This window comes from Coturnix japonica, chromosome 12 (assembly GCF_001577835.2).
Source record: "Coturnix japonica isolate 7356 chromosome 12, Coturnix japonica 2.1, whole genome shotgun sequence".
In the NCBI taxonomy this organism is placed as follows: Eukaryota; Metazoa; Chordata; class Aves; order Galliformes; family Phasianidae; genus Coturnix; species Coturnix japonica.
Genome location: NC_029527.1, coordinates 1 through 142294, shown reverse-complemented (window position 1 = coordinate 142294; position 142294 = coordinate 1). Strand labels below are relative to the sequence as shown.

General features: G+C 44.5%; 3 protein-coding genes and 3 long non-coding RNA genes across 25 annotated transcripts; 1 reads left to right on the top strand and 5 right to left on the bottom strand.

The window, feature by feature from the left end:
* Positions 1 to 10125: 10125 nt before the first annotated feature.
* Positions 10126 to 21174, bottom strand: LOC107319559. 2 transcript variants are annotated; one of them, XR_004308834.1, is made up of 3 exons: positions 20842 to 21174; positions 13652 to 18382; positions 10126 to 10315 (listed from the first exon to the last, which is right to left on the bottom strand). It is a non-coding gene; the product is annotated as an uncharacterized LOC107319559 (long non-coding RNA). The 2 variants fall into 2 exon arrangements; XR_001557861.2 differs by having other exon boundaries at positions 10126 to 18382; positions 20842 to 21169.
* Positions 21175 to 30989: 9815 nt separating this feature from the next.
* LOC107319555 lies at positions 30990 to 47490 on the top strand. 5 transcript variants are annotated; one of them, XR_001557851.2, is made up of 9 exons: positions 30990 to 31746; positions 32958 to 33095; positions 35778 to 35923; positions 37140 to 37216; positions 37759 to 37922; positions 39649 to 39726; positions 40408 to 40542; positions 40635 to 40745; positions 41789 to 46463. It is a non-coding gene; the product is annotated as an uncharacterized LOC107319555 (long non-coding RNA). The 5 variants fall into 5 exon arrangements; XR_001557857.2 differs by lacking the exon at positions 32958 to 33095 and adding an exon at positions 47388 to 47490 and having other exon boundaries at positions 30998 to 31746; positions 41789 to 46049; XR_001557853.2 differs by lacking the exon at positions 32958 to 33095 and having other exon boundaries at positions 30993 to 31746; positions 37759 to 37918.
* A 2095-nt stretch (positions 47491 to 49585) lies between these two features.
* On the bottom strand, positions 49586 to 75696 carry LOC107319556. Of its 3 annotated transcripts, XR_001557858.2 has the most exons (4): positions 63175 to 75696; positions 54038 to 57904; positions 53513 to 53673; positions 49589 to 51764 (listed from the first exon to the last, which is right to left on the bottom strand). It is a non-coding gene; the product is annotated as an uncharacterized LOC107319556 (long non-coding RNA). The 3 variants fall into 3 exon arrangements; XR_004308780.1 differs by lacking the exon at positions 63175 to 75696 and having other exon boundaries at positions 49586 to 51764; positions 53513 to 53680; positions 54038 to 60957; XR_004308779.1 differs by lacking the exon at positions 63175 to 75696 and having other exon boundaries at positions 49586 to 51764; positions 54038 to 60955.
* Positions 75697 to 87104: 11408 nt separating this feature from the next.
* DUSP7 (dual specificity phosphatase 7) lies at positions 87105 to 94518 on the bottom strand. The gene is made up of 3 exons (XM_015874465.2): positions 93946 to 94518; positions 91785 to 92213; positions 87105 to 89563 (listed from the first exon to the last, which is right to left on the bottom strand). Exons 1-3 carry the CDS (start codon positions 94355 to 94357, stop codon positions 89256 to 89258), a joined length of 1149 nt encoding a protein of 382 aa, XP_015729951.1. The 5' UTR covers positions 94358 to 94518; the 3' UTR covers positions 87105 to 89255.
* A 20549-nt stretch (positions 94519 to 115067) lies between these two features.
* POC1A (POC1 centriolar protein A) lies at positions 115068 to 138259 on the bottom strand. Of its 12 annotated transcripts, none has more exons than XR_001557846.2 (12): positions 137392 to 138130; positions 136266 to 136350; positions 134509 to 134680; positions 133531 to 133710; positions 132227 to 132334; positions 131077 to 131192; positions 128779 to 128912; positions 124878 to 124946; positions 124555 to 124653; positions 122818 to 122896; positions 119556 to 119696; positions 115068 to 115352 (listed from the first exon to the last, which is right to left on the bottom strand). XR_001557846.2 is itself a non-coding variant. In XM_015874457.2 (12 exons), exons 1-11 carry the CDS (start codon positions 137518 to 137520, stop codon positions 118715 to 118717), a joined length of 1245 nt encoding a protein of 414 aa, XP_015729943.1. In that variant the 5' UTR covers positions 137521 to 138128; the 3' UTR covers positions 116564 to 117897; positions 118674 to 118714. The 12 variants fall into 12 exon arrangements, 9 of the variants coding, with proteins under 9 accessions (XP_015729950.1, XP_032303074.1, XP_015729941.1 ...); XR_001557845.2 differs by lacking the exons at positions 115068 to 115352; positions 122818 to 122896 and adding exons at positions 116564 to 117897; positions 118649 to 118726 and having other exon boundaries at positions 137392 to 138128; XM_015874457.2 differs by lacking the exons at positions 115068 to 115352; positions 122818 to 122896 and adding exons at positions 116564 to 117897; positions 118674 to 118726 and having other exon boundaries at positions 137392 to 138128.
* Positions 138228 to 141881, bottom strand: RRP9 (ribosomal RNA processing 9, U3 small nucleolar RNA binding protein). 2 transcript variants are annotated; one of them, XM_015874453.2, is made up of 15 exons: positions 141775 to 141880; positions 141617 to 141699; positions 141437 to 141552; positions 141278 to 141363; positions 141145 to 141186; positions 140933 to 141059; positions 140214 to 140338; positions 139814 to 139906; positions 139553 to 139653; positions 139309 to 139443; positions 139059 to 139121; positions 138835 to 138983; positions 138658 to 138737; positions 138495 to 138568; positions 138228 to 138396 (listed from the first exon to the last, which is right to left on the bottom strand). In XM_015874453.2, exons 1-15 carry the CDS (start codon positions 141832 to 141834, stop codon positions 138291 to 138293), a joined length of 1440 nt encoding a protein of 479 aa, XP_015729939.1. In that variant the 5' UTR covers positions 141835 to 141880; the 3' UTR covers positions 138228 to 138290. The 2 variants fall into 2 exon arrangements, with proteins under 2 accessions (XP_015729939.1, XP_015729940.1); XM_015874454.2 differs by lacking the exon at positions 139309 to 139443 and having other exon boundaries at positions 141775 to 141881.
* Positions 141882 to 142294: the final 413 nt, after the last annotated feature.

Below are 142294 nucleotides of genomic sequence, written 5' to 3'. Positions count from 1 at the left end.
TTGTATAAAACTTGTGCCACCAATTACACATATAGATCAGTGTTGATTGTGGTCTGGTCTCACTCTCTTTTATTCTTTCCTTCCTTGAGATTTCAATACTGACTCAACCATACGGATATTTGTGTGGTGGGTAATAACCATTCCAACAATATGAAAGTTACCATAAGCAAAAGTACTCTGAGCCAGCGGTGGAAGAAAAGCTTTCACCATAACCACACAAAATGAAGAATGCAAGAGAAGCAGTTCCAGGATGGCTCGCAGCAGCCCTGGGAAAGCAGCATCCTCAGATGCTCAGGCTGGTTGAAAACTTCCCTGCAGTGACACCCTACGTGGAGACCCTGAGTTTATATTTTTTTCCTGGGTCCACATGGCTCAAATGACAGTCTAATTCTGTGACTGACTTTACACATAAAGGCATGGAAAGGTGGGCTGTGTCCTTCTCTGTCAGCGGCAGGCAGCAGTGGCTCCAACTCAGGTTCCACTTCAGGAACAGAAAGGTTGGGCAGTATGCAGCAACCAGGGGAAAAAAAGGGGGCAGATGGGTGGTCTTTGAAGGATTTTTGACCTTTGAATGTCTGGTACCTGGGAGATCTGGATCTGTGAGCTCTCAGTCAGCCACATTAGGTTCCTCTTGAACAGAACAGAGGGCCTGGCATAGGACGAAGTCAGAGAAGCCGGTGGATTAACAGCTGTTAGTGAACCTCAGCCAGCCTTCAAATATAAAACTGAATACTTCCTGTGTGGCTGAGGAGCTGATGCCTGAGGGACAGTGCCCCTTTATACACAGCCTGCTCCCAGCCATGCAGTGTGCACTTGGGCCTCAAGAGTCTAATAAGCTTCATTCAGCGGGAGCAAAAATAGACAAAGATGAGATCAAATACCATGACATTTTCTCAATGTTTCTAGTCAAACAGAAAATTAAACAGGCTCAGTATTATTGCCAGAATGTTAATATATGCACCACTTTTGGGAAAGCACACACAGAAGGTCAGGTTTAATGCTGTTATTAGCTGTTCCCTCCTTCCTGCTAGAAATCCTCACAGAGATACTTTCCAACCAGAAGAGGAAGATTTAACACCAGAATGGGTGGATGAAGAGCTGGAGCTTCATGTGAAAGAAGAAAGCAGAGACATTTCACTTCACTTGGCAGATAGGGAGGGCACTGCCTGCCTCAAAATCATCCTGACCTCTGCCTCTCATTTCACAGCTTCTACATAGAACAATGTTGTGGATAAATTGCACTGGTGTCTTGTTTGTTCTTTGTTCAGATTTTGGTTTTTGTTTCCTTTTATTACCTAGTTATGCTAAAATATATTACCCCATGCCCACAAAACAGGTAATGAGAGAAATTATCCTCATCGAAGGCTGAATTAATAAAACAAACTCTGAATTTGGAACAAAATGATAATTACTCAAGGTAAAGGAGTAGATATTCTATTATTGTGCTCATTAAAGCATTGCAGGAAGGCAGAAGAGATGGCTTAAAGACAGTCACACACGACAAAGCATTTCCCAGTATGATCCTCACGTCTTGAAATCAGTTTCTGTGCCACATTCATGTGTTTATGTGAGTGTGGAAACTACATACACCCTTTGAGCTGGAAGTATCCTCCTGGGACTCAGTTCTCTGTTTTCCATACAGTTTTCATACAGCGCAGAACACCTCCAGCAACACCAAATGAGGGCTGGCTGCTCTGGCCAGCACTGTATGCAGAAAAGAGGAGAATCTGGGGGAAAAAAAACAACTACTCTGTGCCCACAAGGAACAGAACACCTATGCAGCTGGGAAAATGGATCTCCGAAACCACCAGCATCATCAAAGGAAGAGAGATTGTTCTGAAACCACGCAGCACAGAGATCACGATCACAGTTTTACCTGCTTACAGCTGATGTGCTGCTTCTCCATTGAGCTGTGATAGACTTGAACTCATTTCAGGTTGTCTGAATTTGCTGGCAACAAAAGAAGCTGCCTAGGAAAAAACTGGCTGATCACAGATGAAATGTGAACCCGAAGTGCTTGCTGGAATGAGCATTCATTACATTCAAAGAGACACTAGAGAGTTGAAGGCTGTGATGATTTTTACAAGTTTGAGTGAGCAGAAGGCACTGCGAACACTTCACAAAATTCCCCTCCTGAATTCACATTTACCAGCCCTTTGAAGTGCCTTTCTCTCGGAAGATCAAACATACTGACTCCTTCCAACTAATTAAATGGATTTCCCTGGGAATAACTTGTAGCTGTCACTTAGTCAGATGGTATATTTTAATAAGTGTTGGCTTTCTTGTGTGAGTGTCTGATTCCCACAGTGTTTTGGTCAGCCTATTTACTCTGTTTAGTACTCATTGGTCTGGTCTGCTCACAAACGTTTGCAGTGGAAAAAAATATGCCACCAATTCAAGCCCCCACTCCAGGACGTTTCACTGCTCCCTTCCTATCCTCCCAAACTGCACAAAGCAATGCAGTGCTCAGAAACATAAGCCAATGTCTGTGCCCTGAGAAAGGTGGGTGAGAGATAGTGGTTACTGGCAATATACTTCATACTTTACAATTTACACCCAGAAACATGGGCCTTTAAATTAAAAGGTTTTAAATGACATGCTGGTTTGGTAAACAGCTTCAGAGATGGCCTTATGGCACAGTGTTGCCTGGGAATGCTGCACGCCAGCATCTGCTGCTCCTTTGCTCCAGCCTGACACCAGCACGAAGCCTCTCTTCTTCTTGAAGCATGTGATGACTGTAAAGATGATATGATGGCAGCAGCACAGATGCACCCAATGCACCCAATAGTGCCTTTAGCTTAGTTAGTTCAGAGATGCAGTGGAAATGCACACCCAGCATCCAAGCATCCACACTGCCACTAACAGCTTGGGCAGGCCCTGATGCAGCTGGTCTCAAGGCAGTGCGAGGTTCTCTCCTTCTTTGGCAATGACAGCGTGGACATTTATCTCTGGTCACATACCAGCCACCTTCTACATCCAAAAAGCCTTCATGGGTGTTAATATCTGGTAAATCAGCTACTGCTGCTTTATCCTTTCTAGCAGAAAAAAAACATTGCTCCCTGAAAAGACATTAAATACTCCTTTCCAGAATTTCCCCACAACTCCAATTCTGAGAGCCAGGATTTCCACTGTCACAGACGAAGTGGAGCTGGAGTTGGCTGGAATCTTTCTACCACTTGAAAACTTATTAGGTTCCTATTCTGCCTGCAGAAAAACTAGTGCTGCCTTGAAGATAGAATTTAAAACCAAATAACAGCCTCATGGTTCACATTCTTGTCAGTCAGAACCATCATTACTTAGGATCCTTCTGTTTTTCTTGCTTGTGAGAAAAGTGAAAATTTAGCATGTCACCAACATCCCTTCTGTATCTTCGGGGATCATCAAAAGCTTTTGGACACACCAAGAAGCTTGGTGTCCCCCAGTTTTGTCTCACGTCCTATTCCAATGAGATATGAATGCTGAATTACAGCTTTGGCAACTTACTTAAGAGTTAATAAGAGATATTAAGAGCTAATAATTCCAGAAAATGCAATTGGCAAAAGAAACAATGAATTTCTGAAGCTGTTCACTAGAAAGGGACTTAAGCTGTCCTGGTATGTCACAGAGCTGTCAGCAGTGCCACTGCTTTGTCACTACTGCTCATGATGGAAAAGACAGCTCAATTCAAACCAGGTGGAGAAAAACATCCACTTACTGAAAGACCCTTCACTTATTGTTTAAAATTAGTAGTGTGCGGTGATCCAATGCTTTCAGTGCTTTTAGGATGAATGAGATTGAACTGTAGAATTGTGTGGGAACTGTTGAATGGCCTGGACCTCTGATTGATCACCTGAGGAGAGCACTGAGTCAGGCGTGGGAGCACAGGTGAAGGCAATTCACCTGTGTGCTCAGAAAGGATGGAGCCGGGCTGCAGTCTTCCTAGACCCATTTAAGGGCTGACTGACACTTAAGAAAGGTTCTCTGTCTCTCTCTGGTTTTGGTGTTTGTGGAGTTTCTTGTGTGCTTACAACACTGGTGAGCACTTTCACTTATCTCTAATTATCTTTTCCAACTTGATAATCTTACAGCTTATTTTCTCTGTATTCTACATAACATCTATCCACTCATTGATCATGCAAGAATGTAACCACAGTAGAGGTAATAATCTAGACTGAATTAATCAGTGGGTCTCTTGGGTGTGCTCTTGTGTATGGTAGCATTGCATTCATTTACCAGAGAGTCTTGCAGGGATCATAGCTCCTTACCAGGAGCATTTCAGGGCTATTATCAACCACATCCCAATGGCTTACTTACAGCCAGTAACACAGTAAGAAATATTACCATAGTCTTGCAGTACAAGTCATGAACATATTGAAATAACTTTGGATGACATTTGCAAAGCTGCCGTAGATACTAACTGCGAGAGTATTGCTTAGGGCTAGAGCAGAAAGGCTAAAGTAGAAGGTGGGCATTTTAAGGTTTCTTGTGAGGAGTTGTCTCTGTGTGCAACAGCGGAAACAGCTAAAGGAGGCATGATGATAGTGCTAAAACTGAAAGTTAACTGAAGGAGGATTAGGGCTCACCAAGGATAAGGAGACCCAATTAGAAGAGCTCTGATGAACTTGTAAGGCGTAGAAAAGACCAAGAAATACACTTGTATGACCAAGAGTTCAGTACTAAGAGTGCGTCTTTAATTAGTTTTTCAGAAGTGGATTTCTTGGGAAGTAAATAGTCTCTCTCTCTTCCACTTAGCTGTCTTTTCCTGCAAACTGATATGAACACAATATGGCTAAATCGTCTAGCTCTCCATCTAGCAGTTGATATGGCAGAGATGTAAATAGAGCACCTCTAGGTTGCTCTGTTAGAGAAAACCAGTCAATTAAATTGTTCTTACGCAAGACAGACTTGGAGTGTGACATTTTTCAGGTTAAGTGGGGTTAATGTTTCAATGAGAAGCACATTCCAGTGTGATTTCACAGATGAAACTGAATGATTCCTTAGGTGGAATCCTACTTGAATATCTAGAGTAGATGTATTGCATATATATTATATGCAAGAAATCAAAACAGCTGAGGATATATCAGCATTAAAGTATGACACTGAGGTAAAGCATTCTTGTTCTTGCTACATGCAATTCAGAATTAAGGGACTTCTGCTTTTCCTGAGAACTAGTATTTTTCCAGCCATATAAACTAAAAGTGGAAAGGAGAACACATCTCCCATCCAAGACAGACAGCAGGCTGATGGCACCAGTGAGAGGGAAGCTCTCCAGTTCAATCCATCCTACCCCTCTTAAGCTTCACTTGCATATCTCTCCATGCACTGTGCAGCACAGCATTGCTGTGTGTCTGCATGAGGGACCACAAGTGCCAGTCATGAAGCTCTGAGGAACATCAGCATGTGCTGATATTCACCTGGCAGCAGCAGAGGCAAGAGAGATGCCCCTCTACTTTGCATCTCCCAGGTGATGACTGGGTGGCTGATAGCTGTACAGTGGTGTCAAGTACAGATAGCAAGGCACCAGCTATTAATTTCTCACATCTTCCCCCCAATCTCTCCTCTACTCAAAACTTGCCAGCATGCTTCACCACTAGCAGGCTGAAAGCATTCCATATCCTACTGGCTTTATTCCAGCTGTCTTGATACAGCACAGCTTCTCCTATTTCTAATCATGCACTTCCTGGCATGATTCTCATTGGAAATCTCCAGTTCTGATACTGTTCAATGACCTTTCCTTTATTATTTCCCCACGGTGCTCTTCAGTCCCTGATAAAGTCTAAAATTGGGATTTGCCTTCCTGGAAAGCCAGACACTCAGGGTGAATGACTCACAAGCCTTGGCATGTGGCTCCAACAGCCTGGGACACAAAGGCAGCACCTTCCCCCACACTCAGTGGAGCTAACAGTAGGAAGTATTATTTTGCAGGGCTGCGCTCAGTGATTTCCTAGAAAAGCAACAAAAATGCCACATGTGTTTGTGTTTCCATGTGAATTCAGCACAAGGAAATCCAAACAGGCCACATGCAGTTTAGAAATTGTAGGTGTTAGGAGCCTCATGCCTGCATAATGTCTTGCCTTTGGTATGCGGTAAACATTCCACATCTTTAGGGGAAACTCCCACATTGCCAGGGGAGAAAGGATCTTGGGTTTTAAAAATCTGAACTTCGGTGCAAAGGCACAAGTGGACAATAAATTTTACATCTGCTGAGGGACCATCCAATTATTTTGATATCCACTTTCATGGAACAACCACGCAAGACTAATCACAGGCAAAAAAAATAAAATAAAGACAACAACAGTGTAAGAGCTCTGAAGAGAGAATGATGCCTTAGAGGTAAGGCAGGGACAGAGACCCACAAGATCCAGCCCTGCCAGCAATCACAGTGATCATGCTGCAAGAGTCAAGGGGGCCAGATTCTGGAGCTCTGAAGCCACCAGGGAAGTATCAGAGAATATCCAGCTATCCCAGAGGTTGGACAAACCAGGCACTTCAGATCAGAGAGAGAGAAATACCATCAAAACTTCCACTACAGCGCGACTGGTGAAAAATAGCTGGCATCCTTCAACACCCCTCTGAAGGAAGAGTCATATGGAGAAACAATGTTTGAAGGGGGGGAAAAAGAAGCCACAAATTCACTGATACTGATTTCAGGCTGACTCTTGTATATTAATTATGGGGGGAAAGTATGCACTGACAGCTCAGTGCTGACTCCAAGCTGGTTATTAGAACAAAGCAGGTCAAGAGTGATCTTCAGAGGAAACAGCTTCTGATAGGGTCTGAGTGCTACGTTTCTTAGGTAACTGGACTCCAGCCAAACCATCTGGCTTTTCTGCATTTCATGCTAACAAAGAGTACTTCACAAACTCTGGAAGAAAATCCTGTATGAGAAAGGTAAGAACTGTGCTCAGAAACGTGTCATCAAGAAGATGTCTGATGTATTTTAGAAAGATTTGGAGTTAGAAGAAAGAAAGTAGGGGAAGAAAAAAGAGACTGAAAGAAACGCTCCTACCTGAGGGGAAAAAAACTAAAAACAGAAACAAAACCAAAAACAAGACAGCCTCTGCATTGTTGTCTGTGGCTTTGCATGATTTGATCCTATTGAGAAAACAAGCATCTTACCACTGAAGTAGAAATACTCTTTCTCCTGCTGCAGAGAAGAGCAGGATCACAGCTCCTGTCTTGGCTGAAGAGAGACAAGACAGCTTTGCTACTTTCTTTCCATCACAATGAATAGAGAGTAATTTAAACTCAAACATAGTGATGGTTTTCTCTAATATAACTGTGACCAAGCAGAATTACCCCAGCTCATGTTGCAGCCTGCTTAGATGTTGGGCAAAAAACACAAGACCTGGAAGGTCACCTTCTTCTACTTAAGGCACTGTGTTTAATCTCTAAAGCAAAACTAGTCTTATATGTATGTCCATCTTGTTGTGCAGGAACATGATGTTGTTCATTGCACCTGCTTGTAGCATGGTTGGCACACACCAGAGTTGATTGAGTCTGCCATGACAAACCACAGAATATTTGGCAGCAAAAAAAAGATAATCAGGATTTTCAGCAGATGCTTCTAATCTGTTCTTCACAGCAGGTGGGAGCTTAGTGATTAATTCCTTGAGTTCAGGTGGGTGTCAGAAGGGTTTTCTCCTTTCTCAGTTCAGCCAAGTGCTCTGTCACTGCATGCACAGCTGTCCTGGAAGGGTTCTGGGGGTCTCCAGTCAGTACTGGGGGTACTGGGAATCTCTAGTCAGTACTGGGATGACCTCAGTAGTACTGAGTGCTCAGGAAGCTCAAGGTGGTACTGGGGGGTCACTGGCAGTGTTCTGTGGGCATAGGAACAAACAACACTGGACACAGCAGAGACTGACCTTTGGTGGCTTGTAGCTCTCCTGTGATACCTCATTTATTTGTCAAAGCTTATATGAGTTCATCTGGGTTTCTACTGGCATTGAATAGCAGATGTTCTCTGCATGGGAGCATCCCTGGCTGGTTGGAGTCTCCATGCTGATTCCTGTGCTGGTGGAAGGGCCTGCTCCCAAAATCCAAGTGCCTGCAGCTCAGGGGTTGGTAGGACAAGATTTAGGACTTCTCCATGGAAGTCATAGGATTTGCTCTGCACAACAGGAACTTCTTGAATCCTCCATTTTTATTTAACGAATCCTCAGGAATACTTCAGAGTATTTATAAAATCTGTGTTTAAGTGAAGGGTATAAATAGATTTTTGGGTTTTATTTAAAGTGAAGACAGGAGGAAGTAGCCATAATTTCTTGTTTTTTGTTTTTTGTTTTTTTTTGGGGGGGGGGTGAGGGGGGGAAGATTTGAGATTGTATCCAGGTTCAGGTAAAAAGGAGAATGAAGCTTACTACCAAAATTTTCCACAGAAAGAAGATGCTTTTGCCAGTCATCTCTAGTCACCACATCCATTTCTTGTGTTTCCCCTTCAAAACTGTCATATATCAAGCAAGCTTATGTTCCCAGCCAGCTAGTTAAGGCTGCGGAGGCCTGGATTTAAAGGAAAAAAAGCATGCTAATGGTTGCAAGCAATGAAACCCCAATGGAACAGAACCTGGAAAATTCAACATTGCCCTGGCCAAGAGCTTTCCCCCCGTGTAACATTTTTGGAACAGACGAGACAGTAAACAGCATACCATACTGATGTGCACCATATGACAGAAACCTGCAAGGAGAAAGCTCCCTCAGCCTGCAGGAACACAGATGTGGGCACAGCACAGAGGAGTGGGGAGGGCAGACCCACAAGTTTGGTTCTGAGAAATTCACTCATTGCCTGCTTTGCAGAGAGGAGATGCAGGTCTGGGAGTGGAAAAGGACAAGCCATCTGTCCTCACAGTGAGGACAACAATTTGGCTCCACCTTCAACTTCTCTCTTTCACAGCCCAATAGTTCAGCCTGAAACCACTGGCAAGAAGTTGCATGAGTGACCAGGACTAGGACAGCATGGCACAGGCTCCACATCATTTGTCTGGACATCAAGACATAAGGAAAGGCTGAGGTCCCTTGGTTTGTTCAGCCTGCAGTTCCTCATAGTAGCCTAGAGCCACTTTTCAAGGTAACAGAGGGGCATCTGTTGAGCTCTGCTCTCTGATGACAGCAATAGGATCTAAGGGAACAGCACGGAGCTAAATGATCCTTGTGTGTCCCTTCCAGTGCAGAATACTCTGCCATTCTGTGATTACCAGCTGGACAGCAGGGTCACCATGACATGCTCAGGGAGGCTTGCTGTGCTTCAGTCTGTTGTGTGTTTCATTCTACTTCAAAAACAAGGACTGTGTGGCTCCCCATGGAGAATTCTGCAACCTGCTTGAAGGATTTTGGATCTTGCAGGTCTTTTGGGCATGTGGTGGTGGAAGTGAGGGTTGCTCAGATAGGTGCTGTCTAGCAGATAGCTGTTCACGCTCTCAGTCAGACAGTGCAGGTCCCCAGGCAAGTACATCTGCTTTGAACACAGCCAGCTCCAGAACTGCCTTCCTCAGACCAGGGATTTGTGAATGGTGTATGGAAATCAGCACCAACTTATGCCAATCTGCCTGCAGAATTAACCTCATCATCTGTGACAAGCTGAACTCTAGAGCTCAGCTATGCTTTCAGGAAAATAACAGAAGGATATGGCTTTTTGCACTTATCTTGCAGGTTCCATGTGGTGATTATAAATCCAGTTGGCTGGACTTTTATCTGCCAGCTGGTTTTCTGGAGGTGAATGGGAGGGTTCTTGCAGGGAATGTCATCTGGGAGCAGAGATTTAGCTCCAGAGCAGCAAGCAACTATTTAAGCTGTTCTGTCTACAGGCTTGGAGTGGTTTCAGCCAATCCCCCAGACCAGCAGGAAGTGCCAGAATCCACCCCAGTGGAGAAGGCAAACACTGGAGAAAAGCAGTCCCAAGAGCTGAGTTAGTAGGACTTCATGACTGGTATTTGAGCAGGGCAGGAAATGTTACTGTCTGACCAGAATGTGGTATTTTGCAGTGTTTTCCTGTCCAAGATCACTGCAAGAAGTCTTACTAAGAGTTTTTGGCAAACCAAGTTTAAAAAAAAAATTTAAAAAAAGATCTTATTTTAAGTATTCAGTCTTCAAGGGTGTCTGCCAGTTCTCCCTCCCCCCTCTAGTTTGCTTTTAAATTTAAAGGACAGAAGAGCCATTTTAAATTGATTTTTATTTATTTATTTATTTTTAAATGTTAAATAACACAAGGATAGACCAACCAGTCCTGCCTGCCATAGGCATCCATCTATTGAGCTGCCCACCTGCTTCCATAGTGGGGTCTGATCACAGTCATTGTCACTTCTGCGTACCTGGCTTTTGGCAGTCGGTCCTTCTGTCAGTCCTGGTCAGAAAGAGAATAATTGTTTAGAGAACCACTCAAATGATAAACATGCAGAAACCATAGGATTTCTGCTAAAAAGTCTGACAGGTAAGATCTATGAGGCAGCTGAAAAACAACCCATAGCTGCACATGGTGGCTTTGTCTGTGCACCCAAATCTAGAACCCCCAGAGACACTTATATACATGGGCTGCTCTGAAACTAATGCCTCCTATTTTATGATCTTGACCCATGACATCAGAGATGGAGGTTGGTGGTATGGCAGCAGAGGCTGAACCTTCCTGCCTATATTCTGTTACGTTTTGTTGTCATATAACAAGTGGAAGCAGGTGATCAGTCTGACAGAATGACATCTGGGGAGGAGGGAGACCTGCAGAGCCAGGCCCCACATCCCAGTGTGCACGAGGCACCACGACTTCATTGCTGCAGGGGAAGAGCACCCACTTCTGCAGGAAACACAGAGCAAACAGCAGGCATTGCACAGAGGGACTGGCAGGAGAGGTCAAGATAAACTGGGGCTGCAAATCCAGTGGTCAGAGTAAGGTGGAGTAGGGGAAAGATACTTAGATAAGACGTGGGGAGAGCAGAAGGCTTAGGAAAAAAGCCAGATCCGATGAGTTAATGAAAAGAAATGCACTTTTAAGAGAGACACAACCATGTCTTCTTAAGGAAATATATGTATATTTAAATTTCAATATGCAGAAATAATGTGCTAACATGAACTGGTAGCTTTCCTTTGTGTAATGTCAGCCAGACTGACAGACAACAGTGGACAGATAACCCAGAAGCATGAGGACACTCTCAGCACACTACTGATGTTTGTGCTTTTTTCCATTCAAGCCCCAGGGCTGGGGGAGTCTCACTGTAGCAGTTTCTCTATAATGGAAACAAATTTCTCTCTTCATCACATCCACAGAGACAAAACTTAAACGTATTCATCCCAAAGATTAGTCACAGTAAGAAAAAAATAAATTCCAAGCTGGTGAGTGTTGAGGGCCCCAGACTGAAGGCTGCCAGCTCCCTGCGAGCTACAGCAGATGAAACAGAAATTAGGAAGACAAGAGCTTTTGACCCAGAAATTAATTTTACTTTTTCATGCTTACAGTTCTGAGCTTGCAGAGAGAAATATAACAGTGAGATGTTCATTCATGCCCCAGCCCTGCTCCAGCAGATCTGCAAGCAGGTTAATATCAGTGCAAGGGGAAGCAGGGTGAGTGCTGCAAAGCCTACAGAAATACACTATGGCCAATCTCTGTCAAGCTCCAAAGAATGATTCCGGACTGGGGCTCCTGACATCTCCACAAGCCCTGCCGTCAGAGCAGCCTTTTCCTCTCCATTCACTTCAACAACACCGCTCTCACCCCTGGGAAAAGGAAAGAAAGAGCAGAAAGATCAAAGCTCTGCACGTCTGCAGTATTTTATTTGTTCCTTTCATCTGTTATACACCAGTGAATCACTGGGAAATAAGCCCCCTCCTGAGAACTGCTACCTTTTTGTGGCTGGCTTCAGCTAACGAGCATCCTTTATCAGTTATTCGCTCAGTCTGAATGAGTTTCAGCTCCTCATTCACAAACCAGCTCCTGCTCCTTGAATCAAAGGGCAAGGAAGGGGAGGGAAGGAGGAGGATCGTGCTGTTCTTCTGTCATACCTTTTACACTCTGCTCAGTGGAGAGACTTACATGCAGTCCATTATGCGTTTGGAGGGGACTTCTTTCCTGAGGGATATTTTGCTCATCCACAGAATGGTCCCTGCAGCCACCACAAGCTCCCACCAAAAAGGTAGGAACCAAGCAGGTAGCAAAGAAGGATTTTTAAACCAGGACTCTTCTGAGGTCTCCCTTCCCTAAAGCTTCATTACTATCACTGAGTAATTTCAAGGACCACCTTCAGAGATCATGTGGTACCACTGCCCTTTTGCTCACCATTCCTCCCACCTCCACCCCTGACCTCCAGCTTGGGGTTCTTCCAAGCTCTGGATACAGAAGTACCTTTTCTTTCCTCTACTATCTGCATGGCATTCAGAGGGTGGAGGACAGCTACAAAGCCATCTCAGGTGGCCCATTCTGCCATAAATATTTCCTGAAGGTGGTGCTTCTGAATTGCTCAGCAAGCACAGCAAGCCATCTACCCCTCGCTGCTTCATGAAACTGTGTAAAAGCCTTTTGAAATCAAGATCTGCTGCTGTCACCGTCATTGTGAACCCACATTCAGCTTTACAGAATAGCAGCAACACCGCAAGTCCTCATGCCCCTTCTTTTCCACAAAGAATCTGAGCCACAATGTAATCCAGAATATGTGTTTTAAAATCTCCTCCAACCTACAATGCATCAGCCACAGCCTCATCACAGAATAGCTGGCTGGCCTGAGCATCAGAGTGGATTATTGTCCCGAGGGTGCAAATTCAGAGATGAGGCTGCTGCGCGTCATTAAACAAACAGATGGAGAGACAGCCCCGGAGGCTCAGATGTAGCCTGATGCTTGCTGGCTCTGTGAAAGCTTGTTACAAGAGCAGGAATAGCTGCAGAGTGAAAGGAAAAAAAGTGGTCATGGGCTGTAGTCTCAGAGACTCAAGCTAATTGATGATGGAGAACAGAGGCAAGAAGAGGACAGTCCTTAAAACTAGCCCAACAGGAATGAGCATGCTGCAGGGCTTTGCAAATACAGAGCGAAGCCAAACTGCCCTGGATGGCCTCACAGGGCCTGACGTAAAATAAGAGCACCTCTCAAGAGGCAGCAGCAACCATGCAATTCATCCACTTCAGCTTATCATATCAGGCTGAGCCAGGAGTCCTCTCTGAGCACATGCTGTGCACACCTGCCTGGAAAGTTGTCCAGGATACCCTTATGGTGTGGCTGCTGCAAGCTTTCTCCTCAACCTCTGACATGAATTCTGATGGGAAGCTGCTCCAGCCATTCCTGATGGACATGAGCTGCCACAACACACTGCTGTTTGTCATGCTCCTTCTCCTTTTCACCATATTCTCATTTGACAGCAAGGGCTCAACACCAAAATGGTTCTGCATCTCATATATTTCTCTTCCTCTTGATAAAGCTCTGTTCTGTCCCGCTTTGAGCTCAGCCTGAAGGCAGCATCATGTCAGGGTGGGAGGAGAGGTTCCTTCGTGATCTGAGCTGAGAACTCTCATGAATAAACTCTGAGAAATCACTGCTTAAAAATATACTGCAATTTTTAGAAACAAAAGGACAGTCGAGTGCTCTAGAAGTTTCCAGATAGGGATGTTGCAGCCCATAACTTGCCAGAGAGACTTTTTTTTTTCCCCCAGTTTTAAATGGGAAGCATCTTATTCACCTCAGGGAGAATGATCTCATCCACCTACCTGCTTCTGGGCAGCTTTCGTCATGGTTAGAAACCAAGTGATGTCTCTGGGATGGCAATGAATTTCTCACAGAGCTGTTCTGGCTCAATTCATGCTAAGCTGGTATTAATATCACTTCCTTTATCTTCATTTCTGAAAAAGGCTTCAAGCATTAATGGCTTCAGTAATGACTCAGGGGTTTAAATTCCTAAACCTTTTGAGAACAGGAAATTAAAGCCAACATGAACAATACCCACAGATTAAATATATTTAGCTGCTGTGATTCTTGCTGAGAAACTCAGAACTGTTTAGTGGTGCTTTTCATGTGGCTGTTCCATGTGGAAACGATGGCAGTCTGCATTTGAAGTCAAACCAGAAAATTAAAGAGGGTGGGGACACAGGAAGACATTTTACTGTTTTCCTTGTGCTTTCTGCTCTTCAGCAAGGCTCCTCCAGGCAGGAGCTTCACACTCAATCCTTCAGCATCAGAAAAACAACTAAAGGAACAGCCCTTCATTAAATGGTAGGGCACAGGTCATGAGGAAGGGAAACCACACTTTTGTGAGCATGTTCTTTCCTTCCAGAAGGGAGACTGGATATGTTTGTGGAAGTAGATCACGTCTGCTCTGAGTAAGCATCAGCGGACAGAAGCTGTTCTCCATCACACATCATTACAATAGTTTCTCCCAGTCAGATAAACAGGAAAAGCAGGCAGCTCCCAGCATCTTCCTCCTCTTTTTGTGCTGAGGCATCCTTTTCTGCATTTCATCCATGACTCTCTTGAGTCAGGAATCAAAACTGTCTCTTGGGGCTGCAGTTCAACACCCTGACTGATAGGTTTCTTCTCTCTCTCAGGGCTGCCCAGGGTCTCAGCTCTTTGTTTTTCCCACTTCATTAGCTAAACAAACAATCACACCCCGTAAAATACCAGCCAGCTGGTCCATCTGGGAGACACAAACACATACAAGGGATCTTGGAGACAATTTTAGAAACAGGTTGTGCCTTTGCCAAATGCAACCTCTTGCATCTGCTAAGCATGCAGCTTGAGCTCTTGAACTATCATTGAGATGTAAAGACTGCCCAGAGAGGTTGTAGAGATATACAAAAACCTGCCTCGTCACTTTCCTGCAAAACCTACTCTAGGGAACTGGCTTTAGCAGAGGATTTGATCTCCAGAGGTCCCTTCCAGCTCCTGTGATTCTGTGATTCTGTAGGCTATGGCTCCAGAACCTTCTAGCAACCTGGACAGAAGAATGCAAGGAGTGGAGCCCACATAGGGCTCACTCGAGGATGAGAAGAACTTTTATTCTTTTTGCTCACTTTGCACCAAATTCTCTAAAAGAACATAAAACTGTCTCTAAGAACTTCTGGCATAGGGCAACTAAGTTGTTCAAATGAGCAAAATTTGTCATCTAACACAGCCTGCAAGAACTTCCCAGATGCAGAAGAGAATGTTCTGCAAAACAAAAAGACCCTTGTGAAGCCCAGACACACAGGGCTCTCCAACTCTCATATCAGCTTGAGCCAACATTTGTGGTTAAAGAGAGCTGCCTCTACCACTCACAGAAATCCCCAGGAAACTTTTATCAGTTTCTGTTGGGTTTCAATCATATCTCTGAGGTTAAAAGCAAATAGTTTATCTAGACCAAGCACATGTTTGTTCTAATGTATGTATGTGCCAGAACAGACGTCACAGAAACACTCCATGCCAGATGCCACTGCCAGAACATCCCCCAGCTCCATGCAGCCCAAGGCACTGTGGTCACATCACGTCCACACAGCTCCCACTCATCTGGGACCTCTGAAGTATGACTCAGAGCAGTGCCACCATCATGACTTATAAGTAGGACGAGCAACTTTTTGAAGAGAACCAGATTTTCTGTAAGCAGAATAAATAATTGAAATGCTGAAGCAGCTAGCACTAGTGCTTTCCTGTGGCCTAGTCCTACTTTAGGAGTCTTAGGGAGAAACATGACAGAAGCTGTAAAATTAGACTTTCTATTCAAGATTTCCTTTGAGCTCAAATCTCCTAATCAGAATCAGTGAACAGTTTGATTTGTCCCACTTTGCTTACAGAGTCCAAGAAAGCTATTCAAGATTTGCTTCACATAACTTCAGGTCTCAAGTCACAATATCTCTGTGGAAGAAAATACTCAGAACGATCCTGAGAGACTGCTTCACTCTTTTTCTCCCAAAGAAACAGCCTTCCCTGCTGCCTCCCATATCATTAGCCAAGCAGGCGTGCCATCTTGCCATTGGCTTTAGGAAACACTGTTCATTTTCAGGAGAAATGTGGAAAAGCTATGCCACAGTGGGGGCCTTGTGTGTTCCTTCCTATCAAAGAGCAGCCACCAAAAAGATGAGTATTTTGCAGAGAAATTCCTCGCTGACCCAGGAGAGAACAAAGGATTGTCGGTCGTGGGTATTTGCAGGTTGTGGCTCCAGAAACTTGCAGCCTTCCTCGGCTGCCAGTGTAACATGACCTTTATGAAAAGTCAGGGGTCAGGCTGGCTAAATCAACAGGAAAAAAAGCGCCCATTTTGTTCTTGATGTAGCAGTTGTGACAGAGATTTGGCATCCATTTATCTCCAACCCAGAGCTCTAGGTCAAACAGAGACTGGTTCCAGCCCTGATTTCCACTCATCTTTTAACCATCACACATAGCAGTCTTCCCATGGTGACAATGCGCTTTCTAAGGAGTCGTCCAGCATTCTCTGTGCATGTTTACATTCACCCTGCTGGACACATGCATGTATGTGGCACACACCAGAGATTTTGCAGAGTGGACTGCAAGAGCTTTGGTCTGTATGTGAGCAGCAGCCAACTTGTTGCGTGCACGCACTGTGATTTGATTCAGACAGGAGCCAGACTCATCCTTCCAACTTTGCTCTGGCTTTAATTCTTGGCATAATTTCACGGCTTCTGTCAAGTCCCCGAAGAATTAACTTTAGGGAAGCCAGTGAAATCACCAGATCACATTTCAGCCTGCTCTACTGATAGTCTTTTGCTGTCCTGCACCTGCAGCAGTGTACCAGCATTTTGAAGGAAGAGCCATTTGATGCAATTCTACCTGTCAAAACACAACGGTGTGATGGAAGCACGTGCTTTGCTCCAAGACGAGTTGATGGGGCTAGAGGCAGAGAGCAGTTGGGGTCCAGTCCAGAGTCACAGCCCGCTTCCTCCTTGTGCCAAGTACAGTCAATAAGAGAGAAAGCAGAATCTGAATCAATATCCTGCTCGAAGGACAGGATTAGCTCTAATGGAACAAGATTATAACCCAGGGAAATTCATAGTGAAGTACTTTCCCATACCAAGGAAGCTTACTTGCTGATGTCACATACTGTTGCTGGCAGAACTGGGACTCAAAAAGTGACTAATGGCCAAACTTGCCTTAACCACAAGGCATTTCTTGGCTCTTGAACATTAGAGTGAGTAGTTTGTATTTTATCTGAGTTAGAAGTGAGCTGGGAGTATGGAGAATTTGCACTCCACATTGAAATTGTATTTTGAAAGCCATAGCTTCTTATCCATGAGGAGAGAAGAAGAAACCAGAAGCATATACCTGTTTGTCAAGTTAAGGTAAAACAAATAGTTGCAGAACTTTTTTCTGCTACCTTATGGTTTCATGATTTCCTTGACTTTTCCAGAATGAAAGACATTTTTCTGAGAATCCTCATGTTTTCATAGATCCTTATTGAAACTCTTTAGGTGCTTAATTGCCAAACCCACCCTGTGGCTAGTGTTCCCATACCACTGGCTCAAGAATCTGAGAATGGGAGACTGATAGCTGAAGAGGTTTTGACCTGGTATGTCAAGAAGATCTTGCAAAGCCTTGCTGTTCCATTTGTTATTCGTGTAACAAAAACAGTTCCTAGAGATCATAAACTCTGGTCCTGGCTTTGCATTATAGCACGGTCTATTGCTCTGAGTGTGCCAAAGGGAGGAGCTCAGAGCAAAAGGAAGAAGACAATTTATCCAGTTGACAGACCTGTCTGGCTCGCCTAATCCACTCCAGTCCAGTAAACCTTCACTCTAAACAGAATCAGTTTTAGTTCTTTACCAGGTCATTTCAACTCATTGGCAGCTCAGTAATTTATTTGGTGTTAACAACTGGGAATAAAATCATAGAACCACTGAGGTCAGAAGGGTGCTCTGCTGATTGTCTGGTCTAAACACTGCTCAGGGCAGAATTGCTCAGGATCATATCTGGTAGCGTTTTTAATATTTTCAAGAGCAGAGACCCCACAGTTTCTCTGAGCAGCCTATTCTGGTGTTTGACCATTCTACAAATAAGGGGTTTTCTATTTTGAAATGGAATTCCCTGTGTTTTATTTTGTGCCCGTTGATAAGCTCTCCACTAACTCCAGCCTTCCCTACTCCAGACTAAATAACTCCAGCTCTCTCAGCCTCTTCTCATAAACTAAATGATCTGATCTCTTCATGCTCCTCTCGATCCTTCATTTGGCACATTTCAGTGTGTCCATGTCCCTCCTGTCCTTGGAGCTCAGCTGCATCTTACCAGAGCTGCTGGCAACAGTTCCTCTGATGCTGAGGATGTGCCACAAAGGCAGACTGCTGGATGCTGTTCAACTTGGTGTCCACCAAGATCCTGAGGTCTTTCAACTTCCAGCTGCCTTCCCACTGGGGGTTCCCCATCCTGTAGTAGTGCCTGGGTTTGGTAGCATGGCCCTCCAGTGAATCAACTGCTACTTCCAGCTCTGCACTGCCTGGGTTTTGTATAGAGGAATTCATCTGAAAGATAGTGATTAATTTTTAAGTACTCACACAGAGAGAATTTTACAATTTATTTTTGTTGTTTTCAGCAGCAGCCTGTTCTTACACCATCTCACAAAGCTGTGCCTGAAGCCCAGGGATGTGCACGCACCAACTTCACCTGTGCATGAGTAGCTCTTAGCCCAAAGATCTAATATCCAACATTCATGCTGGAAAAGGGAGAATTCTACAGAGTGACAATGTCACGCATCCTATCCAGTAATTCTTTCCTTCTTTATTTGTCTGGTAAACTAAAATTATAGAATTAAAACTTAGCAGCTGCGAGTGAGAGAGGCCAATATCCTCTGCGGATGACTCATTCCTCTTGTGGGTTTTTTTCGGGGATATGTTCCTGAGGAAATGAAAACATGTCAGCATCTTTTTTTTCCTCTCATTTTCTTACACCACGCACTGTTCGGTGTCAGGCTGTGTGCTACCTGATCTTCCATACCACAGAGGCAACAGATTGTGACATAACTGGTGTCATGCCATGCCAGCTGCTGTCTCTAGTGCACTGTGTATGACCAAGGAGAATGAAAATACCCACAAAATGGACAGAGACCAAAATAAGTATGAGAAATGGAAGAGTGGCCGTGTGCCATTACAACAAAGTGATGACAGCCAAGTGATGGCTGATTTTCAGTGGAAGAGCACTGAAAACACCATGTATTACATGGCCTTGCAAGAGCATAAGAAACCAAACTGAGGAAGTCAAGTGGTGTTGGTTCCAATCACTTCATAACTTGTGGTGCCCTGCTTTCAGATGGCACAGTATGCACTGAGAGCATGCAGCTGGTAGGAGTAGCAAAGTCTTTACTCCTCCAAGCCTCCCTGAGGTGAGGATGAAGAGCACAGCCAGGGTCTGGGGCCACTGGAGCAGTATGTCAAAAGGAGCAGAACAGTACAGTGGCAAACTCCATGAAATGATGTGAATTCTTCTGGCCAGCTAAGCTGAAGAATTAAAGAAGCAGGTTTTATCTGCAGTAAGCTGACAGCTCAGTACCCAGGAGTCCCAGTCCTCTCCCTTCATAACTCGGCTATGCTGGGACTGCAGAGCTCTGGCCTCTTAGAAGGAGTTGTTTTGCCCTAGTGATTTTCCTGCCCTCTGGTGTAGTGAACTCTACATCGAGTCTGTACTACTGGGTGCTTGGCTTCCTGGGCTTAGTGTGCTGGACATGAAAGGGGCTGACGCGTGCTGTGATTTTCTGATGATCTGTGGTTTTCAATGCTTTTGAGACTTCTGCTCAAAAGTGCTCTGCTTTGATTTCCATTTAATTTCCTCAAAATTGTCACTGGAGCTGTTGATATCTCTGACATGTCAAACACATCCTTTTCACTGCTCTTTCTCCTCTACTGCATTGTACATGTAGAGATATATCAAAGAAAAAGGCTTTAGCTCAGCACTTTGCTTTCCTCCTCCACATTTATTTGAGCACTCATTCCATTTTTTTAAATTTAATTTTTAAAAAAATCACATACCATAGTGCATCTAATTGAACATATAATTGTTACATCTAGAGTTTCCTCAGAGAATTATATGATCTCAGCCTGTCTTCCTTCGGCAGCATATAATCATGCAATCTATTTCTTTGCTGCTCTTTCTTTCTTTTTTTTCCTCCCCAACACTTGTAGTAAGTCTTCCATCTTGTCTAGACATTTTTGACATACACTGCCTGATCTCCAGCAGCTGCAGCAGCATCAACAGGTGTATAAACAGGTCCAGCACCTCAGCAGCACACAAGTCCTATTTGCACTATGCCAGCACTGGGCATAGACCGCATCTGTTCCTGCCCCTTTCAGCCACATCTTTCACCTCAATGGAGGGCATTTTAATTTTTTTTAATACTGGGACTCTCTCTTAATGGAAAAATTCCCACAGTGACCAAAATTGGCTGTGATTGATGATCACTGGCTTGGGATGCTACAGTAATTGCTGTTAGTAGGTAGGTATGATCAGAATTTTTCCATTGCAGTAGGACTGAATAGGAAAAATAAGGCTGCCACCTTTTTTTTCTGCTTTTTTTAAGGGGGGGGGGAAAAAAAGATGGTATTTCCATCCAAAACCTCTTTGTAAATGGAAACATGGCTGTGATATTTCTCGGAAACTGTGGCTTGCCTGCTCTGCCTTTCCATTGCCTCTCTTACCAGCCTGCATCCTCCATTATTACAGCACAGCTGGAGCTCTGTAAACCACAGCCTGCCCAGTTTGGGAAGAACTGAGACAATAGAGCATCACATTGGATGACCAAGCATTCTCCCCAAATTCCAACCCAAGCCTTAATCATACCAGTCCTTCAGCTAACAGAGACAGAGGTTAAGTATTGCCTGAATCTGGCAGGAATCTTGTTTCCCAGTTTGTGCACATTTGTACCAATGCAGAGAAAGGAGAATGAAAAATTATTTGCAGTCACGCATTTAAGAAGCATAAACAAGATTACCTTGGTGTAAGTTCACATCCCTTCAGCTCTAGCTTTTTGCCAGCTATCCAGCAAATACGTTCCCAGGCAGGAATGTTTGCTGAGACAATTTATTTACTTGTCGATGAAAATCAACGTTATATTGCAGCAGAATAATGTAACCTTGATACACATTGCATTTGCAGCCCTTGTGAAGAAACAAATTGCTTCTCCATGACAATCCATGAGAAACTAAAGTTGTAGAGATCAGCAGGCTGTGCTTCTATGTCTGTCACAGTCCTCTCTGAAGCCCAATGCAGAGTACATCAGACTGTCCTGGGTGCCAGGAGACCTAGCTGCTTGACCCTGACACTGACTCATTTGTCAACTGGTAAGTCATTGGAAATGACTCATTTTATCCCCCTGCAGATGCTGCGAGTCAGTAGAGAAGCTTCCTATGACCCATAGCTGAAACTGGCAACAAATACTGTGTCAGTACTCCTGGTGAGCCCAACACTTCTAATACTTCATGGAGTTAAGCAGGGGCTATTCTGCAATGGGAGCTGATAGAAACTTATCAAAGCAGGACCCCAAAACTACAGTGGCTCAAAGCAACACATGGATGAGGCGAGAAGCCAGACCAGATGAACAAAGGAAAAAATCAGTATGGTTTATCACCATTTGCTTCACGTCCATTGCTATCTACAAACAACAACTACCACTACCAGCCCATTGACAGTAGCCAAGTCTATGGGCAGCAGGGCCCTGAGCCACTACTATACCATTTGAAAATGCTCTATTTTCCCAATAGTATTCTCTGTTACTTCCTTATCTGGCAGCTCTGATCTTCTGGATCATTAATGAGAAACTAACAAAGAGTGTCAGGCTAATAGAGAAGCAGTAATTAAGATTAATCTTACCCCAGAGAGGATAACAAGCCTTTTTGGAGACTTAGTGCACCACAATAGCATTTGGAGGGTCAAAAATAGGGCAATAAATGTTAATTAATAGCAAACTTTTCTTTTGCTCTTAATTATGAGTGGTACCTAGGGATTTCAAATAAGCCTCTCATTCCATTCTAGCTACTACTTTTCTGAACCAGGACCTGTAAGCCATATAAAAATATGATGGCACATGTGAGCACAGGTCTCTCAAAGGTGAACCAACAGAGCCAGACAGACTAGGACTGCTGAGGCTTTATTCCCTGTTAGCAAATACAAGTCTTCTTTTCTGAAGCTGAGTTAGATGAGCTTCTGTATACACCTGGAGTGAGGGAAGACCTTAATGAGTGACTCCTGCACCTTGGGCCAGACCAGGTTCCTCTCTCTACAACAAGCTCCTGACACCCTCTGGCAGCCCTTGGAGTTAGTTCTCCCATGGTGCAAATCCCCACAGCATCATTTCTTGACAAGGGATGCTGTGGATGGTAGAAATATATGTAAGGCTGCTACATGCACAGATATTATTACTGGCCCATGGAGTTCCTGAAGGCTGAAGCAGCGTGGCAAGACCATGGAACACTACAGAGCCTTGCTCTTTGGGAATGTGATTGAGTTCCCAAGCCTGCTGCTCACTTCCCCTGTAGCCTTTTGTCACTTCAGCCTTTCACCTCAATTCCTTGTCTACCACATGAAGGCACTTAGGTGGCTGAGACTGCAGTATCCTACATCTTGCTACCACCTCTGGTGCTCATGTGTCCATGCTGCCTCATGCAACCATCTTCAAGACATAATTGTGCAACGTACATTTAATGAGGATGCTACCATCCTTCCTTCATCTGCCCTATGTAGATCCATAGAGAAAAAAAGAAAGGCAAAAAATACCGCTAGGCCATGCCTATTCTGGAGAAGAAAACACCAATTTTTGCTGCTCTAGGTGATCCATAAAGCAGTGAGCAGTTAGGATTCCAGTCTTGCCTGGCTGGAGCCCAAATGGAAGCAAATCCTCTGCAGGTGATCAAACCGATTGCAGTAAGCGAGTAATGGCCATGAGCAAGCAGTTTGTGCTGCGCCCTGCAGTGCTCCTGGAAGATGAGCAGCACTGGCAGCCCTGCAGAATGTTTAGAAAACAACCTAAGCCAGGCTGTCAGGAGACGGTGGTGAAGGCCTGAAGTATTTTGCTGATGGATTCTCTAATGCTGCAGCCCACCCATTGATTTGGGGCATGTTTTTCTGCTCTGTGTATTGACTTGAAGAACTGGAATTTGCTTTTCCTCAATTACTGTGCATTGGACCTGACTGTTATAATCAGAAAGGGGTAGCAATGCAGCTTCTGAGAAATTCAAAGGCTTTGACTCATAAAGGACCTTTTAAATCACTTTTAAACATCTAACAGGATTTTAAAGCCATAGCATTATTGCTTTTTTTTTTCTTTCCACCTCTCCACCCATGTTAGTTTCGATCTGCTGTGTTAACTGGTCAGAAAATCTTGGCAAGAATTTCATTTGGGTACAAGACTGAAAATCTGGAGCTTTCCAGGCATTGATACCTTATAGGTTTCTGTAAGAGTAGAACAGAGAACTCATACCCTCTCTTTTCTGCAACTTTGGAAAGTGACACAAAAAGCCAAACCAATTCTGTCCCCTTTTCTCTCTGAAGACTGATTATTCTGGGGTTAATTTAGAGTACGGATTCAAGTTTGGAAGCAAATGCTAGGAGAGTAGATTGTGTCCAGTGATTTCACTTGCCAGCCAGATGTATTTCTTAAACACACAGAATTCTCCCTGAAAGTTACTAATGATGCAATTAATGGAAAGGGCCCCTTGATCTTTTCATGTAAAGCTCCACATACAGTTTTACTCTGCGCAGTTGGCCTTCTAAGGTGGCTACTTACTAGTCCCAAGCTACACAGACTTTGGGCAGCTGCTCTTCTCTGCTTGTTCTGAAATGCATCAAAGGTGTTTGGAGGTTGTTCTTGGGTACTTTTGCATGACACTGTTGTGGTTTGTCTCCTTGACCATTTTGAGGCAGTACAAGCCCCATCTTTGCTACTTGGCTGCCCAAACAGCAAAGGCAGCTTCTGAAATTTCTTTGGCTAGAAAGTTCAAAAACATTCTTAGAAACATGGAATCAGAGAATCACCTGGGTTGGAAAAGATCTCCAGGATCATCCAGTCCAATTGTCCATCTACCGCCTATATTTCCAGCTAAACCATGTCCCTTGGCACTAATGCCTAATGGAGATACACAAACAGGAACCAATTTGGCCTTTCAGATGCTTTGTTAAAAGTATGAGGTCTGGTTTCTGTACTAGTTGATAGCTTATATTTTCTCCAAAAGGCACGTGATTTCTGTTAATGGAACAGCTGCATAGTATGTAAGTTTGCTAGGTGAGATGACCCATCCTGGCTTACAAGTAAGGATGTTTGAACAGCTGGTGTCCTCTTAAAACCCTAGTGAAACCAGGGTGCTTGCAGAGTTAATGTTTGACAGTGCAAGAATTAAGTCATGCATGGCGTTAACCAAAGGAAGAAGTCATATGAAGGGGTGTGGTGAGGTACCAAGCCAATGAGCAAAGCAAACAAATGATGAATGAGAGTTAAAGCAACAACTCAGGATGTATCTAGAAGGAAACTACTGAGAAGCTATCTCCAGTCTGATTATCTTGCTACTTCTGGGTCAGGGATCTGTAAACATGATGAACTGTGCAAGATCGATAATAAAAAATCCATTCACCTTGGATCTTGCAATTTCTGCTGTGCAAGCAAACAGAATTTTACCTGACTGCAAGGAAGGAAAAGCTAATTAAAGAACTGTTACATAATTGGCCTAGGTTCATTTTTACCTAGTAGTCAGCAGCAGACAAGTGAGCCTGGAAAGAAAAACTCTGGAGAGATCATAGAATCATAGAATGACCAAGATTTTAGAATATCTCCCAGATCATCCAGTCCAGCTGTCCACCTACCACCAATATTCCTCACTAAACTCCCATGTGCTGCAGTACAATACCTAAATGTTTCTTGAGTACCTGCAGGGACAGTGACTCCACCAACTCCCTAGGCAGCCCATTCCAGAGCCTGAACACTCTTTTGGGAAGAAGTTTTCCCTAACATCCAACCTGAATCAGAATCTGAAAGATACAGTCCCTGCTTGCCATACTCCTCCATTCAAACTTTATAGGTGTGAAAGGAGCAGCAGTGATATCAGTTATGAGAGGTGTCTGAGCTCTGCAGGGTAGAGGCAAGTTGAAATGGACAGTTAATGTTCCAACAACACCTCTGTGTGAGAGAAGTCAGGAATTAATCCATCTCTGTCTCCTGATTCTTGCATGGTGGAAATCCAAACAGTAAGGCATTGATCTGTATTTGCTAAGGCATAGCTAAACAGGCCCATGTTGTTGCCTAGGCAGCTAGAGCAGTGTGCGTTAGTTAGCAAAGGTGTTCTATGGGCAGAAGGAAGTTGTCTTTCTGTCTGTGTCCTGCATGGGCATCTGTGACTGGCTGACGTCTGGCATAGTTGCCTGGGATACCCATGTGCCACCTGAAACCTCCCTCCTTGTGCCTGAGGTGCCTCCAGAGCAGTCACAGCTTTGCCAAGGTCAGGGAAGCTCACTGTGGCCGTTCTGGGGGAGCACTCACTGTGTGTTTTCTGGGCTGAAAGCTCCACTGAGAAGTTTTTTGCTTAAGATCTAATAGACAAAAATGCAGCATCTGTTACAAGTAATTGCCCTTGTCCTCTTCAGCCCCTATCACTTCCCAGTCTGACTCCCAGTGAAGTTACTCAGTCAGTGCTATTAGAGGCTGCATTCATTTTACTTATGACTGTGCGAGGTCCTGGAGATGCAAGCTACCAAATATCTGTCAATCATCAACCAGAGGTTATCTTATCTTGTTTTTTTTTTTCTTTCCTAACTTGGCCAAACACAAAGTGAGGGCTAACACACCTTGAATAACATTGCCATAAAGAAAATAAATAAAAGTTAACAAACATGTCCTCTGTAAATGTGACCCAGCTGTTGCTAGGCTGAATTTATGACAGCAATATAAAGCCAAACTGTTTTCAAGAAGGGAGTTACAAAAACACTGTGCTAATAGTTGTGGTCCAGCAAGAGATTAGTGCTTTCTGGCCTTTGGGAGGCCAACTGGAAAAGGAAAAGTGTGGGAGGTGATGTAAATGATGACTGGGGGACTTTGCATTGTTTCTGCCTGCAGCCAGCCAGTTGTGCTGGGTGCTTGACCTGACACAGCCCATGGGATTTGCAGTCTCCATGTTCAGTGCACTGGCTGTTTGGAAAACCAGTGCTTGAGAAGCTTAATTTTGCTCTCAGTAATCTATATTTTATATATGTGTGTGTATGTACATACATATATGTATATAAACATATGGTTTTAATTTAAAGGTTTATTAAGGTATATATGTATATGTATGTACTCTATAGGTGATAGAAAAGCTCTTATTCATTTTTTTCCTTCTGTATAACAAGATATAGATAACACTTGATATGTTGGCTGAGACGTTAACTCCTCTGCATTAAGGGAACTGAAAGTCCCACTAATTTCTGAATGAATTTGGACTTGAGTTCAGCCTTCTGGTCATCTCTGATCAGGCCTCATTTTGTTGGCTGGTGGAGCTCTTGTTTATTTGATCGTTTTCCCTCTTCTCCAGATTTTTCTCATGTTATGTGTTTAAGGGATCTGAAAAATCTTAAGTTAGTACTTTTCCACTCTCAAAATATGTCATGAAAATAATAGTTCAAAGAAATCAATAGAAACTGTCTTTCTTTTGCATAATTCTGGTGTTTGAAACTCGAGGATTTTTTTATTTTTTGTATTTTGTTTTAAGGGGTACTCGCTGGGCATCCCCAAAGTGCGATTTCTACAGGCCCACCAGACTTTGGGATCTGAACTCAGATTCACGGTTTTATGGGAGAGAATTCTGCCTTCCAGAGAGTGCAGGCTGTTGTGGTACTTGACTGACAATGAAGATATATTGATACCATGCTCTGGAGAAATGACTGCTGAAATAAACCATCAGTCAGGTGTGTGACTCCCTGTCATCTGAAGGGGTCTGGGCTAAATGTACAGCCACTAAATAGCAGATTTATTCACAGTGTTGTTGCAGCTGCAGTAAATCTCATGTCAGCTGCAACAAGCTAAAGGCAAAGCTATTTAGGCATGTTGCAAGAATGACTTTTGCTGTGATAGGAAATCCTTCACTGAACTCAGGCAGGCAGCAAGAACTGCAGAAACACTCAGAAAATAAAAATAATTCAGTGGGAGTAAATAGCATTAAATACTTTATTGGGCTGGGATGACGGAGGAGGATTTACCAAATTTACTGCTGGTCTGCCTGCTGCTCTTGTCATATTTTTCCTCTCTTGCAAATGTGTTGAGTATGGTATCCATGCTTTCCAAAGATTAGGGATTTAATTTTGTTTCTCTTTCAGAACATACATCAGAAAATGGCCGTTCCTCCCTTTTCCATCTCTAGTGGCTCATTTACAGCATAGTTAGCTGGAATGTTGCAGTGCTATAGGCCTCCATGGCTTCCAGTTGTGTCTATTCCTTGTCAGCTGGAATATACAGATCCCCCTCTTCTCCAGAATGGAATGCTGGATGCAAAGTTGTAATTTCATTTTGAAGGAAGGGAAAGACTTGTATATCCTGGCATGCAAGAAAGCTAAAAGTGCCATGGGATCTGAGCCTCTCAATTTTAGCTTTGTGAGTTTTCTTATTACTGGCTTCATGATTCATTATTCTGATCAAACCAATTTCCAAGCAGTAAATAGCAGGAGGGAAAAATGTGTCATTTTGATAGCATGATAAAAGCAATGTCCCTCATCTGAGGGGAGTGTGAGCTAATTCCATTGCAAAAGGGATGGCTCATCCTATTATGTAGTGTCACACCACCAGGAACTTCAAGGCAAAGGGATGAGAGAAAGCACAGAAGGAAGATAAAAGAATGAGTAATTCAGGCTCTGATTCAGGCAAGTGCATGTACCACTCCCTGCAGTTCTCCCAGCACAGGCAAGTTCTCCTGCAAGCAGGAGAATGGATGTGTCCCATTCCTAGCCTATGGGCCCAATCACATTGTGTCGCAGCAGTGGCTCTTGCCTGAGCTTTTTGGTTTTCCGATGGCCTGGGTTGCCAAACATGCCTACAAATTAGTAGCTAGCTCCCCAGTAAGAAATGTCAGATCAGGCTAATCTGTCTAATCTGACTAATGTCAGATCGGACTAATTCTGTGAATCTTCAGCATGTTTGAGAGCCTTCAGCCTTCCCACGGGAGAAGACAAGATTTAAGTCTCTGTATACAAGCACAAGGTATTTTGGTTGCAGCTCAGCAGATGCCTGCCAGTTTCTTTGTGAACATACCTTGCAATCTGGGAGCCAAGGTAGCTGTGCAGTAGCAGTGTAGCTGTCACATGCTCATTTGCTAATGAGCCTAAGACTTCAGAAAGCAACTAGTAAAGGTAAATATGAAACTAAGCTTTGACTTCATGGATTCAGCACACCAGAACTGGGCTGTACATGTGAAAGGGCAGCAAAACAAACTCCGTGCAAAATAGCTGCCTGGGTTGGGGTTGTTGGCTGGCTGTTCATGTTTTGGCTAGCAGCTCTCTCCCATTACAGTTTTGTTGCCCTCTGTCCTTATTCATAGAGCCAGCTTAATCTCACAGTGGCTCACTTGAGCTGCTTTCTCCCAGGTAAACCCATTGCCAGCAGTTTACAGGCCCAGAGCAGCTCTTGGAGCAGGGCCCAGCTCCCTTGTACACTCAGTGTTCCACGTAGCCACTTGCTTTTGTCATCCCTCTGCATGACGTGCTATCACCAGGCATCTTATCAACATGAGCACTGCCTTGAAAGGAGCTAATTTATGCGATAAGGGCTTAATGTTCATTTCTAAAGCTGTACCAGCACCTTGTTCTCAAAAACAAGATTACAGGATCAAAATCTTGTAGGACATTTACCTTGGATAGTATTGTGCTCTTGTAAATGGTGTACGTGACATAAATCTCTTATCAGGGTATCATTTAACAAGGAAATAAGGTACTGCATATATTGAGTGTTTCACATTTTTATTATGTGGAGTTTATTATTTTAATGAATAACTGAGATTATGCAGTGGTGCTATTGAGCGGTAAGGTGACATTGCTTAGCTAAGTCTGTTGGCCCTGGGTGAAGTCTCAGCGATGACTTCTGAGCTGGAAAGGCAGCCCCACTGTTGCTTCCTACCATGTGGGGGATGTAGTATTGGTGGGAAAGCCTGCCAGGTTGTCCTGGCGATAGCAGGACTTTAAGTGTTACTGGTTTGTTTTTGTGAATGAGCCAAATCTCTCCAGTTGCCCTTAAAAAATGAGCAGTATGAGCAGTCTGTTTACAGTGAGATTTGTATTTAAAATTGCAGGACATTTCTTCATCATCTTCCACTTCAATAATGCAAAGCACAGCTGCAATAAATTTTGTGGAAGTGTTGTATCTCCACAGATTTCTGGTTTGGTACAGGGAATGCTTTTAAACCTGACTTAATTTGACTTTGATTTGTTGATTTGTGTCAGATAAGGGTGAGAAAAAGAGAGAGGCGAAAAAAAGCCTAAAACAAGAATGCAGGGATGCTTCCTTCTAGGGTGTGTCCTCCAGGTCCCCAGTGGAGATGTGGTCTGTGCTGTCTGTCCATCACTTCGTAGCTTCCAATGGGCTTTCTGTGAATTTGTCAAACTGATTAATGAACTCTTCATAAGCTCTTGATATTGTTGGCATCTGATGACAATTAGTGGATTTGTAGGCTGCGGTTGAAGCCTTCTGTAATACTTTATTCTTCTGGGCTGTAAAGTCCTGTTCTGAAGGCTTTAATCAAATGTTTTCTGGCAAAGCCCATGCTTCTGAATCTCCTCGTAGTCAGGTCTCCTTTTGCTTTTGTGTTAGAATAAGGTGAACTCTGAAATGTCAGTTTGGAGATGCTGTGTTTGAACACAGTGGTACTAGTCAGGGCTGTATTTGACCAGCTCTGTTTACTTAAGTACACAGTTCCTCACAAGCACTATTAATTTCAAAGGCTGCCTTAGCTCATTAGTGTCTGAAAGAGAAGGGTCTAAGAGGGTGTTTGGACAAATGTGAGGTTAAAGTAATGGCACTCCTATAACTGCATTGTAATGGCTGTACCTGCATGGTTGTCCCTGATCTGCCTTGGCATCTCAATGAGACTCTTTGAAGATGCTGGTTTGTGCCAAGTGCTGGCTTTCTATTGTTCTCTGCTCCTCCTTATTATTACCCTAGAACCAGGCAACTCCAGGCCCTGCAGTTGTACAGCAGGCACATTCATGCTGAAACAGAAATGTGTTGGTTTTGTGCTGGAATCCAAAAGCTAAACGACAAAGTCCAAACACTTTTGTCTGGGAGCCTCTGCCCTTGGCCTGTGGCGGGGGTTCTTCAGCCTGATGCCCTTGACAAGCATGTGCGAGGAGATTGTTTCCCCTTTTAGGAGAGGGGAATGTCTTCGTGTCTGCCAGGGAGGCTTCTGAGAAGCAACCCCTCTATCTCTGAGCAGCAGACCAGGAGCATAACATGGTCTATTATTATTAATAATAATTTATAGATGAAAAAAAAAGAATAGATTATTTAAAAGCCCCAGTTGTGTTTCCAGATCCAACCTGGGGCTCTTGCATGCCGGATTAGTTTGCCTTTAGGGAACCAAATAACTTGGGAAAACCTAGGTTTATTGCTTCACTTTGCTGCTCTTGGGAAAGCTCACCCCAGATCTTCAGGTGGGGAGCTCCAAGCCTTTCCATGAAGTTTCAGTTTATAGATACAGAGTTGAACAAAGAAAGGATAAGTAACCTGCTCCAAACCAGCAAGATGAGATATCAGGGGGGATCTGACTCTGCTCCAGTGCCACTGCCTGAAGACTTGATGCAGATTTTCACCTCTTCCCTTCCTGCAACGAAATATGCTCTTGGAGCTGGTCCATCAGCCAGGGAGAGGCTCACAGCTTGCTGTGCCAGGGTCTCTGCCAAATGGCTCCATTAAGTATTGCTTTCACGATTACAGTACTTATGCAAATGAGGAGCAGTCTTTTGGGAGAATGTTTATATAACTTGGATCCTTTATCTGGCTTGGGTATCTCCTCATCACTTGTACTGAAGAACTGTCTTCCTTAGTGGCTAAATCCAACTTTGTGTAACCCTATTTACCTTGTGTACCTGGTTAACCTTTATCATATTTGCAATTGCATTGGGAAAGTAGCATAAACAGAGGTGGGTGGTGGAGGCAAAGGCTAGCCAGAGAGGGCCAGCAGCGCCCTGCTTGCCAAGGGCCCACAGATAAGAGTAGATGTGTTCCAGGCAGTAAGGTACACGAAGCGGTTCCCTAATTTGTGCTTATCAGCACAATAGCTGTAGGAGTTTTCCATGCCTTCATGGGATTAACAGAAGGGCTGAAGTTTAAGCTAAACAGCACGAATCCCAAACTCTTTGGAAGTTATTGGCGGGGAAATGAGTCCTCAGGGTTGGCTCTGTCAAGCAGTTGCCCTAGGTAACTTTGTTCAGACTTCTCATGGCTCCTGTATCAGTACTGCGACCTCCAGACTAGCGTGGAAACACTTGTGGTTAGGCTTACATTGCAACAAGAAGCAGCCTTAAACCTTTTGCATTTGAATAGGAATGGAACAAAATAAAAAGCTACAATTCAGTTCAGCTGTGTAAGTAGCTTGCTGTACATTAAGCTTCTAGGAACTTGTCTTCAGAGGAATCTATAATGGTTGACATCTGATCACAGACCGTATGGTAACTGTTGAGTCTCAGCCTGAACCACTGATTGAGCACCTGGGGAAAGGACCTGGCCAGCCTTGGGAGCCCAGGTGAAGGCAGTTCAGCTGTGTGAATGGAAGGGTTGGGATCTGGCTACACCGCTCTTAGACTCTATTTAAGGGCTGACTGCCACTGGGGAAGGATCTCTGGTTGGAGATCTCTCCCTTGTGGAGTGTTTCCTGTGAGCCTAGATCTTCAGAGATGGGTGAGCACCTTTACTTTTCCTTTGAAATACCATCCTATCTGTGCTGGTCCCTTTGCTGTTACACTCTTGTATCACCCTTCCACCATGTTAATCCTTTTGATTGTAGCCCAGGCCATTCTGCTTCTCTATGACTTCCAAAGTGTGTTTGTTGTAGGGGTGGATAGAACAGCAAGATACAACTGTGCCTTGGCAGGAAATGATTTGGTGCAAAGCAATTACAATGGCAAATGCTGTGGTGGAAATGCTAGACTTAAACTCTTATCCTTGTTTAATTTGCTTAAGCAATTGCTTCCTTCCTAACTCCAAGACACCTGGAGCAGAGCAAGGGAGAAGCAAGTAGGCTTTCCAGAGGAGCATTGCCCTTTCCTGCTTGCTGAGTTTGAAGCAGACTTGTGTTCTATTTGTTGAGCAAAGAACTCCAGCTCCCCTCTGGACTGTAACAAGCCTAGTCAAAGTGATCTGTATGGGATTTTGTCAGCAGCTAATTTGCTTTCTCTTTTTTTAATCATTTAAGAGAAGTTACATCCCAGAAAATGCAGGCTCAGTGGAAATTTTACTGTCCTGGACTTTGCAAGTTTTTCAGAGCAAGCAGCAGCCAAGCATATAATCCCATCTTCTCACATCTGTGACTTTGTCCTTCTGCCCTGGCATGAGTTTAATCTTGAGGTCTGTGTTCTCCTGGGCTAGCCCCTTTCAGATGCTGGTGGAGACAAAGATGGGAGGCCATTGAAGAGCAGAATACTGAGACAGCTGCAGCTGTTAAGTAGCCAGATTCACTTGTAAAGAAAGCCCATAACTTAGGGGATGATTAATATTAGCACAGCAAGGCTTGGCTTTTGGTTTGAGTGGTGGTGAAATTGTGTATAAATGTCAAGACTCTGTTCTGAAACTGTAGAGGTGCAGCCTGGTACCAGCCTCAACCTTTTGCCACAAGGCTGTGAAATTCCTGCTGATTGAATGGCAATGTGAGATACAGAACACTTCCAAAATCAGCCTGCCTGTTGGGTGTGAGAGAAATTTGCTCATTTCCCTGACGTTTACCATTTTGTTTCCCGGCCTGCGAGATGTATGTCCAAGAGAACAAATGAAATGCATTTGGACAGAAAGAATTAAATTGAAATTTCACTGTACTTGTAGTTTTAAGAAGTTCCTGGGGAAAAAATAGCAATCAAGCAAGGGTAAAATGTCAGGTCTTGGCTGTTTCCTTCCAGTGCTCCACTTTGGGATACTGAGCCATCACTGAGGTCCCACTCACCTGGTGGCACACTGTCCAGAGCAGGGCTCTGTGAATGCATCCATTTGAGTGCATCAACCCATGTTTTCTCCTCCATCCTGCCAAAGGTGTGGAGGTAAGAGAATGCAGCTGCCTTAAGTTCCACTGGGGATTAACAGGAGCTGAAAGGACCTGTGTCCCTTGGGATGAGAACTGTGAACAAGGTGTACAGGTGTGCTTTTCCTCATTCCTGGGTGCTGGAGAGAGCTTCCAAAGCTGTTCAGAGCTTCAGCAAACTACAGAGGACTTGATTTTTGTTACATGATTTAACCCTCTATTATTCATCTCAACTGACCTTTGTAACTCTCTGTAGTTACTGTTTAAATTGCTCCTGTAATAAGGATTACTAGAGCTCCAAAATCTGGAAATCTGCAGACTTTAACAACTCCTCACTTTTTTTTTTTTCCTTCCCTTGTGTGTGAAAGCTGTAATGGAAGCACTTCTCTTTCCTATGCTTTCTTCTGCTTGCATTAAGTTTTCTTCTAATGCTGTGCTCCTGCTGGCCTATGTACTACAGCCAGCTCCTTGTTATGGCCTCTGGTAAGCAAAATTTTCCATCCTGTTATTTTGCTGTGCCAGAAGATTTCTTTTTCTCCAAGATATATATATATATTTTTTTTTGGTTGTGTGTTTGTGTGTATATGTGTGTGTGAATAGATATGTTTGTTTTTGTACTTCTCAGCATGTGTGGACAGGGCAATCCAGCTTCCAAGCACTGCCATCCCAATCTTGTGTTGTGTTCTGTACAGCAGTGTTTCTTCCTCTCCCTGTTCCCCATCTCTGCTTCATCCCCAGACATACAAGTTGTCCAATTCACTGCTCATGGTCTGCACTGGAATGGAATCCAGGGTTGTGTGCAGCTTCACCTGGCAGAAGCAGTTGCACAGCAATGTGTTGCACACCTGTGCAGTCAGTTATGTTTCCTAGGCAAAGCTTCACTTTCCCTCTGAGCTGTGATGTAACAAAGCTGGTACTTGGCTTCCAGCCTGCTTTTAGTGAGGTTGCTTATGCACATGAATTTAGGCACACCATTAAATGTTCTGGGTAGGTGGCTAAAAATTCTGTGAGATTAAGCCTTATCCTAGGGGTTCTATTTTCTGCTGAAGAGAAAACCCACATCTTTCAAATCTAGCCACTCTCATAGCAAAAGTTTAAAGGGTTACTCTTGAAATATGGAAATCTGAAATATTCCTCAACTCAAGAGATTAGAAGCACAGAAGAAAACTGGTAATGAACCTGTATTTTCCTGTGTGCACATTCAACCTTATTGAGAACCAGTTCTCCTGTGGAGGAAAGAGTTTAATTTTCCTGTCTCTACAGACTGTTTCTCTTCTCAGATTGCCTGAGAAGGTACCCCATATGGTCAGTGGACTTACCATGACTGTCTTTTCCTTTGTTGAGGGCACCTGCTGCTTTACTGAAGGGCCACTGACAGGAGCTAATTTCATTTGTTGTTGGCCTGGTAAGCAGGCTGCTGAAGTCAGAGAAAAGGCTTCTTTTGCTCGTGATAGGTCAACAACACAGGTTGAATTTGCACAAGCATGTTTCAGCTTTGCTCTCTTTCATGTTTGTTCACAGGATATAAGTGCTTGAGGAAGCAAGCTGTATGTGTGTGAGTCATTGTGTGTGTGAAGTGTTTGTCCAGTCACCCCAGGATTTTCCACCCAATCTTTGAGTTGGGCTATGGAACAGAAGCAGATGAGTAAGTTGCATATGGGGGCTGCCATGTCTGTCTGTTATAGACTTGAACTGGCTGATCTGTGCATGTGGGATCTGGAAACCTGACCAGACCTTAACAACCCAAGCCCTGATCTGAGAACGTGTTTGGGATAGTGAAGTTAAATGATGGAAGGAACTTTTGTTTCCTTGCTTGGAAAGGTCTTGTTTGTTTCCTGACTGCAAACATGCTGACAGACCATAAAATATGAACAGCTGGTGAATGACAATAGAATTTTCAGTCTCTCATCTGTTTCTTCCTTCTGTCCCATGTTTGCTTTCTTTAGTGGTTTCAGATGCAGCCTTAGAGTGCCATGAATCTAAATGTAACCTATCTGTGCAGGCCTAACTCCCAATGGCACCTCTGTCTCACTGCCTGCCAAGACTGCATAGCTTAAATGACATTACTGCTATGTGGGAGCTCTCCTTGAGCTCACTGCACAAGTTGTAATGAAAGGATAATTAGAGACTTCTGTCCCTTGCTTGTGCTTAGGTATTATCTTAACCCACCTGCCTCTGAAACCCAAAGACAGCTCTTGCTGTTGCCTGGAACGTTCACAAGGTGAAGGGGACTGTGAGGGTATGTTTTAATTGTCTGCTGTGGCTTCCTTCCAGACAGCCTGCCTTGAGTGCTGTTACTGACAGACAGGCTGGTAGGCACTGCTGGTGGTGTGCACGAGTGTCTTCTTGTTAGAAGATAAACAGGCACATATGTGTGGCTCAATAGTGAAATGCAGCAGGACGTGAAAAGTCCTGCTTTGTAGCATCTCTTTTAAAGTAGCCAAGAATAAGCCACAACATTATTTTTATTGTTCTTTTCCTTTGCTTTTGTTTGTTTCCTCCCTGTGTGCTCTCCATGATGGCATCTTCACTGCAACTGGTCTACACACAAGAATGAGATTTATCCTGAGCTTTCATCTCTCTCTTACTACAATCTGATGACCTTCAATCTTACAAAAAGTGCCTGGCTTTTGTAATTCTTCTTTTGTCCTAATGGTATTGATACCACCAGTTTCTGCTCTTGTTCTCTCCATATTTCCAGTGCCTCTTCTCTGAGGTGAAAAGCCACTATCCTGTATTGCTCTGGCTGTCCCTGTCTTGAACTGTCTGCTTCAGGGTGAAGTCCCAGTATGGAGAGGAGCTCTTCCATGGATCGGTGGCTTTGTCCAAGACTACAGCTTTGCAAAGGTAACAGACTTGAAAATGGTGGCATAAATGCAAGTGCTTGGTTTTCTGTTGAGTGTGTAGGAGGTCCTGTTGGAAACTTGTTGCCTAAGTAGTAGGTTAGCAATTGAACATGATAATTCATTTACTTTCAATTGTATTCTTGTAAGTTTACCTAGGGGATAACAGAAGGATACATACTGAAATATAACTGAATGACTTCCTTGCTGCACACCTGATCTTTCTCTCCTTTTTACCCTGCTTAAGGAGAAGGACAAACTACTGTTCTCTGTCCACGTGATGATCTTGCTGATGACTGCAGTGCATTCCAGTGTGTGGCATTAAAAACTAGAAAGGACATACATGGCTATCACTGCACTGTGGCAAGAACGTGGCTGTATGCATGTAGAGCTATTACAGTGTGTTTGTAAGACAAGATATAATTGAAAATTCTGGCACGTTTCCCACAGCAAACATTGTTAATCCCCATGAGCTAGGATTAGTCACCACTTCTTACAAGCCTTGACACAAAGCTATCAAGTTATTCAGTTAATCCTTGCTTACAGGATAAATATTGCATCCAGTGGGGAATTTGGCAGTGTCTTCTTCCTCTCCTTTTGTATAGTGATGCATCGAGTCTCTTCCACCTGAAGCTGGAAGGGAAAAATGCAATAACATTATTGATTTTAGCACCTGCATCATGATGCAGCTGGATCAGCAGGGAAATTGAGTACAACAACCTGCTGAATCCAGGCAGTGAATGTAAGGTTTCCCCATGAAACCAGGGAACTGAGATGAAGGTATTTTAGGCTCTGAACTTTCATGGAGTCTGAAGTGCATCTCCAGGTTTCCTCGTGGACAGTCTCCAGAACAGCAGCACCTCACTGAGCAGCTGGCAAAACAGCTGGGTGAATCTGGGGCTGCTGCGCAATCTACTTAGGGTAGATTGAGTCAGAGCACCAAGGGAGCTCGGAAACCTTGGCTCTTCAGCAGCCCTGATGGGGACTTTGTCTTCCAAGCCTGTTGTTGGAAGTATATGGTGAAACCAAGAATACAAGTAGGGGAGAAGGGTCTTCTGGCTGGGGAGCTCTTGATTTGTGACCAGCCCTGGCTTCCCAGTATCTTGTCAGAGTGCATGTGGCTGCCAGGTGAAGTCTGACTTGGAGTAGAAATGTTCTTATCTAGTGCTTTTGGGTTTTTGTTTTTGCTTGGTTTGTTTCCTTGACTGTCTATCTGGAAGAAGAGCTCATGGACCCAGCAGGGTGGTGTTTCTTGAAACCCCTTTTCAAGGAGATACCTCCTTTTGGAGTTTTTTCTGTGAGCCTAGGACATGGGTGAGCATTTTCATTTATTTTTGATTATCCCTTTCCACTGTGATAATCTTTCTAGCTGTATGATCTGTAGATACCAGCCTAACCACACCACTCTGTATATTTGTTGATTATACACATGGGCTTGGCAGAGTTGCACTGAGAAGGAGCACTGGTAATGGTGCACGGGCATTGGGTAAGGCTTGCAGCAGCCCCTTTGCAGTGATGTCTCTGTTATGCGGACCTACTATGCAAGGATTTCAGAGTTGTTTCAGATCATAACTCAGAGTGTTGAAATGATCTGCTAAAATTATTTTATGAATCTTTCCAAATACCAGGGACAAAAAAAAAAGGGGGGGGGGGGAGGGGATGTACTCAGCAGTCTGACTGCTGAGATTGAGGGTGTGTGGTTTATTGCCACTGAACGAAGTTCTGCATTGAAACCTGCATGCGTAAGCACAAAAGACATCAGAGGTACAGGAGCCCTCTGTGTCTTGGCCAATGATCTCTGTAGTCTGGCAGCATTTTCTTCTAACTCTCTCATGACAGATCTTGGCTGTTCATGCTGAAGAACTGGCATGGAGTTGAACACAATCATTCTGCTATTTCAAATGGCCATTGCTGGAGCAGCAGCTGTGTGCCCCAGTGTCCTTTGGAAGCCAGGCCTGGTGTCCCCATGCCCCTTGTGATACTGTTGGACTGTTCTGCAGTAGGTAACTCCTGGTGCACAGCTCCCTTTTCCATTGGGAAGAAGAATAGTGTACCAGTAATGAATTTGAGGTCATCTTTTTGGGCTCCTGCTGTGTTAGGCAAATGAAAATACTAAAAGGGTTGTGTTCCTCATCTGAGAAATATCTGATGTCCTGGCTTTTGTTCCACAATGGCAGAGGGACTCTTATTTATAGCACATGCCATGCTGAAATTTGCTAGCTAACCAAGCTGTTCCCTTATACCTTCATGTATCAGCTTAGTACCCAGTTAGAGCTAGTGCTACAAGAGACAGAGCAGCAACTCTCCCAGGAATAACAAAATGAGATTCCCATGCCACTGTGTGAAATACAGTATTGTGTAACCTAGACCAAAGATTATAGAATCATAGAATATCCTGAGTGGGAAGGGATCCATCAAAATCTTTGAGTCCCACAGCTGGGGGAAGGTTATTACTCTCCCAAGTTCACAACTTTGACCACTGGATCAGGTGAGAGCAGGTCTCACCTCCTGCATTCCAGCTGTGCAGCAGCACTAAGTTCAGGAGGTAGCTGACAGTACTATTCCTCAGCACTCTTCTGTTTTTCCTCAGTCAGCTGGCTAAAGGTTTTGAGAAGCAGAGCCTCTATTCAGTGGACTTTTTCTCTGTGAATTTGTCTAAGTTAATGCAAAAACCAATTCTGGACTCTAAGACTGCTAGTGGAATGCAGGTACATAATGCCATTGTACATGGAAAAAATACACTGCTCATGCAACTGCAGGCACTGCTCCCTGTAGAACATGCCACACCTAAACTTTGTTTATGACAAGATGGGAAGGACCACATTTGAGGGCTGTTTCATGACAACTAAAATCCTAATTAATACAGTTATCTTCATTTGGTACATGATAATTTCTTTTCTGAAGGAGGTGGATGTTAATGTAAATGCAAATAATCAATTAAAATGAGGAATTAATTACTAGCTTACTCTTTACCTGCAGTTTTGTAGGCAGTGTTGGGTAATGTACATCCTTGATGCATGTAAGCTCACCAGCTGTGCAGTGCACTAGAGGCAGCTGTATGGTTCTTCAAGCAAGACTGAGAGTCAAAGTGTGTGACAGCATGGCATCCTTTAGAGGATTAACTGTAATTGTAGGCTGCCATTATTTGGCAGAGCAGGCAGTGCAATCAAATGTTTACTGCTGGGGATGAACTAAGAAGCAAGAGCTTTATGCATGTGTGTGTACATGCGCGGGAGGTGGCCCTGGTACATCACAGAGCCTGATATGAAATGTGCCAGTACCTGCTGCTGCTCTTTGGCAGCCTATGAAGGAGACCCAGCAGTCATGTGCACAGGTCCAGAGCTGACAAAGTGCCATGGCTGACTTTGAAGCTTTTCGTATTTTTAGCATAGCTGATGACAGAGATACTGACAGCAGAGTGATCCCAGCTACCTTCAGCTGAGAAATGATTCATGCTCTGTAAAAATAAAGCATAATGTAAGCAGCCCTTGTCTGTTCTGAAGTGAGGTCTGCAGCTTAGATATCCCCAGTTTTCAGTTCCTTAAGAGAGACTTTTATTCTTAGTTGAGCGTGCCTGTTCCTGATCAGCTCTCCTGAGAAGCGTTTTGTGGGAGTTCTATCTTTTGCTCTGCTTGGCAACCAGGTTGAGTGTTAGGAGATTTTAAAGGCAACTCAGGTCCACTGTGGCATCCCCAGTACTGACATGTATTGCTCTTTTCTCCATTTCAGTCAAATGTTGGTCCCTTCAGTGAAAGAACCTGGTAAGAGGTCGTGCTGGCTGTGTGTTCTCCTCCAACCATTCTCTTGGTATGTTATCAGAGAGACTGTGCAAGCTGGTGATACCAGAGCATCTTGTCCCTACCCATCTGCTCTGGATGCTTTTAGAGGCAGAGCAGAGAGGATCTATTTCCAGTCAAGAATCACATGCTTTCTGTGGGAGAATCTGGATCTTTAGCAAAAGATTTTACATATACTTGAAACAGAGAAGGGGGAGGGAGGGAGAGTGGAGAAAAAAAATCTATTTTAGTAATGCTTGATGTTTATGAGGTCTTAGACTATTTCAGCAAATGACACACAAAGGCAGCCATGGTGGGGAGAAAATGCCTTCAGAGAATTGATACCTCTTTTAATCAGTGATTTGGGCTGTACAAAAGGACATTCGCACAAAGCCAGTAGCCGGTGTGGGCAAGTTGATGGTGCTGCTTTTCTATGCTCCTGTGTTCCCTCTTCCTTCCCTGACCCCAAATGCAAGAGCCAACCTTTGCTCAGAGGCCATAGCAGTCTCTTAACAGCATGTGAGTTTTGGTTTGTTAATAATGTGCCTCCATCACCTCCAGTCCTGACAAGTGGAGATCTTCATCAAAGACCTTTGGGATTCTAGAGTTGGGAGATTGTAAAAATGAGCATGCCAGCTGAAAATGAAATTGCATAGACTCCGGCACAACCGATACTGCTTGCTTATCCCATTCTTCATACATGTTCACACAGATGAAATGACTCAACTCTGGAAGCTGAAATAATGATTCAACCAAAAGCTTCAACAGCAGCTGCAGGATGGCAGAAAACCTTGTGGGTGGACTTTCAGCTCTTCCAGCAACTATGTAAAACCTTTCAGACAGTCAGGTAAGTGGATTGGTCAGACAAATCCTCAAGTCTATCTTAACAGAAGGAATCACTTGGGTTGCAAGTAACGTTTCTTTCCTTCCTTTTACAAGCTTGACTGCCACTTTGTAAATGGCAACATTGGATCAGTACATCAGCAAGGAATTATAGGGCTGTGATCCTTTACATAAGGCTCTGCGACATCCTCTGGGGGATCTGCATGGGTAAGAGAGCTGGGTGTGGGAGAGGAAGTCTGAGTGGGTAGCTGAGTAATTGAGCTTCTGCAGTGTTGCTTGGAACCAGTCAGGCTGATGAGGAAACAGCACTGAATGCTTCCTCCAGGCAATTCCATCAGCTCCAAAATCATCATTAGTTTTGGTGTTACTGCAGGAAACTTCATGCAGTTCCAAGCCTGGCCATAAGCAAAGTTGCTGCCTACCAGCAACTCTGGAAAGGAATTTCTCATTGATTTTCATATGCCCAGAAGCATTCACAATGAATAGGCCTTATAGTTGTCAGTGTATCTCAGACGTTTGGTTGTATCTTCAGATGGTGAAAACTGACATTGCTTTGTTGCCCTTCTAAGTCATTTTGCAATGAATGAAGATTGGTCCTTCTGTTCTCCTTCACATGAAGGTCATGTAACTTTAGTGGCTTTGTGCTGTATGTTCTTTCTAAAGGGAAATGAATGTACAGTTGTCTTTTATTTTGCAATGATCTTCTAAAGTACTCAGTTCAAAGACTGGGTGTGCTTGACACACTTTCCACCAATTTCTTTCAGATTAATGATCCTCTGATGCCTCTCATGTGATTGGGAGGGCTTTGATGGGGGAGGAGTCTTTGAATAACAAGGGAGGACTGGAAAATCTGGGGAACTTCTGTTTTGGAGACTTTGAAATTATACTGATATACTGTCATATTGTTGAGCTGCTGCAGTATCTCAAGTCTCAGGGTCATTTCATAATAGATACAGAAATGATTCTTGGTTGACTTCTCTGCTGTTTTCTCTGCTGCTTGGGGAAGCCCATAATAAGTTGCCCACCAAGATTACCAGTAACTTCTTCTCAAAAGCATCTAAGACTAGGGTGCTTCAAATGAACAGAGAACCACACCACCCCTCTACCCTCCAAGAAAAGGTCTCACCCTGAAGCCTTGGTAAGAGGGCTGACAGGTGCATGTTTTTCCATCCCTCCTTTTCCTCTCAGTGATGATTAAGAGCATCAGCTGCTATTCACTGACAGCATTTGTTTAAACATTCCTCTCACAGGTAGTGGAAATATGAGTTGTGCTGGAGGCCTACTGAAATTGGGAGTCAACTTCTTGCACAATCAGGCTTTGGATCAAGGAAATGGGTTGTTAGCTTAGCATACTCCAGAGCTGCCTCCAGAGGGTCCCAAAAATGAGAGCTCTCTAGAAGCTGGAGGAGTCTGAAAGCATTTACAGGAACAAGCTGTCTTGAAAGAGCTGAGGAGGGAAAGCTTGAATGCTGCTAGAGTTTGAGCTCCGATGCCCAGAAGTATTGCTACCAGGAAGAAAGAAGGCAGCAACTTCACAACTAGCAGCAGGAGTCAGATCTACTTTCTAACATGTCCTTCTGGGAGCTCCCCAGGGCCTAGAGAGGGCTCACTTCATCAGTCTTTGCCATAATGGGGACACAAACAGAGATTTTCTGCTCTATTTGGTCACTATTTTTCTTGCTGTTCATATGAATTTGGTGTCTTGGAGGCGCTTCCTTCAAATTCCAGTTGAAGATATGCAAAAGTTCCCAACAGCTCCCAGAGGCAGCTGTGCACATGGTGTGACTGCACATGGAAGAAGATCCTGGTGTGATGGGAGGAATGGCTGTGGAGTCCTTCTGTAGCAGGTGCCACGTTCATAGATCTGATCTTCAGGAAGAATAATCTCTGAAGGGAAAGCGATGACTGCCCTGTGATGCACTGTGCAGCTGTAAGTGGTGTTTCACTTTGAGGAAGTCAGCAACTCATGTCAAAGGTCTTGTTTGCACTTGATGCTGCCTCAGAAAGCCTGAGTCACTCTTCACCCTCATTCACCCTGGTTACATGTGTTTACTCTGTGGTTGTGTGGTGGTTGGGAAAGTCCTCAAGTACAAGGGAAGACAAATCTGTCTTCTTCCTAAAAACTTAGTCCTACTGCTTTTATAATGAGAAGGCTGGTTGGCATGTCAGTCCCAACATAAGAGCTTGAAAAAAACGTAGTTTTGCTGTCTGCTTCTGCTCAGGGATCTGAGCTCCAAAACATGAAATACAAGTTACTTTTATGTCAGAATAGAATATCAGAGAGTACCCTCTCAGTTCCTGCCCCAGGCCTAAGTCTCCATCAGTATGAAAAAATGAAATGAACAACTTTCTTTCCTATTTTTTTACGCTGAAGGATGTTCGAGTGTTCAGCCAAAGTTTGCTGCTTGCTTCTGTCTGTGTACATGGATATCTATGGAACTCAGTATTTTCATGCGTTACAAGAGTGTGCCCAGGTATAACAGCATATGGGTTGGTGACATCAGAATAGTGGGACAGCACAAAAACTGGGCAGCTGCCACCATTTCCCAATCACGAAATTCAGTTTCCTCTGTCAGTTGGTGTAATGCAGCTGCTTGAGAGTCTCACTTTTGTTATTTTGCTCCTTTTTCAAAGTTAACAGTAAAAGGACATTCATGAATACCCTCTGGCTTAGGAACTTGAGGAAGCAGAAACTGAGAGCTTTAGTCACTTATCTTCCACGGGCTGTCCCAAAGGGCTTTGCATTTCAGCTGTTATTTATGGCTACCAGTAAAGGTGCTGGTTGGTATGTTGGTCTGTTTGTTTGAGGCAAGACAGAGATAGATATGGGGAAATGGAAAATACAGCCCTCAAAAAGTGGAGTTAAAGTGATAGATACACTTCAGTCTCATAAAAGAGTTTGACTGCTCCCAGGTGCCTCATGAGCTGCTCAGTTCAAGAGACATGAAGCAGAGCTGTCACTGGGGCTGATAGCTTGACTGTGCCAGGGAGAGTGGGTATGGCTGGTGGCGTGTGTTCATGCTGATGGCAGGAAGCAAGTGGACCCACCAGCCTAGAGCAGAACACAGCAGGCTTGGGCTGTGTGTCCTCAAAACAGAGGAGTAGCTGGGAGGCATCTTGGGGCAGTGTGAGCAAAGGGCAGTGATCTGCATTGGTTTGTGAGACACTCTGGGTGTACTTCAATCACTAGCCCTGCCTCAGGGCCATGTTCAGATCAGAAAGAAATCTGCAAGTATTTTCTCTTTTGTTTTTGTTTTGTTTGTTGGAAGCTGGGGCTTTTTGGTGGTGGGTATGTGTGTCCCACAAGAAGCTATTTCTAGCCTAGTGTTATTTGGGTTGGTTTTTTTTTTTTTGTTGTTTGTTTGTTGTTTTTTGGTTTTTTTTTTGAAGGGGAACCATGCAAAATGCTTAATTGTTGCTAATCAAACCCTCACTTATCCAACACCTTTATCCCAAAGCCTAAGGTGTGATTTCTTGGAATGTTATGCACATTTCACTGGGAAAAGTGACCCTTCCCAGAAAGAAGAGTTACCAAGAAGCCAACCTCAGAAAAAGACCTCAAAAAAATTCCAGTTTTATGAAACATTTCTCAGAAGGCAAGAAACAATCCCCTGCCTCCCTCCCTGTGATTAAACAAGGCTGAGCGGATGGGCAAGATGCAGCTTGACAGAGAAGGGACTTATGTGCACTGCTGTTAACCTGGCAGAAGCCAGCAACTCCCACCAATACCTACAGTGAACCAGGACTGGGAACGTGCCCCAGCAACAAGAAAGTAAGAACTGAGCAAGAAGAAATAGGTATATGCCAGTGTCTTAATTCCATCTTCAGGGGAAACTTGGCACAGAAATCCAATGAAAAGAAAGGAAATAGTATTCTTTTTGGACCTGGGGAAAGTTTATGGGGAAAGTTTAACTCCATTCACCAAGGTGTCAAATAGCAGGTGAGTGAACTTGAAAAAAAGAATGGCACAGCTCAAAATATTATGGCTGTAGTTTGCCCTACATGGTCCGCTAGTGCCAAGATGACTGCTGAGAGGCTGTTCAAGTTACTCTGGTAACAGACTTTTGGGAACACTGACATAAGGCACAGCAATAGCACAGGTGATGTACTCCTCCCTCTTGTGTAATTCCATCAGTGACTATCTTGCCCATCATCAGGTTTGAATAAGGTCCTTCAAACAGCATTAAAAGTAAAAAGAATGGTGCTAATAATCTTGTGGCTGCTGATTACAGTAGGCATCCTGTAGTTCAGCTGCAGGGACATCATAATGAAAGTGTGAGATGCGTTGTATACGGACAGACAAGCCTGGTTCTGCTCCACAATGATTCCCCAGCCTGATGGGTTTCCAGCAGTGGGACACAAGTGCCCTGAGGACATCATGCCACAGTGAGTGACTTCCATGATTGCCACCACTGCTGGCTGTATCAGCAGGGGATTGAACACACTATAAGGAATGAGCTCTGAAAAGTGCCTCTCTTAAAGGGTCAGGGCACACAGGAAGCAGTGAAAGGGTGCAAGTATTTGTGGACAGACAGCTGACGGGAGGCTGCAAGGCTGCTATTGTAGCATATTTCACTGTTGTTCAAAATCTATGTGTATATATATAAAATGGTAAAAAAGCTGAAAGAAAGCAATAGTATGAAGGTCTGAAATGGAAAGCTGCAAGAAACTGAAAAAGCAGTTTTGAAGATCTATGTGCCTGGGTATGGCTGTGGGTGGAAGACAGGGAATATGGCATAGATCTCTTGCAGACTTCTTCCACAGTGGAGAAGTTTACCATCTTTTCCTCAACCTTCCTGTAGGACTTCCAGGAATCCTGCACTCCTTCATTTTGAGCCTTGAGCTGGCATTTTTAAAGTACTATATGCGGTGGCTACAGGGGTGAACGATAGATAGAATGATAGATAGAAGAGAACTGCATGTCTGTGTAGACATTTCTGTGAGTTCCTGTCTTATACTTTGTTGGTGTAGTGCCTCAGCTCTCAGAGTTTGCCAGTGTCCAAGAAGTGCCCTGGTCTGCCTCAGAAGAGACCTGACTGCAGCGAGCAGGGCGTTTTCAAATTCTTGTTCATATTTGAGAGCTCTCTGAATTAGTGGCTGTTTTAGGTGACTCCTATGCTAGAAAGAAAAAGGAAGCATTGGTTTGAATTGTTGATTACTAGTGTTTCACAATGACCTTGCAATTGCCTGCAAGCAGAGTCAACCATGTATCAAACACCAGGATTAAGCAACAGCAATGTAATCCGGCCTTGGGGTTATTCCATGTACATTCCCTGCTTACTATGTGGTTTTGAATTTCCCTAAAACAGTATTTTCATGAACTTAAGCAGTGAAAACAAAATCCCCCTTCAATGCTTTTTTGTTCCTTTTTGTAGATGTTACTGTCTCACCAAGAAGATGAATTTGATCATGAAATGCCATGCTTCCATTTCTCAGTTCTTCCTCTCCCTGAGTGAAGACCTCTGTCCCCTTTGTCTATGTTGTAATAGAAAGATCTTGTTGGTAGCTCAGGTAGGTGCTATACAGTACAGGCTTATGAACATGTATAGGATCACAGTACCTGTAGATGGGACAGCTGCTTCTGCTTCACTGAGAACAGTGTTAATCAGAGCTGTTAATCAGAGCTGAAATGGGAACTGGATCTCCAGTCGTTACTTTTATTTATGTATATTGCTCATACTTGCCAAAGTGCAGGCCCTCTCCTGATCTTGGAAATTTCCACTGGCTCCACTTACACAGGGTGTCAGGATTTGACTTCATGTGTTCAAAGCTACCATGCTGGTCAAGGTTATTCTATACATTTTTATTTAGTAAAACTTGTTAACTCTGGACTGTACCCAGTAGAAAGCCAAGTCCCAGCTCTGCTGGCTCTGACATGGTTAATAACATGCTGTGATGCGTTTGGACTTAGATCTCACTCCTCTATGGAGGCAAGCCAGCCTTTGTCAGAAAGCAAAATAAAAAGAGTGTAAACAGAAATGCATTAATTTGGTTGTCCAGACAATATCTGTAGATTGAAAATGATTGAAAATGTAGAGTGAAGTGGAATTGGGGTGGGAGGGGAAGCAGAACTCTCATTGGCCTTATGCAGGAGTGCTGTTTCGGTGGAGGAGATAAGGTAGATGTTCTGTGATATTTAGCTTGCTACTCTGTTTTGCTTTGTCACGAATAGAGGAGTAGTATAAAGGGAAGGCAGTAGGCAGAATAGCTCTTGCACTTGGTCATGAGCTGGGAGAAATAACGTGCTGTAAATGTTGCAGCTGACATAGCAGAGGCCCATTTGACCTGGATTACAGGGCAATAAATGCAGTCAGGTGATCCAAGGGTGTCGTGCATAAATTTGCCAGGTAGTTAGGTGAAAGCAGATCAGGAAATAATTATGGCTGATAAGGGGAGTTTGTAAGGAAGCCAGCACCTGTGACCATGAGAAGTTTTAATGATTAACTGTGATTTAAAAGCTAGAAGCACATTCTCCCATTTCCTATCAGTCAAACCCAGCTGATCTACATCATTAACTTCTGAGCTGCCTGGATGTCACTGCTGTGCATGAACCAGCTTTAATTCAGGGCAGCCTCTGGGATGTGAATGACAAAGCTGGTTGGTTCTGAGAAGGGCATGGGCTTGGGCCTGGATTTATTCTGAGGGGAACTCAGCCCTTGTGGAAACTGCCAAAGTTCACTGTCCCCTGGGTAGGAGACATGCTTCATCATGCAATGATGAAAACAGCAGATGTAAATAAAAACTGCTCTTGCCAGTGCAATGCTGAAATGACAATCTGTGGTTGTTCTGCTCCTGTAGCATTTGTAGCACAATATGGCACTAATATTTTACTTAATATTTGCACTACAGGCTCCGGTTTTGTAGGCTCATGCAAGAAGATGAGCACAAACTTCATTCCTAGAACTGGGAGCACTGGTCCAGACCCACGGGATTTCATCTTTTAAGCCCCTCTTGCTAATTGCAAGGTACTGTAAGCATAGGATTGCACCTCAGGAAATGAAGAATCTCAGACCCTGTTAGGTGGATCTCATGTTGGTCAGGAAAAATGACATTAGATTTATGCATCCTGTTACCACTTCCCAGGGTTGCAGCACCATGCAGCAAAGCACCGCAGAGAAAAATGCCACATCCTATGCTTGCTTACCTATGTCTTCTGTTGGCTGCTCAGCCTAACACAGGTGCAGAGCTATCCTTTGCACTCCTACCATACAGCTGTTATTATAGTTTTTTCTAATTGATTTTACTCAATTAACACTTGCTAATTAATTTCTATTAATTACCTCTCTTTTAGAGACCTGCATGATTAGGCACACTTAAAGAGCTATAAATCTCTGCTCGGCCCACTTTCATGAATGGCAGCCCATGTACAATCAGTAGCAGATTTTGCCACTCAGAATTGCATCTGGCAGGACAAGGTGCTGATGAGTCCACTGTGCTGGACTCATGCGGCACTTGGAGGTGTGTGTGCAGCGCAGAGGAGTCAGAGCTGTTAGTGTGGGTTGCTGGGAGCCACGTGCTGTTAGTGTGACTGTCCAACATTGTGCTTGTAACTCCCATATCAGTCTGCACTGCTGTACCTCGTGGATAACCTTGGCCTAGATGCAGACTTCACCATCATTTCTGAGAATATGATGCTGTTAATACATCATCTGTAATCAATAGGCCATGGCCTTCATTCAGGAAGACACTTAGGAGCATGGTTAATATCTATTATGCAGTCTGGTACCTTGATTGTGGGGTTTTTTGTTTGTTTGTTAAAAGCCTGCTATTCCATTTAAAATTGGATTTTTGCTAAACTGAGGCTCTTTTGCCTACAAAGGACATCATCCAAGTCCTGACCATGAGATGCCGTGTGCTTACAGTATAAGGATGACTTTGAAGCTGGTAAATGCTTACAAGGGCTACTCAAAAAGTATTTCCTCTTGTTCTATGATGTTGGCCCGCAGCATCAAAGAGAGATGGTGGTGGTATGGCAGTAGAGTGAAAATTAAAAGAGCACATTTATACCTGAGCCTGCATTGAAGAAGGGGGCCAGCGAGCTGTATGGGATGCCCTCCCACAACAATTTGTGAGATTTTAAATATCCCAGTTTAGAGAAATTAAAATTATGTTAAATATATATATATCCTCCTCAGTTTCCTCAGAAATAAGAATACTGGGGAACGAAAAGAGGAAGAGAACATTTTGTTTCTATCCATTTTCAGGAATTTCATTTCAGTTCCAACATTTTTTAACCTTCAATTAATGCTAACTATCAGAATGAAGCAGCATTTGGACCTAAAAACACTGAAACTTTGCCATTTAGAGAAGGTCAAACAGTTTTCAAAACGTTTTCATCCAGTATTTTTTAGCAACTGAAATTCATCAAAACTAACATTTTCTCATGAAGTTGTTCTGTCTCAGCTGGCATTTTCTGAGGCACAATGCTTCTCAAGGGATCTCTTTGCCTGCCCAAGGGTTCAGTCCTTCCTTTTTGTCACCAGCTTGCCTCTTATATAAAACAGCCCACAATACAGTTTTGGATCCCAGTAAGTTCCCCACATCCCAGCTCACAAAGCCAGACCCCAGGCCAGGGGTTGTGCTTGTACAGGGCTCATCCCACACCTCCGTTTCCCAACACAAACACCAACTTAGCAAACAGATGGGCAGTATCTCTTTGAGATACTTTTTTGATACTTTTTTTTTTTCCCAATGATTCTCAATTCAAAAATTATCTTTAAAGTAACCTTGAAAGGTTAGGCCCCTTGAGACTCTATGTTTTACTTTTCATTCTGCATCTGAAAGCTGTCCTGAATAGCCCAGGTGCCTACAAATCCTAATTACTTGCTTGTTTGTGGATGGGATTTAATGACAAGTGGCTGACTCCATGCTCAGAGGCTCAGTGTCTGGCTCACATTTGGCTGTATCTTTGCACAGGCAACAAGTTCAGATTTGTCTATGCTCATCTGTGCAGACGTGGGTAACATGTCAGGGCTAAGCTCATAGCCTTGTCCCTAAACAGGCTCCAGCAGAGCTGAGCAACTCATACTAAATAAGGGAGAAGAGACTAATGCTTTCAGCAGGAATTTATAGAGGCTGAGTCAATGGTGGGCAGACATACACCTGTGGGTGCTGGCTGGCATGAGTACCAGGCATATTGCCAAATGACAGCCACATTTCCCCAGAAATAGACAGAACTGTTAAAAATAAAACACAAAACTCCACATTCTCTGTAGACACTGTGTCTCTGAACTCCATCAATTTGGAAATCAGAGCAATACAGAAGGAGTGCTTCAGTACTTGAATAGAAAGTAAACGCTCCAACTAGGAGGAGGGAATGTGGGCAAGATACTGCCTCTTGTCAAGTCTGTTTGGCAGGAAGCTGGTGAGCACAAACCCTACCCTTGGACACTGCAGTGCATAATATCCAACCTGGAAACTGAATCCTGGTGAAAGACGGAAAGAATCACCACTCACTCCTAAGTGAGCAAGCCCAGCCAAAAAAGACCTGGGGTACCGGTGGATGGGAACCTGTACGTGAGCCAGCACCGTGCTCTTGCAGCCCAGAAAGGCAGATGTATGTTGGGCTGCATCTAAAGCAGTGTGGCCAGCAGGTCAGGGAGGTGATCCTGCACCTCTACTCTGTGCTGGTGAGGCTTCACCTGGAGCACTGCATCCAGATGAGGAGTACAGTACAGGAATGACATTGACCTGTTGGAGCACATACAGAGAAGTGCCACAAAAACAGTGCATGGAATGGAACACCTCTCCTATGAGGACAGGCTGAGAGAGCTGGAGCTGTGCAGGAACAAAACAAAAAGCTCTCAAGCCATGTAGACTGCACATGGTGGTCAGTTGTTGGTTCTAGAATAAAAAAAACCAATGTCCCCAGCTCAGAGAAGACACAATTAAATCAGAATTCCCTGTGAAACCATTTTGGGTACCACAAGCCTGTAAATGAAATTCAGTAGTACAGTTAACACTCACTGGGTCATTATCTGTGCTAATATGTTGAGGATATTTGGGTTAAACTTATAAACACCAAGCTCCTGTACAGTTTTAGGTCTATGCAGTTTTAAAAATCATTCCTTTTGCAATAAAGAAATACCTAGAAGCAGCATCTCTGTTTCTGGAGCTAAATGTGGGGTAACACCTCACAGCAACACCATGCATCTGACACCTTCCATTACCCACAAGTTCTCAATTTGAACATTCAGTTGCGATCAAATTGGCTTTCTAGAACATGTATACAGAAAGAAACAACAAAGCAACCTCAAAATGTTACCAGATAAACTGCAGCCCAAATAAAACTCCTTAAGAACAATGTGGTATTAAGAAACATGCATTCTTTAACACAGCACCAAATACACTGGGATCCTTCTCTCCTAACACGCATGCCAATAGAACACATTCCTTATAGTCATTTGGGTAAACTATGCCCAGTATTTGAAGAGAGGTTTGCAGCTGTCTTGAGATCTCGACCCCACCTCTCTCATTCACACATACTTGCTTAGTTAAGGATAGGGCTAATCCCCCTTTTAACAAGCTAGATAGGTATGCTGATTCTTAAGATGCTTGCAGAAGGCAAGATTAGCTTTGCCCACAGCAGAAACAGGTACACTTGAATGTTTCAAATTAACTGAACTGTGACTCTGCACCGCTGATCACAAGCCTCTGAGCTCAGCCAGTCAGACAGTTCTCAACCCACCTCACCATCCACGCATCTGTCCCACACTTTCTCAGCTTCTTTATCAAAAGCCTTGCTGAAGTCAAGGTAGATGACATCCACTGCTCTCCCCCCATCTACCCAGCTGGTGATGCCATCATAGAAGGCTACGAGGTTGGTTGAGTACAATTTTCCCTTGGTGAATCCACACTGACTATTCCTGATGACCTTCTTCTCTTTCAATTGCTTGGAGATGGCATCCAGAACAAGCTGTTCCATCAAGTTTCCAGTAAGACTGACTGGCCTGTAGTTTTCCAGATCCTCTTCCTTGCCCTTTTAGAATGCCAGAGTGACACTGGTTATCCTCCAGTCTTCAAGCACCTCTCCTGCTCTCAAAGATTATGGAAAGCGGTTCAGCAGACTCCTCTGCCTACTCCCTCAGCATCCCATCTGGGTCCATGGATTTGTGCACACTGATCCCAACTAAATGCTCCCCGACCACCTCATCCTCAACCAGAGGGAAGCTCTCCATTTCCCAGACACTCTCTTCCCGACGAGGTCCAGAAGTCCTGAGGTGGAGCCTGAAATAAAGACAAAAGCAAAGGAGCTGTTCAGCATCTATACCTTCTCAGCATCCCATATTACCAGGATAGCTCCCTCATTCAGTAGGGGACCCACGTTATCATACCTAGTCTTCCTTCTACCATTAACATAATTGAAAAAAAAACCTTATTCTTTATCTCACAGTCACTTATGAATCATCAAGCTCTACAGTACTAACTGAAGATTCTGGTGAGCATCTACTCTGATGTGACTTTTTTTTTTTTTTTTTTAAAAAAACAAGACAAAAAGGCAACAGGGTGCCTGATGGACTTTGGCTTTTGAATAATACGTTCAAAGCATTGTAGAGGATCAATCCATTGTAATCATTTTTCAAGAAATGATTGATAAGGAAGACAAACTATTTTATTTTTCTGATCACACTTAGCTCAGGGTGAAGAGGAACACCTTAAAGCAGCAGTTCTTACCCAATCTTTGCTTTTTTTTGGGTAACGTTACAGCTCCTCTCTAGCAACTACCCAGACTATTCAGTTGTTGCATTTGCTGCATATTTGACAGGACTCGCATTTCACTTTCACCAGGGCTGTTGCTGTGGGTCTCCTCTGAATACCACAAAGAGTTTCAACAATCACCTTGAAAGACTGAGCTTTTTCAAGCATTTCTCAGTGGTAGGGCAAGGAACTACACAGTCTACAGCAAGCAGTTTCTTCTCACTGCCTCTCACATACCTGTGTCTCACCTCAATTACAACACAAGCTTTACGCTTTCCAGAGGATTTCAGATAGCAAAAGAGACAGGAGAACAAGTTCCCACTCAACTTCCTAAACTTCCTACTCAAGATCAACCAAATGAGGGCAGATAGTCATTGTCATACTTTGTATCTCAAATTCACAGAAGAGATGTGCTTGCCTCCTCTGACACATTCAGGTTACTTCAAAAGCCAAAGGCCACAAATGATTCATCTGGTGGGGATACTGACAGAAGTGTGTATGTTTCTGAGTGTTCACCTTTTGGCCTCTAGCATAATCTCTTTGTAAATCTTTTGACAATAAGCTGATAAATAAGAAGTCACTCCACCAGGGGACAAGCTGAGTCAGCTGCCTGAAGAAGCCATGAAGTCAGTGGAAAATCTCCAACATATCTTGGAGATGAGAACAATGATCAATCAGCCACTCATTTTCTGAGGAGCAGCAGATTTTCAACTCAAAGTTCACATCATCTGTGCTAAACACTGAAGTTTCATTCCCATACTCCAGTCAATGAGAGAGATACCACTTATATTCTGGGCTGAATATAAACACAGTCCGTGTGAGTGGTAACAGGTACAAAATTACTTCTGCTCATTTTTCAATCATAATAGTATATGCAACTGCCAGGGGGCAATCATGAATTGTCTCCAAATACCATTAAAATGTGAATGAAAGCAAGAGAATGTTACTACTGCATACACATCCATACAGAAAAGAGAAATGGGGGAAACTGATTAACACAGAGCAACATCTGCTTCAGAGCAGATATTCCCCAAGGGGGTAACACCTGCTGTACTGGCTCAGGACAGTCAAGCAAACTGAAGATCAAATCTGAACAGCTCTTAAGTATTTGAAAGTAAAAGCAGATTGGTTTCAGTCAGCATGGAAAGAGACATCTTACACATGCAGGAGCTCTAAATATATGTTAGCATATCAATTTAGCAGTGACAGGGGGCTTAAGGTCCACCTTAACGTGACAGTGTACATGAACAACAATAAAACACACATTAAGGACTCACATTTTCCCCTGTGATGAGTGTGAACAGCGCAGACTGAAGGAACAAGATTCAACAGAAGATCTCCACAGTTCTGAAGCACTTGGGAATGCTTTATTCTGTCAGCACATTTGGCTGAGAACTTCGAGGAGCGTAACAGCAAGCATGTGTGACCTCTCTGACTCCTGAAAACTTAGAAATTGATTGTTTAAATTCCACACACCACACAGAAACAAACTTACTTATGACAACAAACATAGATTACTGTGACATAATTGATCTAGTTAAGGTTTCTCTCCATGGGAAAACTTAAGACATTCCATTTAATAACAATTCAATGTCTTTTTTATGGTACGTTTTCCCAAATTAAACTTTAAAAAGTGTTGCCCTGTACAAAGCCTGGTGCACAGCTTGGAAACCAAGACAACAAATCCTGAGGGAAGCTGCTCAGATTGGTTTGTTGCTGAGATAAAAATGACTAAATGATAAATCATCGTGCAGTGATTGCTTTCTATTTGTCAGATGTTATCATAAAGGGAACTTGTATACCTGCTGTGGTTTTGTGATATTTTGTTGCTGGTATTCCACACCAGAATATCATGTGAAATAGCAGGAGCTAGAGTTCATATTCTGGTTCTGTTTACTGCCTTTTACAGCCATTTTGGGTCTTCGGATGGGAGGGGCGGCACTCCCAGAGGACCTGGTGGGCAGAGGAAGGAAAAACAAAAATCTAGAGCTAGAGCTGGAATGTCATTGTAGCAGAAGTAATTTTGTACCTGAGGATTCCTCCCCACAAACCACTTCATACTAGATCTCCAGCAACTGCTTGCATCTCTCAGACACATTTACAGCTATTGCTGGAATCAGGAGGTTCCAGAATACATGAGATCTTGCTTAGGTAGTTTGAGAGAAGGAAAATCAAATGTATTTTTAAAAAGTGACCACACAAAAACACCCAAAAGCAAGCAAGCAACAAAACCACTAACCCTAAAATCCTTAGGGCAGTTCACCATTGAATGGTATCTCAGAAAAAAGTAGCAGGTCTCTTTTGTGCTAATTACCATCCAAATGACTCTTAACTTTTTATTTCCACATACTCCTCAGTGTAGAATTACTACCAGGCAGGATCAAGGCTTGGAGAGATGTTGCCAGGACAAAGCCAGTCCTGCAGTTAGACTGTGCTCACCACCTTGGAAAATTCCTGCTTTCTGCTGAGCCTGAGACATGCACTTACACATCTCCCAGATCCAGCTGTAAAAGTAGGCAAACCTGCTCTAGTTTGGACTTAGAATTAGCAGGCACAGGAAAAAGACAGGCATCTGACTTCAAATACCCAGTACTGATTTGGCTCAAGTGTTCCTCTTTTTATGCCTCCAGACATTTTCTCCCGTCCCCTATCGGTAGCCCTCTCTGCAAGGCAGTCATCAAATAATATTCACCATCTTGTCTAAATAACCACCCCAAGTTTTGTAGCCTACCAGGATGGAAAACCTGTTTGACTGCCCAAGCTTTGGCAGGAAGCATGATGAGGTGCTAAGAAAATAATTCTGCCTACAAACTTATTGTAGCTGGATGAGGCTTTTGGCTGGCTGTCAGCTCTCCCTACACATTGTCTCACCAAGACTCTCCCTTCGCTTTGTTCCCTAGCAAGTCTCTGCAAGAGAGCAAAGAAACCAGGATTAAATATATATGACAGAGGCAGGCCAAGACACACAATCTGAATACCCAGACAAAGTACAAGACAAATATAAGCATGACAGAAGAACAAACATCATAAGGGCTTACGTTTAGCATGAGTCCTCTGTGAATGTGATTGGAACAGCTGCACCTTCCAGCCCTGTAGGTTCTGTTAAAACATGGTCTGCGTTACAGCAGATCCCAGAAAGAGAGACAGGAGGCACCAAGCATTTAGAAAGAGGCTGTAGGGGTTTGACATCATCGTGAATGCCACCAGGACCACTACCTTCAAAATGGCACTGGAGGCACCAATGTAAAATGAATGAGTACTCTGAGTCCCAACCCAGACCTGCCCAGGTGGAGCTATAGGACTTCAATACATTGATTGAGAAAGGAGGAAATAAAACAAGAAGGCTGTCTGAACAGTCCTCTCCTTTGATGCCTAAAACAGGCACCCAATGGCCCCTAACACCATCCAGAGCACCTGGTATGTGAGTGTTCTGTCAGTGTAGCTCTGAATGCGCTACCTGCTAGAGGTGAGCTGACAGAAAAAGACTGAAGGAATACTGCCCAGACACAGCTGGTGTTGAATTCTTAGTTTTCCCAATGTAGTTCTCTATGGCTCTGATGCAATACTCTAGACTCTAATTTTTTTTTGTAAGATTGATGAATCTAAAGGCATCTTTCAACTGTGAAGGTTTTGAAGCATTACCATTAGTAAAACACTTGACTGTGAAAATGTTGGGTATTTAATGTGACCTCTGTCTTCGCAGATTCTGCTGTGCAGCCACAGCACAACACACAGTGCTGAGGAAATCCCACCGAGTCTGGCCGCATTGTCAACTCAGCAAGGAAGCCAAAATCTCTCAGGAAAGGCTATTCTAGTGATGTTTCCAGGGAAGTTGTGGAGAGCTGAGACATTTTTGTACCAAGGCCAATGCAGACCTGTCCAGTGCCTCCAAAAATGTGGAAGATTTCCTCCAAAACGATGTGTGTGAGGGAGACTTTTTCTGAAGTTTCATTTACTGATGAAAGCAACACAGAATTTTCTTCTTTACCCAGAATGCTGCATTTCTTTTGGTGGCAGACAAAGAAGTGCCTCTCTCCATCATTCATGCATATTTCCACACTACTGAACAGATAAAACTTGCCAAAGATTAAAAGGAAGAAATCTTCTGCCACAAGTCGTGATTTTTAATGAAGCGTTTTAAATATTCTTTTGTGAATAGGGAACACCAAAGCAACCGACTCCACCTCATATAGCTGATACTTCTTCAGGAAACAACCATCAGCACCATGAGAACATTCACTGTCATACTGTGGGGAGTGGTGAGGTATAGACAGCTCAAGGAAGCCTGAAGCCAGAGTGTTTCCTATGAGACAGTAAACCAAGATCTTCCTCTTCCCTGTGACTCAGTGTCACAAGTGGCAAATTGTAGATGACTTCTGGCTGGCTGAAGCCATAGCCATGGTATTAGGGAGCAGGCTGGCTGCATTGAATGCATGTATGAATCTAGAATGGAAGCAGGACAGTAGAGCTGCTGAGAAGGTCCTGTGGCACAAGTGCCTCTGTTTCAAAGCCCAGCTAGCATCAATCATGCTGTGAAGATATCAAATGGAGTAGCAGGCACATCAGGCCTCTTCTTTGTGCTTCATGTGTGAAGAGTTGAGGAGGAAAAAGAAAACAAAACAAAAAATAAAAATCAAAAGATTCACAGCAAAGGAAGAGCTAAGAACTAGGAAAAGAAACACCTTCTGGTCACAAAGAATAAGCAAAGTATAAATGAAACTTGCAGTCACCTGCTGGAGAAAAGGCTGCAGGATCATCCCTGCTCATGCAATGCACAAATCTCTTGAAAAAAGTGCCACCTTTCTGCCATTCCATTCACGTCGTCAGGGGCACTGTCTTCTTTCATGCCTGTAGCTCTCCTCAAGCCTCATGACTGATTCTCACCCAGATCTCTCTCCTGTTTGTCCCTACACAGCGGAAGGACAACACTGAAGAGCAAAACATCCTTCTGAGTTTCTAAGAAGCCTGCACTACTCCTCCCTAGTGATTAAATAACCTAAAAAAAAAGCTTCACATTAGAAAACAAGAAGAGAAAAAAACAAATGGTACGAAGACAAGTTCGCATTCTGTCTTAAAACAGGTTCCACTACTGTGTAACATGGTTGAGGCACAAAGCCAGTCTCTTCCAAAAAGCTTCCAGGGACTGAGACACTACAGCCTGCCCAGGCAATCTACTCACGACTTCCTCCTCCTCAACTACTCTACAAAGCTGCATCAGCCATAACAACTTGTCTGAGAAACATCACAAAAAAAGAGTGCACAAGGAAACTCTGTGATTCCAGACCATTTCGTGCAGCTAGCCCAAAGGAAAGGAGGTAAGCCCTGGTGAGAACTGTGAGAGTCTGGCAACTGATTTAACAGCAGCTTCTACCTGAGCTGCTGCTGTCCAATCCTCACAATGGAGAGTGCAAAAATTACTCATCCATGAGGAAGAAGAAATCCATATTGGACTGACTGTAAGCCATCAACTCTCAGTGCAGGGCCAGCTTCTATGAGCAGTGTTCATAAACATGAACATACATTGGACTTTCACTTTAGGAGCACCCCGTCTGTGATCCACTCACCTGACTTGTACATTGTTGTGCAGACAGGAACCAAAGTTGCTGTGTGATCTCCACTTCTTCACTCACTGGGGAGGTCTGCTGCAAACTGTAGAAACTCAAGAGATCCTGGGAGGACATGGCACCAGGAGTAAATAAACCATAATGGTTGGTGTAATCTAACAGCTCTCAGAAGAGCCGGTCTTGATTCCATTGCTGCTCTGTACACTGATATTTCTGGTACTACAGATGCTCCAAATGAACTAAATTGGGCCACTCACTAAACAGAAGAGCTCCTGGAACCATTTGGATTGGAAGACAGAACTGGGCTCCTTCTCCCACATGCTAATGTGTCAGCCCTCATGAGAAAGGGATGCAGTCAGTGATGGAGCTGCCATCTGCGGTGTTCAAACAAAGGAGACTGACAGTGCCAACAGAAAAGTACAGCTGTGCTATGGAAAGCAGATGCTTTTTCATAAAAATAAAATGACACTCATTCACTCTGTGAAAGGTATTTCTTGCAGAAAAATTGCACAAATGCCAATATGGAATCCCCTTGTTTGTCTCAAGGGGTACCCAGCTCTTCAGGTGCTCTCTGACTTGAAGAGTGCAGTCATGCACCAACCCTTGGCATCTGGAAGCACCACATAAAGAAAAGAGTAGGAGGCATTACTCCCCCTTGTTACAATATGAATATTACATGCAGAAAGAAATAAAATAATACAGTCAGAAGTGTAATTTTGCAGAAGCTAATCTCATTTTTTCATATTCAATGCAACGTCAAGCCCATCCTCTCAAAACTGTGATGTGTCAAGTCTTGTGAGTGGCCTAAAAGCCAATAGGCCCATCCCAGTACCTCTGCCAGCTCACCCACTGCAACCAGACAAGAACAGAAGGGTATCCTTCAGCAGCATGGAAGCAGAAAACAGCCTGGGAACCCACGGCACATCACAGCACATGGGAGAGGCACACCCCATTGCCAGTGCTTGAGCAACTCTGCTTCCACTTAGTCACAGAGTGGATGTGAGCAACACTATCTTGGACTCACCCACAGTGGGAAGCAACAGCCTTCCCACAGAGCACCCCTAGGCTCTCTACTCCCACTCGTGGTCTTCCCTCCTCCTAAATCTGTCCTTGCAGCTACAGCAATGACTTTGCCATCAGCCTTGCCCAATACAGTCATGCCCTGGATCTCCCCAGCCAGACAGCCAAGCCTCCAGCAAGTTCTCATCCTTCAGGATCAGAAAGGAAGATGCTAATTCACTGCTTAAGTGGGTGGAGGTCTTTATTATGTTTAAGGCCTGAGAAATCTCATTGGTGCACCAAGAACCCCAGAGCTCCTTCCTAATTACACAGCAGAGCACCACGATTCATGTCAGCAGCTGCCTGGTCCCCTCACCTCAACCCTTGCCGTTGTAACACAACAAATCCGAGTGGAAGTGATTAGCAGGTTGCAACCACAGTTGCCTGCTCCCCAGCTCCCACATGAGCAAGGCACCATGGAAGAGCCATGGGCACCAGTCAGAGGCCTGTTGAATCATGCTCTTCTGCATTGCAACAGGGCAAGCTGCACTTCAAAACCCATCACCTAGGTTGTTCTCAGATTCCCCACTGAAGACAGGAGGATGGATGGAGAACCCAGACTGAGAGGCATTTTTAAATTCCCAGGGGTGGTTAAAAAAAAATCAGAACTAGCCCTGGGGCTTTTTTTGTTTGTTTTTCCCTTCACATTTCTCTTTCCTTTTGGTCTGATTAACTTTGGTGACTGGTTTGCAAAATTCAACCAGGTTGGGCCTGATGAATCACTCATCTTCAGCAAGCAACTGTGAGAGATTGCAGGCCACAAGGGAGTTGTGTTTCAGTAACAAAAAGACAGCCAAAGAAAAACAAAACGAGAAAGGGAACAGGGAGAAGGAAAAAAGACAGTGGGCCAACAGCACTCATGGACCTCCTTCTGCTGTCTGGCCTCAGCACATTCAATTGTAAGAGTGCCAGACCTCCTCGGAGATCTAGTAGGCTGCTGTTATTTTTAAAGCTACATTGTAGGTAGCTGTTCCATGTGAAAGACTAGCACACTGGATTTATAGGTACTGGCGCCATTAACCCACTTCAGATCCCTCGCTTCCATACATTTTTCCTGCTTAACCTCTTAGAAGGATTCTCCCCTTATGGGTTGTGAATTAAAAAAAAGAATAAAATAGCTCCCTCTACTCAGAGTATACCCAACCCCATGTGTCTATCCAAGAAGCGTCAACAGTTCCAAAACTGAGATAGAAAGAGGTCTGAAAACCTGTGGGACTGGATATGAAGGAAAGAGCTTTCACACCATAGCCTTAGTGCCTGTTCCCAGGCTGCACTAGAGCAGGTATCTCTCTACAACAAGAAGTAGCACATTAATTCTGTATTGGTTGCGACAATTATAACTGAAATTTACATTTCTCCATTAAAAGTCATCATCTACGTAATGCTGCACTTACTAACAAATAATCATCAAGAGATTCCCAACCAGTTCTACTAGGAACCTAAACAACTCAGCTTTAGGTTAAGGGTGTGAAAGCTGACTCAAGCTGCTTCCAGTAGCTAAGCTGAGTGAAATACAATAAATACAAAGCAAACGTGGCTTTTCCCCTTGCTGCTCTACACAATATCTGCAAGCAATTACGCCAGCTGAGGCAGTTCAACATGCAGGAGAATAGTTAGGACACTTCATGAATTATTTACAAATCTAGTTATGAAAGTTCAGGCCATAAGCTGAAAAGGAAGCTGGTTAAAGGAAGCTGGATTTAAAAAAAAAAAATCACACGGCACCTTTTAGCCATTCTTTACAGCGGCAAATTGGAAATAGACAAATACATTTAAGGTCTTTCCTCTATGGCCTTCCATCTCACAGCCTTGTACCTCTGCTAGGATTAAGAGTAGCTCACAGTTACTTTCCATATGGCAAATCACAAATTTTACTTGATCACTTCTGCGTTGTAATCAGTAACTGCAGCTGGATTATGGCATCATTTTTCAAAACCCCTCGAGTCTCACTGTAAAGCAGTGATGAATCCTTGTTCTCTAGTAAATCAAGGCAGTTATTAGCTCACCTCCAGGGCTAATATTCCAGAGGAATAAAGTGCCAAAGTGTGTCCTAGGAGAATGGAAAGGCAACAACTCCTCTGGGAGAGGAATAAAAAAAAAAGGGGGGGGGGGGGGGCAGGAGGGGGATATGTTATTTTGTTAATGTAACTTTAGCATTTCTATTCTTAGAGGACATCTGAGGGCTTTTAACAAGGTAGGTACTGTGAACTTACAGTCCAGAGCTCCAAATTTAGTGGCAGTAAACAGTGGCCTACAGTCAGCATTACCAAAAAGCACATCAGTGACCTGTCAGCCATGAATCAGCTCCAGAGAGACAGAAGACAGACACACTTTCCCCATGTCAGCAGGGCACCATGCCTGAAAGCTGAGAAGTATCCTCTGTTTAAGTTACTTCCCCTCAACAAATCATGTATGTACGTATCTCAACATGATGATGTGGGTGGCTTCACTGGTCTTACGCTCAGCGGACACCCCTTATGATGACTGCCATCTATTGACCGGACCATCTGCTCAGGTGTCTTTAGGGAGCTGGAGACCAGCTCTGCAAACATCAGATCTTCTCCAGTGCCTCCAAAGGTCACCTCCCTGTCTCCAAAGCCAGTATGGATTTTATAAAAATCCTCTTTCCAAGAATCTTCTTCTCTCTTCCTATCCTTGAAGAAACGATAAACAGCCTTTGAGCTGGTTAGTGAGGATGCATGATGGCTTCCTTTGGAGGAAGACTTTTAATGCTTTTTATCCTCACCAAGACACGTCCTTTTTCAGTTCTGAAGTGCTACAAGAAGCAGCATCTCAAACTAAGGAAGGGCTGGAGAGAAGTTTAACCTCTGACCAATGGTGATCTCCATCTGATGTAAAACTACAGCATCAAAAAGAAACACATTCCTTTCTGTAGTCTAGAGAGAAGACAGAGATGAGACACAGACCATGAAGGAGAAATGGGTTCAAAAAAAAAACTTCTCGCTCTGCATGGCATCTGTCCTCAAGTTTTTCCTCACAGGGTCCCAGCAGCAGAGCTGAGCAATTGATGCTAGTGGGCAATAGCTCTCTCAGACATTTTGTGAACAACCCATAGAGTCTGAAAGCAGCTTTCACAGCACTGGTTTGCAGCTGGGAGAAAGATAACAGTATCACCCAGTAATCAAGCAAAGCAGCCAGAATCACAGAATATTTTTAACCCATAATTAATGATAGTCTCTTAAACTTTATTGTGGTCACAGAGTCAGAACCAAATTTGATTTTTAAAAAATGCAATTATTGTACATAGAAAATTTTGAGAAAATTCACTAAATCCTCAAGGAAAGTACAATGAATATTTTTTAAATGAAAACCAAGCTTATGGATTGCTGGCTGCTGAAAGTAGCCTGGTAAATATTTTTGTTTTCCAATATGCAAAACAAATACTGTAACAGTTGCTGAGCCCTTTCCCTTCCATGGCTCCAAACCTACCCAGTTTTCAAAGTGGAACAATAGATGCCTGTCCTCTGTTTTAAAAATCAGTAACCATTTCCCCTATGTATTATGACCTGAAGGTGGACTGGACAGTGGAAAAAAAAACCCAGGAGATCCATATGTACTGTAGGGACTGCAAAATATGGACAAGGAGCAGAACCTGCTCCTGGCAAAATAGATTGGGAAAGTGACTAGAAATGAAGCTTATCATGCCACAGCTTGAACCACCCCAAGCAATTCACACACCCATGTCTCTACACTACAAGGCTCTACAAGGCAATGCTCTACAAGGCAATGAAATGGGAAGGAAGCATAGTTAGGGTTTTGCACTGCTCAAGTCCTATGCAGTTTCAGACAAGAGTAAACATCTTATTCAAGGATTAGGAATTGTCCCTCAAGGGAAAACCCTGGGGCTTCCAACCCTCCCAAGAAGGTCACTAATGGGTACCAGGAAACAAGAGGAGACTTGCACAAAGGGAAGGAGCTAAATCTCTCTGCCCATGAGTAAGGAAACTGAACAGACAGATCCATGCACTCCAGCACTGCGGCACAGATCTCAGAAAAAGAGAATAAGAAACTGTGGCATCACTTAACCTATTGCTTCTAGGGCTTTAATGGCATTATTTAGCCTTTTTTCTCAAGACGATTTCCATCAAATTCCTAGTTTTGTAGGACCACCTAGATCAAGATAACTCCAAATCAAGCCATGGCTCAAAGGAATAGTCTTTAAATCCATTTGTCACCTCCAATGCTACCAGTTTAGCACAGTCAAGTTTCATGCCATTCCAGATACCATTTCTCATTCATGACTGCTTAATGAGGCATGTGGACCACAAAAATTCAAGCTGCAAAGACCAACTTACTTGTGGCTGTTCAGAGTGCTTCTGCAGAGCTGCAGGAGTATCCAGGAGACAAGAACATGCTCCTGTAGCCGTATCTGCTGCAGTCTTGTCAAGCTTGCCAGACTTAGACACCTTTCCTGCACAGCAGGAGGAGAGGTCATCATGAAGTCATCAGGAGTGCTGTTCCTCACTGAGGACAGAGGATCCTGAAAATACACTCAGACTTTGGTCAATCGTGGCTAGGTACAGGGCTCATGTGGAAGAATGATGGGTAAAGGAGAAGCAAGGACAAGGAGAGAGGTGTACATAGCCTGTCCCTGGTTCTCTCACATGTCTCCCTGCTCTGTCTGGGAGAGCTGGATCTCTTGGTTTTCCCAAAGGGCAGAGTTAAATCAAAGAGGGCAGGAGCAGGCACAGCTTTATTTCAAGCATGCCTTGGTTGCTCAGGGCAGTACAACTGCAAGAACTGTGAGGAAGAGGGAAAAAAAGCATTTTGGAATTAACTGCGAGTGTGCTAACTGTAAGAAATAGAGGCAGAAAGGATGGCAGAGATAATTATTCAGTGTGCTGTGTTTGTTTCCCTTCTGGACACAAGATAATGAGATATTCTTTGCCAAGCAGAAGAGTATTCTGGCAGTGGCATGCTCTGGCTCCTGCAGGATGGAGCTGCAGAAATCAACTGTCCCCTTACCAGCACTGGACAAAAAAAAATAAATAAAATGAGCGCAGCTTTCCTGGCAGCGAGAGAACAGAACACACCATTAACTGACTCTTCTTGGGCACCACCTAACCACTCAGTATCCCCAACCTGCATAGCTGCCCAGGTTCCCCTTTCCTCTCTAAAAGCTAGAGAGTTCTGCTCCTGCTGGTTTCACCAGTATTATCCATCCTAGTTCTATGGTACCAGAGCTGTGACACCTAACGGATACCTGTCACCTCCCTGCCTTCTACTTTCTTCCATAGAAGAAAATACTGCTGAGAAACTATTTACTTTTCATTTGAGAAAAGGTCATTGACTTGTAGTGTAAACCACTCTTCCCTGAGATAATAGAAATGGGAAAAATACCCTAAAAGAGAAAAATCAGCCTGGAGTCTCTTCTCCAGTTCTTCCTCCCATATCCCAATCAGACAACATGACAAGCCTCTGAGTTGCTACAGCCCCTAGGAAATGAGGACAAATTTCATCTCCCTCATGAAGTCTGCCTCAGACAGTGCCTTGTTTGGCTCTGAGCAGGAAGCAGGGCTTGTCCTAAATAGAGCTGAGGTGGGTAACAAAACAGGAAGATTCACATCCTGTAGCATCACAGGAACAGTTCCACATGCCTGCTGTGTGTTCCTAGGAAGGCCTGTCAAGGTGTCAGAAACAAGCACAGGAAGTGGAGCAGCAGCCAGTTGCACTTCCCAGATGTTGCCTTTGAAATACCCTTTGTTACGTGTGCTCATCACATCCAGCTGCATCACAGCATTGCAGAATGGCAAAGGATGCAGCACAGGAAAAACCATGTTATGCATTACATCACAGCACTTGGTCAAAGGAAGCAATACACTTTCTTGTGCACAAAACAGTGCTCTGTGCTGATTTCAAGTTCACCTTTTACCTGTCACTGCAGTTCCTATGTGGCTTCATGTACACAAAGAACACAAGAGCATAAACATAAAATGCAAAGAAAAAAAAATCTCCTACTCAAAGCTGCACAAGAAAAAATAAAGCTAATAAACTATCACGGACCCAGAGTACACATCTACCTGTACACAGAACTGTAAACAGCTACAGAGAAAGTCTGCATGCTACAAATGCCACTTTGTCTAATCAATCCAAAGACTGTTAAAACACAGGCCTGGTTGCTAGTCTCAGCAGTTTTGGACTATCCACCTCAGCCTATGAATGCTTTCACCATTTCTTTGTTGCATATGGATATATCTGTCCATTTGGTGCAGCAACAGCTGTTTCACACACAGCAGTGGAAGGAAAGAGCAAACATACCAAGAAGAATGGTGACTGAAAGAATATATGCTTGGGGAACAGAACGCAGAGAAAACAAAAAAAAAAAAAGGGGGGGGGGGAAATTCTAATGAGGGTGATGAGTGCTGGAGTATAGATTCCTGTCTGGCTTTAAGAGACTTAGCTCTAGTGCTGTAACAACACAGCTGGAGCACGTGCAGTCTGTGTATAAGGGCAGGTAGTGACAGGATGAGGGGAAATTAAATTAAATTAGAAGACTAGAAGAAACTCTTTACTGCGAGTGTGGTGAGACACCGGAAAAGGTTGCACAGGGAAACTGTGAATGCCCCCTCCCCCTGGAAGCACTCAAAGCACTGGATGGGGCTATGAGCAAACAGGGCTAGAAGGAGGTGTCCCTGGGGTTGGAAGTAGGGGATCTTAAAGGTCCCTTCCAACCCAAGCCATCCTATGATTCTATGTTCACCATATGCAGCATTTCAAGCACACAACACTCCCTGCTCAGTGCTTCAGTCAGCTGCTCATTCCAAGAGGCTGACAGTCACTAATGGCTTTCCTTTTTGTATTTATCAGCAACTCAGAAAGACTGCATCACCACTTTTCAAGGGTCTCTCCCTTGTACCTGAGAAGGACAGAACGGCAAGCTGTCTTGCTGCACACTCCCTTTATCCAAGGGGATAAAAACAAAAATGTCAGGGAGCTTGAAGACAGGACAGCTGAAGAGGAGGCCAGAATTAAAAGACCAAGGAAACATCGCAATGACTTGTTGCAAGGTAGAACCCCCACAGACAGCTTTCCCTGAGGACTGGGAGCACAGGGAGACAGGAAAGCGAGTATTTGACCTTTGCTTTGCTCCAGTTCCCTAATCTAGCACAAACGCATTTGGGGATTTATGGGTTCTTGGAAGCTGCCAGCAAAGCTCAGAGCTTATTCCTAGGGTTATTGTTTTCCCATCTGTTTCTCTTCATTTCATTCCATTGCAGAGGCCCCATCGTGGGACACAAGAATGTGACCGGAACAATAGGCAGAACTTGCTATCTCCAGGACTGCAGGGAGGGCAGAGCCACCACTGCAGGACAGGAGCCAGCAGCTTCTATATTTAGCCCTTTCTTGCTTATTCCAGATCACATTCACACCCTACACTCAGGAAGTCATGAGGTTTTCACGACACCACTGTCCCCAAGCACTATACTTCCAGCAGCGTCCCTGAACTTAAACCATTCATTTCCCTTCTAATAATGCCATCAGGAAGACTTCCTGCTCCCCTCCTTTTTTTTTTTTTTCCCAAATCCTATTTTGACAGGCTTTCTGTATGTAAGCAAACTAAACAAAACCATCTTCCCCTCCACAAGGCTGCAGCCTTGGAGCAGCACTGCAGCCAAAACCTTCCCTTTCCCTCACATCCAAGATGCACCTCGCATGAGAAATTAGATTGATCTTAAACTGTTTGCAAGCTTTGGCTTTCACAGTCCTTGATCTGTTTTCATCTCAAAAAACAGGGCAGAATTCAAGGCCACAGCAACAACATGGAACAAGGCAGGATGCTGCAAGGTGCCCAGACAGGTCCACACTCCAGTGAGGGACTTCCTCAGCTATCAGTCCAAGCCCTGCCAGCAGACAGCATTAATTCACAACCCATCCACATAAAGAAAATAACAGAAGTCTCTCCACTGAGCAATTCAGCTTCTTGTATCTACCTCATGCTGATCTTTCTGGAGGCTGTTTTTCTGGAGGCTCTGTTTGCTTCAGAGTAAATGGGAAACACCTAATTTCAAATTTAGATCCTCATTAGTCTTACAACACCTTCACCTTTCAGGTTTTCAGGGCTCTCCCTCTCTCCTACCCATTCAGAAGAGAAAGGGTTAAAAAAAAAAAAAAAAATGTTGCTCCCTTGGAACTCATTTCCTCTGCTTCAATATGCCTACACATCCTTTTAGGGAGGTACAGAGAAACCATGTCCTGTTCTGGATTGCTAAGAAGACTGTCTGTGTCCCCAGCCTGCTGTTTAACCATCACCAGCCAGCAGTCCCCAAGGAAGTCATGCATTTCCCACAAGCACAGCTGGGCAGCCAGGCCCAGTGATGCAGCAGCTTTCCAACTGGGTGCAAGGCACAGGAAGATACAGAGCAGTACACAGCAGGAAAGGAAGTGGAAACTGGCTTAACAGAGGCCTGCAGAACACAGATGCAGAAAAACAAGCAGGCTCCTAATACCAAAAGCATTGACTGAATAAGGATTGTAACTTTACAGATAAATGCAATCGATGTATATGCACAAACATCTATTGCCAGCAGTGCAGTTCCATCCCTAGCTGAATGATCCACTGAGTGCACCCATTAAAATGCACACAGCACCATTACTGAACAACTGAAAATCCTTTCCCATAAAGCCACAGAGACTCCACTGGGCAGAGGCCAAGCAGTTTAAAAAAAAAAAAAAGTCTATCCAGACTGAGAGCTCTTCAGAGACATTTCACCATCTGGAAAGAGGAGGGGGTCTTGCTCTGAGAATGCCTGGAGAGTCCGACCTACCGCGGTTAAACATGTGCTTCATCCAATATTAACTCCTGGGGAAGAGCATCACATCTTTCCCATTGTCTCATGCAGCAGAACCTGTAGTGAGCAAATCAGAAGGATTCTGCTCTATGCTCCAGACAAGAGCATGCAGTCAGAGCCCAAAGGTGGCAGCTGGCCAGTCAGCAATTGCTTTTTAAGGAAGCCAGTCTCACAGTATTGTTGGTGACAAACAAAAGCCATTGCTGTTAGTGCAGGCTTCTTCATTTCCTCTTACTGCATCTCCACCCATACCATGCAAATAAAGCTGCAGGCCACTTCCCTTCAAAGCAAAGGAGTAGAGGCGGCTGTATTCAGCTTCAGGAGGAAGCAAAGTAGCAGCGAAGGTGAAAGCACGACCTCTTTCCACCATTCCCTGAGGAGGTGCTCCCAGTGAAAGGGAGCAAGCTATTGGACCAAAAAAAAAAAAATAAAAAAATCACTCAGAACTGCTCCTGTTCCAAGCACCTTAGTTTCGAAAAAAAGATCTCCTAGTTTTGACACCAAGTGTCCTGACCAAGATGGGGAAGGAAGAAAGGCCTTCCTCCAGAACACGCAGATGGAACCAGTTCAAGCAGTTCCCATCAACTGAGCGGCAGAATCTGAGGAGTTATTTTGATTCCAGCTCTACAAGAAACAGCACAAGGCTAGGTAAAGACAGATAGTATCACCTCTTAAAGCTGGCTTTTCTCTGCAGCACAACACAACCTCCTCTGTGTTATTAGAGGGCTGTTTTTGAACTGAATGAAGTAACACTCTAAAGCTCTTGATTCCTTCCTGAGGGCAGCAAAAGCTTCATTCCAGTCTATCTTTCTCCAAGGAGAAGATTAAATATCTGAGATGAATTGAAATGCAGTCAATCAGGCAAAGGCAATCTGCCAAAGTAGCAAAAAGGAGACATGGGGGGGGAAGAGAAGGGTGCCTGGGTACTGAAGTGACCTGTTTAAATGCTGCCAATAAATGCTGAGCTGCTCTCTCCAGCTCTGAGAGATGGAGGAAGGGAAAACAGTAACGGGAACCCTCCTCCCTATGTGGAAGATGGAGACAAACACATATCGCTCTCCAAGCACCAGCTGTGCTCTATGAAAGAGAGACTCAGCTGGAAGAGCTGGAGACAGGGCAAGACTAGTCCAGCCTAGTTCCGAGAACTCACTTCTCACTGTAAGCCTCTCCAGAGATAAGAATGACACAAACACACTATTTCAAGAACTGTAGAAGATGCATTCCTCTCAGCCTAGAAGACTGCACTGCCCCACATGGCTTTCAGAAGTCCCAGCCCATGAGAACCAGCTTTCCCCTCAGAAGAGAGGTGCAACTACCAAGCCTCCCAATCCCTAGGTTTTGATGGGTGCACTTCCATTTTCCAACAGTAGAAACATAGCTGGAATGTGATCCTTTGGCCACAAAAAGCACGAAGTGCTGGGCTTGGAAGCAAGAGAACCTGTTTTAGTGCCTCTGTAACTTACCTTCCTTAGGCAAAAGGCAGCTGGAGTCAGGGAACAATTCACATTATGCCACTGGTGCAGAACCCAGGTTCAAAACAGAGCTCTTATGTGCAACAGTGCTCTGCGCAGACAGACACAGCATGTCCACATTGGAACACGCAAGTCACAGCACCCACATTCCAGCAAGAAACTGCTAGCCCTCAAAGCAAGCTGATTACAGAAAGCATTGCAATGTCTATTCAGGGGTGTCTAAAACTTTTAACTACCTCAGAAACCCCTCAGGATTGCATCAGGCTGTGAAACTGGAAAGTACAGGTCAAGGTTCTCAGAAATGGGTTGTGCAGTATCACCTCCATCTTCACAATAAGCAGCAGCTGGTAAACCACAGCAGGAAGGGAAATAAGAAGGAGAAGCAGCGCAACAACAGAAGCACTGCCGGAAGGATATAAAAACCACACCAAGAACCAGAGAAGCAGGCTGTGGGATTCATAGACATACATGCACTCACACACAGATTCTTGGACTGTTTATCAGGTTCAGGAAGGAAGAGGGATCAGTCTGCCAGAAAGATCAGTGGCGTAGGGGCTGTCATATGATGCTCCCTTTAGGAAACAAAACCCACAGAGTGTGCGCACAGGTAAGAGGAAGTTACAAAGCCTCAAAAACATCAGAGGACACCACCTTTAACTAAACCCTATTCTAGAAGCTAATGAAAAGCACAACCAAGCTCTCATTGTTTAAAGGCAGGGGGCAATACTCTGTGCTCTCCTGGCCCCTTCTGACTCTCCAACACAGCAGCTGAACAAACCCTCTCTTTCTCAGATTGGCTACATGTTGAACAGGGAGCCCTAACCAATCCCAAACCTCACCTAGCAATTCTCAGCTCCCTTTGGATAAAATGCCTCTTCGTGCCAGGACACAAGCATGTTTAATATCTCTTTCTCACTTGTAGGAGCTTGGACCCAGGTGGTGTAAAAATCAGGAGAGTCAAAGCTACAGGCTACAGATGCCAGCTAGAAACAGAGAAAGGTTTGGCCAGCATAACAATTGTCCCCTGGCCCAGACAAGAAAGTCTTCCTCTTACCCAGGCAGTAAAGCCTTATGCAAACTCCTCGTGCAACCCTTTCTTGTTTAAAACCACTGCTGGAAAATAAAAGGAGAAAAAAAAATAAAAATGTTGTTAAGAGGACACCAAGGCATGGCTGAGACTCCCATGCCTGCAAAAAACAGGGAAACCAAAGGTGGTGGGGACCAGAATGGAAGTATCATTGCCAGAGCTATACAGTATCAGATACTCTCTTGCTCTTGGCTTTTAACTGCTCACACATGAAGCCCAGATGGTTTTCAGAGTGAGGGAGAAGGGTGCATCGCTTACACAAGCAATGCCATATTTCAGTAAATACCATATGCCATCCAGACACTTTGGACTGAATCCAGCTTCTGTTAGGCTGGGGACCTGGCTCTTCCAGCAGACAGCAAACTCCTTTTGCACTCAGTGCATGTCTAAAACAGAGCTGTCTCAAGCAGATACACATTTTCTCCAGATGATCCTTGTTATACCTGGCACGAAGAGATTTCCAATGCTCAGCCATCCAGCATCTGTTTCCAGGCTTGGCTCAAGCAGAAAGAGTTAACTCTTCCTCCTGTACGTACAGTTTAAGGACAGGCTTGTCCTCAATACAAAACATCAAACAATTTTAAAAAAGCAGTGTTCTACTCAGCCCTAGTGACTGCTTGCTGCTTTGGACAGAGCTTGCTAGAATGTCTCTGAGATCAACAGCTCTGAATAAGAGAGCATGTCTGATGCATCCACCCAAAAGAGTAAAGCCCCATCTCCCAAACACACCATCACAGCAGGGCAGGAGGCTCAGCAGTCACCTTGACCAACACCTTTTTGATGAAATTTTACTCTTCCTGTACTTCATCCTTGACAATAATTGTTCAAAATGTGCCTTCTGTCAGAAAGTGATGGTATGAATAGAAGCAATTGCAAAGGATATTTTTCTCTATGCCAAGATAGGAATTATAAAAGTCCAGGAAAGAGTCACAATCATATTTTTCAGTTGAATATCTGAGAGAAATCCCATACATTTAATTTGAAAATATACAGGTCATCAACTGAAAATGGTCTTGCAAACATAAATTGATGACTTTTTTTTTTGGCAGTCTTGAAACCCCAAGCTGTGGGGTGTGCTTGACACACCAAAGGGATGGGATGCCATCCAGAGGGACCTAAACAGGCTTGAGCAGTGGGCCCAGGTAAACTTCCTGAGCTCCGGGCAGGTAGGGGTGTGTGCCTGTTTTCAGCTTTTTTTGCAGCAAAGTATACACGATAACCTCCACCATGAGGATGAACAAATAAAAGTCTCTTAAGTCAGACCATTGGATCACATATTTCTCAAAAGCTCTATCAAATCATAGCCTTCAGCTTTATAGCAGACATCAGTGTGCAGCAGGGCAGCTCTCCAGTTACTTTCATGGTTTCTTAGCAGTCTGGAAGCTGGTGCTCGCATTGCTTGGATACCCTACTCTCTTATTTGCAAGCTCTCATGTCTGCATGTCTCCTATGTTTACTCATCTGTGTTGTGTATCTTGATACATTACAGCAATTCACAAGTCTAATCACATGCCTTGTTGCATTACTACACCAGTGATGGTTGAACCACACACCACATCCTTGCAATTGTTCCTATTACTTGCAATTGACATTTAAATTTCAGCTTGCTGAGCTTTGCCAAAAAGATGACCAAGGACCCTGTCAGCCATCCTTGCAGCTTACCAGCGTGGCAGAGGGCAGGTGAGGTGGCTGCAAGTTTGACCTGTGAAACAGACCCAGCGATTTGGCAAGTGCCTGCTTTCTCCAGGAGCCAAGTTTCCTCGCAGCACAACACTGGAACTCGAGGCTTAGGAAGTAAACTCTTGAATTGCAACAGGAATCAAAAGGGAAGGCAGATGCAAATGAAACCTAAGTTAAACTGTGATTTTAAAGCATGTCAACAAGCACGGCTTGCTTGTAGTATGATGGTAGCTGTGCCTCCTGCATGCAGGCCTATCTCACCTCATTTGTAGATGCACTTCAGAGCAGCCCCTAACAAAAGACGTTAAGTACTTGTAGCTAGACACAAGGAACTTAGTTTTTGGGGGATTTCCTAGGTGTGGAACGAACAGTCTGATGGTTCCTGGCTGCTTCGGAGGCCCAGCCTATCCATTAAGTGCCTCACAAACACTCCTCTGACAAAAGACTTCGACTCCTTGCTTTCAAAAAGGGAACAAACATAAGGCAAGTGCAGACAAGGCTCGTGGCTGCTTGCCCAGCCAGGCCTCAGCTAGTCCTTCATAGTAAATATTTGCTCTTAATTACAGCACCATTTGCCCCCAGGAGCTTCCCTGCAACGTGTAGGAGGGAGGGGAATTATATTGTTGATAAGTAAATAGTAGCTCTTTCATCCAAAGATGAAAGCCTCCTGAATACTTGCCCCATGGTAAGGGTTTAAAATCTTTGTCCCACTCTGGGTAACGCTGAAAACTCCCACCAGTTACAGTAAGTTGTGAGAAGGCAACAGGAGCTTCAGTGCTGCAGTTCCTCCCAGCCCTGCTGGAAGCCAGACTCATCACCAGTAAGTCAGACAGCCCTTGCTCTTGCAACTGGACCAGCAGGCTGTGATCTACCACTGTGTCACACAGTGAGGACAGCCTGCTTCTAGCAGAGAACAGCAGCATAACTCACACACTGCTCTGCCAAGCTTCCTCCTCACCCTGCCAAGACGGTGAAGGTGGGTGGACAAGGTCTAAGGGAGCTAGATCTGTGCTGGAGCCAGGAACAGTCTTCTTCCCTCTGGGTCCACAACAGACTGCTCTGCTCCTCTGTGCCTGACTCCTGCAGGAGAAAGCCCTAAGGACCTGGAGCATCTCTGAGGGAAGCACAAGGCAGTCCCGAAACATGGAGCGGCTGCTGATTGTGAAGCAATCCCACAGATAGTACATGGGATACAGCCAGTTCCCACTCTCCCTAAAAGCTGAAAAGTTTGAGTTTCGGTCTTCTCATGCTCAGCTTCCAAAATATCCAAAATACAAATATTCATTAACAAGAGAAAGCGAAATCTATGGCTGACCTCCACTCTGCCTGATGAAGAGACAAGCAGTGACATCTTCCCACCCACCCTGAGAGAACCCAGCTGACCCTCTGGGCAGCAGTGAGGGAGCACAAGCATTCCCCTTTTTTCCCTGAGCCACCTAGATAACAATGCCACTGCAAGGCACTTGGCTTCTTGGAGTCAGAGGTCAGAGACAAGCTGGCTTCAGCCTGACAATACATTACACATTTCTTCCATAAGGAAAAACAAAACACAACAAACAAAAAACAAAAAACCAAGCAACTAAAACCATTATTTATACATACTACAGCTCCTACTTCCCTCACCCATTGCCAGACATCAGACAGAAGATAAATGCCTGTTATCACCAGAGAGTAGCATGCAAACAGAGGGGGAAAGTTAAGCACACAGAAGTTGGATACTATGATGTTTAAAAACCCTTCCTCCCACATTCAGCCCGTGGCTCACCAGAGGCTTTTTGCAGGTTCCGAGTAGGCTGGAACAGCCAGAGATGCTGCTGTAATAGAAAGTCTCCATCATTATCCATCATCTCCCCCTCCTTACCATTTCCAAGGAAGTTTGCTTGGTTTTCTTTCTTGTTCTAAATGCCACCAAGTCTCTTTTTCGTTAAGCTCTGCTCTTAAAAATAATAATAAAACACTAGCATTCTCTCCCCACAGCTGTAACAGACTGGCCTGAAATCTGTTGCTAGCATGCAAAAAACATTTTTGTCTTTCCTTTGTAACTTCATTCACCTCTCTCTGCTGCAATGCTTGAATCATTCAGCATTCTCCCCCTCTTAGCCAGGGTTTTCAAGTTGCAAGAGATTTAATGAAGCCTCCAAAAACTCCCGACCTAATACTCCTTATTCACACTCTCCAAGGGAGTTGGAATTTTTTCAGCTTGACCCATATCTGAAGTGTATTTACTGTGGTGTAAGCAAAGGTAGAGAGAAAGATCTCGTGCCCTCATCCTCCTCTCTGCTGAATTGCTGCGATAGTTTAGGGACAGTTAATGCTACGCCTCACATCTGCTCTCCTTTTTTTAAAAAACAACAATAAAACAAAACAAAAACAAACAAACAAAAAATCCCATGAACCCAGACTCATGAGCAGTGAAGACAAATGACTTGTGGCGTTATGTTTAGTAAAGGATTGCTCTGGAGCTACAGGACCAGAAATGTAACTGGTGTCAAGTCTTTCCTTTGGTATGTTGCTAAGTCCTACTCTTCCTCTGAATCTCTTCATTACATCCTTCGGATGTTTACTTTGCTTTCTGTCACTAAATTCGTCAAATGGGCTTCCTTGCTATTATGGTAGTCATAAGGCATAAAGAAGTGCATTTTATAGTGTATCTAAACAGTGTGCCTATAAATCTATGTATAACTCTAGTCTATTTAGTTTAAAGCTTGTAAGGACACAGTACATCTAAGATGAGAAGTCAACAAGGAGGGAAGTTCTAAACTACCACTTTCATAACAAACTTTTGCTTATTCCTGGCTCAGGCTGATTCCTTAACACAACAATTTGCCACAAAACCAAACCTCACTATGCCCTCCATCTGTAAAAGAAAAAGCAACTTAAAACCAAAACCATCATTGAGTTTCCACTGCTTACGCAGAGTCCCACTCTCCTGAATCTCCTTGGGCCTCCTATACCCAGACCACCCTCTTGCAACCTTGTCAAAAATGAGGACGGGTGGTTTGGGGGTCAGTATGCTTTTTTTCTTTTGAAAGCATTGCAGAAGCATAAGCAAATTGACACACAAAGGGTTGAAACCAAGAGAGAAAGTATTCCAACAAAAACAAATTATTTCCAGGTTAATACTTTTTCCTGTCATGATACGGGCCAAATGATCTCAAAATGCTAGCAGGGAGGTGAGTTTTTCCTAACTGTTCTCTAACAGATGCAAAGCACTTCTGTGGAAGCAGAGAGTGGGGCTGTATTGATCTCGCACAGAACTTATAAGCCTGATAAGAGCTATTGGGCAGTAGCAGCCGCTGGTGACTTCTTGAAGGAAGTCACCTTGAGACCAAAGCAAAACACCCAGGCCCTCAATCCTTACAGTCCCTTGAAATAATGAGAGGAAGGATGCACAGATATTAAGTTAATTTATTCAAAGCACCCTACCACCACCTTTGGCAACACACAGCATAAATATTCACTAGGGAATGGAGCAGGGCAGGGGAGACCAGAATTCATACTACGCAATTTATGAGTCACAGCAAGCTGGAACAGAGGGTTCATTAACTGGATTCAGGTGATCCTATAAGCTTTGCAATTGTTGCACATCAGGCTTCAGAGTAATTAGGGCTGCAGTTCAGAAGGCTTTAGCAGAACATTTTTTATTAAAGTACAGTTGTTAATCACCCTGACTGAAGTCTTCAGAACTACCAGCCTGATGCAGAGGAGTCATAATTAGAATCATAGAATCACTAAGGTTGGAAAAAACTTCCAAGATCATCCAGTCCAACCACTCAACTACCACCAGTATTTCCAAACTAAGCCACATCCCTTAGTACAACATCTAAAAGTTTCTTGAACACTTCCAGAGATGGTGACTCCACCACCTCCCTGCGCAGCCCATTCCAGCACCTGGACACTCTTTCAGATAATAATTTTTTTTTTTCTTACATACAATCTGAATTCACTGTACTGCAACTTGAGGCCATTTCCACTAGTCCTATCTCCAGTTATGTGGGAGAAGAGGCTGACCTCACCACAACCTCCCTCCAGGGAGCTGTAGAGAGATAAGGTCACCCCAAACCTCCTCTTCTCCAGTTCCCCCAGCACAGTTCTCAGTGCTGAGTACAGTGGGACAACTGCTTTCCTGCTCCTACTGACAACACTATTTCTTATATAAGCCAGGATACCAGTCGCCTTCTTGGCTACCTGGGCATGTTGCTGGCTTCTGTTTAGCCAAGTGTTGATCAGCACTCCTAGGTCTATTTGTTTCACAGTCTTCCAGCCTCCCTGCCGCAAGTCTGCCCCAAGAGTGGCTGTTGTGGTCAAAGCACAGCACCCAGCACTTGGGCTTGTTGAACTTCATCCCATTGCCCTCATCCCATGGATTCAGCCTGTCCAGGTCATTCAGATGGGTGTAGCTTTTTGGCATCCTTCCAAAAGGAGTTAAAAATAGTAAGATGCTCCAAAGCATCTCTTCCAAATAAACCAATAGTAATAAAAACAGACATGATCTTCATAACCCATCAATACTGACCTTAATTAAACATTTTGCTCTTTGCAGTTGGATGGCAAAACTAGTTGCAGAATTTGGATTTAGCTCCATTCTCAGTTCACCTACTAGCCATGAACGAACTTCAGCTTTGATGACTGTTCACTAATGCAGTGTATGTTCTATGTGAACATGTTTAATAGATAATTCACAAACAGTTCCTTTGGTCAACAAATCACATAACTTCCAAACTGAAAAAATCATCTGAATTACCTACTGGATTTGTATTCCTCTTGGAGACACCCTTAAGGGATCTGCTTTTCTAGGCACTGCTTATAGAACATCATAGCATTGGTTTGGGGAAACTTCCACAGTTGCTTTTTAATAATCTAGGCCACATTTCTCTAATTTTAAGCATGAAAGTTAGGCAAAGAGTTCCCAAATTTACCGACTCACATTTCACAAACACTGCTGAGAATAAGCTATTAACATCCCCATTAAACTCTCAGACAGGGCTGCACACACAGCCAGAAGCTCTATGTGCTGATTTCCCCTTGAATTCTTTTTAGCTTTTTCACCCCCGCAGGCTTCATTTAGCTCCACTGGACATAAACACAACAATTAAACATTTCCCTTTCTAGTTCCTCACACCAACTGATAGTTGATTCACAAAGTCTCCTGGTCTAGAAGGCTTTGCATTCTTAAAGGACTGTGTGCATTTTTTGGTGTGTTTTTGGTGTATCATTCTTCTTAGGTCAAGCCTGGTGTGATCTTTTCTCCTGGGACTAACTCAAAGAGTCTGAAACCTTCTAAGAAACAGAAGGGGTTCTGGACACCACCTCTACTTCACAAACTCAGTCTAAGACAAAGTCTGTAAAGCTTCTGAAAGAACAAGTAGCAACCAGCTCAGAGTTGGGCAATAAATAAAACAACAAGCACCAATTGAACTAAGCGCCTCAAAAGAGGATAGATAGTGAAAAGCCAAACAAGTCCAAACCTGCAAGGACAGGATGGGATTTTCTGGGAACTTGCAACACCACCTTCAGGGTGGAGATGAACAACCAGTGTCCGTGCCTTGTTGCATTGTAGTCATGTGCCTGGTTACCAGGTTGCGCTACAACAACAGCTTCACATGAATGTATGGGTAAAGAACCTCACACGCCCCTGCAAAAGTAATTAATTTCTCACAAACACGCACATGCTCTCGTCTTGCTTGCAAATTAAACACATAGAGGCAACTGCAGGCTTTGCGTATGGTGTTGTGATTCATGTAAGATAGAAGATAATTCATCAGTCTTGCAGATTGTCCAAAAAGGGTTATAAAAACAACTGTCTTGAGAGAATTTCCCACCACAAACAGTTCCAGCACAGTCCACCCTATGCACATGAAAGGTAAGAAGGAAGGACAGGCTGAGAGTCTGACTGCTACAGGCTCCAGTTCCAGGTTTAGGTAGGAGAAAGGAACAACTCCAGACCTCTGACAACCCACTTCAGCTAAGAAGAAAAGACTTGTCATCTTTTGTATTTTCACCAGTCTCCTTGCAATGTTAAATGCCAAACAGTAATACCCATTAGCACGTCTACTTCAGAAAAAAATAAGAAACCACACAGCCCTTTTTCTTCTCTTCATGTAGTGTTTTAACCAAAACCAAGTGAAGAAATCAAAAAGCACTCCATCTGTAGTTTCAATCAGTACAAGAGCAACATGAAATACAGCTTTTGAAGCCCCTTTGTCCCTGTCCTTTTTCAGGCTCATCCTCCAGAGACACAAAGTAAAATCTGCCTCATCCCTTCTGCTGAAGTTGAGATCAAACAGCAGCCTTAGAACATCTAAAGTTACAACTAAGACTACTCTTAGCAAAAGATGATCTTTCCCTCACCAGATACTAAAGCTAACATTTTCCTTCCTATTTGTATCCAGCCATGTACTTATAAGATTAGCCTAAAACTGGGACAGTTTCCTCAGTCTTCTTTCACTCTTACCACAGCCTGATTCCTGGGAATCTGATCCTATCTTCCACAGAGGTTACTCCCTATTGATAGGAAATAACTAGTATACGTGGGCAGGAAGCAGCAACAACAGATTATGAGGATTAAGAGAGAGTCCTCCTTGTGACATATCTCTACAGTAGATCAAGAGACTCAGCAGGCCCATTTGATCAACAGGAACATTAGGAAACCATCTTACTCTTGCTCTCCCAAACAGTGTCTCATCCTACTATAGCATGGTTTAAAGTAGCACACAGGGGCTTTGAAGAGATAAGTTGCTCTGGCCCGCCCAGCTACATCCATGTCACCCTCTTCTCCTTTAAGCAGAAGCACATTCCTTACACAGCAATGAGAGATGACAGATCAAACAAAGGAAACACTTTTGGAAATTGTGCCTTGCCCTAGCGTTACTCAGAAAAATGCGAGGCAGGTTTAATGACCTGAGGAATAGCTTTCCATCACCTAAGGAAGCTGTTAATTTCAGCAGCCAGTGGTGGTGAAGAACAAGAACTCCAGGACGCTTGCTTAGCAAAAGTTTCTCTCCCTGCTTTGTTTGTCCTACAGTACGTTGCCCATGCATTTCAATGTTCTTTCAAGAACAGACATACAATAACTTCAAGAATTTTCCTCCTCCAGCCATGTACTTAGGCATCTTTCTTCTCCAAACAGAGAAAGAGAGAGAGGACAAGTTCCAGCCACCATAAAACTTCCTCACAAGCATGCAGCCACAGTCAACCACACATGGCTTATTCTAGAACAGAGTCTTGGAGTCATAGAATGCTTTGAGTTGGAAGGGACCTGTAAGGGTCACCTCGTCCAACTCCCATGCAATGAAGAGGGACAACTACAGCTAGATCAGTTTGCTCACAAGAGCAGAAGAATCAGAGCCACTAGGCTGGACCAAGCTCCATCCTGCTCTGTCTCCAACAGCTGATAGTAGCACCTGGGAAAGTAAGAATAGAGCAACAGCATGGCTGTTTCATAACAAACTTTCTACCAGGCTCCAGCTATTTGCAGCTCCAAGAGTTTTTCAGCCAGGGACTGTGCATTGGTAATTCATAGCCCTCAAAGGATTTTGTTTTTATTAGTTATTCCAGTCTTACCCTAACCTGCATAAACTGCTGCTCACTACAGATTTACGTGGTGAATTTATATGGTTTGTTCTCAGGGTGAATTGTTTTCACGTGAATTAACTGGCTGGTGGTTTTGGGTTTTGCTGCTACTCAAACCTTCTTCCTATAGCCCAGTTCATTTTGCTTCTAAGATCTTATCACCAAGTGACATTATCTTGTTTTAATCTAAGAGAAAGTGAAGCGGGCTTAAGATTGCTCCCTATCCCTTCTGGATTGTTTTTCTCAGCATCCTATGCCACAACCCCACCACCCAACATTACACAGACTTACTACTCTTATTCACTGTAGCTTGTGTTTTTTTGCTGCTCTGATTAGCAAGCAGTGTACTTCAGCTGCCTTTTAGTCCTCTTTACCACCAACAGACCCACTCAACAGCTCTGGCCTTTGACAGGCCCTTGTCACTGCTGACTGATGTCAATTCTCCATCAGTAAAGCTGGCTCATCACCTTTCAATCTTTGTTTCCCATCTTTCAGCTTACTATTTACCCATTAGAGACACAGCTGTGATATCTCAAAATCTTAAGAGCATAATAGAAATTCTGGCTTGCCATGGGTAGCTGGATCCTAGAGTGTTTTCCCAGTCTATTCTCACCTTACTTCTCTGCTTGCAGGCCTCAGCTACACCACCCATGAAGGGTCCCAGCATAGGGTGCCTATGCCAGTGAGAGAAGAACAGCTGCACCCAAGGCACAGTGCAGTCATAGTATTTGGTACAGACTGACACAATGCAATGGCAGCAACCAGACACCAAGGCTTCTCTCCTCTGACTGAGCATCCTCAGCTCTCCTGAACTCAAGCTACTGCAAGAAAATAGCGAAGCTTAGCTGATCCTTTTTTTCTCCCTTTCCTCTCTGCAGGAGCCTCAACACATCCCTACAGAAAGTCTACCAGGATTTCTTCCTGCAACACCTGGGGCTTGGAGCAGCCACAGAGTGAGCTGTCATCATACAGCAACACAGCTCACTCCCAAGACCTGAAATTATCCAAAGAAAAAAGAAAAGGCGTCTCTTCTCAGCATTCTTTCCCAGGGTACTATTCCTCAGTACCGCAGAGATGAACAAAGCACAGCCTTTTTGCCCTAGTGACAATATGCCTTCCTGATACCTACATCCCACTCCCATTGTTCAGGAGGAGTCTTGACCTCCCAGCCACATCATGCTTTTGTGTCCTTCAAAATCCTCCAGCCCAGAGCTACCCACATTTCACCACTCAGAGAACAGCCCCAGGGAAAAGCATCTTCCTCTTATTTCACAAGGAAGGGCTGATTGCTACATGTAACGTAATGATATTAAGTGAACAAGCTGGACACTGAAAAGCAAAATCAGTTCTCACAAAGGCTGGCTAGCAATGAGTGGTTAAAGACAGGTAATGAGTGGGCGGCATTTGTCAGCTTCATAATGTAGCTTATAATTCGTTTATTACCCTTGCTACTGCTTTCGCTGCAGTTGGAATGCAATTAAACATTACCTGTGAGTCTCACTGAGCTTCTGCCATGCCTGACCCGATACAAACATCCCTGGGCTTCTGCTGTACAGGCGGTTGCATTGGATACATAGTGGATTGCATTGGATACATAGTGAATACACAGTTGCATTGGATACATTACAAAGCCAATTAAAAAAACAAACAAACAAACAAACAAAAAACCATCCCAACAAAGGAAAGTGAAGATCTCCTGAGACAAAAGCAATTCCACCTTCACAGGCTCACAGAATTTTTGGAGACTGCAGATGACCAACCCTCATCTAGTTTTATTCATAGTTATTTCAGAATGGCAACATCTGGGAGTTACTTTGGACTGCCAGACATTAAAGCTTGGTTTTTAACACTGAGGCAGGGAGAATGTTCCCCCATGCATCTTCATCTATTGGTGACCATACACACACACACACACACACATTTATTATAACTATTTGTTACAACTATTGTCTTTTTTTTTCTTCCCCCTCTTCCTTTTCTCTTAGGAGTTCTATCACAACTCATGAGTTCTACTTTGCTTTTTTCAGTTCTCTCCATTCCACGGGGAAGGGAGGGAGGGAGCAAACAACTGTGTGGTGCTTGGCTGTCAACTACTTTCCCCTCACCAGGCAACAGTGTTCCCCATTTAATGCACTGAGCCTTTCATTCAGGCTGAGGGTGGTCACTGCCCTTGTTAACCAAAGGCTGGCATGAACATCAGAAGCTTTCCTGGTGTTCCATGTACAACCAAGAAGCACTTTCCACAAAATAGATGTGCCCCTCCTGAGAGAATCTGTCCTTCCCATCTGGAAGGGGCCCAGCTAGTCCAGTCTACAGAATGAGGCTGTATGCACCAGACTGATACTGCTGCTCTAGGAGTAGCATCAAGAGGCAACAAGTTGGGGATTTCCTGGCTCCTGTTGGTTTAAGCCACAGACAGGCAGTGGTGCTCCTGTCCTGTTCACTGAAAATTCTCTCTCAGTGGTAGCACTAGCTCAGTATGAAGTGGTAGCACTAGAACAGTGGCAGAAAACAGCTTCAAACATGACCAGATTTGTTTTGTTAAGAAAACTGACAGCTGTAAGTCTTACTACACACATGCATATGCACTTCTCTCCACTTCTACATGATTTAAAGCTAGACCAGGAATTTTTCTAGAATGCCCTCAGCAGATGCCAGCACCAGCAAGTTGGCTGTTGTGCTTTTTCAGACGACAGCTTTTGTGCAGAACAGTTTGGCAGCTTATTGGCCTGACACCTCTCAACCGTACTGCAGGACCCACCAGGCACACCTGAGTCAGTGTAGAATCACCCCTTTCCTAACACACAACAACACTCCAGCCCCTCCCCGAACAAACTTCAGTCCTTCCATTTGCAAAGAAATACATGCTACAGAAACATAAATAAAATCAGCAACAAATTTCAGCACTGAACTGCACTCTCAGTGCATGTTTGGGCACAAGCTAGCACCCACAGAAGTCAGCAAAAGTTGTGAAAGAGAAAACACCTCCCACACAAAGGAGAGACAGAGGAAGCAGTCAGAGCTGTGAGACAGATAAGCTGCCTTTTAGAGCAGCCTTGGACTGTCCTCTAGCAGGAGGAAGCTGTCCAATAAGAGAGAAAGCTATTTGAAGAACAAATTAATAGTGAAAATTCTTGTTTAATAAGCAAATAAATTGCCTTACCCAAACATCTCTCAGCTTTCTGCCAAATCAACACATGATCAAGGCCTGGCTGCATGAACTTCTTGTGCAGGGTCACTTGAAGACAACAGCCTGGATAGGAGTAGAAGGAAGGTGATGAACGGTGAAAAGAACACAGACAGAACTGACGGCAGAGCTGATCATTGTGCTGTTTAAGGAGACAACTCTCTCTGGACAAAGCAACCAGAATCCCTTCAAACTCACATCCAGCATCCTGCTTCAAGCAGCTTTAAGAGAACCTTGCTTTGGCTTTCAGGAGCAATCTTGCAACAACTGTTGCCTGCTCCAAGCGGCAGGACATCAGCCATTCAGGGATAGGAAAGAGAATTTTAGAGCAAGAACAAAACTGCTCCACTGGAGAGGAACAGCCAAATTATGTGGCTCTGAATTGGACACCTCTAAGGGAGGCAGGAACAGACACCACAAGAGAGGCCACAAGAATCTCTCTCACTTGAAAATCTCCAATACAGAAAAATACTGTCTTGCTATGGGGTCTCATCTACTATTCAACCTTAGAGCTGTTTTGTGCTAGCAGAAGGCTTTCATAAACACTGGATGAGTAACCAGGGTCTCACCAACACACCAGTATGGTCCCTTCCATTTTGTACAGGGTTTATCATACCTCTTTTCCCAGGAGGAAGAAAGAAAAACAAAAACAAGACAAAACCACAAGCGAAACTGCAGCCCTCCTTACAAGAAAAGAAGAGGGGAAGAAAAAAGACAATACAACCAGAAACAAAGAGTGAACTTCATAAAAGCAGAACTTCAATTTATGTAGAGTTTGCCCTTGAGGCAGATACTGAAGAGGAGAAGTACAGAATGTCTGAATGCTGAGATTTATTTATTTTTTTTCCTACCAAAAAGCAGAGAGAAACCCCAGCAAATGACTTTACATAAGCCAGATGTTTCTCCGGGGGGGGGAAAAATAAAGTAGGAAAATAAATCTGTCTGGATTCCTCTTCTTCTACTTGGACTTGGTTCCCTTACCAGCTACTTTTTAAGGGCTTTACATGTTTTTGGATTCCTTGTGCCACAGAGCAGCCATGATCATCTTCCCTGTGATGCATTTGGTCTCCATTTCCAACAGGCCCTGATATTTAAGAGAAAGCCCAGACTACAGCCTCCTGCAGAAGGACTCCAGATTCATAGGAACAGCTGCAGGTGAGAATATTTCAAATCCTAATTATTTGGAGCAACAAAAAGCAGCAAAGAAGCAAAAAAGGATAATGCAAAACATGTGCAGTTTTAGCAGTGACCACCAACAACCAGAGCAGAATAGAAATAATGAATAGAGAGTGTTGGTGATCTCACCTTACACCATGCGGAGATGGGGGCCACAGATGCTGAGTGTCAGCAGTCTGGGTGTCTGCACCTGCCCTGTGATTAATTTCCAACCAGTAATTAATCACCAACCACCGACTGTCCATCAAAGCAGAACCACAGCTTCCGTTCTGAGTTCCCAGACCAGTGACACAATCAAGATACAGTTGAGCAGGGCAGCCCAGAGACACAACAAACTCACAGGTCAACTGCAAGTGGCTTGCCATCTCCAGCTGCTCCACCAGTGCCATCAAGGCTGCCAATATCTGCCACAGACACCACAGGCAAAGGTGTTCAGCTGCCACCAGCTGCTGAAGAACAACTTCTGGTCAAGTTCTCCCATGCATCCTTTGCAAGATTCAGCTGTGCGTTTGTGGCCACTGCAACAGTCATCAGCAGGCACATCAGGCATTCCCAGACCACCAGCCAGGGTTCCCCATGTGTTACCTAGGCAGCAAAACGTGCACAGGGATGAGTAGATCCTTGAGGTGTTTTGAAGAGGGAAAGGGTGAAAGCAGGTACACAGCCAGATTATTAAAAGGATACAGTGCTTATCAAGGTATTTCCACCATGCTCCAATCTCTCCTATCTAAGGAAGAGGCTTTTGTCCCACCACTCCAGAACCATGGGGGGTGACAGACATGACAGAGAGGGGTATGCACAAAACGGCTGCCCCTTCCCAGGCTGAGGGACAGGACAAACAGGGCCCAGAGGCTGCTTCTGACTCTCCCAACCTTCTGGACATTCTATCTCCCTTCCCCATCCCATTAAGTTCAACCAACCAAGCATTCTGACCTGAAACACTAGTACTAGAAATATTTGAGAAGGCACAGGGACAACTGACTTGACATCCAGAGGAAATCCCACTTACATATTTCCTAAGAAGCCCAGAACATAACTGTCAGAGACTGAGCTGATCAGTTGTAAACACACAGATGCATTGATGAAACAAACTATTTACATGATGTTACAACACTACACATGCTGGATTTTCTCATACAGAGGATAGAAAAATGAAAACCACCATCAAAAGTAACTTTTTTTGAGAGATCAGCCTCTGCATCCATGTGGTAGCAGGAAGAGTGTGATTCCCTATTTGCATCTTTGGGTGGCAAAAAAGGAGGCAAGATGTGAAGTCTGACTTGCATCTCATTTGAATTGCATTGGATACCACATCAAGAACTAAGCACCTAGGAGAGGGATAAAAGTAGACAAGAGAGGAAAAGCAAGATACAACTAACTCTGAAGCGCTAAGTTTGTGTGCTTGCCTGGGATTCTAGTGCTGCAGAGTCCTCCCCATCTTCATTCTGCAGTTGTTCAGAGCACAACACCCCTGCTTATGCCCTGTCAGTGGAAACATAAATAAGCCTTGCTGCACTGCACAGAGAACATGCTCTTTTTACTTTCCTGTTTCACATGTAGTTACCCTCATGCTCAGTATGTACTTGCTCTCATTGCCCTTCCCTCTCTGGCTAGAGTGAGAAGCCAGCTCTGCCAATGAGCACGGAAGGAGACAGACTAGGATGGACTATGCAAAAGCCTATGGGAAGCATTTTGAAGTAGCTTCTTAAAACTTTTGCCCTTAATGGAAATGGAGACATTTTTCGTAAGCACCAAGCTGCAGTCCTTGTTCAAGAGAGAAGTCAAGGGGGTCCAATGAGGCGGGGGGGGGGGGGGAAAGAAATTCCCACATTTGCTAAGGGCTTATGGCACCACATACAAAAACCCAGTAACAGATCTTGCAGCCAGAGCAGGAGCCTGGTTTTGTAGAGCAGAGTACCACACAGCATCTTGCTCTGCAATCAAGGGGTTAACCAAGAAGCTTCACTCAATTGCATGTGGGAAGCAGTATCTCCTTGCCAAATTCCACCAATCTGAACATAACCAGCTTTCTCACTCAGCCCTTGCTCCTACGCTTAGCTAGTGCTTATGCCCACCTCTGCAAGAGAGTGCAGACAAACCCCACACTCTGTTCCCTCACGTAAGGCTTTTTCCAGCATTGACCCTTTCCTAATGTCAGCTTGTCTCCTCACTGAATTACTCTGACAAGACGAGGGGTCTCCAAGGAAATATCCCAAGTAAGGAAGCCAAGACAGGTAAAACAATGATGGCTGAGGACCAGGCAGGCATGCTGCTCCCTGAAAGCTTGGAAAATGCTCCAATTACAGGAGAAAACCTAAAGGTCTTCTTTTCCCCACATAACAGGTAGATATTTTCATTTTCGGAGACACAAACAAGATTCTAATCAATATATAGATTCCCACCACGCAGTCAAGAAGTAAAAAAATTCTCACTGTGCACACTCCACTCCCTAAGCTTCTGCAATGGCCCAAGCTCCTTATGGAATAAAACTAAAGATCTTTTGTGCTCAGACTCCAGCATTAGAAGAACAAATACCCACAAAGCCGAGGAATCGAACAATTAAATAGATAGTAATTTTATTTCTTGCTGTTTGGATCAGAAAAAGGAATGATGGAAAGGAAAAAAATTTATACATATACTCTTTTGTCCTGAGCTAGGACAATGGACTCAGCATTCAGTTCTTGCCTGTCTGTTTCCAGGTGAGCTGCAAATGGCAAGCATTTCCTAAACCATTCTTAATAGCCCATTTGCACCAGCACTCAGGAAAAAATAAGATGGCTCTGCTAACATTCAGGACAGTAAGTCCTGCTCTGTTGTGAACAGAGCCACAGGACCAAGTCACCAGTTGCCTGCAAGGCAACAACTATTTGCTCTCCTACAAAAAGAAAATCTTTTACTACAGCAGTTGTGAGCAAAGCTTTGCTATACCTTCACAGGCCATGCTTAACAGCAAAATTCTTTATCTATTTATTTTTGGCACAGAGAAATGGTTGGGGTCAAGGCCAGTCCCATTCTCAAGCTGTTCTTTGTTCCCTGCTTTATCCAGTACCCCCCTCCCTCACCTCATCCTCCCATGTACCCCTCTCCATTTTACCACAGTTCTCAAAAATTAAACTGTGCATGAAACCAAACTCCACACTTGAACATCTCCCAGCAAATGCTCTTCACGGTCAAAGAAAACTAATCAACCACTAAAAAACAGGGATAGGAGAACAGCATGCCCTTATATGGACAGAGGCTAGACAAGCATCTGACAAACATCAATTTTAAAGAAAAAATAATATTTATTTGTAATATAAACAAAGTCCCAATATTGGATCAGTATATATGGGGTCACTAGTTTTCCTTCATAACTCACAAGGCAGAACCATTCCTCACTAACAAGCTCCATTTGTACTAATCAGAAGATTCTTTTTTTTTTTTTTCTTTTAAAGAAAAAAGACAACTAACAGCACAAGGAAGCCTTTACAAACCAGCTTAGCTGTAACACAATACAGATGCACTGTCAAAAAATCCCTGAAAAAGTAAATTCCTCGATGAGGTAAGATGAAATTCAGATATTCTCAGTTTGCTCACTCACAACCATACTCACATTCATGCTCTCTCCTACTGACCCATGACCCCAACGTTGTTACTAACAAAACCTAATGAACAGGCAAACAAAAAACAACCAGAAAACAAGAAAAGAAGCTCATTCCAACATTCTGGTAACACCTTTAACAAAAAGAACTTTTTCAGGATGTGACAGCATCAAACATTCCTCCAGACGGAGGTTTTGTTTTTTGTTGTTTTTTTTTTTTTAATTTTTATTTTTCTTGAAAAATGTACAAAAAAATTGGATACTTAGAAAAAAATCCGTGGCTTTTTTTTTTTTTTTTTTTTTTTTTTCTTCAGTTACATGAGAGTTAAAGCCAGGGAAGAGTGGCCTTCCCAGAGTGGCCAGGGAAGGGGGGAGAAAGGAAGGACTACATTGCAGCCAATAAAGAAATCTCCAAATCCATTCTGCTCTCCTCCCAGAGATTATTACCACTTCCTCCCCCTCCCGGCTCGGTATAAGGTGTTTGCCAAACACTAGCCAAAAATATAAACAAGTCTTCTCAGAATAGAAGGCACAGCATAAAGTTATTTGAAAGAGGAAGAAAAAATAAAAATCAGAACCTCTGTTGAAAGCTCCAGTCATCTCAGAATTTGCCAGTTATTATATATATACTCATATATATATATATATATATATAAAAAATTCTGTTACAACACTCTTGTCATCACTTCACTTCCACATCTCTCCACTCCTCTTGCACACTCAGCGTGTGCCAATTCAGTCCCATTCTGCTGTGCAACCCCCGCTCTGCTCTAGGCTCGTGCCATGTCATCCAACTCCCCAGACATGTGCACACGTGGAAAAGACTCGACCATGCACCAGGAATGCCAACATCACACCTCCTTTCTGTTCTCAAAAAGCTGGAATGACTTCAGGCCAGCTGGATGACTTTAAACCAGTCAACAGACAGCAGAAAACAAAGCTGGGCTCAGACATGCTTCTACCAACTCTGGTGGCTACAAAGTTTTCCTTCTGGGCAATAGCAGTGTTTTGGCAGGGGTAGCATTAAAACAAGCTTGCAGCTTAGTCACCTTGGCTGAATCAGTGCAGAGATTGTGATTGCGAATGCAGGAGTGGTGAAGGGGTTGCGCTTAAGCCCAATTGGCCTTCCACACATCACAAAGCTTCCTACCAGATGCTAACAACAACAGCAGCAGCAGCACGTATCTCTCTATGGAGTACCCAGTAATATGCCAGGACATACCAAGGCTTCACAAAGTGTGCAAAATGCATTTGGTCAATATAAACATTTGATTAAAAAAATAATAAATGATCAGACAAGAAACAGAATAAAATACTGGTTTTGCAACCTCGTCTGTACAAACAGTCAGGAACTTACATATTTAAAAAGAGTTTGAACCCAAAGCTTGAGTAAGATCTACTTTTTTTTTCCTTTAAATCTAAAAAGTAAACTTGGATTTTAAAACAGTCTTGGCCCAACACTTTTTGTTCAAGGTTTCCAAGTGCATAAATCTCCTCACTTTCCACAGCAAGCCAACCCCTGGTAGCTCTTCACACGTGCGTGCTCTGACGGTCCCAATATACCCAGGAAATGAGTTATTGCTGGTAACAGCTGCATTCAAAATGCTTTAACATCGCCCATGTTAGATACGCCCTGTAAAAAGGCTACCTATTCAAACCACTTTCATTGGGATACTAATGAACAGCATTAGCCTTCTTAAAGCAGCAACGTGACACATCTGCCCAGAGAAGCTAGTCCTCCCAGAGCTGGCTGGCAAGACAGATTTTTGTAAGAGTTGAAATGCTCAAGAGAAGCAATTTGATGCCCAAGTTTCCAACCAGATGGCGTCTTCTTCATGTGGACTCCAGCGTGTTCAGCTGAAACAGGTTGTGGTTGGTGGGGGTGGTAAAGTAGAGCTGTTCACTGGGTGAGCGGTTGTCACATGGGCTGTTAAGTCCCAGAGTCCTCTCAAAGTCCAGCAGTTGGCCCATGAAGTTAAAGTTTGGGGAGATGTTGGATTTTTTCCTTTTCACAAAGTCATAGGCATCATTAAGGGACAAGTTGAGTTTTTGCATCAAGTAGGCGACGGTGACTGTTACAGACCGGCTGATGCCAGCAAGGCAGTGAACAAGGATCCCACACTTCTTGGAACGGGCCTCATCTGAAACAAGACAAGGGGAAGTGTATTATTCCACACCAAGAAAGCAAAGCTTTGGAGCAGGGCCAGGTGACAGCTGCATACTCAAAGGACCAGGATGACTGCCAGAACTGGATCCTCTGCTCCCACTGACACCATCTCACATCCCTTTGACACCTCATCCCTTCTGAAAGAACTACTGGGAGATTCCCACTATGCAGCAACATGACATGGTCCCACTTGACACAGCAAGACCACGCATCTCAGACACTGAAGGAGGGCTGATCAAGCTTGGCACACATCCCTTTCCCAGAGAGCATCAGTACCCTCTAAAGGCAGACAGCAGGGAGATGCTGGGCATAGCACAACCACCACCAAAGCAACATCTAGCCGCACACAACATGGAAGCATGGCCCAGCACCATGCGAACAACTCTCCTTTGCTATTTTCATCCTTCCACTACAAAGTTATTTGAATGCAGTCAAAGACAAGTGAAGCCAAGCCTGCAGTGCAGGAACTTCCCTTATTGTGCAATCCTTTTTAGGACTGAAAGAAGTACACTTCACTACAAACAAATGCTTGTGTTGGAGACGATTCTCAGAACGAATGGCAGCAGGGAGTAGGAATGCAGGCTGTACCAAAAAATTGCAAGAGAGCAGAAACAACATTTACCCTTCTTGGCCACTGATTGAAAAGCACACACATACTCATTGTCTCTCTCAGAGCCAGAACAGCATGACCCCTTTATGAATTGACATCTTGGTGCTAAAAGAGGGACACACCGCTGAGCATACTGAGTGCATACAAGTACACAGCTTCACTTACTTCTGGGCAGCTATATTCGCAATCTGTTGCTTGACAGAGTTTGGCAGGGAGGGAGAAGGTGGCAAGAGAAAGGGTCCCCAGGCAAAGCCAGCTGTAGAGACACTCTGGCACCATCAACGTGGGGGAATGCAAAGAAGCTGCAGGCAAAGTGAAATCCATACCCAAGCCACAACAGGACCCTGTCCCAGCCTCTAAAACCAGGCAGGGATTTCCAGTGCTGTGAGCAATCACCCCCCAGCACATCCAGCCCTCCTGCCACTCTCTCCCTACTCCATGTTCTTCCAAGACATTTTTGCTTTTCATCTGACTTGTGCTGCATTTCTTGGTGTTCAATTTTTAGAGTGAGGTAATCCTTCATTTCCTGCTATTAAATGGAAAGCATGAGCACTGTGTTCACAGGGACACTGCCTGACCGGAGCAGACAGCTCCCAGAAGCCACATGCCAGCAGGGACCCTGTGAGCCACCCAAGAAGTTTAATAATGGGTTCTGCATGGGAAGTACAGACAGATCATCAGACAGATCCCTGACACAGGCAAAGGTGCCCCTTGCCCATACCTACCCCCACTATACTTTCAACCAAATAAGAAGCCATCAAGCTTTTAATAGTGCTAATGATGATCTGTGTCAATTTCCCAAGTAAGTCAGGACTGATGAGGTTGATAACCAACCCAACACACCATGCAGCTCTCAATGGAAGTGAGCATCTACTTTCAGCCCAACTTTTCCACAAGAAAAAGAAATAATTTTCAAAGACAGTGCTAGGGAAAAGGCATCCACCCTTGTGCCCATCTCAACACCCAGCCCAGGCTGCCTCAGAGGTTGTCTTGCACAGCACAGCACTTTTTCCAGCAGAACTCTGGAGTATAATTATAATCACTCATTGTGTTGACACTTACCTTAGGAAAAGTAACCATAAAAGGAGTTAGTTACACTAGGGAGTCTTCCAACAGGATCACAACTAGACTAGCAAGTCTTCTACTGAGAACCCTGCTCTCCTCACCCTAAGACTCTAAGCACATTCAAGAAATTGCTGGCACCACTCACAATAACAGAGCTCCCAGCAGCACTCCTTCCTGCAAGCAAAGCTGGTGCCCAGAGCTCCACGTTGCCTCAACTCAGAGATTTCACACTATAGCAAACCCCCACTGAAGAGCAAGAAGCAGCAGGGCTGCTTCCCCAGCACTGCTCACAGGAGACCTGGCTGGAGTGTTGGAGTTCCAGATGGGGAAGACTCCCTGAATCCATTCCAGCAAACGTGCACCAAAGGCATCACCCCAGCAGTGAGCCATCCAGCTGCTAAGCTATCAACAATGTCATGTCCCGGAGAGGTAAGGCCAGAGACTGGCCACAGCACTGGGAAGCTGCTTCCCACATTCCCAAGTGGTGAGCATGAGAAGAGACATTCTGCCAGCTACCTACCAATAAAAGCAATGGCCTCAGGAAAGAACTGAGAGAGGTTCTGGCTCCAATGATCTGAGATGGGGATCTGCTTGTACTTGAACTCTCCGTCGTGCTCAAACATGTTTGGCAGGTTGGGAGTCACATTCAGGATGTATTTAATGCCATATTTGCCCAGGATGTCCAAGTTGGTGGAATCTTTGGCACAGCCCAGATAGAGGTATGGAAGGATCTGGACTGGAAAGGCAGGCTGATTGCTGGGAATGGGGCTCCCATCTGACTCTGTTGCGCTGCTGGGTTCCCGGTCGGATTCACCATCCGAGCAGTCAGAGCTTATCCGCAGCCCTCCCAGGCCGAGGACAGATGCCGGGGGAGAGTTGTTGGGTGAGGAGCTGTCAAGGTTTGTCTCGCAGTGCTCTGAATATTCAGTTTGAAACTTGTTAAAGCCACCTGGGAAAGGGAAAAAGCAGAGAGAAACATGTTTTACTCTTCCGCAAAGGATGTTCTTCCACCTGAACACACATGCCTTCAAACGCCCAAAAAGCACCCAAGGGAAGGCTTCCCCCACACTCTTACTGAGCATACAAGTCCCAAGCAAAGAGAGTTTCTTACTGAGTCTGATAAATATCAACCAAATCTCAATTGCATGGGAAGAAACAAACACTGAAAACCAAAACAAATGGCAAGAGACAACCTTTTTGCATTTAGCTCCACGAGATGCCAGGTTGGGGCAGTCTAGGCAGGAGCTATTATACCACCTGGGCAGAAAAGCACAGAAGTATCTGAGTCTGAAAAGGCTAACTAAGAACAACAAACAAATATCCAGGCCATAAAAACCCATACAATAACTCAACGTCAAGAAAGGAAAAAGGCTGTATGTCCTGAAAGAGCCAGTCTCACCTCTAACTTATCACTACAAACTCATTTTGTGACAGGACAGTAGAACAGGGTCACCCTTCACCTAATCCAAAGCAGGGCTGAGGAGGGATGAAACCCTTCATGCCCAAGGCCTTTCTCCATCTCAACAGCATGGGGAAAAAGACAGTGAGAAGCAAAAACCCCCTACCAACCTGCCTCCCTCCAGGAAGCACTAAACTGTCTCGGAGCCATCAGCAGCCGACACTGACAAATGGTTTAATTAGAAAGGCCTCCTGGAAACTTTGTTAGCAGTGGGTTCAGGGTGAGAGCAGGACAGGCAGCTCCTGCCGCATCCATTCACCAACAAGCCCTCGCCCTCCTCCTCCTCCCGCGGCCGGCAGCACCGAGAAGCCATTTTGGAATTTTAATTTGAAACAGCTCTCAGTTTCCCGGGAAAAAGAAAAAAAAAAAGAGAGAGAGGGGCCGCTCAGCCCCTCGTGCCCATCGGGGAGCGCTCAGAACAACTTCAGCACTGCCCGCTGCTCCTGCAGACTGGAAGCGACGGGCTCAAGGACGGCGGGCAAGGCAGAACAACCGGCAGAGCGCACCGGGACGGGACGGGCTGCACCCACCCGCACAGACGGGCAGCAGAAGAACGGCTCTGGAGGAGGAGGGGGGAAGGGGCCCCTCACTTGGGGCCAGATTCTCGGACACCTCCGGTCACTTCGGAAGGGCGGCTCCTCTTACAAACACCCACTTTCTCTGCCCGTATCGTTGCTTCCCCCGCTCCCCGAACTGCGGGCTCCCGAGAAGAAGCGGCGTTGTGAAAGATGTGCCGACAGCGGCCTCCCCCGCCTCGGCCCAGCTGTTATTTCTTTCTCAACGCCGCCTCCCAGCGACCGGAGAGGAGCGGGACCGGCGCCAGCTGTGAAGGCCGGGGGGCGCTACGACACGGCCCCCCACCCCCAGCCACCGCGAAGGGCACGTGTACAGTACCCGGAGACCTCTCGCTTCTCCAGCGCCCTGCCGGGGACGGGCAGCCCCCTCCCAACCAATCTGCCGTTTCCGAGGGAGGGAGGAAGGCTTTTTTGGGGAAGAAGGGTCTGGGAGGCCATTTCTGGAGAGGAGGGGCACCCCAGGGCGGCGGTGGCACAGCCGGGGTCGGCCGAGGACAGCGCGGCGGGGCGGGCACGGAGGCTGCGGCCGCTGCCGGGGGATGGAGAGGGGCAGAAGGGAGCGGGGGCGATCCCAATTCCCACCATTTTGTGCGGAAGATGGAAGCGGGGAGGGGAGAAGGGACGAGACCCGTCGGCGGGGAGCTCACCTTTCAGGTAGTAGGCTTTGCAGCCGTCGTCGCGCAGCTTCTGGAGCAGCAGCCCCAGCACGGAGCCGGCGGCCCCGGCGTCCTGCCAGTCGGCGGTGGCCTCGTCGTAGAGCAGCACGGTGTCGGCCTTGCAGCGCTTGACGAAGCGCTCCTTGTCCTCGTGGTTAGGAATAATGGAGCGGATGGGCAGGTTGCCCTTCTTGAGGCGGCGGAGCATCAGGCCGGGGATGGCCAGGTTGATGGCCGTCTCGATGTGCGAGCTCTCGAACAGCTCGTGCGAGCGGCAGTCCAGCAGCAACAGCGACCGGCCGCCGCCCGACTCCAGCTCCTCCTGCAGCCACTCGGCGCTCTTGCACGGCATCGCCGCAGCCATGGGCGCCCGCGGGGAGCTCCCCCAGACCTGCGTTTTCATGGGGCTGGAAAGCAGCCCCTCCCCCCTCTCCCTTCCGCCGTGCCGGGCTCCTCGCGGCCGCGTGTACGCGCTGCCCGCGGCCCGGAGCGCAGCGGCCCCGCTGAGCGCTACGCGACGCGCCCCATCCCGGCCTCAATTAAAGCGGCGCTTCGCGGCCGGCGCTGCGTGTCACGGGCGGGAGGGGGCGGGGCCGGAACACCCCGCCCCTGGGAGGCCACGCCCCCCGGAGCTCTGCACCAATCAGGGGCGGCGGGAGGGGGCGGGGGCGGAGCGCGGGAAGGGGCGCGGGGTCCGGCCGTGCGCAGCGGGGCCGCTCCGTGAGCAACGCGGCGCTGACGGAGCTGCCCGTGTGTCCGGGGAGCGGAGCTGGGGGCGCACGGCCCCGCCGTCCCGGCTCCTCCTGGGCTGATTCTTAAGCCCGGCCCCTGCTGGAAGCGCACAGCCGTTATCTTGGGGCGGGCTGTTGTCCCGCCGTACGGCTGCGTGTGTTCGGCGGGGCCGCGCTCGGAGCCGTTGGCGGATCTCTGCTGTCAGCACAATAAATGTCTGGCGATGCTGTTCCGTGACTCGGGCAGAACGGCTGGATCCAGCCGCTTCCCCTCGTTGGGTTTATTTTTCCTGCTGGTTGCTGTGGGAAGCTGTTGTGATTCAGTGCTGCAGCAGGAAGTCACCAACGCAGCTCTCACAGCAAAGGATACTGAGGTTCTTATGCAAGCCGTGGTGAAACTAGCGGCCCTTTCCGTGTGTTTCACAAAGCACCTTCCATCCTTACAAAGAACAGCGATGGGCTGTACAAGGGAGGCTAAAAGGGTCTAAAGCCCTTTGTCCGCTGCGTATACTTCGAGTTCTCATTGCACATAAACTTGCTCGGTTCCCCTTTGAAGGCGGCTGTAACCACGGTGACAGCAGGAGGCAGAGATTTCACCTCCATCTCGTGGTCACACTGGCAACCACGTAAGTTTCAGGACGGGACACGCTCCAGGCTCGTGTCACCTGCAGAGGCGGGACCCGATTTCACCTGGCAGCATTGAGGCACCCTTGTCTCCCCAGCCAGGAGCCGAGGGGAGTGGGGAAAGGGCAGCAGAGAACCCCCGGGTCCTCCCGTGTCCTTCGATCAGGAGCACGCGTCATCCCGCCGCACTCCTCCGACACACGGCAATCGCACGCGGAGCCCGTCGGTGGGATCCAGCCGGGCAGGGCTGGCCGCTGGAGCCGGTGACAGCCCGTCGGCTTGCTGCCCTCTGGAGTCAGCTGCTCCAAAACGCAGGGCAGCCGAGAAGCGAGTGGAAACAGGGCGGCGATCCTCACCCGATAGGACCCTTCCCCCGCCTGTGTCCTCGCAGCCACCTGCTGCCGGAGGACTTTTGCAGAGTGCTGTAGGCATCCCCTTCAGTCTCCTGCACTGTGCACGCCACGTTTATTTCCTGCTCCGCAGACAAAAAACAAGGCAGAGCAGAAGCACCTGTCTGGGATGAGGATGCTCCAGCACGACAGTGCGGGCTCTGCTGTTTGGTGATGATATTCTGACCACAGAATTGTTCCTCCTTCTTGCAGATTGCATTTGATCCCTGTGGCTCTCCATCCCTGTCATCCACCTGACTCTTTTTTTTCTGTCACCATTTTTGTCCCTTAGCAGATCTGGAAAACATCTTCAAGGTTAAGAAAGCCCCTCAAGAGCGCCAATGAAAATCTGTGCCCAGATTTCAGCCTTCCAAAGGAGGCTGAGGGTAGGAGCCTTCCCCTTGGGCTGGTTCTTGCCTTGCCCACCATGCATGTCCCTCCAGGTACAACTAGAAGCTTGGCAGCCACCATGGAAAAGCAAAGCAACACAGAGTGCTGCACCTATGGGAGAAGTGGATGTTATCTTTCCTTTAAATGCTTTTACAGCAAAAAACAAGGCTCCAAGAGCTTGTTTTTTTCTGTTTTCTGTAAGCAACTCTTAGCAGTTACAGACATGCAGAAGAGCTGAGGCTGGAGGTCCCTCTGGAGAGTATTCTAGTGAGGCTGTCTAGAGCAGGACCTCATCCCAGTTTAGTATACCAATACCTCTGAGCATGGAGATTCCACACCCTCTCTGGGCAACCTAACGATGTTGGACTACCTAAAAGAGAAGTGTTTTCTTATGCTGAATAGTCATGTTTCAACCTTCAGTTTGTTCTCATTGCCTCTTGTCCTTTCACTGGACACCCAGAAAGAGTCTGGCTCCCTGGCTCCAGCTTCAGTTTGAGAATACCTCCACATTTTTTCAGAAAAGGGTTTGCTTCTTCCTGGGTGGAAAAATACATAAATAAATCCAATCTGCAGAGCCCAAATCTAATTTATCCAGGAAATTAGCCCAGCTCTTTTTTTTTTTTTTACACTGCTTTTGGGGACAACTGGCTAAATGACAGCTTGGGATGTCCACAAGACTCCCTATAAAACCCAGCAGAGAAAGGAGAAAAGATGAGATAGTCCTCTAGCCAGGAGGGCAGCCTCCAGTTCATCCAGATTGGCACAAAATACACAGCATGTAATATATATCTGTGTGACTCATTTCTGAGAGTTACACAGAGGGCCCACATTTTCTCCTTACCTTGGCTTTATGACCAGTAATATCATAAAAAGGAGCAAGAGTTTTGAAAGGGGGCTTATCTGGTCTTGCAGAGCAGATGACAAGCTGGGACAGCGCTGCAAACCTTCTATCCCAGAGGAGATGCAGGTTCCCTCCTTCACCATGCCCGTGCGCCATGCTGACCTCTGCTGCAAGAAAGGAGATATACATCTGGGGATATAGAAAACCCAATGAGAGCGAGATCCTGCAAGCAGATCGTGCTGTTGCTGCACAGATTGTGTTGTGCTTGTGTCACCACTTCTTCACTCCTAGTCTGAGCAGCAAGGCAAGAACAGGCAGAGAGAGAAATGACCAGGCGACTTTTAAGGATGTTCTGGGGAGCAGAAGCGAGACTCATCCCTGGATGGAACGGAGCAGGGAGGACACATGGCAAAATAAGTGTCCTGGAGAGTTGCAGGCTGCATGATTAGAAGGTGGCTTGGACCTTATGTTAGGAGACTGTGGGAGATGGCATTTGGAGGCATAAGCATAAAGCCACAGGGATGTGGAAGTGAATTCTGGTGGGAGAATGGCTCATCAGAGTAGACTGCTGCCAGGAGATAAATAAATTATGACTTCCACGGAGCAGGCTTTTCTTGTGAAATTAGGAAAGGACAGTCTTGGGTGATGGTGGCATTTCCTAAGGGGAACGTTATTTCCTTGGAAACCATTCAGGTCAAGTAAAAGCTATTGGCAAAGTGGTAGTGCACTGAAAAAGAAACCTGAGAGCCCAGATTTGTTGTGTGGAATGTACTGAAAATGCAAATCATTAAAGAACTGGGACAGGAACCCAGAGTGCTGGGCGGAGCTGTTATTGGTTGCATCAGCTGCAAGTCTGGCTTGGTATTTCAAAATAAAATTAGATTTGTGGTATATGATTTTAAATATTTAAATTACTTTCAGCAATTCATACAGTGACATTTAAACAAAGGATGCCAAGCAAATGGCACCCAGTGCTTGAAAGAAACATTTGCAGGTAATAGCACTTAATGTAAGAGGGAGCAACTGATATCAAGGCAGGATCTAAACTCTGAATTCAGCCAATATTTCTCTTTGAACCACAAAATGGAGTATTAATACCCAGGCTTGTGAGTGCTTATGTATGTAGCATGCTGGGATTCCAGTGCTACCATTCTGTTCTGGTGGGAACAGTCAGCTCCAGGCCAGGAGTATCACTAGGCTTGGTGGTACCACTGCTCTTGGCCTCTGTCTGTCCCTCTGCCACCCAGTCCCTTGTCACCGAGTTCACCCAACTCCTTCTTTGGCCATTCCCTGTGAGTCTGTTTTAACTACTAAAGGCTAAACTCAGCCAGGGTACAAACACAAAAAGTTCAATGAAGTCAACTTACACACAGGCTGAATATTTCTGTTGGTGCTCCCAGCCAACTTGGAGAGCTTAGCTGGGTCTATTACATCAGTCACATTGGATTTCACAACATTAGACATTTCAATGAGCGTGACTCATTCCCTCTTGAAGAGCATTGTATGTATGAGCAAAGATGATTAACTTTTGCTGAACGGTATGATTTCTGGGATGGGAACTGCTGTTAATTAGGAGCGGATCTCAGATGTTCACAGACTGTTGTCATGGCCTACTTTGTGTATTTTTCTCCTTTTTTTTTTTTTTTTTAAAGCTTAGGTTACAGATTAAAGTGCTCTACTCTGCTATCTGTCTCTAAAGCAACAAGATGTGAAACCAAGGCATCTGATGGCCACAGACAGGCATAGCCCAGGGCTGTCAGTTCCAGTGGCCAAGGTTCTTACCAGTCCCTCAAATCTCTGCTTTCAGATTAAAACCAACCAACCAATTAAAACGACAACAACAACAAAACAACCACAGGGCTTCCAACGATTGCAACAGCAAATAAAGTAAAAGAGGCTGGGAGTGCTTAGAAGGGCCACAGGGGAGTCCCTCTTTGTTACTGCTCTCCCCTGCCCAGACCTACTTGCTTTCTCCTCCCGACACTAATACCAGCAGGGCCCCTCTCATCCCATCCCAGCAACGTGATGGACATACCACCCCAAAAAGTCAAATGTTTCCCCCTTGTCCAGGTCTGCTACTGTCATAGACGGTCCAAGGAATGCCCAAATCGTGGTGGAACTCTGCCAGGTCAGGAGTCAGGCTTCTTGTTCGTGGATCCGGGTGGGACTTCCAGAAAGAGAAAGGACAGCCTATTGCTCATCCTAGTACCTTGCCAGCAAGCATAAGATTAATCTACTTAGCTCAGCACCCCCGTTATCATATCTCTTGCTCTTAAATTGCTCTTGAAATGTCAGGCAGGGACTGCAAGCAGCAGTTACACAAAGGTCACCATATCAGCACTGTTTCCTTGCAGTGGCAGAAGTTGTGTGCAGCTCTTGGGCACAGGCTGGAGGCTTGGTCCTGCTTTGGGGTAGGGAACAATGTTGCTGCTAGGACCAAAAAGCTCAGGCAAACCTGAAAGAACCAAAACCTTTAACTACTTGAGACAAGAGATGTTATTTTTGGTCAAAACTGACATGAGTATAGGCATTTCAACATAAGCAGAGGGTGGGCAGCTCTAACACCCCACCACATAACACTCCTCACCAGCCCAGCCATCATCCTTCCAGATAAAAAGTAGGGACAGCATGGTGGAAGGACTAAAAGGACAGCACTTACTCAAAACCAGAAGTTGGCTGGGAAGAAGGACAGGGTGCTTGCAACTCCTACCAGCCCTGCGCACTGCGGAGCTCAGTGGTCCCAGACCTCTTTATTTTCTGCCTCTTTGTAAAACAGCAGTGCAAGGGAAGCACAAAGGTTTCATGGAGACACGTTCTTTTCCAAGTCCCTTCTTACCAGTATCTGTGGTGTTTTGGCACCTAGGGAAAATGCGAAGAGACAAGAGAGGGCATTTTCCTACCGTCTTCAGTGTGCTAAGTCAGCACAAGGTCATCCTGGTGTTTGGGCACTGCAGCCTTTAGAGAATATCTTCAGGGAGAAGCAAGAGCCAAGCAGGATGGCACGTTTAGCAAAAAATGCCTGCTCTCCTCATATCCACCAGACACCATCCTGGTCAGAAATAGTTACTGAGTCAGTAAGTAAAAACCTCTGTTGCCCAGGTGAATGTGGCTGAGTCTTGGTTTCTGAGCTCTTTTTCTCCCCTGCATTCTGCCCTGGTTGCCGTGGTCCCCAGAGCAATGCCTGGACATTCCCACAACTCTTCTGCTTGAAAACTCATCTGCCCCAAAATCCTCTGGAACGTGCAGCACCTCAGTCTCCCCACCATATCTGAGACCAGGGTATGAAGTCTCCTCAGTTGGAGGCAGATCTTACAAATTTAAGAGCATTTTCTTGGCTTGCTTTGCCAGTAGAACAGTGACTTGCTGCAGAGCAGATGGATGAAATTCTAATTTGAGTTCCACATGATTTGTATAAATATGCTTAGACGAGGTTGCGCATAGACGATGCAGTCATCTGCCAGCTTAATTCTCTTTACCTTAAGAACCTCTCATTCTTTCTCATTAATCTTGCAAAGCACCTCGGATAACGTCTGGTTGTACTCACAGTGAGTGGTCATCTTGGCCCTTCCAGGCCTTCTGCAAAGCACCCAGCTTAAGACTGCCCCATAGCCACCACTATTCCTCTCATCGCTTACGACACAGGACAAGCTATCCAGTGTATCAGCAAAGCCACAAGTGCCACTGTTTCCTTAGCTCAGGAGATCAGGGAGGGAGGCACGGACAGTACTGTCTCCTTCACAGGCAGGTGGAGACAGGAACTGGGCTCTCAAATCTGTAGCAGGGTGGTTTCTGTCAGAGCTTCTCCCCACCAATACTTGATGGGAATGAGGGGACTCTAGTGTACTCACTGCCACCTGCGTGAGATGACACTGTTGCTTTTTCCTTCTCTGTTCTCGTTTCCCTTCCTGAGGATGCAACATTGGGCTGAAGGCCAACCCATCCACCACCAGGACACCTCTGCTGATGGGAACTTAGCACCCAGCTCAGTTGGGCATGTCTTCTTGCCCAAATAGCAAGTGATTTGTAGCTGTGCTGCAAATTAGAAGAGTCAGTGCATCGCTATTACAATGCTTACAATGCTTCAAAGAGACATTTCTCAAACAAAAAAAAAAAAAAAATTTTGGTTTGGAATTGATTGCAAAACTAGATGATTTAATTATTCCTGGATTTAATTGAAGCTTTTATTTCTAGTCCTTTTAAAAGCATTATTATTAATAGCAAAAACATTATCCTGCAGAAGTTTGCGTAGCTTGTAGAGAACGTGATTGAAAAATAATAAAATAGTATAAAACTTTGCTAGCTACTGAGACTATGTCAGGAAGCAAACCTACACATGTAGGATTTTACTAGCACACTGACCAGCTTTAGTGAGAAACACAGTCCCTGAGGCTTTCTCTGGGAATTTACAATAAAGTGACATTATTTCAGTCCCAAGCAAAATAATTTCTTATGAATTAGACAAACATTCTATGATGAAGCTAAAAGCACAGTTAGTTCTAATTGTGGATTGTAAATCACTGCATACCCTTTCCAATCCCCTTATAGGTAAGCATGGATTTTGGGATGAACCATTGAGCACAAACCCAGACTTCAATCCAGGCCTGCATAAGGACTTGGATATGGCTTGATGCCTCTTGCCTGAGATTCCTAAGCTGGGTACTCCTCACCTTTGCTTCTCCCTCAGAACCCTTTTGCATTGCCTCTGCTCTTCTGATCTCACATCAGGTGAGATCAACACCACAACAGCTGTCTCCATTCACAGCTTCCATTCATTCAATCCAGACAGCTCCCTTCAGCCAGATATTTATTGCTCTTGTATCATCCTCAAACTATTTTGCAGGGGTGGAAGAAGTGGCTTCTGGAAGACATTAGAGCACAGATACACAAATACACACTTGGGCTGCTGTGTGTTTGGACAAATAAATGTAACTAAACAAAAATAAGTGTTTTCACAGTATTCCAGCTACAGGCAGGAAGAGCAGCCCAGCCCAGCCAGAAAAAAAATCCCGGGGATTTCTGACCCAAAACCAGCTAAACTAAGAGTCCAATTACACGAGTGGGTGAGGAATTCAGGAAAATTTTCAGGAAGGTTTTTTGTTGTTGTTGTTTTGTTGTTGTTTGTTTGTTTTTAAGAGAAAAGTGTGTGTGTATATATATATATATATATATAAAAATATGTATGGAGAGAGAGAAAGAGAGAGAGTATATTTCCTTACCTTCATATAAACAGCCCACGCTGCCTGAAAATCAACTTGGCTGCATGACTTGGGCATCGTGGCCTCCAGACAGGTCTGAGCTCCAAGCACCTGGGGACTGGCAGAGGTGGTGCACTGTCACACATCCCTCTGCTTTTTCATCATCCTCAGCCTGAAGCAAGAACTTTAAAAACAAGATTTCAAACACTTTTTTTTTTTTTTTTTTAAACTTTTTTCTTTTAAGCGGGAAATCTGCTCCCAGTTACAAGTTGGATTTTGTGTTTATCCTTTTGGGTTTTCAGATATATATATATATATCTCCATTTTTATCCATGGATAAAAATCCATTTTATAAACACAGTGAGGCAGCTATCTGTGTGGAAATGTTTTTCTCAGCTCTATGGCACTGTGGAGGAGAAGCAGCCCTGTTATGATGCCACTGATGGCAGTGTTTTTCTGCTTAAGATGGGAAATTGTCCTGGAGCTGTTTGCTTCCGCATCCAAAGCAGGCACTGGTGGACATGAAATGGTTTCAAGAAGGAGCTGAAGGATCAGAAGTGGTTGTTTCTCAGTGAGGTTTCATGGGGGCTGAATGGGAGCAAAGCCTGGGCTGGTCTTAAGGTGGAGGGAGAAAGCTCAGCCAGGGTACCCAGTGACATCTTAACTGCTCCACAAATCTTTCACCCCATGGGAAACTGGCTGCTGAGTTTGTCAGGGCAGATGTGCTCAGCAGCCAGCCCTGATCCCTCTGAAACCAGCAGCTAAAGTTCCCATTCAACTTCAATGGGTCTGGGATTTGGCCTGGATCTAACTAAATCCAGACTTGTGAGTGGCTCTGCTTGGGATACAGTTCCCAGGATTAAAAGGAGTTTACCCCCACAGAGCACTGAGCCCCAGCTCCCTCTGAGAGCTCAGGGTCCACATCCCACCAACTACACCATCATGACCAGTGCCAGAAAACCAGTGCGAGATTTTCATCTTTAAAAGAAACAACAAAAGGAGAGAAAAAAAGAGAGAGAGAATAAAAGAGAAAAGAAAGAAAAAATTGAAAAGGAGCTTTTGTGCAGCTGTGCTCTCCTGGCCAGAGGACTAATGTGGCAGGACAGTAACGCTTTATATAGCAAAGTTAAGTTTCATTACTCAAAACTATTACTTCTCGTGTTCAAATTATCTTAATACCTCCCCAGTCAAACACAGCTTCCCTGCTGGCAAAGATTCATTCATGCTGCTTAAATCAGACCCAAAATGCAAGCAGAGCTGGATTTAAAGAGATCTGATGGGAACAGCCAGATCCACAGTGTTACTTGACCCACGGGGCAGTCCAGCCTCTTCTTTTGCCCAGCACTGAGCTCCACTCTGAAAAAAGAGACCCCTAGAATCTAGCTCTGGAGTTGTGTTTCCAAATCCCCAATATTCCCTCTATTTCTGACAGTGATGAGCAAGTACCTGGCATCAGTTTGGGGCAGCATCTCATCTAACTATCCAACCCTTGGGGACCCAAATGAAAAGAAAGAGCCCAAATCCCATCGGCCCATGACAGATCCAATATTTGCAAATTACTTAATATTTGTGTATGTACCACAATCAGTGCTAAGCATGTGATGAGGCCAATGTGCATTTTGGAGCTGATAAGCTAAAGATAGCAGATGTTGCAGCCTGTGGAGGTGCTGCTGGGCTGGGAGCGCAGGGAGGCAGCAGAAGCACAGAGGTGAAGCATTTGCCAAATGTTTCCTGGAGAGGCTTGGAGGTATCGGAGCCTTTGGGGAAGGATTTTCTTTTCTAGGTACCTTCACTCTGACAGAGCCACAAAACGGAGGGGATGTGGGGTTTATAGCCCAACCTTGTTCTATGAGGAACACTGAAACAAGGGGAACACCCTGCTCAGAAATCTTTTTGCAAACATTGAAAACAACCTGCAGTGCAACAACAAAAACAAATTGCCTGTGTCCTGTTTCTTTGCACTGAAATCTGCTGCTTCTCCATCCAGTCTCACCCTCCTAGCTCACCTGTCCTCTGTGTAATGTGCTGCTGCATCAGGGCTGGGATTACAAAGAAAAGGTAAAAGTTAATGCAACTTCAGCAATACCAAGAAACCAAATGCTGCTATTATCAGTCTCTTCCATGAGCGTCTGTGTCCCAGTCCTAGCAAGCTCCCTGTGGCTGGCCACACCTGCATCAGGCTGCAGCTTGGCTGCTGCCATGCCATCACTGACTTCATCTGTCTGTCCTTCTCTTAGGTAGGATGCTGAGATCCATTAGGAATCACGAGCATGGAGGGAACAGGCAGCACAAAAAGAAACATGCTAACAAGCTGGTGGTATTTCACTTATCCAAATACCTCAGTTTGTGCTCTACAACTATCCCAAAGCCTGTGCTGGTCTAAATCACTCCCATAACTTCATAGCATAGAACTTCATAGCCAGTTTACTGCTTCTGCCAGCCAAAACCTGGCTGCCCCTGCAGCCCCCTAGCACAGGACTGGCAGCCTGTCCCCAGGTCTGGGAGTCATGCTTGGAGAAGTTTTCGAGGCTGAAGCAACTCCAAGGGAAAACCATAGCTCACTAGGTTCTGATGCTTTCCCTCATGACACAAGGGAATAAAGCCTTGGTGCAAAGTCTTCCATACAATTAGACTGCTGCTCTGCAGTTTTGGCCACCAAAAGTGAAGATGCTGTCCCAGCTATTCCATGCTCTGGGAATTGAAAGAAACACAGAAACCTGTCTGTCAGCCACCAGCCTCAGCCTCATGCCTCCTTTTGGACTAAAATGGATTTTCTTCTGCCCAGGTTCCCCACTGATTCCTTGGGAACTCAGTCCAGGACAGCCAGGAAAATGTACAAGGCCAGAGGGCTTAAGCAGAGCTTTCTCTTTCCCAAGTCTTAACAAATTCCAAGAGTCTCAGCAAACAGAAGCTCTATTTTGAAGCAGGTGGATACTCTCAGAATAGCCCAGACTTGGCCATTTCACCCATCTGATTTCCCAGCTCCTGTCCTCAAATAGTAACAAAGCAGATGGATGTAATAATTTGATTTACACTAAAGTCTCAAGCTACAAAGAAATTTGCACAGATTCATCAGTGTTGTATAATACAGCAACAAGAAAAGCTCCCCGGAGCATCATCCCAAGGATCCTCGTCACAGCTACTACAATATCTCCTGCTTCTTCACCTGGTCAGCATTCCTCAATACTTGTCACTGTGCGAAGGGGCTGGCTTGGGACCTGTATCCATCACCAGGGCAGATGTGGTGGGAGCTGGGCACATCCCCTACTGGCTTAATCCTGTCCTTCACATCTCATGGTCATCAGGGTATGAAAAAGCATGTGGTAATTATTCAAACAATATTTATTTAATTATTTTAACATCTTTAATTTTCACTGATTATTGATCCTGTCTTCTAGGAGAGGACATCTCCCATCTCAGACACCCAAGCATGCCAGCACAGCTCTGGGTTTCCATCCAGCCAGCATGGTGTTCCTGCTGGTTTCCTGCCTTCTGCAGCCCGATCAGTGATGCTTGTCTAATGGGACTAGAAAAGTTAATTACTTGTCTCCACCCTCTGGTGTCTGTGAGAAAACTTACAAAAACTGCAGTGGTAGACTGAGCAAAAGTGCTTCTTTTTACCTGAAGAAAGGCCCGGTATTTCTTCATCCTGTAGCCCAGTGTCTGCACAGGACCCTTCATCAGGGTGTGTGAGCTTTGGAGCATGGAATCCCACAGCAAGCAAGCCTTAATGCATCTTCTAAGGAAATATACAGCCAACCTTATTGCCCTGAGGGACAGGCAGAAGCTTCAGATATCTGCTCTGTAGCCCTTTTTTGGCAGAGTGAAACAAGATCCCAAGAAACCTCACTCAAACCAAAAACACAAGCATTTCTAGCATTGCACAAAACATCCCTTGGCACTGGAAAGTGTCTTTCCCAAGCCAAAATGCTCCTCTGAATGTCATTTGTGCTCTTATCTCAGCAAACTCCTTCCATGTCTGCATGCACAGAGAAGCTACTATGATCTGTTCTACAGCCATACATGTGCTGATGCCATGGGAATGCTGCAGCATGCCTGGACACCAGAATGAAGCACTGCTGGCCCCCCTATATATAGCACGACAGGAGAACACCTTGTTGTAGTTATAGAAATAAACAACAGCAAAACCCTCTCAGACCAGGGACAAAATACTTTCACAGCTATTTGAACCTTGCAGTAGCAGCAGTGGTGATTACCTCAGGAGGTACTTGAAGATCACTTGATGCTTTTGCTGGTAGCAATGCAGCCATGTTGTTATAAATGCTAAATTAGTTTAATTGAAAAGTCATTTATATCCCTGGGGTAAGCTAAACAACAAACATCCCTACAAATTTCTCATTCTTCACAAAACTACTCTCAGGCATTTCAAGGCTTTGGCCAGGTAATGGCCAGTGATGAGCTGGGAACCATCACAGCTTGTAAAGTAACAGCTTCATCTGTGATGCTTCCAGTTCAACCCATAAAAGTTGCGCTCATCTCCTCTATAAGGCTTGTGCTCAACACCCATGCTGAGCAGGGCTGGAGAGCAGCCCAAATACACAGCTCAGGTCACTGAGGCTTCTTCTTGCCAAAGAGTGCACACAGCCCTCCACTCATCTCTTCCATAGACTGGGCAGGGGATAGCTGCCTCGGAACTGCACAGCAGCAAGGGCTTTACAAGCACAGAGGGATGCAGACAAGCCCTTTCAAGATGTCAAAGAGGAAAGGGCTCTACTGCACCAAACGGTAATAGAGTAAAAATTAAAATCACCAAAACAGAGAGAGAACAAAGCTTCAGCTGTCACGTGTAGTAGTCAAGGAAGCTAAAATGCCCCTGTGAGCCAGAAGGAAGGAAGGAATGGCATCATACTCCAACCTGCCCACTGATTTCCAGCTGTTGTCACCAGCAGGAAGTGCTCTAGGCCCCTTACTGCTGATCAGCAGCACAATAAGAGCCTGGAGGTGCACCCAGAATCACATCACCAAGACTGGTCTCACTGTCTGGACAGGAGCATTTTCAACATCCCGTGCTGGAGCCAGTAAGAGTTATCTGCCACACTGGGGTTTGGAGGTATTAAGTACGGTGAAGGTTGATCCCACATCAAGCACATGCCTAGCTGCCACTCCCAGAAGCCTGGGCTCCCAGACCACATGGCTGAGCACTCATTCACAATTACAGATCTTCCACTTTCTCTGGCCCTTTCATTATCCCAGGCATGCAACACCAAGCAAACCTGGCAGCTGTTTCTCATTTGCCTTCAGAAGAGTTGAAAGAACCTGACCAGTATTTATAGCAGGAACTCAAGCAAGTAGTTCACCAGCTGCTTTAAAAAAAAAAAAAAAAAAAAAGGCAAACAAAAGAAAAAAAAAAAACTGAGGTTTTTCTGAGCCCCAGATTATTTATTATTAACCAAATGGATTCTACCCCCACACTTCAATTTTCAGTATGTTTTTCCTAAAATTTGGATTTTTCCTTATTGTGAGGTTTCATTTAATGAGGATATAGAAAGCTGAAACAGGGGAAAAAGGAAAGAAAGTAGAAAAATTAAATTTTTTTTGAACTGCAAAATTTTTTGCCAGCAAAATTTACCCTCATATAAGCTGCAGAGCAGAGGACATCCAAAAAGCATTCTACACAAATGCACAGACTCCTCCCTTCTTGGCTACACCAGCACTCTGCTGGCTCACGTTCAACCCCCAGGTACATTCCTTCCATAGTCTTCCAGCCCCAAACCTGTTGCCTGAGGCTGCTGCAATCAAAACTCAGGACTCAGCACTTGGTCTTGCTGAACTTCATCCTATTGGCCTCAGCCCAGCTATCCAGCCTGTTCAAATTCCTCTGTAGTGCCCTCCCTACCCCCAGGCTGATTAACACTTCCTGCCAACTTGGTGTCATCTGCAAACTTACTGGGGGCACACTCGATTCCTTTTTGCCTCCACTTGGGGTGGGATCACCACCAGCCAACATGTTGCTTAAAATGTGCCCTGACCCAGCTGAATACTACCAGCTGCAAGACAGCGCACACTTTGTCCTACAGGGACACATAGCGGCTTTGTCAGCCAAGACTCAGATTCAAGAAAAGGCTCAAATACCTTCTTCCCCCTAAGCCTTAAGTCGTTCTAGGTCAACAGCTAGAGAGTCCCCAGCTGGAACTTCCCTGCAGGCTCGACACAACTGCAGAAATCCTTTGATTTAGGCACAGGGGCTAATTTTAACTAACCTCAGGAATTTCAGCTGATTTATTAGTTAAATTGGTGCAGATAGAGATGGATGATGATAGCAGTGGATGGATTACAGTTGTCAAGCTTAGACTGCTAAGGAATCGACTTCAGAAAAATCAATGTGAACCTCTTTAATTTCCATACAGACAGAGAATTAGCAATAGCAAGAAAAAGAGAATAGAACAACAAAAACCAACCGTCATTAATTATTGAAATCATGCAATTTGTCACTGGACAAAACAAGGAATGTTGGTGAGAAAGACATCCTAAGATGCAGCATGGCCAATGCAGGGCATGTATCAAAGCCTGGAACAGGAGTGAAAGGGAAAGGAAGATCATTTCATTTTGTAAACACTGATGACCAGACAAGCCATTGTGGCTGCCCATCCTTGCTGCTCACCCTCCACACGTGCAGAAAGATGTGAGAAAGAGTTCAAGCAGTCCCTAAAAGCCTTTCTGTGGGCTGGCTTGAGCAAGAATTCCTGCACATTATGTGTCTCACAGCCACAGCCCATTTCAACCTAGAGGCTCTCCTGCCCTATGTTATGTATAACGTTAGACCAGCAAGCTCCTTCCTCCTGGATACAATAGTATCAGGCTCCAGCCTGCAGCTGAAAGGAGCTGGAAGGACCAGGAGCATGAAGGACCAGAAGCACTCTTCATGTTTGGCTAGTGCTGCTGTCTGGTGGGTCTAGAAGCCAGCACGTGTCCTGCATGCTCCCAAGAGCTACAGCTGACCGGAGGAGCCTAGAGCTGTAGAAGCTACAACTCCCACTGGTTGAAACCACAGCTCACCAAAATCTCTGTGATGCTTTGTGCCCCCAGGATATCTGGGGAGGAGATGGAGCCCACACCCATGTTTAATTATTAATACATTAAAATCAAATCCACAAATACCAACTGGAAGTTCTGTTCCCCCTCACTGCTTACACAATGCTCTAGAGCTCCTGACCCAGTTGGTCACCATCCCCTCCCTGCCACAGTCCATCAGAGCATTCCACCTTTTGAGGTCCCCAGCCTTATCCTACAAGCACCCAGGGCAAGGACAAGGTCCCTCAGATGGTTTTAGCTGCAATAGAATGCTTTCCTAAACCACGGTGGTTTGTGGTACCACAGTCACAGTCCCCTACTGCACACAGAACCTCTGTGACACCCAAGTAACCTAAGGTACATGACTGAGTGGTCCGAAGATGTAAGAGGACACCTCTTATTAAACCCAAAATAGGTTGGGAAGGATAAAAGAGGGAGGTGTACACATGCCCCTGCTCAAGTCCAAGGGAAACACACAGTACCTTTCAAAATGAAGGTGGGTGAAAAAGCAGCTCACCACCTCCAATAACCTTTTACCAGCATATCCCAAACAGCAGCAACAGCAGTGGGAGGAGGAAGGTGCAGGAGGGAAGGTGCAATGCATCCCTCAAATCCTTGGACAGGAACAGAGTAGCTTGCTGCAAGGCGAGCCAGCTCTGACCAAGCCTGTGCAATACCATAGTGAATTAAGGAAAGATGGCTTTAGCAGACATTTATTTAGCTTTCTGCTGTTTCTTTCCCATCACGGCAAATTAGTAAGGTATTTGCATCTCAAAGGCAGGCAAGACCATCACAGCTAGCCCTATACTCTGAGGACAAGTCAGTATTCAACAGGAGCCAGGCTAGAAAGTGCAGGTAGCACAGTGGCAAAATACACCGCTGGATCTCTCTGTTCATCTGGTGCAGTGGTGAAACCAGGTGTGGTGGCTATGTGCAAATTCAAGGCCGCCTCTGAACTTCAAGAAGTGGGAGCAAGGGAAGAGAAGTGACTCCCAGCCACCCTGCTAATTTTCACTGCTATTAATTATAATAATCACTGCTCTCTTTAATCTCAGCTTCTCCTCTGAGACCTGGCAGTAAAGGAAGCCTCATAACGAGGTGGGGAAAGAGTTGGAGTAATTGCAGCAAAGAATGTAACCTCTGAGACAAGTTTATTCAGAGCAAAGGGCAGGGACCACAGGGAAGCCCACCAGCTGCAGGGAGGTGAAGCAGTGGGCACCTGTCTGGTGAGAGAAAGGGAGCAAAGCCAGAGACTGTTTCACTGTTTCTTGAAATAAAGCAAGTGGATCTACTCCTAGTGGAGGGAATGATGCAGCACCAACCCCAAGCTCTCCATCAGGATTCTCACTTTCTTGAATGTCGCTGCGTTAGTTAGCAAGCAGGCAGCTGGGTTAGCAACAGACTTAAGCAAAGCAGGCAGCTGCTTGAGGCAGCAGATTGCCAGAGGTGGCAAAAGAGCTGGCTGCACATCAGAGCCCTGCGGAGCCAGTTGCTATGGCTGCACCCTCACCCACAGCCTTGGAACAGGACAACCCCTGACTGAATCAGGCAGCACTGACCTTCCCTGCCTCTTACAGCTCCAGGGAGATGGAGATAACTGCAAGCAGGCAATCACTCCTGCTTACACCCATCCCTGAGGGGCTGCAGACACAGACCATAACAGCTCTGTCTGGAGATGCTATCATAAAGTACCACAGTGGGAAGCAGGATGGAGCCAGGGTTTCCCCGGGGTGCTGCTCCCCACCCTCATTCCTTTCTGTCCATGTTGCAGCTTGGAATGGTTTATCACCTGGTCTTATGAGTTCTCAGTTACCTGGTAGAAATAAAAGGCCAGTGCATCCCTGAGCTCCTCCTGGTCCTGCAGATGCCTCTGCCTACTCCCCCCAGCTGGTACTGAAGGAACACACTGCACTGACCACTTCATAAGCTGGCTCTTCTAGTGGCTTTCAGTCATAGAATCATTAAGGCTGGAAAAACCATTGAGGTCAAGAAGTCCAACCATCACCACCATGCCTACTAAACATCAGTGCCACATCTACACAGTTCTTGAACACCTCCACCACCTCCCTGGGCAGCCTGTGCCAATACCTCACCTTTTGGAGGAGAATTTTTTTCTAATATCCAATCTGAACCTTCCCTGGAGCAACTTCAGGCCATTCCCTCTTGTCCTATTGCAAGTTACCTGGAAAAAGAGGCCCACCCCCACCTTGCCACAACCTCTCTTCGGGGCCTCAGCCCAGCAATCCAGTCAGTCCAGATTCCTCTGTAGGTCTCCACCTACCCTCAGGCAGATTGACACTTCCCCCAGACTGCAAAGGAAAAAAAAAAAAAAAAAAAAAAGATATTCTTAAGCTTTCATAAGATAGAAACCAGCATCTGACTGCTAACCTGATCAACACTAAGCAGCCTTGCTTCACTGAATGGACCAAGCATTTATATATGCAGAGTAGATTCACAGAAGAGCTGAAGCTACAACCCCTCGAAGAGATTTTATCCTGTTACAAAGAGCTTATCCTCCAGGGATGACCTCAAGGTGCTTAGCACCCTCAGAAGCTGGGAAGGCTGAGAAGGGAACTTTCTCCTCCATTCAGATCTCCTATATTTCAGGCACCAAAGCCTGGCTCTGGCTGTCAGATGTCTGCAAATGTGGCAATGGAAACTTTGCCCAAACCAGTGTGTTTTTGTAGGTGCACAAGGGGAAATCTGAGTGGAACAGCTTCCAGACAGCTGCTAAGAAAGTAGTGACAGAAGGGGTGGAGAAAGGGAAGTGAAGCAATGCCAGAGCTCCATCCAGGCAACAGCTTAGTTTAACCCTTCTGGTCATCAGCTGAAGGAGCAGCTGCCACCATCAGCAAACTGCACAGCCACGAGCTCTCAGAGTAACTGGGATCAACCTTTTTCAGTACCCCCTGTTGGAACTTTGCTGAAAAACCATCTTCATGGTTAACTATATGCATTGCACCATGCAGAACATCACGATACTCTCAGCCTGATGAGTGTCTGGAGGGCAGCAGCAAGTCATTAGTAGTGTGGAAGAGGTCTGCAGAGATCAGAAACAGTGAATGAAAGACAGGCTTTTGGTGCTGGGTCACTGTGCTGATTTAGCCTGCTTGGTGACAGCGCTAGGTTACTGCTAAGACAAGGCTGGAGCGAGGATAAAACTCTAAGGGTAGTTAGCGTGGAAAGACTTCCTTGCAGATGGCAAATTCACACACTCAAAGCCATCCAGCTTGTCCCAGGTGCTGTTAAGCAGGCTGTGAAATACCATGTACCACAGCATCCCCAGTTGTTCATGGCACTCACCCCCCACCCCAACATCACCCCCACAGCTCCCTCTTCTGACACGTACCTCAGTTTTTGCCCAGAAATGATCCCATTTAACTTCAGTGGGTTGTTTTCTCCTCTAAAGCCAGTTCATTTTGATGGCTGTTGGGTGTAGGATAAGTCCTTTGGTAGGAAAGCATCCTGGGGAGCAGTACCTCACTCACCAAGTAAGGAGCTGCAGCCTCACACTGAAGCTCCCAGGTGACAGCATTGGGTGCACTACCAAACAGCAGGGTGGTCAGCGGTCACACCCCCAGAAACACCAGCTGCTGGGCTACAGGAAGGGAGAAGGTAAAGGAAGAAAGAGATGTGCTCTGGGAATCAGCTGACTTCTCCTTTCTCTGACACACTACAAACATTCGTTTCATCCACAGAAACTGCATGTCAAAAGAGAAAGCAATTTATATTTAGCTCCAGCAACAAAGAGAACAGGGGATTGAAGAGTGATGTTTGCCTGCAATGGCAGTTTCTCCACAGAGCTAGAAATAGCTCTTTCCTGGAGATACACAGCTTTCTAAAGCAGGCCAAATCCAGGTTAAATATATAGAAGGACATCAGTATGAAAATACTCTTTTCATTTTGTTCCTAAAGCTATGGCTGACCGGTATGCACAATTTAGGAAGCATTTGCACTGTACCAGGAGACAATTTCTAAAAGCAAGGAAAGAAATGCAGCACCACTTTCATGTCACACAAATCTTTGCAAACTGATCCGTTTCCCTCCCCTCCTACTCACTCAGGCTTCAAAAAAACTTTTGCTTAAGAGCAGATCCTTAAAGACATTACGCAAAGTGGTAAGTACAGAGAGACTTCGATCATAGTTGGATTTTCTAATTAGCTGACAAACACATGTAACCATTATGCAGGCAGAGGATTCTCCTGGCCATCTCACTTCCCAGACAGAAGAATCAATACTACAGTGCTTTGGTGCTTTTGTCTGTTCAGTTACCAACTCAGCTGCTGTATCTGACCAATTCCAGCTCCCCCACAGGAAGGGAAGTGGACAGTGTTTGAGGATTCTTAACTTTGTCACCAATCACAGTCACATTTAACATGGTCCATACTCATAGTAGCCAAAAATCATAGATTCACAGAATTATTTAAAAGTCATTTGTAGCAGCCTCCAGGCACAACCTGCTTCCCCAAGGGACCAATCTCAGCACAAAGAACTGTTGCTAAAACTTGAGTGAGGTCATACATCTGGCAAATATAACCAAATTAAACTATTTTAAGAACTTGGCTTGGCAGCCTGCGTGCCTTAACAAAACCTTAACTCTTTGTAGCCTCCTCCTGCAGAGCTCACCACAAGCAGTTTACATGCCAAGCCATATCCTCACATGGTATATTAGTAATACCAGGCTCCTCCTTTTTCACAGCTGACCCATTGCTCTTGTGACAATGCCAACAGAGGTTTCTTAAAGACATGGAAAGCACCAGAATGGAAAGATACCAAAAACCTCTTGGTGATGGCAGGGGATGCAAACAGCTTTGTCCACATGGGAAAGGATTAACACAGTCCAGACACAGTACAAGCAGATGGCAACAGGAACTGGCACAAAAAACTGGTTTAGCCTTAAGGCCTGTAAAGCCCCATGTGAAATAAGGGTGCCAGCCAAGTCTCAAGCATCTGTGATGCCCACAGCACATCTGGAGATGGGGACTTTGGAAGCTCTGGAGTCTGGCAAGCAAGCGTGACTGTCACAGGTAGGGAGAGAACTTCTAGCAGTTCAGAAAGACAGTCATGGGGAAGGTCTAGTTAACCCTGAGACACTCAAGTTCCTATAGGTCATTTCTTGAGAATGTACGTAACAGTTCATTACAAGAAAGGAGATATGCAGTGTGTGTTAGCAAAAGAGATGTTACAGAGCAGTATTTACTGGAAGTCCAAATTCTTGTGCAGCTACATACCGAACACCTGCTAAAGACCTGGAGGTCTTAAAAGTGTGGTTCAGGGAACAGGGTGAGTGATGAGCTATTCAGATGTAAAATCTTCTACCAAATGACTGAAAATTAAAGGCAGTCCAGCATGAAAAGAGAAAAGGTTTCTGACTGCAATCAGTGTGATGCTATCTGGTTGCCTTTTCCCTGCCTCTACCCTGCCTTTAAATTAAAAATAAACAAATAATGGAGATACAAAACAAAAGCTGCCTGAAAATCCACTCAGCATCTGACCCAGTACAGTCAGGTCCTCTCCTCTAGCCTCAGCACAGCAAATAGTTTTCCACAAACTGCATGAGGAAGCAAGTTAATTCCCACCACTGGGCCAGCCTCTGCACAAATTCAGCACTTAATATATGTTGTCAGATTTGCCACGCACAAACTGGAACTAGGTGAGGCAGACCCTTCAACAGGTACCAACCAGGACCTCCCATGCTTGCTGTGATCTGAGAATGGAGGTGAGCTCCCACTGGCCAGGATACTCCAGAAGCTTTTTGCTTGTGCCATATAGCCAGCATCAAACCATTTGGCAGCTCTACAATGTTGAAACACTTCAACTGAGCAGCAGCTAAGGCAGGAGAGACGATGGTCCTCAGACCCCCTCACTAGGTCCTATAGTACCTGGAAAACACAAGAAATCACAAAAATCATCCACTCTTACAAATAACAATTTTTTATTTTAGTAAAGTAATAAAGCTTTGTATTTACAGATACAGTAACTGTACATATCAATTAAAAAATGATTACTCTCCAAATCATTAAAGTCACCCAGCCTATTAGGAATATAAACCCCTGCAAACTCCAAGGGCCTTCAGCAGTGCTTCTCTTCCACAAACTCAGTTCTCTTTGTTCTGAATGATTTTCTGCTGGTTCTCCAGAAACTCCTTCAGCTTGTTCTCCGTGAGCGTCAGCCTCTGCTCCAGAATGGAAACTGTCTGCAAAACAAAAGGAAAGCTGCCGCCAAACCACTCAGACAAGCTATATGCTGTGTTCTCAGAGGGCAATGGAATGCTATGTTCAATGAAGTACTCTGAGCTATTTTGGAGCTGTAACACCAGGGTCAAGCAAGAAACCCTCCCAGTGTAAGGCAGCACAGTGGGGTGATGGAGGGGAATTAAAACTCAAACTGGCAGCATATACCTCAACATATGGCCTAAATATCTCTGTGCAATCCAGTTACCTCACAAAGGGATTTTTATAGCCTCTTCCTACAGCTGAAGTCATCACAGGCAGAATATACAAGAAAAACATTTTAACCACGAAGCAATAAAAGCCTCTTCTGAAAACCCTTTAATGGACCATTGTGAGGTAACCAAGAGACCTATTTGTGGAAAATCACTTTCAGATTCCAAGGACACTGGAATAACTGATAATAGGCAGTAATTACATTTAATGCTTTAATACCCATCAACTTAGAAGCAGCAGTCGATAGCTTCATATTCGGAGCATTTTTACTGCCATCAAAAACATACCCTGTCAAAAACAAAGGATGTTCAGAACCTCAAGACTTTATTACAGTATTTCAAACAAACTTTGGCTGTTTGTATAGAAGTTACAAATAGAAGATCTTTAAATAGCACATTTCATAAGCACATGACCAAGTACTTAACAAAAGAAAGCAGGTCTCTTTATCTCCATTTTATTACTGGGAAAACTAAAATGCAAAGAAAGAAAGGAAATACTTTGGCTAAGGTCACTTGATGGAAGAGGAAATGTGTCCTACAAAACCATTTGGGAAATGAGAGGAACGGCTGGAAGGGATGAAGCAAAAACACAGGCATGATGAAAGCACACCAAGCACTACTATTGAAGCCATCTCCCTCAGCCACAATGCAACATCACAAAGTCATAAAGGGTTTTGCATCATAAAATTTGCTGTAACACACCTTCTTTTCTCCCTCCAAACACAGCTCAAATCTTAACTAAGGCACTAGGCAGCATATCAGAGCCTATAGGAGCCAACCATTCTGCTACACACAGCACAGTGGAACAAAGCACAAATAAGATAGACTTCAGAATATGCTGAATTTGAGGAAGATTTGCAAGGAAGATCTTGTCTGCTTAATATTTTCACATAATTTTCATTCCAATAAATCTGTAGTGAGCACTGTTTTGCCTGGTTGCTTCAGTGTTTCTACCTTCATTTGGTGGCTGGCAGGAAGATACCTCTTAATAGAACAAAACCAATCCTGCTACCTCCAAGTGCATGACACTCCATCCAGAAATCTATTAGCAGGTGTTGGTAATGGATGAGCAGTAGACAACGCAGCTTCAAGTGTGCAGTGCAGAACAAAGCTGAGTGTCAGCAAGACACGACAGCGTTCAGATGATTTCTTTCTTTACCACTTTCAGAAGAAAATTTTCAAATAAAAACCACCAGTATGTTTTCTCTCTCCCTCTTTCATGTTACAAAATGTTTACCACAATAAACCTTGAAATTATAGCTAAGGAAATGCTACAAAAATGATAGACTCAACAGATTAATTTTACATTTGCATAACTTTGCAGAATAGTTTATCACAACTTCATGTTTCCTCCATGTTATATTGATACAGCGTTGGAAAATATGACAAGCACAAGGACAGCAGGAACTCAAGGTGCCACAACTGAAACGTACCCAAGCTCCCACACCACCAGCAAATTAAAAATTCTTAGTAAACTCATGGATAGCTATATCAATAGAAAATTTTCAGAAATATTTTTGGGGTGCAGGTGAGGTGTCCCTGTCCTTTCTCTTCAGCTAAGAAAACAGCTTAAAATCAACCCACATATGCTGTTAGTGTTGTCTTTAAGTGATCAATACACAGGAATTACGTAGCAATGACTTTTAACAGAACATTGGGAGACTACTGGTATAGTCTGCACCTTTCTTGAAGAGAGAAAAATGATGAAGCTTGTGATGTCTTATATCTTCATAGAGACATTTTGTTGTTTATTTGTGAAAACTTTTTTTTTTTTTTTTTTAAATGAAGCAGTGGTGTCCTTTCACAGAAAGAAGTCACAAACTCCAGAGTTGGTGGAGCTTTGCAAAAAATTTGTGACATTAGCTTGAGCCTGTGATGTGCAGGAAGCAATGCCCTGTTATGTTCTGGGAGGAGCAGCCAAGAAAAACAATCAGCCAGTTATCACCAGCTGCTGTTTCCTCTTCACTCAGATCTCAGCTAGCAACCAGCATGTTGTGGTTCCACCTGGACAACATCTAACTGGTGTTGACCAGGTGATCAAAGATTGAAAGAGGCGATAAAGGTGCCTCTGATGAATCTGTACTCCCTTCTCTGTTATAACTCATCCACACAGTATGCCTATAAGAAGAAAAAAAATGTGCAGCTAAACAAGCAGGCCCCTTTTTGTTACCTTCTGTTTCTTTGCATTGCTAACTGCACCTGTGCCCCTCCTCCTTCAGGAATCTCCTCTAAACATAAGGGATACTTCCACATTCATTTGCATTGCTTGATGGTTTTGTGTAGACTTGTTTCACTTCTAAATATTACAAAGTTAAAATTAAAATGAATTATGAAACCACTTGAACAACATGTACATTTACTTGTGCATATGCACACTGTTAAAACAAAATACAACAGACTAGAACCAAAGGAAAATAAAATACTGCACAGATGGCAAAAATAAAGGCTACAGCTGAAAGGCTGCTGAATACAGTTACTCAAAGCAGCTTCTACTTTTTTTGTTTGGTTTGCATTTTTTTTCAAACACTATTTTAGGGCTAGTTACAATTTTATCCTAAAACCTACTAATTTATTCCTCCCCCAGTGATCTCTATTTCACTCTCTTTTTTGCTAGGTTTTAAATAACATTTAAATTATCTTTTTTCAGTTATGCAATGACTTGAAGAGATGTTTGCATTGCTTTTATCTAGTTTAAACCCCACACATACTGTTTACTGCAATATTTGCCTCCTCTAAGTACCTATGAAGTTGAAAAGACGACATTACACATGCTTCATCAGAACTATAGATTTGATTTGTGTAATTAAAGATAAATATCACAAACCAATTACAGAGACAAAAACAGAAAAGTATTTTATGTATACACTAGGTTGTATCTTCATCATAAAAATGCAGAACCAATGTCACAGAAGTGTTTTTTTTTTCCCCTCCAGTGTTCTAAAGATTTTAAAAACTACAGAAAACTGCCTTCTTGCACTTCTGCCAAATGAATTTCTTTTGGTTTTCACTCTATTTTAGACAGTCTGTGGTCCTACAATGCTTCATACCCCTAAATCAGCCATTCTTCCACACCTGTTGGGTTCTCCAGTGCATCATCCTTGACTTCTTTTTGGTCATGTACTTCTCTAAAGAAAAGACAGCCAACTCAAACCATTAACTAGTGTGTTCAATATTCAGCGTTAAACATCTGCTTGCTCCTCCCCAGAAACAACACTCAAACTTGCAGAGAATAACTCCCATACAGGTTTATTTCTTCATAAACAACAGTGTGCTCTACAGATTAATGATGTTTACTGTCCTATGCCTTCTCCCCACTTCTCATATCCCTCAAAAATATACAATGAGATTTAGCCCCAAGAAATGCTCAGAAACAAACATTTCTCAATAGAAATAACAAACAATGATTTGGTTAAAGAGAAGAGACTACTTAAGAATTTTGGAATAGAGTTAACACACTTCAATAGACCATCATTAACAGTTGGTACCATTCCAGCACTACTTTGGGTCTCTGGGGAAGAACAACATGTGAAAGCTTTGCAAGGGATTAGTTGCTAGCTAGATGTAGGTGAAAAGCTCATTTGGGAGACGAGGCCCAGGAACGCCCAGATATGTAAGATGAGAAGAGAATACTGCAGAAATTGGATGGCATAGGTGAATGTTGGGTGGGAGAAAGGATTTGAGTTTGCCAGCAGAATGCAATGTAACTGGGGAAGGAGGTGTAACCAGCTAGTTACTCAATGAGACAGAGTTCTACTACCTGCAATTTTAGCTATGCCTTCAGTTGGATAAACTTTGGCTAATAACAGAAGGTTTACTGGTATGTGGTAGCAGTGGTAATGGGAGGACTGTTGGACTAGATGATCTCACAGGTCCTTTCTAACCTTGTGATTCTATTCTATGAATCTACTGCAAAACGTTCTCATTGTCATAATAAAATCAAACAGCAAACCATACCTGAGTCAGAACATCCAGTTGTCCTATAATATGCTCCAAGGTATCTGCAAGCTGGACATCATCCTCTCGCCGTTCATGGCTCCTACCAGTATCTGGAGATTTTGTTTTCTTAAGATGAACACCACAATCCATCTCGGATGGCTAGAAAAATAAACAGATATAGTCTGCTACTGCAACAGAAACAACTAGAAAAGATTCTCTGTTTTATGGAGGGTAAACATGGAAAAACATTTTACGTTGGGAAAATCTGAAAGGGCAAAAGAAATTTAAGTGTTTTTTTCTTGCTATGGTTGAAAAAAGAAAAGCTGCTGCAAACTCATCTGTCTTCACAGTCTGGAGCGGCATGACTTTTGATGGCAGTGTGTGTGCATTTTCTTCTTAAAGCCTGCATCAGGAAAGGCAAACCTTAAATAATGATACTGAAGTAATCCTGCAAGAATCAAGTGATCATGATTTGATGCTTGCAGAAATTCCCTGTCTCTGGAAGTGATACTATTTGTCCACATCTCACAAAAGGTCCCTGCTTCTTTCTGCCAAAAGGCTCATCTAAAGGGATAATCCATTCCCAACACCTACCCATTTTTTTTTTTTCTTCATTTCAGTCCTCTAGTTTGCCATCTCCTGGTCCACTGTACTTACTTCTGAAGTCTAAAACTTTTTTTCTTTTTTTTTTTTTTCTTTTTTCTTTTTTTTAAAAAAAAGTAGTGAAACACTAGTTTTGTGGCCTTTGAGGTAACTTCTGGTAACAACTATCTGTGCAGTCTGCCAAAAGCATCTAAGCTTTGCATTGTCCACACATTCCAGGAGGTCTGTGCTAAGCACAGCTCCATCATTCCATCAGCTTGTTCTATACACCACCTGAGATTACAGCCCTGTTTGCACGTTCTGTATTCCTTCTTTTGCATTTGCCACAACAGGAACAGAAACATAGACAAGAGAATCAAAGGGAATAATTTTCACCAGAAATGGAGCTACTGCTCTCTGACACCATCTAAGATTGCTCTTGGGAAAAGTTTCCAAGAAAAACCGCTAAACACTGTAGCAAAATATCAATTCATCAACTTGGGTTCTCCTGCTACAGATTCTTTCACACCAAAAGGAACAGATTCCAAGGCAAAACGCAAACCAGAGTGTTCTCATGAACTGCGAACAACAGCTTTCAGCTCAGGCTTTTCTTCTGCGCCATTCTACTCCTAATGAAGTATACACGGGTATGTTGCACAAGTATTGCCATGCCAATGTACGTTACATACCTATGACTGTTATGCATATACTCACGCACATATGTAAACATACCTCCCCCCTACTAGACAGTAAAACAACATGCCTATTTGCTATTTTTCTCAGTGGAAGTTTGGATTTTAGCAGAAGAATCTGAGGTCTTAAAAAAAATATATACTTTAAAGCTTGAGGCATCTTCGTCATCTCCCTAAGCAGACACAGAACAGCAGATTGGAAAAAGCCTATAAATCTTGACTCCATCTTTTCATTTTGAATTATGATCAAAGCATTAAGACAAGCCACATACAGTAGCAACTTAAGCGGATGAATTTACTTTAATTAGCCTGAGACGGTGCTGAACTAAAAAGGCAATTTTGATTCCGACCCCTAATCAGGGGGTCAACCTTGAGGCTCGTCTGATTGTTCAAAAGTCTTAAGAACGAATCTATTTGCTGAAAGAACAAAAATTAAAATCTGATCTTACTTCTAAGAAAAATCTTGTCAAACTAGATTTCAGGGCAATTAGGCAACACTTTGTAGCAGCAGTTATTAATTTATAAATGGTAAGTACGTATTTCAGTTTCCATAATTCTGACCTAGTACTTAGAATCTCTCACACCTACAATAACATATTTATAGTTTATATCAGACAGTTTTAGCATTTTTTCATACCACATATTTGTGTTTTATGCTTTTACACCACAGTTGTGACTGTAATTCCTACTCATCACAGCCTTCTTTAATTTGCAAACATTCTTGCGGAGAGAAGCTTTGCTTTCAAAGCAAGCTGCATCACCAAGCAGCCTCATATTTACAGAAAACAACAGCAGGTGGGCAGAGCAACTTTGAAGTTCACACCTATCGCTGCAAACAAGCTCTATGCCTTGATTCACAATGCACTTTAACCACCTGCCTTAGAAATTAGCATCTTCTGTAGGCTTCAGTCTCCATCTACCTACTGAAATGAAAATTATTTCAGAGCAAGTTTGTTTTCAAGTTCACCACCCCAACAGGATTTTTCGTGCCTCTTTTATGCCAGAAGTTATTTAAAATTCTTTTTTTTCTTCCTACTCACCTCAATGATGGACTCATTTTAAAGTCTGCATTCAGTTGTTCTTTCCTAGCACTTGCACGTTATTCTGACTCCTCCATGACAAACTGAATACAAAACAGTTTTTACACATCCACTGCTTTGATTAGCAGCCATGCTTTTTAAGTATTTAAGAAAAAAAGTTACAGAACTATTCAATACAGCACAAGCTGCTCTAAGAAAAATATTCTCTTTGCTTTAAGTAAAAGGTGAACAGATTCAAACATGTCAAGAACAATGCTAATTTATTTTACAGCTATTGAAAATAAATTGCAATCAACATGCCCCTGGCACATAGCTATAAAGAACATCTGCACAATTTATCCTTTTCCAGAAGAATCTTGGTACTGCACAATACTAGAGAAGACTGAAACAGCTTCTCTTTCTATTAAAGGCCATCAATAGGCGATGAAAAAGCACACACTGCTGCTTTAAGTCATTTTGTCAGGAGAGAAATGGGAAAAATAATACTGACATCTGTTACTCAAAAAAAAAAAAAAAAAAAAGCAGTGCCTTGCTCAAAACAGAAAAGTTTTTTTTTTTTTTTTTTTTTTTTTAAATGAACAGCAAAATTCAAGTCTTGCAGAAAGTTGCAGCAGCACTTTTCAAAAACAGCCTAACATAACACATTTCACTTGAAAGAAAAGAAATTGAGCTGTGGACAGTTTATTAAGAAGTTATAATTGCCATTTTCAGGTTACACTTATGTTCCTTAAAATAATAAACCAAGAGACATTAGTTTCTTTTTAATAGCTAAGAACTTTTCATATCAAATTGAAATTTAAAGTTAACCTATATTATTCATTTTGCCCTCTGTAAAAACACAGCACCTGGCCCAAACCAAAAAAAATTATATCTCAAAGAAGAATTTACTGTGCCCTGTTTCCTGTGAGCATAAAGCAGAAGGAGAGAAAAAGTGCTGTCAAAGAGCACCACGTGACATGGACTTGCCTGTCAGTAGTATGCAAACCATCCCATTAGCATCCATCAGAGGCTTTGGCAGGTAAACTCTTCCCACAGGGGAACAGTTCTGGTGGAGGAACCAGTGTTCAAAGTGGTGAGTCACTGCTAAAGGGTTTTGTTCAACAGTTATCTTTAATACACTTTATGCTATCTGCAGACAAACATTCTATAACGGTGATGAAATTTTAGAAGAGATCAGGCATTTCTTCTATCCCCTTCCTTAAATTACTACTGGATAACGTGGTTTGGTATTAACAGTGGAACAAATGAGGGTAAAGTTATCATCTCACAGTAGAGGATGCCTTGTCCATACAGTTTACTCCGTTGCTTGCAGTATTACAAGCTGAATATTCCTTTCATAAAGGCTTTCTCTGTCTCTGCTACTTTTTAGCTCAGAATTATATGACACAAAGTAGCCTAACTATAGTTCAATGTTAGTTCAGTATAATAAGCAAAGGGGTCATTGGATTGTTAGTTTCATAGCGTGCATAACACGCTACAGTTAGAACCCAACAGAATTAAAAAAGGAAGATGTTTGTATTAATCCTGGCAAGATTTGGTAAAATTGACTTTAACCTCCTTCCAACCTTTCTGTTCTTTCTTACCAGTGCCACCATACTGTTTTTCATGGCTTCTCTTCACAATGCACTCAACATCAGGCAACCGGTTTAGAGTGTAGCAAGTTACACACAGGCCTTGTCTGTCACAAAATACTGTGGCTAATTCAATATCTCCAGCAATGGGCTGAGGTTCTACTAAGTAAAAAACACTATTATATATAAGAGAGAGCATAGTTCAGTAGCTTAGCAAAAAGAACTTAAACTGGGAAGACTACGGATACTGCCACAAAGTAAAAGGTATCAGGTAGAAGTTTACCTTCCAGTTAAGACTTCGTACACACAAAAACAACTCACACACCCACTTTTTATCTTACAGCACATGTTGAACCACATGTAACAAAATAGTCATGGCAATAATGCTGCAGTTATACTTCAACAGATCAAGGAAACATCCAAAGATTTGTAAGAATATACAAAAATTCAAGTGAAACATCACTCACACTGGCAACAGCTTTAAAGGGTTACTCTTGTAATATCCAAAACATCTAACATCAACACTACATTTAGATCACTGCATCATACTGTATTATTCAGCTAATGGATTCATCCATTAGATATAGTCAGAACTAAGATGTCTCCAAATATTTAGAAACAAAGCTCCAGTACAATGACACCCATTTCTCATCTGCATTAAGTCTCTGCACAGAGATTTCTTCTGTCTTTGATAATTGTGAATGGAAAGATTTAATGAATGTCTATTTTCAGAACTAATGGCAGCACTCAAGGATTTCTACTAGCTAGTAAAATGCTTTCAGCTGTTACTCACATCTGTGCTTTTTATTTTTGAGAGGTGAGGACAGGTGGGAGTGCAGAATATTGTCCAGTCCTCTCACATATTCTTAAACACAGGCTGCTAACAAAAATGTACATAAATGAACTACATTTATTTCTCTTTTTAATCATTATTTCATTTTATCATTTTCCAAGAAAGTACATATGTCTAAATAAACCAATACCAAACAAGTAAATAACAGACAATTCAAATTAATACTAAGAAAAAAGATGGCTCTGTAGTTCAACCACCTGAAACTGAGTCATGTATTTTTCAACTTGTAGACATTGTTCCCCAAAAGAAGCTTTATGTAATTTCTGAATGCTGACCTACCAGATTGCGATGGGTCCCATCCACATTAGCACCAGACTTGTGTGTTTTCAGAACTTCACTGTAATCTGCTGCACTGAAATTAGTCTTCCATACCATCACCTGGAGAACAAGGTCAGATGGATATGTTACCTTTATGAAAACTTTTTACTACAATTGCTTAGAGGTCAGTTTCACCTGCACATCAGAGAAGGCTGATGTTACTGAATACAGATGTTCTCAACCTGAAAGTGTCTTCTTTCAACATTTCTTGGGTTAGGAACATCATGAAACTAGACATACCTAGAGGACTTCGAAGCAACACACCAATTATACCAGTCACCAACCTGCTCATCAGCTCCTCCAGAGGCAAAAAAGTCTCCTGTTCTGGAGAATGCTATGCAGGTGGCTGGACCCTGTGAATAAAATTTAAAGATAGACTTAAAATAAATATGGAAAAAACAAACAAACAAAAAAAACAAGGTCCGCTGACTACAAGGTATTTCTCTTCTGAAGTCAGCAAGATGTCAAAAACCCTTCTCTGTCAGGTAAATGGCCCACAGTTACTGCACTAGGATAAGTGGCATTTGGTTATCCTTTCCTCCACTTTTGCTTGCATTTTAAGATACTGGATATCCAGAATGTGGCTAGGCATACAACAGTACATGCCTACCAGGTATCCAGACACCAGCTCATGCAGTCACCAAGTGTCATGGTTTTGTAATGTTACATACATACATTCTGCCTCTCTTAGCGCCCACTAAATACCTCTTCAGCTCCTCTAAGATGACTGACAGAGGCAGAAGCAGCAGGAGGTCTGGTGTCACTGAAGAATTACATGGCATTGTCTTCTTCAGTGACATTTAACAATGGACTTTTTGAACATCTTTTGCAAAGCAAGTCAGAAGGACAGAGAATTGAAAACTGTGGTCTCCTTATGGAAAAAACATACCCATGTCCTGACATGAAATAATAACAGCGTCACAGTAAGCCGTATCTCCATTGGGACTGCAATTACACATTACACTGTAAAGTCACTTTGACCCTGATACACTCAGTCATTGGTTCATGCATGAAGGTGTTGAGTGTATGGGAACTGTCAGGTCACAGCCAGATCCAGGGACGGAACATCTGCTGACCTGGCTCACCTGCACTCCCTAACTTCATGTGAGGGCTGGCAGCTGCAAGGGAAGCATCTCTACTTAGAGACTGCCTCCTCTGGAATGTTTTGCAAGCCTTGAAATGGGTAAGCGATTCCTTGTTTATTACCAGATTGTGACTGCTGTCTTCCTTGGGTGATCTGAAACTGGTTTAAAGCAGCATCTGTATTGCCTATCCTTATAATACAAACTATTGCATTCTTAGAAACTGCACAATGAAAGGGAAAGCATAAGGAAGAGAAAGGGAGAGGGAAAGAAAGCTTGAGAAAAGCACATAGGATTGAGCTGCTAATGGTAAATGGCATGTTTTCATGCTAAATGCCCCAGTCATAATAATTTTCAGTGGACTGAGTTCTGAAAAGCCTTTTTTATACATATAACCAAGTAATGTTCCCTAAATATTTACAAGGAACTTCCATGCCACTACAGAAGCTGTCTGGAAATGCTCTACAACCTGCTGCTCTCTAACAACTAACTATATGCTCCAAAACATTGTGTTTCTGCATGATGATTCAGTGCCAGAGATGGACTTGCATACTAACCCAGTGTTTTATCTGTATGGGCTTAGGCAATAGTATGTTACAGCTTGAAGCACTCTAGAATAAAAATGCGCAGAACAGTACAGGATGATCTCACAGCTGCAAGACGTTAGTTCTAAGCTGCAAACTCCTGTCTCTAATGATCTTTCTGTTACAACAAGGCCAGCTCCAACACAGCATTAAAAAGACAGCAATGTAAATTTGGCAGTCCTCCCTATGTAAACTACAGCTAATCAACTAGTAACAAATTCCCAGCACTCCAACAGTTGCGTCAAAGTACATCAGAAGGACATGAAGGCATTTTCCTTCAAGTGTCCACTTAAACACAGCCTTCCAAGAACAGCACAGCAGCAGTCAGCTGCCAGAATAAGAACTGTGGACCAATACAGTCACCCACACAAAGTCACAACTAAAGAATGTCTTCAGAATGGGCTGTTCATTTGGTGACTAACCTACAGTCCTCCCTTGAAAAGGCAAATCTACTTAATGAAGAGCAACAACAAAAATCCACACCCACTTCATTTTTCACCACTTAGAGATGCTGGCAGAAATCACAGTGAGACTGGAAGGAAAAAAGACCTAAGGATCAAAAAAATCCACATTTATATACCAACACTGAGAACAAAGAACAGGTTATCATACATGTTAGGTGAAAAAGTAAGATACATCTGCTGAATCAGAAATTAAAAAACCTCGTAATACACTGATCAACAGAGTGAAAGCCAACTCAGGATTATGCCAGGACTGATTCTATTCCCATTTCAGTGTAATGTAATACCCCTAAAAGATCAGAAAGCACTGTCTGCCACTTTCATACTTCTACTTGTTTCCAAAATGGAAGAGATACAACCCTATAACAGCAGCTAGCTGTGTTGCTGTCAAAGCCTTTCCAATACCAGTTAGATAACCAGGAGAGAGCAAAGGCTGTTATCTTACTGATCAGAAACAACAGGGGGGAAAAAAATAAAAAATTTTTTTTTAAATCAAGGGGCTTTAACCCCACATCTGAATAGATGACTTAAGAAACAATCATATTGTAGAAACCCTGGGTTTAGTACAGCATTGGTCTAAACAGTCTATTATCTAATTCTGAGGAACTAGTTTGCAGTAATCCATATTTGATTCTCATTCAAAGCTAAACTGTCTATATTTCGGAATGGAAGAAGGAATAGAAAGTAGGTTCAGCCTCCAAACAAACAATAACCATCCACATTGTTTCCTAGGAGAAGTATAAAAGGCATAAAGATCCACAGTCCCTCCACAATGCCCCTTTTCCAGAAAGCTACTTCCTAAGCTTTTGCTTTGCCCATTAAAAAAAAGGCAAATATGAAAATAAGACTAGAACAATAGGTAAAAGCTTTCAAGTCCTATCTGATATTAGCACCCACTCACCACTCTCCAAAGAAAAGTTTTATGCAGTTAAAGTTTATACCTTAAGATATGCAGCACTTATCTTCTCCTCAAATCTTTGCTCCATTCCTTTCAGCATAAAAACTGACCAAAGGAGTTTAAAATCAGATCTTTCCATGAGGCAGAGCTTCAAGTATGAAGCTGTTGCACTTACCCCTTAATACCACAAGAAATTTACTAATACACGGTTAAGGAGAAGTTGCGGAATGAATACAGGGATTTTAAATATCAGACAAAGCAATCGCTAAACGTAAAGTCACAAGAAACCAAAATTAATAGTTCTGCAGCTTACACAGATGTTGCTGTTGCCCAGAATCAACCATTCAACAGCTTCAGGGTGTGACTTTCCTGAGACAGTTTTGATGTTTCAAAACTCAGCCTCAATATAACAAAGAGACAGGTGAGTTAGAAATTTGTTTTGTCCCCTAGGAACATGAATCTTTAAAACACATTTGCCTTTCTTTTGCCTTTGAGCCCCAATCGGAATGGACAATAAAATTAATCAATTTATTTAAAATGAGAGCTCCAAGCATTCATATAATAATTAACTTTAGAAGGAACACATCCAGCAGCACAATACTAATAGTTCAATCAGTTAAACGTAACCAGGTGGCAGCATTTATCACCTTCAGTTATTTAATTCAGTCAGTTAACAAAATAGAAATGTGCCCAAATGATGTCTCAAAATATAATTTCCTCCATTTTACACCTACTGTCAGACAGACAGCATATATCTTCACTCATGTCAGATGGCTGAGTGCTATCTGCACCTCTTTAGAGAGAGGGAGACGGTCTGATGTGCGGAACAGAGACTATACGGCAGCGTCAGAGTCTGAAGCACAGCACTAGTGGTGTCCCTCAGGCTTCACCCTCAGTATTTGAGCACCAAAACCATCTTGCTGTGTCATCACCTATTCCCTCTGTTCCTGACTTACCTCCTTTTTTTCCCCCCCTCATGCCTTCCCTCTAATACAGTGAATGATCTCAGAGGTTCTCATTATTATCATCATTATTAATTTAATAAGCAAGGAAGTTAAAGACTTTTGGCTGCAAACAGGTGCAAACATGTAGGGCTTGAACACAGATTTGCCCAGTGAGTTGTGTGTTTCTGTACTCTCATACAAAAGGCTTTTCCTTACCTGATGACCATGAAGAGTATACAAAAGCCTTCCTTCGAGCAAGTCCAGAATTTTGAGAGTTGAATCATTGGAAGCAGTAATCAGGTAATTTCCAGAGGGGTGAAAGGAAAGACTGTTTACTGCAGCTGTGTGCACTAAGAGATGGAAAAAAATGTACACAATAATCACCAAGACCAGTTTACATAAGCCCAAGGCAAAAGAATAAAAAAGTACATGCATATTCCAAAAAGGAAAACTATCAAGGGGGAAACATTCCATCAAATTCTTCAAAGCACCAGGGAACAAGGGCAGCATTCAATTCTTGTAAAAACAGTCACTACTTCACTGAAGGGAAGAAGGAAGATTCGGCAGTTATTCTGAGATTTAAGACTACAAAAGCTTCCAGTGTAGTCCTATAATGTAACTATATTCACAAGTGAGTTACAGTTTTGTGACAGAGAGGGATACTGACATATCTGACCACAAGGGGAGCTGCTGTTCTTGTTCCCAAGTAATTCCAGAATAGAACCTATTAGCTTATATATTAACAAGAATAGACACGTGAGTGAGATGCCCTATACACAACTTTACACAGGAAAAAAAGTCCTCAGGTAATAAATACTGACTTCTTTAATTAGGGATTGACTTGCTGTACAAAAAGTGTTAGCACTAGCTATCTAAGTGAATAAAGCATCTGTGTACTTTTCTGAGCAGTAAATGGGACCAGAGCATCTTTACACACCATGCGGGAAGTTTTGCCGTTTGCACTCCACATCCAGTTTTCCTTTGCAAATGTTATAGCTGGAGCAAGCCTTGGCAACAGGAGCAACTAAAAGACTTAACGCTTTTGGAAAGCAACCAGACTTCAATATGTAAGAGTCTGCGGTAGGCCGGCTTAGCCCTATAACTCCTCAGCGCGATGCGTATTTAAAATGGATTCCCCGCAATCAGGCAGCGTTAAGCACATACAAAGGAAAGAGACGCCCCCTAGTGGGATTGAGCGGGCAGCTCCGCCTGAAGGCCCATGGTGCAACCCCTCAGAGCAGGATTTACATCTTGAAAATACGATATAAATGTATCGGATTGAAGATACAAATGTATCAGCTATCACTGCTGTTATACATTTCTTTGGCCTTCATGACAACTCTAAGCTCGAAATTTAATAAATTATGAGGACTTGGAACAGCAGCTGCTAAAAGTAACACCCATAACAGGAAAAGATCACTTTAGTAGAGAGTGTCAGACAAAAATGCTATTGAGTAAAGGTGGCAAAGAAGCAAAATATACAACTCCAAAATGAAAGTAAACCTGGCAGTCGAACCTAAACCACATTACACTCAGACAATTTAATAGCAGTAAGGGGAAAGCATGAAGAGATCATTTTTTAGCCAAATGATACAGTGGCTGGAAATAAGCACTGCAAACCTTGTCACTGTTGACAAGCTGATAAGTAGGTTTCAGGACAATCTGACGCCATTCAAGTACTTAAACTTGCTTCCTACATTAGCAGCAAGACTTCAGAAATGCATTGCCAAGTTATGGTGAGGTTCACAAAAATACTATGCAGAGTCACTCCTTAGCACTCACTGCTGATGATACAACTGGTACAATTACAATGATTTAGAACAACAATTGTCACAATGCTCTATTCCGTGAGCATGCTATCAGAACTAGAAATGATTATGAGTCAATAATAACCATGGAAATAAGTAAAATAAAAATAACCTTATAAGGAAGTTTGAGATGCTCAGAGTTCAAACCTTATTTGATCCAGATGCAAAGAAACAATACACTTGAAAAGGTTAGCTTGAACTTAGAAGCCCAGAACGAAACATAATCCAGGTAGAAAAATACCCTAAACATATATTTTAGCCCAAGAAGAAAACTAGCAATGATGGTGATGTCACATTCAGTGCACAACAGCCAAATTATGTGATCAAAATGCAATACATGGAGAATTACTGAAGCCTTCCAAAATTTGCATTTGTTCCTGCTCCTCACCAGCCTCTTTTCGCAAAAATCATTAGTGATGGTTCCAGTGTTGTGGCTTTTTATTATTATTATTAATTTTTATTTTTTTTTTGGCTCACCATGGAGAGTAGAGAAGAGAAACCAGAACAAAAGCATTTCTTATCTATAGGCAAGAATTAATCTCCAAGATAGAAAAAGCAAAGCATGAGGCTGGTGAGGAAAGGCTTCCCCTTGTGAGCCTAAGCCAGGGCCTTCCTGCAAAAACAGCAGGTAAGAGACATTCCTAGAACTTCAGACAATCCATACCAAAACACGGACCAGTCAGGTTTTTCAAATATCTGAACTTGCCTTGATAATGTTGGAGGAGTCTGTTCATCCTAACATCCCACACCTTCACAGTGTTATCTGTGCCAGCTGCAGCAATGCATGTACCACCAGGATGAAACTCCACATGATTCGCAAACCTGCAAATTGCAGTTAAATCCAACTATTTATATTCAGCTTTTGCTTGAGATCAAAAAGGTCTTTTCAGGAGAGAAAGCTACATCACGATACAGCGAACACTACACTGTAATGGAGGAAAGGAGGAAACAAATTGAAAATTCACACTGGCAAATTTCTCTTAGGACCAAGCTCATAAACCCAAGTAGACTGCAGGATCATATCTCAAAATAACTGTCCTCAAAGCTCTTCATTACTGCTTTGTGTTAGGAGCTGTAGATGTTAAGAGCCTCCTGAAATACAATGGATCTGACCATAAAACATTTTCAAGTGTGAGTGTCTCCATAATATGTGTCCTTTACTAAGTGAGTAGTATTTCTAGATCAGCATATACAAAAATAAACACAGACACTGTATTTTTCCATTATTAGTCTTAACTAATTTTAAAGATAGAACTGAATTAAATTTCTGCCTCAAATCCCATGCTGCTACTCACTCAGTGGAGTTGAAAACAACTTGTTTCTGGACTTGTTTGGAATTATTTTTCTTTTATTTTCTAAAACAAAACTACAGTAAAAACCTCAATCTTTAGTGACAAACATCTTGCACAAAATTGGGCAAAATTCATGACCACCTGAGAACAGGCCCATTTCAGTACTGTAAGGACACTCTGTATTTCTCAGCACATTAACTTTTGTTGCAGTTCAACATCATGTATGAAACAAAATTTCCTGATCTGACAACTGAAAAAAAAAACAAAAAAAACTTTGAGTAACTCTTTGTCTCTCTGAGGATGCACAAAGCATCCAAAGCATTTTTTGCTTTCAGTTCATTTCAATTTAGGACAAGATCAGAGCAATTCTGGATGCTCTTCTTGCATTTCATTCTCTGATGGCTGCTTTTGTAATAGCTAAATAGCTAATGCTACCCTCAAGAGGCAAAAATTATTTCCAGGGCAGGAATTTCTGGCTGCAGTAACAAAAACAAATTAACATCCATCACACATCCCCACTTCAACAATCACAAGGCCAGTCCTTATGCGCTGACAGGTACTTACCCCCCATGCTCACAGAAGGAATGTATACATTCTCTGCTAGTTTTATCCCACAGTTTGACAGTTTTATCATCACTGGCTGATGCTATTAATCGTCCATCAGGAGAGAATCTAGGAAAAGAGTTATGGCAGTAAAGTAGTGTACCCAAATTGAAGATGTCCAGGATCAACTAGATCTGGCCAGCTGTCAAAGTCAGTCTGTAAACACACACTTCATTCTTCAGGAAGCCACACTGACATTAGTTAGACTGAAAATCCATTTGTCAGTGGTTGAGATAAAAGAAGCAACCTGTAAGTGCTCAAACTATCCCTAATGCCATAAGTACATTACATCATCTCCAGGCAAGTCTTCAGTCCTACTTAGGGTCTCTTGTCCGACTTGCTTCAAATGTATCTCAAGTTGTTTGGAACCAGGATAGAAAAACAATTCCTACTTTTGCCACAAGTATTCACAGCAATGTAACTACTTCCAAGATAATGGCTCTTAAAGGATAAGCTTCAACATTCTAGCACATCAAATGAATGTATGCGAAATCTTTAGATGGGAGTTTAATAGAAGAGAGATCAACATACAGCTTCAGAGGCAAATATAATGCAAGATCAGGACTTGAGTCTAAGAGAAGATCATCACACATGGCAGAAAACACTTTCCTCCTACTCTGCTGTGGACACCTATAATACTACAGGTCACTGCCACCATGAAAGTATCTAATGAAATTATCACACTTAAGTTAACCTGCAGCTTTATCCTAAAAACACACATACATAGAAATCCCTCAGAACCATGACATATCACTGAAAACTGACATTTTGAGGCAGTAACAAGGAAATGATGTTTTTGTAATGGCAGCCCTTTCAGCATTCTTATTCACAGAAAATGCAAAGATCATTAGCTGAACTTCTGGAGTGTGTAAAATGAATAACACGATGCACCAAAATGTTTGTAGATTATTACATACTTGTACTCTACTTAACCAGATGTTAATGATGAGGCACTGATGACATTTTTTGAATACATGCGTAACAATACTGTAAGTAACCAAGATGCAAAAACAATTATATTACAACCCTTCATTTACCTCTGTTGGTAAATTCAAGATAAAAAAAAACTCATAACAGATAAAAAGTGAAAGACAGAACTATGCAGAAAAGATCAGTAAAGAAATATAAAATGAGTTCACAACTGATATCTGAGGCCACTTTCTGCACGTTAATAAAACATTACGATCACTGGATACATTTGAATCATGAGACCACAACGCTCAGCTTCTATTTTGAAGGATAAATCAACAGAGTGCTATACTTACCTGGCACAACGCACCCAATTTATGTGTTGACTGAGTGAGAACAAAAACTTCTGCCTGTGAACTGTCCACACTTTGATTGTTTTGTCATCAGAAGCTGTAACTAAGGACTGGCTGTCACTGGAGAAATGAACGCTTCTCACAGTTGCTGTGTGAGCCTTGAACACAGTAGATTCTCCTTTGCTATGCAGAAGGAAAGAAAACTTCAGAACTGCGCAGAGGCACAACAAAGACATATTTTCAGGTATTGTAATGAAGCTTCTGTATGTCTATGAATTGCTATTAACCATTATTTCTATGGAAATTTATGTTCGACACTAGGGAGAAAACTCTGGACCAAACCCAAACAAGTTCACGCTTTGCAAATCGTACGGAACTCAAAGCCGAATCTAGTTATTCTGCTGCAATACTGCAGCCCAATCCAACTTGAAATGAAAGGCCAAGAAAGGGGCAAAAATGCTGTTGTTAATTTGTACAAATATTTAAAACATGTACAGAACCATCAACATCAGAGAAGTGGCTAGGATTCTCTACTGCTAACAAGCTCCTTCACTGCAATGCAGATGAAAAAGAGAGATGTTTTTACAGCTCATCCAAGTAAAGCCAAGAAGGCAACTACCTGACACTCAGTACCACAGTGGCCAGAACTCCAGCTGAGAGCCTCATAAGTAGCACCATACGAGAATGCTTGAGTTCAAGCATCTTACTATAGACTGGCAGAGAAGCAAAGGATTGGTTTGCTACAAAAGACTGGGAAGGGTGGGGTAGAAGGAGTTACATTAGCGACTTTAAGCTTTGTAAGGGGCTTCAATTTTATTTCCAGTGGTATTTCAAGACAGAATTATCTTTTCTCCATCTGAGCTGCTGCATAAAACTGTCCTTTCCTCAGTCCCAAACCTGGAGAACTGCTCTCAAGAGGGAGGTAAAAATCCCAGGCCAGAGTTAAACACAAAGGAAGACACATAGGGAGTAGATACTTACACACTTGGAATCCATAAGCAGACTGTTTTGTCTCTGGAGCCTGAAGCTACAAGGTGGCCAGAAGGGGAAAACTGAACACACATCACTGCATCTTTATGGCCCTCAAGGCGATAGGCTCTCATCTGAGGTCTCATACTCCAGATCATCAGGCATGAATCCATTGAGCCACTTGCTGTGTTGAAAAGAATAATGGTAGCTTGCATTACTTCTCCTCCAATTAAAATGGAGCTTCTTTTCATACTGCATTTGGCAACACAGCTTCCAACAGCTTCACACATACTGTCACAATTTACTTATACGCTGCACATTATGTATTTAGTTAGAAATTCATACCCTTGCACTAGCTTGAACTGACATTTCAGCTCCCAAGATAATGCAACAGTTGCAGAGGAAAAGGCCACACAGTCTGCAAAGCCAAATAAACACACACTTAGGAAATGCATAGAAGTTCTATGGAGGAAGGCTATCTCATCACTTTTTTGTGGGAAAACAGGCGGTCTGAATATCTAGTAGCATCCTACTGATTAGGCAGAAAAGCCCTGTGAGCTACGATTTAAAGGCAAACCATACACATTTCCCTGACACCTAGCTCTTTTCTTGTAGCAAAACATTGATCACACCTTGCTCACTCCCCAATCAAAGACACAAGGAGAAGGATGACAGAAAAAGACAGCAGAAAACAATACAAACAGCATTGGTCAAAGATAGGTTTGATTTTCTTTTCCTTGCATCTTCCAGAGCTACAGTGTTGCAGGTTGTAAGACACAGAATAGGATTATTACAACTTGCAACACCTGCTAGACTGCTGTATTCCTGTTTACTCACGTCTGTGTCCACAGCCCACAGACACATTGCCTCAACCATTTCTGCCTGAACTTATCGTGAGCCAAAGCAACATTCTCACAAACCAAACAACTACTTCATCAAGAGCCAAAACTCCCACTTGTTCCTGTTCCAAGAATACACAAGTTAACTGACAACAGCTATGACACAAGCCTTGGTGTAACCACAGGCACATGCCAAACTAAGAGAAACAGAAGATAAAAGAAGAAAAACACTTACACAGAACAGGGAAGGAAAAAAAGTACAGTTTTACTTTGTGTTTACAGCACTATAAAGCAAGGTAACTTTAGGCAGCAGCAGCAGACATTCCTAATGCTCCAACAGGATGCTCACAACCCGTCACCCTGGTTCAAAAACAGGACAAGAGACTTGGATAGCAAGCTGCAAATGAATACAAGGAAGAATTTCTTCCCCTAGAGGGTGACTGCCAAAACTTACCAATCTCTTCATTGCAAAAATGAATTCTTAATTGTAAGGTGACAATAATGTAAAGATGGTAATGGTACAAGAGAGGTGGTAATAAATATCCAAAAGGTTATCTACAGGAAAAACTCACCCATATAGAAGCCTTCAGTCTGCTGGGAAACACTGAGGCAATCTCCACCAAGGAGCAATCTCCAAGAGATGCTGCTTTAGTGGTGGTCAGCCCTTAAATGAGGTCTAGAGGAGGTGGAGTCAAGCTCCACCCCTTCCGGGAGCACAACTCCATTACTCTCACCTGTGCTCCCACAGCTGACCCAACACTTGCCTCAGCCAATTAATCAGAGGTTCAGGCTGTGATTACCAGTTTCCCATACATTAATTCTTTTAGAATTCAGGACCTCCATAGCTCCCCTCATATAATTTAAGAATAGAAATCCTTTTTTTTTTTTTTTATCAGCAGGCCATCAAAATAGAAAGAGATAATGACCTACCCAATTGTTTCTTATTGAGACTGAAGTCCACACTAGTGATGGCATCTCTGTGGCCTCTGAAATGTCTCTCTAGGGATGGATCTTCCTAGAAAACAATAACATTCAGACAAGATAGGTTAAGAATCACTTTCATACAATAAAATCATTTCAATGGCAAGCTAACCAAGCCACATATTCACTTCATGACAGTCAGGTAGTGGTATGAACATTATGCAGGACAAAACACGTACTCCCCCATATATCATTAAGTTCTTGAAAAGGCAGATTATCCATGCTGATACTCTGTCCTGGTCTTACCAACTTGTGCAAACCACCTGTGCATTTTTTGCAATATACTTCCCACCACTACTGGTGTGGAGAACCCACAGCTGACCCTGGAACAACAGTCACCAGGTACAGCTTTGCACTAACAACTGCTCGTTTCAGACCAGGTGTACACAAGAGCTCATGCTTTGCATAGAAGGGACAAACTCGCAAGTCAGTGCACCTACAAAAATAGTCAGATATAAACAGAACTGCAGCAAAAAGGACTGCTACCGTACCCCTACAGATGGCAAGCACAGCACACCTCTACACCATGCTGCGCTGCAAAGGCCAAGAAAAAGCATGGAATTAGGGGGAAATTAAAAAATAACCAAACAAATCGCTGAAAAAGAAGTCACAAAAGGAAAGTCCTTCAGACTTCAAAAGAAGCTCATCAGCCTTCAATCCTACACACACCGCTCCCATTTCCCTAACCAAGCTCATGCACGAGCACCATCCAGCTCGCTGTGCCCCTGCTGATCACAAGTCCCTCCCACTCTGCAGCCCCCCAAGTTCACACTGCGAGCTCCCCGCACCCCCAGGTGTCCACACACAGCGGAACCGGCCGCAGCTGACAGGATCCCGAGCCCAGGAGCAGCACTAAGCCCCTAATCCCCCAGTCTCGGCCAATCGCGCCTGGCTGCCCCCGCCCCCAACCAAGCGCAGGCCTCCCCCCGCTATGCAGCCCGGCCTCGGCAGCGCTAAGGCTCGCACAGAACCAGAGCTACTCCCCGCCCACCACTAAAGCGCCTCCGACCCGACCCCAGCGGCTTTACGGACCCCGAACACCCGGCCCCAGCAGCGCGGAAGCCCGGTCCCTCACCGCGCCGCCAGCCGCCATGCCGCCCTTCCGCGCGCTGCCGTTTGTTTTCGGCTCCTCCCCGTAGCAACGAAGCTGCGCGCGGAGACAGGCGGGGCTGTGGAGCGCCCTCCGGCGGCACGGAGGCCCCATCCCTCCTCCGTGCGGAACTCTTAGTTCCCAGACTCTGCTCTTCGGGACCCAAATCCTCCATTTCGGTTACAAATTATCCTTTTCGGTGCCATAAGGCCTATTTTAGGGTCCAGATGCCCCATTTCCAGGCTCATAAAGCTCTTTCTTTTCCATGGCATTTCCAATGCCTCATTTCCAGATTCCAAACTTTGTTTTCAGGTCTCAAGCCTCTCTCTGTGATTGTGAGTCTTTTGCTTGTTTGAACCCGCAGGTCTTGGTGACCAAACTCCTGCCCTGAGTCTCCATTTTGGACCAGTAGCTGCTGTTACTTTGCTTATACTCTCAGCTCTGATATAGGTTGATAACAGCTCTACAGCCCAGCCTGATCATTTCCAGAGTGTAATGTCTAATTTTCAGGCCCCAGTTTCACTTTAAGCTGAAAAGCCACCTTTTTAGGGTCCAAAGAGAAACTACCCATCTTTTTAAGTTCCCTAATCCCCATTCTATCAGACAAGGCCTGAAAATTAGGGCCCAGAGCCACCTTTTATGGCCCAAGTACCCATTTGGGTAGTAAAAGTGTTTTTTGTTTATTGTTTTTCCAATGCACTCTACCTGACCACAGGTCTGGCTGAAGCTCAAGGGCACAGCACGTACCTGGGCAGGGGCCGCAAGCAGGGGTAGGTGCACTACTGCAGCCCCAAGCAGTACTGACAACACTGGAGCTATTGTTCTCTGTACTACACAGGCTTTAATGATCCAGTTCCTGTAGCTCTCCGGGTAGCGCTTGAAGGCTAGGAGTTTTCATCTGCCATGGGACCAGGGACTACAGCTCTACATTTAAGGGGAATGATGCAGATGGAATTCTTGGCTTCTTTTATCCTCCACCATCGGCCCAACCTGCAGATGAAAAGAGTGTCCCCTCATGCCCTTCCTGGTCCAGCCAGGTGCTAGGATGGAGGGTCTAAGCCCTGGAAAATGGGGCACAGGGATGGTACCGGTGCTCCTGCCCAATGCCAGCCACCAGAAAGTCTCCCGCTGATGAGAACTTCAGGCTGTTGACAAAGCCAGCCTGGAGGAAATAGCAGGTGTCAGCATCAGCACACTGCAACTGGCCCAGGCCTACTCCCCCCCCCCAGCTCCAGCATCCCCCATCTGTACCAATGGGATATCACAGATGGGCTCCAGCTTCTGAAATCCCTCGCCACACTTCCACAACTTCACACAGCCACTATGGGAACCTGGAGCAAAGAGAGCACACACCCTAGCACCAGAAAAAGCACATGATCCCAATCCTGCACTGCCAGAAGAGAACACAGCTCTCCCAGCACCAGGCACCTGTAGCCACAAGGTCGCTGTTGAGTAAGGCAGCCACTGCAGATACCCAGTACGGCTGCTGCAGATCCTGGGCAGAGCCCTGCGTCCCATGCGATTGCCTCACCAGCGCCAGTGGCTTCTTCTTCGCCAGCCCCCACAGGGCCACTGACCTGCAGGGAAGGGGCTGAAGGCCCTGGAGGCACAAGGACTGGAGAGGCTGTGCATACTCCCAGCCCTGTACTCACCCATCATCAGCACCTGACACCATGTGCTCCTCATTGATGAGCTGGATGCAGTCAATGGAGCCCCTGCAAGAACAGATAGTTAACAGTAACCATGAACATACCGTGGAATCCTGTAGGGTGCAGAGCTCCAGGCACAAAGGGCTTGACAGAATTCCCACAGTACTGACAGGCTCCTGGTGATACTGAACACATACAGAAGCTTTGCTGGAGCCGCCAGAGGAAGCATATCCCCTTCCCGCCCCAGACCTACTGATGCCCATAGAAAATGAGCTGTGACTCCTCGGGGATCTTCCAGAAACGCACGGTGCCATCCCGCCCCCCTGAGGTCACACAGCACTCCCGACTCAGGCTGTCCATCCCTGTGATGATGTCCTGGTGCCCAAAACTGGCAGGGGAGATGAGGAGGAGCTACAGAGGCCATGCCTCTGCACCCTCATTCTTTCTCCCTTTGCTTGGGGATATGGTGACAAATCCTCACTCTACTGGAGTCTTACAGGGTTTCCACATAAGCATTCTCCTCCACATTCCAGACCTTGACAGAGCGGTCATGGGATGCACTATATAACTGGTACGTGCCCTTCCGGAAGGACAAGCCCTGTGGAGGGACAGACCAACAGATGAAACAGTGCCCTGCCCAAGTGTCCCTGAGGGCAACCTCAGAGATGGGTCTTCACTGCAGGGAGGCCCCACTGGTCCCAGGTCACAAAGACGCAGCGGCATGCACTGCCCACCAGTGGCAGGACGTCCTTACTCACCGACACGGCATCACGATGACCAGTGAATGTATAAAGGCGCTTGCAGGTGGCTGCCTCCCAGATCAGAATCAGCTTGTCTCTGTCTCCTGTAGCCTGGCAGAAAGGAGAATACGGCCAACACTGCCGCAACAGACCCACAACTCCCACTCCACGTGTTTTGCTGGGGGTAAGGTGTCCAGGAACACTGCTGATGATGGCTGAAGCAGGTATTGTTTCAATCCAGCTTCACCAGCAAAAAGAAGCTGGGCACAAGGAGCTGTGCTCCAGAATCCTGGAAAAGGATGTACCTCCCCACCTACCTTCCCCTTTCACAGGTTCATGACAATATGGGAACAGGGCCAAGAGCTACTTGTGACAACATGTGGCAGCATGGAACAACACCAGCATCCAGTCACCATACCAGGTACTTGCCGTCCGATGAGATGGCAATGCAGAGAACGTGGGCTGTGTGCCCCATGGGTTGCCCCTCCACGCCTTTCTTGCCCCCAGGCACCACGCAGAGTCTCTTCCCACTCTCCACCTCCCCTGCAGGACAGGCAGCACCATCACTCACAGAAGCCTCCCTTGCCCCAGGAGACACAAATGAGCTGTGCACAAAGCCCAGAATGATGCAATCTGCCCTGCCCAGAGGCCGATCATAGAATGGCTTGGAAGTCTTAAAGACCATCTAGCTCCTATTCCCCTGCTGTGGGCTGGCTGCCCCCCGCACCAGATCAGGCTGCCCAGAGCCCCACCCAGCCCGTCTCGTGGGCACCTCCAAGAGAGGTGCAGCTACAGCTTTTCCAGGCAGCCTTTGCCAGGACCTCACCATCCTCTGAGAAAAGAATTTCCCCCCCACATGTAATCTGTATTTCTTCTCTTCTAGTATAAAACCAACCCTACCACCATCTGCCCATGTAAAAAGTTGCTCTCCCTATTTACAGACTCCCTTTAAATCCTGGGTGGCCACAACAGGGCTTCCCTGAAGCCTTATACTGGCTGAACACAAAGCTCATGTGTTTTGCAGCCACATCCATCCAAAGGACAGGCAGAGCCACCTCCACCAGCAGCCCCACTTCCACCAGGTCCCCACCACAGGAACAGCTGACTGCAGCAGGCAAGAGAAACAGAAGCACTTGCATTTGATGACAGAACCATCCTTAGCAGCTGAAAAGATGAACTTGTCATCCGGAGAGACGACGAGGCAAGTGACCGAATGCTGGTGCCCCCGCAATACTCGGATGGCAGCTGGGGCCGGAGGACACACCTAATGGGAGCAGGGCTGTGAGAGGGGCAGCTCTGGCTCGGCCTGGCCACGAGCGAGGAGCGGGGTCCGCGGGCCGCATACTCACGTCCTGCGCCGCGGGGCGTCGCAGTCGGCCCTGCTGCTCGAGCTGGGGGAGCACAGCGGGTTAATGGGGAGCACAGCGGGTTAAGGGAGGGCCCCGAGGCCGCCCAGCCACCGCCCCGCCGCCCCCCACTCACCACGTCCTCCTTCAGGCGCTCGCCGACAAGGTCCCCCGGGAAGCCCGCGGCCCCTTCGTCCTCCTCCTCGTCCGCCCGCTCTTCCTCTGCGATAGGTTCGGGATTCAGGGCCGTCCCGCCCCGCCGCCGCCGCCCGGCCACGCCGCCGCCCGCACTCACCGAGCCGCCGCAGCTCCTCCAGGTACAGCTTGGCCAGGCGCAGCTTCTTCTCCTGCGGCGTCTCCTCCAGCTCCTCTTCGGCCGCCGCCTCGTCCCGCCGTCGCCTCGCGGCCGCGCTGTCGGAATCGCGTCAGCCCCGGGAGCCCCGGAAGCCCCGGGAGCCGCGGGATCGGCGCTCACCTCTCAGCCTCCTCTTCGCTGGACACCTCCTCGTCACGGCTCCGGGGCGGCGGCGGACGGGACTTCCCTTCGGCGCCCGGACCCTGGGGGGAAGCAACGGCACCGTCAGCGCCGAACCGCTCTCGGAACCGACCCGCCCGCCCGGACCCCGCGCTCACCGACACCTGCGGCCGCCGGCGCCGCCGCGCCGCTCTCGCACGCCGCCCCGCCGCCGCCATGATGCCGACACACGTGGCCCCCGGCACCGCCCCTCCACTGCTCGCCCCGCCTCAGAGGCACCGCCCCCTGCGGACAGCGCGGGGTGCGCCCCGCTGCTATGAGTGAGTCCCCCTGCTCTGAGTCCCGCTGCTCCGAGCGCTGCTGCTTCGCTCCGGGCCGCTGCCCTGTGCGGAACAAAGGCGCTGGGATGGTACAGGGAGGCGCCGTAACTTTCGGTTTTAGGGCCCCGTGTCTTTTCATTCTGATCTGAAAAAGTAACTATGCCGTATATTTTAGTGTTCGTAGAAATAGCTATTGAATCGTTGTAGTGTGCGAACAATTCTTGCTTGCAAAACTGTGACAGCTTGGAGATGTTGCAAATAGTTATGAAGAGCATTGTAGCCTGAAAAGCAGTTATATATCCCACAATGCACCATACCGGAAGCGACGCTACTGCGCATGACCAAAATGGCGACCTCC

Excerpts from the sequence above, each read along its gene's own strand:
- DUSP7 (XM_015874465.2), bottom strand. The coding sequence starts at position 94,357 with ATGAAAACGCAGGTCTGGGGGAGCTCCCCGCGGGCGCCCATGGCTGCG. Across the intron at positions 92,214-93,945 it reads CAAAGCCTACTACCTGAAAG|GTGGCTTTAACAAGTTTCAA; the intron begins GTGAGCTCCCCG and ends TCCCTTTCCCAG. Across the intron at positions 89,564-91,784 it reads TGAGGCCATTGCTTTTATTG|ATGAGGCCCGTTCCAAGAAG; the intron begins GTAGGTAGCTGG and ends GTCTTGTTTCAG.
- POC1A (XM_032447183.1), bottom strand. The coding sequence starts at position 137,520 with ATGGGGCCTCCGTGCCGCCGGAGGGCGCTCCACAGCCCCGCCTGTCTC. Across the intron at positions 128,913-131,076 it reads ACTCCTCCAACATTATCAAG|TGCACACAGCTGCAGTAAAC; the intron begins GCAAGTTCAGAT and ends TCCATCTCTTAG. Across the intron at positions 119,697-124,554 it reads ATGGGACCCATCGCAATCTG|CCATCCGAGATGGATTGTGG; the intron begins GTAGGTCAGCAT and ends TTATTTTTCTAG.
- RRP9 (XM_015874453.2), bottom strand. The coding sequence starts at position 141,834 with ATGGCGGCGGCGGGGCGGCGTGCGAGAGCGGCGCGGCGGCGCCGGCGG. Across the intron at positions 139,907-140,213 it reads CATCGGACGGCAAGTACCTG|GCTACAGGAGACAGAGACAA; the intron begins GTATGGTGACTG and ends CCTTTCTGCCAG. Across the intron at positions 139,444-139,552 it reads AATGCTTATGTGGAAACCCT|TTTTGGGCACCAGGACATCA; the intron begins GTAAGACTCCAG and ends CTCCCCTGCCAG.